Source organism: Acinonyx jubatus, chromosome X (genome assembly GCF_027475565.1).
Source record: "Acinonyx jubatus isolate Ajub_Pintada_27869175 chromosome X, VMU_Ajub_asm_v1.0, whole genome shotgun sequence".
In the NCBI taxonomy this organism is placed as follows: Eukaryota; Metazoa; Chordata; class Mammalia; order Carnivora; family Felidae; genus Acinonyx; species Acinonyx jubatus.
The window spans coordinates 56,446,695-56,565,538 of NC_069389.1; the positions used below are offsets into that span (position 1 = coordinate 56,446,695).

The window sequence follows — 118,844 nt, forward strand, 5'->3', positions numbered from 1 at the left end:
TGAGGCAACCACACTTCTCCGTGATGTAATGATCAGAGCTCCCACCAGCTTGCGGATTCTGCTGAGGAGGTCCGAAGCCCTGAACTTGGATGATGTGGCTGGTGAGATGTGCTCTTCAATCGTGTGATCGGTTTCCTCCATCTACTGTCCCGGTCCTTGGTGGAACGAGAATGGGGAAAGCCCTTGTTTGGGCTGTCTGAGCCATGCCGGAGGCAGCAGGCTGATGTTTAGGGCCTCTTTTGTGTTTCAAGACCGAAAGAAGATCTCCCTGAGTGACTCTGCGGAAATAAATAGGCTGATGTAAAATTTTAAAATATTCTCCCCAAACACCCATTGTAAGAAGAAAGTGTGTTTAGGATTCAAGGCAGAAGCTGATTTTAGCTGCTTTCCAGGAGCAAATAGATTTACATTGCTCACTCTAGTACACTTTTCCTCCTCTCCTCTCCTCATTTTCCTCTCCTCTTCCCCCGCCCATGCTGCCCATGCCAGTCCCTTCTCTCTCCTTGCCTTTCTTGCCTTTCTCTTTTGCTCTCCTGCAGCAGCAGGATCCTATCCAGAAGATGTGTTCAAGTAGCAGTAAATAGGAAGAGGACAAGTCAATTCTAGCAACAATTTTTTTTAATGTTTATTTATTTCTGAGACAGAGAGAGACAGAGCATGAGTGGGGGAGGGGCAGAGAGAGAGGGAGACACAGACTCTGAAGCACTCCAGGCTCTGAGCTGCCAGCACAGAGCCCGACACGGGGCTCGAACTCATAGACCATGAGATCATGACCTGAGCTGAAGCTGGACGCTCAACCGACTGAGCCACCCAGGCGCCCCAACAATTTTTTAGTACAGCTATAAACTATTCAGAGGCACCTGGGTGGCTCAGTCGGTTGAACGTTTGACTTCAGCCAAGGTCAGGATCTCATGGTTCGTGGGTTCGAGCCCCACGTTAGGCTCTGTGCTGACAGCTCGAAACCTGGAGCCTACTTCAGATTCTGTGTCTCCCTCTCTCTCTGCCCCTCCCCTACTCTCTCTATGTCTCTCAAAGACAAATTTTTAAAAAACACTTAAAAATAAAATAAATAAAATAAAATAAGTAAACTATTCAAATAGATTTCCAGAAGCCTAGAACTACATGCTGAACTACACTGGCCCCAGAGAAACCCTGCCAGAACTCCAAGGAATGGTGAGTACACACTGATATTGGCCCGTAGTTTCCCTTCATAGGAGCTCTCTCTCTTCTGGTCAAACAGGTCTGCCCACCATTCCCTAAACACATCTCACTGCTTGCTGTCACCAGGAATGCCTGGACTCTCCATCTCCTTTATGACCCAAGTTCAACTCTGCCTCTTCCATGCAACCTATCGTTTTCTCCTACATCAGAACGCCTTCGGGCACCTCATATCTACATATGACATTTAGGACATACTGCATTGTTATAGGTACTCATCTCTCCTGTTAGCTGAGAACCTTCTAGCATCAGGAACTGGTCCTCACTCTGATTCTCAATGGGACCTGTAGAACTCATCAAGCTGTGTGAGGTAGTTAGTGGTTGAGATGAACAAGTTCTGGAGCTACACGGCCTGAGTTCAAACCAGCTCTGTTACTAACTGGATGACCTCAGTTATGTTACTTAACGTCAGTGTACCTCAATCCCCTGTAACATGGGAATGTTAGTAATGCCTAGTGCACAGGGCTATTTTGAGGATCAAACAAAGCAATACTTGCAGAGTACTTTGAACGCTGCCTTTCATGCATTATGTACTCAAGAAGTGCTACTCCTCTCCATCCACTCAGCACCACTGTAGACTCATTCAGCAGGAGCTGCCAGGTGCCGAAGAATGGCAGTCAGCCTCACCCCCATGGTGTGTAGCTCAGTTTTGCCTTATACCAAGTTTTCCAGACACTCACTAAAGGAATTCCCTACCTGACTTTAACTGTCCTTCCTACTCTGATCCCCTTAGCTGACTGATCTTATCTTCCACAGCCACCCTACGAAGCCTTGCCTCCTTTCTGTCCCCAGACGTGCCCTACTCATTCCTTCTCATTCCTTCCACTGTGCCTTTACTCACACCCCTCCTCCTCCCTGCAATGCTAATCTTGCCCTTCCCCTTTCAAACTCCCACACGTCCTTTATTTTTGTGCTCAAGCCTCACCTCCTCTAGAAAGCCTTCCCTGATTCCTTCAGTCAACTCTCATCTTCTTCCTCTTCAAACTTCCTCAGCAGTGAAAGTCAGAACCACATAACTGAACATACACGGATAGTTTTCACGGTGACTTCTTGAGTCTTGGTCTTGTCTCCTCAGGAAGTTGATAACTTCCTTAAAAACAGCTGGGACATGGGGCACCTGGGTGGTTCAGTCGGTTGAGCGTCTGACTTTGGCTCGGGTCATGATCTCACTGTGAGTTCGAGCCCTGCATGGGGCTTTCTGCTGTCAGCGAGAAGCCCACTTCTGATCCTCTGTCCCCCTCTCTCTCTGCTCCTCTCTCTCTCTCTCTCAAAACTAAATTTTAAAACACATTGAAAAAACAGCTGGGATGTTTTCCCCTTTTCTGCCACCTACCCCTTCCTTACTTTTCTCAGGCTGAGTGAACAATAGGTGTCCAGTAAAGATTTATTGGTTGGTGTATCCATGTGCCTGGGTTTGCCCAAGGGAAGCTGAGGTTCTGGCACTCTTTCTGGCAGTGAGCTCAGGCTATGTTAAGGAGCAGAAGCCAGGGGGCCGGTTTCTGTTGACCTTACCCATTTCTGCACAGCCTCTCAGGCCACAGAATTAGCAGGGTCTTCAGGTAAATCGTCTTTCAAACTGTACTGACCATTCAGTTAATGGTTGACACTCTCTGTTTACTTTAATGATTGCCAAGATCTGTTCTGCACATGATATACTTTGCAGTTCAATTGCCTTGGCCCTGAGGGTAAAAGGCAATTTTTGAAGAGGTGTTTGGGTTCTAGAATGTGTTTGGAAATCCTTTGGTCCACCCCCAGCCACTCATGACACAGACAATAAGCAAAAGGTGAAAGAACACCATGGTACTGCCATACGGAGGAAGCACCACCATCCCCCATCTTGACCTCAAGGTGTCAGTAAGCACTGCCCATGTCTTTTTTTCTCCCTATGGTCATATCATTTCAGAAGCTGGGATCTGTAAGGGATGGAAGATGGATGGTACCCAGTGCAGGAGCCCTCCTTGCAACTTACCCACACACTGGTCTACATATGGCTGGGGGATGGGGGAAGCCTGAGGGCTGTTGATGAGCCTAGGTCCCATTTAGTCTCCTGGATAGACTAAACATGGACACCTGGGTGACAATGATGCCTCTTTCCCCTTGGGATAGGGCAGTAACTCCAGGCTATGTGATCTGTCTCGCCAAACCCATTGGGAGCTCAGGGGATCAATCTTATTTAATGATTGTGTGTGTGAGGAGGCGGGGCTGGTTAATGTTTGTCTGGTTCCTCTTGGGCTGTGGGCCATAATTTGGCTCTGGCCCTGGGCTCTTTGTCCCTCCCCTGGACTGGGCTGACAGTATCTAGTAGCACAGTGCAGACACGCCTGCAGACATTCCCTAGGAAAGGACAGCAGCAGCCAGGTGAGGAAGCTGGGGACTGGGGGAGGTGGGGCCGGGGAGGGGGAGCTGGTGTGGCACAGGAGGGCAGAAATGGGGGCTGGGGAGAGGTTCGGGCTTTGCCTTCTCTTGGCCTCAGCACTAAGCCACTTAGACCCCTTCTGTGCTTCCCTCTGGGCAGTGAGGCCCTTCCTGCCAGGTTCCAGGCTTGCTTAGCCTCTGTCTCTAAGTTTCAACTCTTATCCTCTTTCCAAGCTCAGAGCTGCTTCCCCTGTCCCCCTTTATTCCCAGCCATGGATTCCATTCATCCTCACAGGGAGGGCTGAATTCCCAGGAAGACTTGAGGGGTCCCCTCGGTGCGAGGTGGCCAAGTTCGTCTCTTGAAGATGTTTCGTGCCACAGAGGGTTAGGGTTCGGTGGGACCATTGGGCACTGCCAGGTGCTATTTTCCTTCCCTGATTAGAAGGTACACCAGGCGTGCAACCAACCTGGGGTTGCGCTTGGGTGAATACAGTGCACTTAGCAGGTGCAGAGGTACAGCCAGCAGGGCTGGGATACAGGGGCATGGTATTCCATTTTCTTGAGGGGGTAGGCAGACTCAAGCTGAGCTTGAGTAACTGATGATTTGGAGATCTAAAGGAGGGGTGGCTTCCCAGCTGTTTGAAAGTTGTTCCAGCTGTTGGGAATGGCATGGCAGTATGCACAGACTTAGAAAAGGAGGAGAGGAGAGGAGAATACAGACAAGAGGGGCGTGAGTGGAGAGACTTATGGATGAGGACGCCACAGAGCAATGGGGAAGGGACCCACACTTTGGTGAGGGGTCACCATGAGTCCCAGGTTGAGCTCCAGCACTTGCTTACCAGCTGTGTGATAATTTACTTAGTTTCTTTGAGCCTCCTTTGGTCCATCTGTGAACTGCAGACAGCAAGCCACAGCTCACAGGCTTGTTATGAGGATGAGAGTTAATGAACATACATATGGTGCTTCTAGAGCACCATAGGCATTCCATAAATGGTGGCTGTTATAATAAGCCCAAGTGGAGAGCAACAGGAAGTCAGATAGTTGACTGAGGAGTAAGAGGGTGTAGTCCACACAGTGAGTAAGGGAGCTGACATTAACAGTTCTATGAAAAGACAATGGCAGAGAGAGAAGGAGAAAACTGGAATGAGCTGGAGTGGCCTTGACCCAAGTGTGGCCACACAATACATATGGCAGGGTGGAGAAGACAAGGGAAGTGATGGGTGCTGTGGGGCCACAGGGTGGAGGCAGGGGAGAGAAACAGAAGAGGGAGAAGGCTACAGAGGTCTGGCCTGAACCACACCAAACTGATGAAGGCAGCCTGAGATTCAGAAAGAATTCCCAAAGAAAGCCCCTTGTCCTTTCCCAGCCACAGACTGCTTGTGAACTGGGGGAGGAAGTGTGGAGTCTGGGGCTGAATATAACCTCCTCCAGTCCAGCCGGGGCCCTCCTCCAGAACAAAAAAAAAAAAAAAACAACAACACCAGGATTTCCTGTAGTTGGAAAGAGGGACAGGGAAGAGGTGGGGGCAGAAAGAGAGAGAGACACACTCGATGAACGTGTGTGCTGTGCACACTTGCATGTGCGTGTGTGCGCGCATGCCCACACATGCAAACACATGTGGGAAGGAGTGGAAGTTTTGAGTTGTGGGCCTGGTCTCAGTCAGAATGCTGGCCATCAAAGGCGGTGCGATGTACAAAGGCTTTGAGGTCAGGAGAAAATAAATTTGAAACTTGACTCTACCATTGAGCAGAGCTGCCTTTGAGGCAAGTTGTTTAACCTCTCTGAACCTCAACTTCCTTGTCTGAAAAATGGGGATAATATTACAGGACTGTTGTAGGGACCGAGTGTGATCTCCTGATTTTGAACTGTGCTCGAATGCCTGGGCAAATCTGAATCCGAGGACAAGGCCAGGGCCTGACATAGCCGGAGAAGTCTTGTCCAGTTAAACATGAGAGCAAAACACTCCTGGAGCCACACAGAGCTTATCAATGCCTGGACTTTAACCCAAAGTCACAAAAACGGTTTGGATTTCAAAATCAGGTCACTCCCCTGGATGTTTTAAAATGAAACCCTTGAGATAAGGGATAAGCGCTGCATCCAAAAGGGAGAGCAAAATTGAGATCCCAGTGCCCACACAAGGGTGCTTAGGGGCCCCCAAATGGAGCTCCTGGCTATGCCCCAGAGAGTGCAAGAAGAGGAGAGGTGGAGAGCTACAAGAACCTAGAAACCCAGGAAAGGCCAGGCTGACTGAGGAGCAGAGAGGAGAGAACAGCTGGCATTTGCTTTGGAGTTGGAGGAGGCAGCTCAAGAAAGGTAAGGAAGGGAAAACAGAACAGATCAGGAGGCAGTGGAAAGCCCTGGGAAGGCAGGAGAGGAAAAGAGTTCCCAGCTGATAGGAAAGGGAAGGAGCTACAGGAGAATAAAAGCCAGACCCATTTTTAATCCCCCTGGTTCTAAAAACACTCACAGAAAGAAAAATTATAGGGGTGCCCAGCTGGCTCAAACAGTAGGGCACATGACTCTAGATCTCAGGGTCATGAGTTCCAGCCCCATGTTGGGCGTGGAGCTTACTTAAAATTAAAAAAAAAAATAATAATAATAATAATAAAAAGAAAGAAAAATTATAATTCTAGCCAAGGTAGTAGAACTTATGGGAAAAGTTTGGGCTCTGGAGTCAGCTTGGCCTGGCTCAAAATCCCAGTTCTGTCACATAATAACTGCGTGGACCCATGTGACCCTTGGACAAATCCCTTCACCTTTCTTTACCTCAGTTTCCTCATGTGTGACATGAAGATTAAAAAGAATACCTACCTCACAGAGTTGTAGTGAGGTTTATATAAGGTAGTTCACATGCAAGGCCTGGTGTAACAGGTGCTCAGTAAATGGTTATTCTTTTTTTTTTTTTTTTTAGAGAGAGAGAGAGAGAGAGAGAGAGAGAGCATGAGCAGGGGAAAGGGGCAGAGGAAGAAAGAGAGAGAATCTGAAGCACACCCAGTGCGGAGCCTGACACAGGGCTCAATCCCCTGACCCTGGGATCATGACCTGAGCCAAAATCAAGCTCAACTGACTAAGCCACCCAGGCGCCCCAGTAAATGGTTATTCTTAAGAATGACCACCTGTTGGGGTGCCTGGATGACTCTGTCGGTTAAGCATCTGAGTTCGGCTCAGGTCACGATCTCACGGTTTGTGAGTTCGAGCCCGTGTTGGGGCCTGTTTCAGGTTCTGTGTCTCCCTCCCTCCCTCTCTCTGCCCCTCCCCCACTTGTGCTCTGTCTCTCAAAAATAAATAAATGTTAAAAAAATTTTTTTTCAAGAATGACCACCTGTTTGTGAACCTACTGTGTCTCACCAGATGAAGCATTTCTTTACTAAGGCATTTTTTTAAAGTTAAATGAAAAAAAAGACAACCTTGTTCAGAGAAGTAATCTCTGTCCCATGGACCATCCCTCCATCCCCTAGTTTCTTTCACCACCTTCCCCAACTTTTCTGTGGCTAATATCTTCCCTCCTCCTTCCTACAACAGAGAAGAGCACCTAGACCTGGATGCAGGCCTTCTGGCACAACCACTGCCCTTGCATTCGGGGGCAGGAAACCCCCTGCATCTCCTACAGGTCCAGGCCTGTGTGCTCTCTCCTCACATCCAGTTCCCTGCTCCCAGTATGATCTACTTTCAACTTAATGGCAGAAGTGCTGGTAGGAGGTACAGGGAGGCCTTCTTTGCCTGCCTAAAGCCTAGAGGGGAATTTGTTCCCTAGAGCAACTGGCAAGCTCAGGAAACCAGGAGTTTACAATGTACACTTGATGTTGGGGTAGGACAGCCACGGAACAGTGTGTTCTATCTCAGGACAGATACTACAGGTCAACATCAGCCTTGGGAAGAAAAAGGGGATAATGGGTCTGGCAGACCACCCACTCTCTCAAAACAACATTGCTTTCTCTTTCTGATAAGATGCTTACTTCCCTTGATTATCAGCTATGAAAAACTGGAGCTGAGCTGAGAACCTTTTGAAGGTTGCTTCATTGATCCTCACAATAACCCTGGGTATTAACCCTATTTATAGATGAGCAAGCAGGCTCAGAGAAATTCAGTAAGTAGCCCACAGTGGTATTAGGCGAAGAATCAGGATTCAAACCCAAAGGTGTATGACTCCTACCTATTCCATCTTCTAACCTTCTGTTTGCTTGGTTAACTTTTGCTTTCTCCCTCTGGTTTGTGCTCACCATGTGCCAACCTGTCCACCAGGGGCTCCTTTCCCGGAAGCTCCAGGAGGGATGGTCAGGGTTTGCTCCATGACACTGGACTTGGAAAGTACTCACAGGTCAACAGCTTCCATTTTTCTCGTGATCTTATGGGTCGCATTAGTCCTTGCTTTTGTTGTCGTTCTTTAAAAAAAAATTTTTTTTAATGGTTATTTATTTTTGAGAGAGAGACACAACACAAGCAGGGGAAGGGCAGAGAGAGAGACACACACACAGAATCTGAAGCAGGCTCCAGGCTCCAAGCTGTCAGCATAGCATAGAGCCTGAAGTGGATGTGGGGCTCAAACTCACAAACCATAAGATCATGACCTGAGCTGAAGTCAGATGCTTAACAGACTGAGCCACCCAGGCACCCCTGTTGTCGTTCTTGAAAGAAAGAAAGAAAGAAAGAGAGAAAGAAAGAAAGAAAGAAAGAAAGAAAGAAAGAAAAGTTTATTTTGAGAGAGAGAGAGAGAGAAAGGGAGAGAGTGAGCAAGTGGGGAGAGAGAATCCCAAGCAGGCTCCACACTGTCAATGCAGAACCCAATGCAGGGCTCAAACTCATGAACCATAAGATCATGACCTGAGCTGAAGTCAACTGAGTCACCCGGTGCCCCTGTTGTCATTCTTAATGGCTGGCTTTTGCTTTTGCCAACACCATCTATAAAAGCATAAAGAGTATATCGTGGAAAGAGCCTAAACTTCCTCTTCAGATACTGTTGTGTTTCATTCTATTCTAACACTTCTTAGCTGTGTGACCTTGAGTAAGTTACTTAACTCATCTGAGCTTCAGCTTCCTCATCTGGAAAGACTGGGGGAAAGTCCTTAGAGGTTTGCCCAGTGGGTCCAAAGAGAGCATGTATGGGGGGGGGGGGCGGAGAAAGCTTAACACAGTCCCTGGCTTGAGAAATATGAGCTCCCTTTCCCCCTCAAGAGCTAAGAGAGCTCACCCATACCCTGGAGGGAATCTCAACCTAGGACAAATCCTGCTGACCCTCAGTTTCTAGTAGAGTCACAGGGGAGGGCCTCAGCCTAGAGCCTCCTGGTCCCCTTGGGTCCCCTCTTACATGCACCTGTCTTTGTTCCATCTCTTCCCACCCCCCGCCGTAACCATTCTTCTGGTGGGGCTGTGGGGCGGGTGCGGCGATGGACCGGGCGGGCACAGAACAGGTGGGTGCAGGCTGGGTGTCCGGCGCTGGGACACAAGTGCTCTGTGTGTAGGGTGGGCGGAAGTCAGGGCGTTTGATCTGAATTCTAAAGGGCGTTGTTCAGAGCCCCACAAAGGTCCCATTGTGCAGACACTGGGTATAAAGCAGCATATGACTCCCCAGCACCGGGCGGCGATGAATTGGGACGCAGGCGCGGACCCAGGGACCACTCCCCCTGCACAGACATGAGACCATAGGGGACCTGTCTGGGTGGCCTCAGGGATAGGCGCTCCCCAAGGTAACGGGCTTTGTTGGGTTTGCCCCAGGTCCAGAGCTGAGGAGCTGGGGGGTGGGGAGCTAAAGAGGATGGCTGATGACAGAACAAGATGGGCCTGGCGAAGAAAGGGGCTGGAGAAGAAAGAATGTTGGATGAAAGCGAAGAAGGGAGATGGGGCTCAGGGAGGTTAAGTCAAATGAGGAGGAGGAGGAGGAAGGGGAGGAGGAGGGGGGGGAGTAGAGGCTGGCAAGGGACATGGGGTGATGAGGAAAGCGATGACCATCCTTGTTCCCTTCCTGTCACTGGCTCTTGGAAGGGGTGACGGGGTGGGGGGGGGTGTGTCAGGCAGTGTGATGGTGCCCAGCTTTTCTGCCCCAGCTTTCTGCCAGCTTGCTCTGTGGCTCCTGTTTTGCAGGTGTGAATGAGGCAGGATGAACTGGACAGGTTTGTACACCTTGCTCAGTGGCGTGAACCGGCATTCGACTGCCATTGGTCGGGTATGGCTCTCGGTCATCTTCATCTTCAGGATCATGGTGCTGGTGGTGGCTGCAGAGAGTGTGTGGGGTGATGAGAAGTCCTCCTTCATCTGCAACACCCTTCAGCCCGGCTGCAACAGCGTCTGCTACGACCACTTTTTCCCCATCTCCCACGTGCGGCTGTGGTCTCTGCAGCTGATCCTGGTCTCCACCCCAGCTCTTCTCGTAGCCATGCACGTGGCTCACCAGCAGCACATAGAAAAGAAAATGCTGCGACTCGAGGGTCACGGGGACCCCCTCCACCTGGAGGAGGTGAAGAGGCACAAGGTCCACATCTCAGGGACACTGTGGTGGACCTATGTCATCAGCGTGGTCTTCCGGCTGATGTTCGAGGCCGCCTTCATGTATGTCTTTTATCTGCTCTACCCGGGCTACGCCATGGTGCGGCTTGTCAAGTGTGAGGCCTACCCCTGCCCCAACACTGTGGACTGCTTCGTGTCCCGCCCCACTGAGAAAACCGTCTTCACTGTCTTTATGCTGGCCGCCTCTGGCATCTGCATCATCCTCAACGTGGCCGAGGTGGTGTACCTCATCATCCGGGCCTGCGCCCGCCGAGCCCAACGCCGCTCCAATCCACCCTCACGCAAGGGCTCAGGCTTCGGCCACCGCCTGTCACCTGAGTACAAGCAGAACGAGATCAACAAGCTGCTGAGTGAGCAGGACGGCTCCCTGAAAGACATACTGCGCCGCAGCCCAGGCACCGGGGCTGGGCTGGCTGAGAAGAGCGACCGCTGCTCGGCCTGCTGATGCCACGCACCAGGCAACCGCCCATCCCGCCCCCCCAACCCTGCCCTGGGCCTACCCCTTCTTCTCCCCTGCCGGCGTGCAGGCCTCTGCCTGCTAGGGACTGCTCCATCAACATCTTCCTGCCCTGCCATCTCCCTTCCTCCCAGGGCCTTCCGTCTGAGGGGCCGAACAGGCTGGGAGCTGGAGACCACCCACGGCCAGTGCTCAAGGTTGTGGGGGTGTGGGCAGCTCTTCTTGTCCGTCCCCCTTTTTGCCTTCCCTCTCCCTCTCCCTGGGGCCGCTGGGGACAAGAGATAGGATGCTCTGACAGCATCTCCTATTGTGAAACTAATCTTAACCCCGTGTTGTCAGATACCCTATTTCTGGAGTCACATCAGTGGGGAGGGACGTGGGCAAAGTGGAATGGAAGGAGGGTGCCGTGGACATGTGGGTGGAGAAGGGAGGGTAGTGCCCGCGAGGGAAGGAGGAACAGCACTTGCCGGCCACAAGGAAAAGCAGGACACATCTGGGGTGGAGGAATTAGGGGAGGGAGACGCAGGCAGATAAGTTGGAGTGGGGGTTCGTCAGGGCCACCTTTGCCTCTGGTTCTCAAGGCCTCTCTCTGCCTGAAATGTTACACATTAAACAGGATTTTACAGTAAATGAAGAGGTGGCTTGCGTGTTTGTCAAGTTCTTTCTCCTGCAACCTCTGACCTCCCCCCACCCTCAGATGAGCTGGCCTTGTTTTTTTGCTGATCTAGAAAGCAACAGGCAACAGAAATAGCAAGACCCCAAGCCATTCTTGCCTTGTTGTTCCTGTTGTTGTTGTTGTTGTTGTTGTTGTTTTGGCTTTTGGGGGGGACCATTTTTTTTATAGCAGCTTCATTGGGATCAAATTCCCTTATGCCCTTCCTTTAATTTTAATTTTATTTTTTCTTGTCCATTCTAAGTATAGTTTATGGCAGTTTCAGAGTTGCGTGCAGTTTTGTAAACGTGACCACAATATATTATAAAACATTTACATTACCTCAAGAAGTTTCCTTGGGCCCCTTCCTCTGATCAGAAAAACATTAAAATGACAACTCCATCTAGAGAGACAGGAAATGATAGAGAAATTTTGCAAGTCGGAGAGGGGAGCACACATCCCCCTCCCCCCAACTCCTAGGAGAAATATTCACCCCCCCACCCCAGTCCTCCCATGAACCTCAGCACTCACTGCAAACTGATGCCTCACAAGCCACCCGTTAGATTGCACAGTGACTTTGACCCCTCTCCTTTAGACATAGCCCCTAATTTTATCCTCTTCCTCTGTTTCCCTACACCAGGAATCAATGCCTCCCACCCCAGAGATGTCTCCAACACAGGTCAGACATTTCCTAGCCAGGTCTCCTCACTCACATCACTCTCCCAAGCAGCAGGTAGCCTCCCCGCCTTGTGTCAACTGTGAGGGGAAAAGCCCCAACCTGGGACTTGACACAGCTGGCTTCGAATTCTAGTTCTGTCACTTAGGAGTAACCCATTCCTTTCCCCAAGCCTCAGTTTCCTTGTGAGCAAACAAAGGGCTGGCCTAGCACATCTCTAAGCTCCCTGTAGCACTCTGGACTTCTGGGATCCCTAAAAGGCTTCCCCGGGCTCACAGGATTTTCCCCATGTCAGAGTCACTGTCCTCACCACTGATTCTTCAGAGTAAAAGTTGCCCCCTCAGCAAGTTTCTCACCTCAGCTCCCCTACCTCTTGACAGAAAAAAAAAAAAAAAAAGATCTGCCCCTCCCTGTCAGAGTACATTGACTCTGTGTGAGAAGTACATCAGAAAGGAAGAAGGGGCACCTGAGTGGCTCGATCAGTTAAGCATCGACTTCGGCTCAGGTCATGATTTCCCAGTCTGTGAGTTTGAGCCCCGTGTGCTGACAGCTCAGAGGCTGGAGCCTGCTTCGGATTCTGTGTCTCCCTCTCTCTCTTTGCCTTCACTCTGTCTCAAAATAAACATTTAAAATTTTTAAGAAAATTTAAAAAAAGGAAGGAAGAGGAAATCAGGCATAATCGTATCAGAATTGTTCTCTAGAAACAAGAAATTTCCTTTCTTTTTAGAAACTGACATCATATCCTGTGAGAAGACAAGCCCCCACCCCCAGGTCCCCCAAGGTGGGAGAGATTCCTTTTCTTATCAAAATCCACCCCCTGTTCCCCGCCCCTGCCCCCAGAACAGAGCACAACAAACACAGAGCATTTCTTCTCCATCCGAAAGGCCATCAAGAAAAAGATTTCCATGGGGCACCTGGGTGGCTCAGTTGGTTAAGTGTCCGACTCTTGAGGTTCACGGGTTCAAGCCCCACACTGGGCTCCGTGCTGATGGTACAGAGCCTGCCTGGGATTCTCTCTCTTCCTCTCTCTCTGCCCCTTTCTCCTGCTCTCTCTCTCTCTCAAAAATAAATAAGCTTTAAAAAAAGAAAAAGATATCCTTTTTAAAAATTTCCTCCTGGTTCCACAAAGGAACCTCCTGCCCTACACACATGAAGAAACATCCATCATCACCTCAGATATCTAGTTTCTCTTCAGAAGGTTCTACAAATCTCCCTTGGAAAGAGGCTTCAACTCCAGATGGAGGCTTTCCTCTCCAGGGGGCAGTGGTGGGACAACAAAGCTATGAGCAGGCTCTATAGCCCAAGGGAGGACACTTAGCCTTGTGTCCTGTGAACCAGATGGGAGCAGGGCCAAAGGACCCTGAGGGAAGCTGGAATACACAGTGTTTCAGGGAGGGGAGAGGGTAGGTAGGGCTAACCCAGGATTGACTTTTTATTTGAGGCTTGTCCCCAGAGTGTCTGTAAGGGAGAAACAGGAGGCAAGTGGGCGTAGTACCTGCCACACAAAGTACTAAGTGACCGCAGTAGTGAAGAGGGCTTTGCAATGAAGAGACCTGATTTGGGGGCACCTGGGTGGCTCAGTTCGTTAAGCATCCGACTTCAGCTCAGGTCACGATCTCATGGTTCCTGGGTTTGAGCCCCACATCGGGATCTGTGCTGACAGCTCAGAGCCTGGAGCCTACTTTGGATTCTGTGTCTCCCTCTCTCTCTGCCCTCCCAGTCACGCTCTGTCTCTGTCTCTGTCTCTCTCTCAAAAATAAATAACAAAAAAAATTTAAAAGAGAGAGAGACCTGGTTTGCCATTTATTAGCTCTATCCCCTTGGACACATTAGGCCTACCCTCTCTGAGTCTCTGTTTCCTCATCTGCGATATAGGGTTGATAATAACTTCTCTATCTCTTCTTTCACAGAGCTTTGGTGAGAATCAAATAAGATGTGTTCAGAAGCTGGTTATAAACTGTAAAGGGAGGGAAGGTAATATGTCAGAAGCACAGAGACCGCAGCCTGAAGGCATGCTAGAACTTGCAGTGAGCCAGGAGGGAGTGAGGGTGCTTCAGCTGGACCAGGGCTAGTGGGAAGAACTTGGGCGATAACAGGGTTGGCTCCCCCACAGAGTGGACAGCAGTCCAAACAGCAAAGTCCAAGACATGTTGCAAAGTCTAAGGGATCTAATCTGGGAACAGAAAAAGCCAAGTTACAGGAGCTTCTTACCCACTCTTTCTCACGGTACTGGTGCTTTTAGGGACATTTATGGTCTTTTAGAGGCATCCGTGTGTGGAGGTCCTAGGAGTTGGGGGCAAGGACAAGAGTCAGCTCTTGCATGAGGGGAGTGGCCGGCTGCACTAGGAGAATAGTCAAGGCCCCAGCCAGCTGGGTTGGGATTTCAAAGCAGGCTGCAGTATCCACAGAGAATTGGCATGGCAACCACGAACTGATTCAGATACCCAATCAGATAGCCTGGGTGCACACAGTGGTAGCTAGAGGAGAACGCTTGTTCCATTTACTGGTTCTACAATATGCAAACGCAGACATGACCTATGGTACAGAAGGGGCCATAAAGGTCCACCAAGCTGGGCTCCATTGGATTCCTGCATTAGGCAAGGCTGAACCCATCAGGTGGGGAAAGGATTGTATTATTCTAGGGAGGGGGGGAAAGGTGGGCAAAAAACACTGAAAGGGGGGGTGGCTGGGTGGCTCAGTCGGTTAAGCATCTGACTTAGACTCAGGTCATTATCTTACAGTTCGTGGGTTCAAGCCCCACATCGCGCTCTGTGCTGACAGCTCAGAGGAGCCTGCTTTGGATTCTGTGTGTGTGTGTCTCTCTCTCTGCCCCTCCCCTGCTCACGCTCTGTCTCTCTTTGTCTCTCTCTCTCTCTCTCTCTCTCTCTCAAAAACAAATAAACATTTTTTAAAAAGCAACACTGAAAGGGTATGGATGTGATGTTGTCTCGAGTCAGACAAATAGTCTACTGTGGAGAGTTGGAGAAGTGAGGATTGGCTAAAGGGGAGATGGGAAAGAGACAGTATGACCAGCTTATGATGGACCTTGTGTGTCACTATAAGAGGTTAAGACTGTCCCACCAGTGATGGAAACCACTAAAGGTTTTTTTTTTTTTAACACTTTCTTGTTTTTTAAAAAAAATATTTTTTTTGAGAGAGAGAGAGAGAGAGAGAGATAGGAGGGACAGAGAGAGAGAGAGTGTGTGTCCCAAGCAGGGGTCCCCACTGTCAGCACAGAACCTGACAAGGGGCTTGAACGCACAAACCGCGAGATGGTGACCTGAGCTGAAGTTGAACACTTCACCGACTGAGCCACCCAGGCACCCCCCACTAAGGGCTTTGAGTAGAGGAATGCCACCTTCAGATTTGTGGTTTGGGAGCTGGCTCTGGCAGCCACATGGAGAGCGGACTGGGGATGGGAAGGGTGAGAGGCAGAATGGCCAGTTGCGGGGCTATTGCAACAGCCCACATGGTGCCTGTAGGACCAGGACGGTGGCAGAAGGAATAAGAGGAGACACACGTGAGAGACACTTTGGATGCAGAATATCATAGGACTTAGATTTCCTTCCCCTTCCTTGACTGGCAGACTCCTAATCATCAAGACTCAGTTCAAATGTCATTTCCTGTGTGAACGATTCACCTCTCTTCTCCCCTCCCCGTCCCCTGCCAAGTCCCTCTGAGAGAATGAGTCCTCCCCTCATTCTGAACTGCAGTACATTGTAGTGCTTATCAAATTGTGTGGAAATTGCATGCCTAGCCTTAACACATAGTAGGTGCTTAGCCTGTTGAATTAAGGGCAGTGGGGAAGTGGATATAGGCGGGGGCAAAGGTTCAGAGTCTTGAAAGAGTAGGGTGTGTTCAGTGTGACTAGAGCAGAGAATGCATGGGATGGGGTTGTTGGTCATAGTAGGAAGTGGAACTGGCAAAGTAGGTTTGGGCCAGTCTGTGAGGGGTCTCATATGCCATAGCTAAAAGTGTGCAGGACCCTAGGCTCTGAACTATCACGTGTAGGAGTCTTAAAGTTAGCCCCTACTAGACTTACAGGCAATTCACTGCTGCCATAGACAGACTGTGAAGATCTTGAGGAGATCCACGTCAGGGCAGATCTTGGCACAAATAGATGCCTTAAGGGTGATGATGAACTATGGAAGAAAGAGCAGAGTGACCTGAGGGTGCCTGAGTGGCTCGGTCATTTAAGCATCCAACTCTTGATTTTGACTCAGGTCATGATCTCAAAGTTCGTGAAATCGAGCCCCAAGTTGGGCTCCGTGCTGACAGCACAGAGCCTGCATGGGATTTTCTCTCTTTCCCTCTCTTTTTGACCCTCCCCCACTCATTCTCTCTCCCTCTCTCTCTCTCTCTCTCTGTCTCTCTCTCTCTCTCAAAATAAATAAACTTTTTTAAAAAGAGTGTAATTAAAAAAAAAAAAAAAGAGCAGAGTGGTCTGATAGTGGACCTCACGGAGAAAGGGGTAATTTACACAGGATGGTTCTCCATTTCTTTCTTTTTAAGTTTATTTATTTAAGTAATCTCTACACCCAATGCGGGGCTTGAACTCATGACCCCAAGATGAAGAGTCACATGTTCCTCTGACTGAGTCAGCCAGGCATGCCAGGATGGTTTGCCATTTCAACTGAAACCCCTCTGGAAAGTCAGTATAGCATAGTGATTAAGAGTGTGCTCCACTTCCTTAGCTGTGTGACTTTAGCCAAGTTGCTTGGCTTCTCTGGATCTCAGTTTCCTCATCAGTAAAACAGTGATAATGATTGCACCTGTATCTCAGGGTCGTAGTGGGGATTAGATGTAATGATTATACATAAAGCACTTAGAACAGTGCCTAGTCGGTAGTAAGCCCTATACAAGTATGTGCTATCATTATTTTCTCTCACTACCTGTGCCATCCTTCAACTACTATTGACCCTCGAACAATGTGGGAGTGGGGGCACTGACCCCCTGCACTGTCGAAAATCCATGTATAACTTTTGACTTCCCAAAAAGTTCACTACCAAGAGCCTACTGTTAACTGGAGGCCTCACCAATAACATAATTGAATAACACATATTTTAGATGTGATATGTATCATGTACTGTATTCTTTTAATAAAGTCAGCTAAAAAAAAGAGAATGTTATTATTTTAATGTTATGTATTTTTAAGAGAGAGAGAGAGAGAGTGTGAGCAGGGAAGGACAAGACAGAGAGAGAGATACAGAATCTGAAGCAGGCTTCAGGCTCTGAGCTGTCAGCACAGAGCCCGATGCGGGGCTCAAACTCACAAGCTGTGAGATCATGACTTGCGCTGAAGTCGGCTGTCCAACCGACTGAGCCACCCAGGTGCCCCAGAAAAGAGAATATTATTAAGAAAAACATAAGGAAGAGAAAATACATTACAGTATGTGCTGTGTTTATTGGGGAAAAAATCCACATAGAAGTGGACCTGTGTATGCAGTTCAAACCGGTGTTGTTCAAGGGTCAACTGTATTCACTGACTCTCTCAGATATTGAGCTAAATTCTGTTTCACCAAAGTAACATGCTTGCTTGCTTGCTTGCTTGCTTCTTTCTTTCTTTCTTTTTTTGACTTTTACATTAAACTATTTTTTTCCCCTGGGGTTGTATGTGTGTGTGTGTGTGTGTGTGTGTGTGTGTGTGTGTATTTTTTGAAGCATAATTAACATTGTGTTATATTAGTTTCAGGTATACAATATAGTGATTCAATAATTCTATACACATTTTTCAATTCTCATAAAGATAAATGTATTGTTAATCCCCTTTATCTATTTCTCCCCCTCTACCTCCCTTCTGGTACCCACCAGTTTGTGCTCTGTATTTAAGAGTCTGTTTTTCTGTCTCTTTTTTTTATTTTTTCATCCATTTTGTTCCTTAAATTCCACATATGAGTGAAATCACATGGTATTCGTCTTTCTCTGACTGACTTATTTCGCTTAGCATTATACCTTCTAGGTCTGTCCATGCTATTGCAACTGGCAAGATCCCATTCTTTTTTGTGGCTGAGTAATATTCCAGTGTGTGTGTTAAACACATCTTCTTTATCCATTCATCTGTGGGTGAACATTTGGGCTGATTCCATGTCTTGACTATTACAAATAATGCTGCAATGAACATAGGAGTGCATATATTTTTGGAAATGATATATCCAATAAGGGGTTAATATCCAAAATATATAAAGAACTTATAGAACTCAACACCAGGAAACCCCCAAACGTTCTGAGTAAAAATAGGCAAAGGACCTGAATAGACATTTTTCCAAAGAAGATGTCCAGATGGTCAACAGACACATGAAAATATGCTCAACATTGCTCATCATCAGGGAAATACAAATCAAAACCACAATGAGATATCACCTTACATCTGTCAGAATGGCTAAAATAAAAAACACAAGAAATAATGTGTCTTGGGTGAGGATATAGAGAAAAAGGAACCCTCGTGCACTGTTGGTGGGGATACAAATTGGTGCAGCCACTGTGGAAAACACTACGGCGGTTCCTTAGAAAGTAAAAATAGAACTACCCTGGGGTGCCTGGGTGGCTCAGTCTGTTGAGCGTTCGACTTCAGCTCAGGTCACGATCTTGCTGTCTGTGAGTTTGAGCCCCGTGTGGAGCTCTGTGCGGACAGCTCAGAGCCTGGAGCCTGCTTCAGATTCTGTGTCTCCCTCTCTCTCTGCCCCTCCCCGACTCATGCTCTGTCTGTCTCTCTCTGTCAAAAATAAACAAACATTTAAAAAATGTGTTAAAAAAAAGAAAAAAATAGAACTACCCTATGATACAGTAATTCCACTACTGGGGTATATACCCAGAGAAAACAATAACATGCTTTCTTGACTGGCAATTGCCATGTGAGTATTTGTAAGTAAGCAAGTCTGTATGTTTGCATACATATGTCATAGTACATATGACCATATTTACATATATGTCAGTATGTATGATCATATTTACAAATATGTGGGAGAATGGCTGTGAGGGGACTGTACGTGTATGTACATATATATATATTTATATTTATATTTATATTTATTTATTTATTTAAGTAGGTTCCACGCCCAACGTGGAACCCAATGTGGGGCCTGAACTCAGGACCCTGAGATCAAGACCTGAGCTGAAATCAAGAGCCAAATGTTTAACCAACTGAGCCAGCCAGGCGCCCTGGGAGTGTCTTAATTCTTAATGTCACTTAATGAAAAGGATGTGTCTCAATCCTCGATCATAGTCTGAAACTTTAAGCTTTATTACCAGACCTAGAAATAATGTAAGTAGGGGCACCTGGGTAGCTCTGTTGGTAGAGCATGTGACTCTTGATCTCAGGGTTGTGGGTTCAAAGCCCACGTTGGGAAGGGAGTCTATTAAAAAAAGAAGAAAGAAAAGAAAGGGGCGCACCTGAGTGGCTCGATCGGTTGAGCGTCAGACTTTGGCTCAGGTCATGATCTCATGGTTCATGAGATTGAGCCCTGAGATGGGCTCTGCCCTAGCAGTGCAGAGCCTGCTTGGGATTCTGTCTCCATCTCTCTGCCTCTTCCCCATGCTCTCTCTCTCTTTCTCTCTCTCTCAAAATACACAAATAAACTTAAAAAATAAAGTTTGCACAACCTAAAACTGCAGAACTAGAATTAAAACTTAGGCCTATCCTAATCCAAAATCTAGCTGTCTCCTCTATACTAATGTAACCACTCTATACTGCCTTAGGAAAAGTTTCAGGATACAGGGGTGGGTGGGAGGGCCTCAGTATGATATAAAAATATCCCTAAATGGTAGCCTGCTTGAAAACAATGTGCGTTTGGGAATCCCTAAGGTTGAGAGAGAAATGGTAAAAGTTGAGGAGGAGGCTGTCCTGTGCTCAGACAGGGAAGGGCAGTCTGGAGGGAGAAGGCTTCTCCAGGGATCTCTGCCTGGAACAGGATTCAGAAATTCTCTCCCCAGGAAGCAAGGTAATTTGAAGAGTGCAGGGAAGATGGGGAGAAACAGTTATTCACAACCACTGCCTAAAAAAATAAAATAAAACATTTAAAAGGAGCGCCTGGTTGGTTCAGTCAGTAGAGCATGTGACTCTTGATCTCAGGGTCGTGAGTTTGCAGCCCACATCGAGCATAGGGAATTACTTAAAAAAACAAAACAAAACAAAACAAAAACAAAACAAGGGGAGCCTGGGTGGCTCAGTTATTTGAGCATCCGATTATTGATTTTGGCTCAGGTCATGATCCCAGGGTCATGAGACTGAGCCCCACATTGGGCTATGAGCTAAACATGCAGCCTGCTTAAGATTCTCTCCCTCTCTCTCTGCCCCTCTCCCTAGCTCGTACTCTCTGTCTGTCACTAAAATAAATTTAAGGGGCACTTGGGTGTCTCAGTTGTTTGAGCATCTGACTTTGGCTCAGGTCATGATCTCTCGGTTTGTGAGTTCGAGCCCCACGTCAGACTCACTCACTGCTGTCAGCCTGTCAGTGCAGAAACCACTTCAGATCCTCTGTCCCCCCTCTCTCTGCCCCTGCCCTGCTGTGCTCTTCAATAAATAAATAAATAAATAAATAAATGAATAAATAAATAAATATTTTAAAATAAAATAAAATAAATTTAAAACAAAACAAAAGCAAAAAAGCCCTACCTGCCCAACCCCTAAATCAAGATAAACTTTTCAAACTTCCACTGTTTCTCTGCCTTAACCTTAGGGATCTCAAAGTCACATTTTGTTTTTCACCAGTCTCCCCTTGCCCCTTTCTGTTTCTCCTCCAGCTTCCCTTCAAGAGACAAAGCCCTTCATTCCAAAGTTAGTCTGAAAATGCAGATTCCTTAGAGAATTCATGCCAACTAAAAATCATTCATGCTAAAATATAATCAGCTAGCCAACAAACAAGGTCTCGGTGATTGTGTTTCCCAAAACTTTCCCAAGCCCCTCTCCTCCTCAGCACTCCCATTGTGCTCTTGCCTTCCTTCAGGCCTTGCAATTATCTCCTAACTGATCATTTGGACAATAAAAGCTAACATTTATTAAGTGCTTAGTGTGTGCTGGGCACTGTGGTAAACAGTATCTCCTTGGGGTGCCTGGGTGGCTCAGTTGGTTAAGCGTCCGACTTTGGCTCAGGTCATGATCTCACGGTTCATGGGTTCAAGCCCCATGTTGGGCTGTGTGCTAACAGCCCAGAGCCTGGAGCCTGCCTTGGCTTCTGTGTCTCCCTCTCTCTCTGCCTTTCAACCCATTCACACTCTGTCTCTCAAAAATAAACATTAAAAAAATTTTTTCTAAGTGTCTCCTTTAATCCTCATCACTTGTTGAGGTAAATACCATTATTATTATTTTTTTTTTTTGAGTGACAAAGGGCAGGGCAGAGGGGCATAGGGAGGGGGACAGTGGATCTGAAATGGGCTCTCTGCTGAGAACGGACAGCCCGACTTGGGGTTTGAACTCACAAAGCGTGAGATCATGACCTGAGCCAAAGTCGGGCACTTAACTGACTGAGCCACCCAGGCACCCCGCCTAGAGAGAGAATCTTAAGCAGGCTCCACGCCCAGTGTGGATTCCAATGCGGGGCTCCATCCCATGACCCTGAGACCATGACCTGAGCTGAAATCAAGAGCTGGACACTCAAATGGCTGAGCCACCCAGGTGCCCCTAAATACCATTATTGTCCCCATTTTACAGAGAGGAAACTGAGGCCTACATAGGTTAAGTAACTTGCCCAGGCCCCACAGCTAGGAAATAAGGGGCTGAGCCAGGGAACTGGAACTCACATCTGCCAGATGTCAAAGGTGAAGCACATAACGACTTCTGTACCACTGCCTCCCTGCAACTGGCTTCCCAGGTTTCCTCAGTACCCAGTCCTCCTCCACGTCATGCCGAGACGCTGGAGTCCCCTTAAAGCTTGAATCTTGCTGATTCTTTGTGAAAATATCTTAATGGCTTTCCACGACTTGGAGGAGAAATGACTGGTCTGCTTTGCCAGCACCAGAGGGTTTCCCAGGATGCTGGCTTTTCATTGCCAAGACTGGGAATGTCCTGGGGCCCCTGGCTGGCTCAGTCAGTAGAGCATACGACTCTTGATCTCAGGGTCATGAGTTCAAGCCCATGTTGGGCTTAGAGATTATTTTTATTTTTTTATTTTTATTTTATTTTATTTTTTTAACGTTTATTTACTTTTGAGACAGAGAGAGACAGAGCATGAATGGGGGAGGGTCAGAGAGAGAGAGGGAGACACAGAATCTGAAACAGGCTCCAGGCTCTGAGCTGTCAGCACAGAGCCCGACGTGGGGCTCGAACTCACGAACTGTGAGATCATGACCTGAGCCGAAGTCGGCCGCTTAACCGACTGAGCCACCCAGGCGCCCCGAGATTACTTTTAAAAAATTAGAAAAAAAAAGCAAACAAACTGGGGATGTCCCTGGCAAATTAAGATGGTTGGTTACCTTAGCAGGGCAAGGCATGGCATTCAATGCCTTTCACACCCTGATCCCCATTTTCCCAGCAACACCCCCACCACTACTCACCCTTTTTACTGTGCCCTCTCTACCTCTTCTGCAGCCCAACCACCCCTCCCTAAAGACACTGTGTGTTCTCTCATACCTCCGTGCCTTTGGTGCACACTAATCCCTACACATCTACTCTGCCTAAAAAACTATGCTCACTCTTCATGGGAAGTGAGCTCCCAGGTCACCTCAGTGGGCTCTCTCTATTTCTTGGGAGAGAATAAGTAACGATTACATTCCACCTTGGTTATTTTATTGACACGTGAGTCTTCTCCAGGGTCACGACTAGAGTAAGCCAATTGAGGCACCTAAAAGGCAAAGTTTAAGGAGGCAGTCACTCTCGGGGTTGTGCAAATACCTTCCCTGTACTAGTATGACCCTGACAGTGAGGGCCTTCTTATATTTTGCACTTGATTGCCTCACCCTAGCCCAAGCCCCGGTCTTCTCTGTTAGACTAGGGGCTTCGCAAGAGCAGACCCCAAGTTTTTACTCAGCTCTGTATCCCTAATGACTAGCACAAGGCTAGGCACACGATAGAAATCTAGTTGAACTAATGACATCAGACTCTGCTCTGTTCCAGTAGGGAAAGGAAGGAAGAGAGCCAGAAGGTTTTAGGCCGTGTTGCGGATGGGAGGAGAAGAGAAATTTAATGGACCTCATCTCAGCCTGGGGATGAGGACAACTTTTCATCAGGTGGCATCTGGCAGATTTGGGCTCCTCCTATTTCTCTGGTCCCTCCCTCTTTGTTCCTTTCACTGGTTAACTGGAGATACTCCCCAAGGTACCTTTTTTTTTTTCTTTTTGTTCTCTTCTTATTCAGTTTCTCCTTTAGCGACCCTGTCCAATCCCAGAGCTTCAGTTAGCTAGTTCTTGGCAGGTGACTTTTAAATTGACATCTCATGCATTATGCTAAGTAAAATAAGTCAGAGAGAAAGACAAATACTGTATGATCTCACTTATATGTGGAATCTAAAAAAGCTGAACTCCTAGGAACAGAGAGTAAAATGGTGGTTTCCAGGGGCTTGGAGGCAGGGGAGATGAGGAGACATTGGTCAAAGGCTCTAAATTTCCAATTATAGGATGAATAAATTCTGGGGATTTTTAAAAAATATTTTTAATGTTTACTTTTGAGAGACAGAGAGCAGGGGAGGGGTAGAGAGAGGGAGACAGAGGATCCAAAGCGGGCTCTGTGCTGATAGCAGAGAGCCCCATTGCAGGGCTTGAACTCATGAACCATGAGATCATTACCTGGGCCAAAGTCAGAGGCCCAACTGACTGAGTCACCCAGGCACCCCAAGTTCTGGGGATCTAATGTACAGCATGGTTACTATGGTTAACAATATTATATACTTGAAGGTTGCTAAGAGAGTAGATCTTAAACGTTCTCACCCCCCCAAAAAGAGATGGTACTTTGCCATGGGATGGAGGTGTTAGGTAAACACTATGGTGGTAATCATTTGCAATATATAAGCGTATCAAATCGGCACAGCTCTACACCTTAAACCTATACGTCAAGTGTACCTCAATAAAGCCTAAAAAAGAATAAACACCTCATCTCTTTTCTAAGCCTCAGACCCGCATTCCCAACTGCCTAGTATATATGGTAACATCTAGCATCGATTCTGCTCTTTCATATCCATTTTCTCACCTGGCCTTTGCAGCAGTTCTGTGAGAAAGTCAGGGCAGAATATGAATGCATTTTTTTAATGTTTATTTATTTTTGAGAGTGGGAGGCAGAGAGAGAGAGGGAGACAGAATCCGAAGCAGGCTCCAGGCTCTGAGCTGTCAGCAGGGAGCCCGACGCAGTACTCAAACCCACGAGCCATGAGATCATGACCTGAGCCGAAGTTGGACGCTTAACAGACTGAGCCACCCAAGTGCCTCATGAACGCATTTTTAAGGTGAGGCTCAAAAAGGTAGGCTTGCCCAACTCTCAGTGGCACAGCTAGGATTAGAAACTTCAGTTTGGGTGTTCTTTTTGCTATGTCGCACAGCCCACCACTTGAGTGTTTCAGTAGAAACCCAACATGACCCAAACCTCAACTTGTTACCAACCCCCTGTTACCCCTACTCCCTGGCAAAAAACATCAACAAAAATAAAACAGAACAACCCTGCTCTTGTTTCCCAACTTGGTGAAAGGCATCTCACTCTCCCTCCCAGTTATCAAGGCTAGAAACCTGGGATTCATGCTCAGCGCTTCCCTCTCCTCCAGATCCTATAGCCTTGACCTTTGAAATATCTGAATCCATCTTCCCTTTTCCTTCTTTATCCCCGGAGCCCCCATCAAGGCCCACAGAATCTATCAGCCACACTTCTTACCTGCCCCCCCACCCCCATCCTTTATACTGTTGTGAGGATCTCCTGCCTAAAGCTGCAGATTGCCTGGCTGGAAAACTTCAGCCTCACACTTGGCTTCCCTATGGCTTTGGTTGTACTGGTCCCCCCAACCCCTCCCACTTATTCCCTGAGGCCCCGGTTATATGCCATCGCCCCCAGCGAGCTCACTCAGTTGCACATACATCCCTATAAATTTGAAATGAATTATCTCCCTATTCTCCCACAGCACTAGATATTTCATTCTGCCTGTCTCACAACTAACTGTGCAGTGGTCTGTCTCCCCTGTAGCCTGGGAGCCTGCTGGGGATAGGACCCTGGTCTCATGAATCTTTGTCTTCTCTGAAGCATGGAATCTTAGGCCCTTCACATAGTAGGTCCTCAACAGATGGCTGTGAAATTGATTTTTTCCCCCTCTAAGTATTTGGAAACTTGTTATTAAAAAGCCACGATCCTTGGCTCAGTTGGTTGGGCATCCAACTCTTGGTTACAGCTCAGGTCATGATCTCATGGTTTGTGACTCTGAGCCCCGCATCAGGCTTGCACCTACTTGAGATTCTCTCTCCTCTCTCTCTGCCCCTCCCCCACTCGCGCTGTCTCTCTCTCTCTCTCAAAATAAGTAAATTTTCAAAAAATGAAAGAAAAATAAAAAGACCATATTTCCTAGTGGATTCATTCAGCGAGGCAGGTAAAAATGATTCTTGAAACTGAGGTGGGACATCTCACTTCTTTACTCCCTTGAGAGTTTGAAGTGGTCTGGCACTGGTCCACTAAGGCCCCCACCTCTCCTGATACCGCTCTCCCTCCCCCAGAGAAGGCAAAGGACAATTTTAACTCTTTATTTGAAACAAACAATTCCAGAGACAGAGGTTAGTTGTGACAACAGCTTCTCACTACAACACAAGGGTGGGCATGGCTCACTGAAGGGACAGGCCAGGCGCCTCAGAACAATATATACAATTTAAACAGTGGCTAAACTGGTAACAGTTATAAAAACACAAAAAGGAGGCTGGGGAACAGCAAAGCCAACAGGGAAAGAACTGGGTACCCCCTTTGCTGGACGCTAATAGTTTTCTGGAACTATGAAGGCAAGATGGGGAAGGGAGATGTAGGCAGTGGGCACAGGACCCATGCCCACAGTTCTTCACCTATCCTTTGACCACACATCCCATCCTGTATGACCCAGGGCCCCCACAGGCTTGGCCTGGCTCTTATGATGGGGGGAGAACACGAGTGGGGAAACCCAGCCCCAATCCAAGTCAGAAGGTAGTTTTTGCCTTGGGAAACTCTGTCCATTGAACTAAAGGGAGGCAGTTACAGAAGGGGGCTAAGCATGTTGACACCATGGCTCATGCCAACCTAAGACGGCAGAGAGCGACAAACACATAAACCAAGGGGACAGGAGTCAGTTCCCCACACTTAGAGTCATCTTCTGCCTTTGAGGGAAAGAAAGCATTTGGAAGTTTTTTAAATGGAGGCACCAAGGGCTGGTGCTTGCAGGGGTGGGGAGGGGGAGTGAGGTGGCGCGGGGATTCCAACAACTAGTTATCTCATGGGAGGGGAAGAGCATCTAAGCTCTGTGGTTTAGGTAAATGGTCCCCTCATTACTGCCATACTTTGTTTCCCGTCGTCCATACAAGACCCTCTAGCGTGGTACCGGGGAAGAGCAAAAGGAGGGGATGGGCACAGGGCAGAGAAGGCAGCTGGGTTCTTCCCTTGGCCAAACCTAGGAACAGGGAGCTTTACCTACATGGGATGGGTCAGGAAACCCAAAGCCAACAGGATCACCAGAGCTCTCAACACTCCACCCAGAGTTGGGCCCCCAGGAGAAGGGCTTCACTCTGAAGCATAAAGGAAATGGCCAAGCTGGGTTTTGCCCATCGCTGGGAGACCAGCCCCTGGGTGCAGAGGACTGGGGCCCTGTGGTTGTCAAGTGGTGTGGAAGAAGGTAAGAGCCAGGGGTTCCTAGGGAAGGCAGGGAATGGATGAGTAGAGAAGGGCAGTCAGGGCCCTTCAGGATGAGTAGCATTGGTTCCTGGGCCAGTCGCCCTGTGGGACATGGCCCCAGGCCAGATGTTGGTGTGAAAGACAGACACGGATAGCACATGGGCTCAGTCCAGGTCTTCCTCCCCAGGACGACCCAGCTCCTCGTAAATCTCACGCACAGCCAGAATGCGATTGAGCATACTCTCCAACATGCTGCGGTCCATGGGGATCACGGAATACCAGAGAGGTGACTCGGCGATGCAGGACCGCTCAGGTTGCAGGTAGAACACATCGTTGCGAGTCCGGAGGCTTTCAGGGCTATAATAGTGGCGAGGTGGGTGGGGGGAGGGGTGGGAAGACAGAGATCAATTACCAGGGCAAAGTAGATTCCCTGGGTCCCCATGCTAATGCCACGCCTGCAAAGCTTCCAACTCACCATTTTGAGAGATAGAATTCGTAGAACTTGACGGGGCAGCGGAGGGGATTCATGCGGTTCTCACGCTGCTCTAAGATAGGAGCTTCTTCTTCTCTCTTCCGTTTCCCAGGGCCCGTGTCTGCAGATGAGGCAAATGACCCAGAGTTATTACAAGCACAGCCTCAATGAACCACTTCCAAGAGCACAGTCCAGGGCACAGGGGGAAGGCCTCAGGACACCAAATACAGTCTCACAGAGAAATAAAGGCAGAAGAAGGGTCGGTCAGTCTCCCCACGTCAAGCAAACAGGTCCTGTGACAGCGGGGGGAGGGGGGGGAGTTGTTCTGTGGGCCTCCCTGGTTCTCACTGCCAAGGTCTCCCTTTATAATCTCCCCAAAATGATTTCCTGAAGACGTCATCTCAGAAGCTTTGCATGCATACTGACAAAACAGACCCTATGGCAAGGCTGGGCTAGCCTTCTGGGACAGGGAAACAGCAATGGTCCCAGCCCCCAGTACCTCAGCCCAGGCAGAGGCTCAGGTCCAGAGAAGAGACTTTGGGAACTGCACTCAGATGGCACGGGACTCCAGGGCCAGAATGGAAACCAAGGTGCAGTTTGTCACGCCCAGCAGCACAGAACCAGGGAAAGCCTCTTATTCACCCTGTCAACTCTCCCCCACAGTTGAACACACCCAGCAGCTTCCTACTTGTCTACCATCCACCCCAAGAAAGTACATTGCCTTGAAAGGAGGAAAGTCACCAGGCGCCTGGGTGGCTCAGTCAGTTAAGCATCCAACTTCAGCTCAGGTCATGATCTCACAGTTCAGGAGCTGGTGCCCCATGTTGGGCTTTCTGCTGTCAGCCCAGAGCTTACTTCGGATCCTCTGTCTCCCTCTTTCCACCCCTTGACTGCTCACTCTCTCTCTGTCTCAAAAATAAATAAACCTCTAAAAAAAAAGACTGAGCTTAAAAAAAAAAAAAAAGAGGGGCACCTGGGTGGCTCAGTCAGTTAAGCATCCGACTCTTGGTTTTGGCTCAACTCACGATCTCATGGTTCATGAGTTTGAGCCCCACATTGGCCTCTGCGCTGACAGTGCAGAGCCTGCTTGGGATTCTCTCTCTCCCCCTCTCTCTGCCCCTCTCCCACTCACATTGTCTCGGTCTTTCTCAAAAATAAACAAATAAACTTAAAAAAAGGTCACAAAGAAATATTTCTTTAAAAATAAGTAAATAAAAGAAAGAGAAAGAAAGAGAAAGAGAAAAAAAGAAAAAGAAAATAAAAAAGAAAAAGAAAATGAAAAAGAAAAAGGAGGGGAGCAGGATACAGGCAGCTGAGTGACCTCCTATTTCTGCAAGAGCCACTGCCTAGCAGATTGCAGGACTGGCTATTTTCACCTTTTTGGCAAACACAGGAATAGAAGGGGTAGGGAAGACAAGGAGAGGGCCAAGCCAGCAGTCATGGAGGGGCCTGAGAGGGGAAAGCAGGGAGGGGGAAAGATAAAGGGGTCGGGGGATAGCCTCGTACCTCGCCCTTTCCTCTGGCGGACGGGGGCATAGTAGCGGATGCTCACCACCTTGGTGGTGCCCCGAGGGGTGGTACACTTGCGGGACTGCCGCACCACGTTGGTGAAGGAGAGCTGCATGTGTTCCTCGGCTGTCTGGAGCCCAAAAAACTTAGTGTTGAAGAACATGAGGGTGTTGAGGAGGACAAAGGGTGAGTAGACCCCGAGCTGCTTACACTCCCACAGGTGCTCTTCCTCCACGCGGGAGAACACCGTATCTGCAATGGTCAAGGGGAAGACGCCAGTCAGGAGTGATCAAACACCCCCACCCAGCCACTTCCGATCCCAGACACCCCGCTCACGAGCATTTCCTCATCGCTGGCCAGTAAGTGACAGTAAGTGACAACTGCACAGAGAATGCAGACACCCTGCTACAGTAGACAGTGAACTGGGCTTTTTAAATGGTTTCCACTTGCACTTGGAGCTTCTCTTACCACCCTCGAGTTACAGGCAGGGAGATGTAAACCCCAAGGAGTCCCACAGTGCCTTCTCTTCTTTCTTCACTCACCACCAAAACCCAAGCCACCTTTTTCAGACCTAGACCTAGGTCGTGTTCAAGGATGGGGGCTCTGGCCCCTCTAGCTCTCAACCCCGAGGCCCCCCCAGGGACGTAACTCCTGCCCTCAGACACTTTGTGGAGAGTGGCAGACCAAACAGCCCAGGACTCTTGGAACGGTGTACTGAAAGCATGGAGAAGAGGGCAGAGGGGTTGCATGGTCCCTGTCCCTTACTGTTGGGGAGGAGTGTGGGCTGCCAGGTACTCAGAGACTTGTTGAGTTCTTGAACGAAAGTCAGGTAGTAAAGGTCTGTGAAAATGTTCACCATTCGATTGTTTTCCAGCAAGTACTGAAGAAAGAAAAACATGCACAGAAAGCTAGACTCTAGGTTCTGGAGGAAAGACGTGATGCCAAAGGCCCCGAGCATGGCTACCTCGATAATGAGGAGGCAATGGGAAAGCGCTGCTTGATTAGGTGACCCAGAGTGCTTTTCTCCAGGGATACCCCCCACCTCTGAGATACCGGGGCCCTGCTGGAAGAGGAGGAAGTTTGGGGAGCTGTGTTGTCGCTGGTTCTTCACAAGCCCAGCCTCCTTCGTCAGACAACATGCGGCCGACCTCTTGCAGGGGAAACTACACATCACCCCGCCACCCAAAGAGTTCAGCTCTACCCATCTTTCCCTTCCTAGAATGGTTCTGGAGGATTACCAAGGGGACCTGCTCAGGGTAGGAAGCAGGGTGAGGAACAGGGGCCGGGACAGAGTCATTTACGGTGGGATCCTGCCTGCTATGTTGAAAGTGACGGCAAGCGAGGCGGCATGCCAGGGATACCTGCTGGATGCCGAGACACAGATAGTAGATACTGTCAGGTTCGTATCGTTCACCGTTGGGTCGAGTGATTTCTCTCACAAACTGGGCCAGACCGTAGTTGAGTTCAGCAGCTGAGCAGGCCAGAATATCCTCTTTGATACGCATAGGTTTGGCTGTAGTGATACACAGTGGAGGTAGATGGGATTAAGAGAACTCCACGTGGAGAATTTCATTTAGCTCCATCATTAATCCCTTCATCCCTTAGTGCATCCAGCTCCAGAACAAACCCACCCATTACAAAAAAAAAAAAAAAAAAAAAAGCCCTCAGCCTTTAAACCTAGACAGCCTCTCCCCTTATTTTGCAACTCCTCCCCATCTTCACAGGACACCCTTCGGTGATCACGGCCTTATCACCCCTAGACATCCTCACATCCTCAGCTGAACTGCAGCCCTGGCCCTCCTCCTCTCCCCACATCGAGGGGGCCCTGTGTTTTAGGTGAATGGGTGGGGGCCCCTCCCCTGAGCACGGGGTACCTTCCTCCCCACCCCCACCCCATACTTACGGCCAAAGCGCAGTTCATCCCCCTTGCTGGTTTCTCCATTGGCATATTTTGACTGCACCCAGCACTTCCAAGCATTGACACCATATGAATAGTTGAGTCCAGTACAGCTAGGCTGGCTGCTCATGGAATCCCGGGAACAGCTTTCCGAAAGCACCAGCCGCTTTTGACCCTGGAGGGGAAGAGAAAGGAAAGGGGTGGCAGAAGCAGGGCCAGGGGCACCACGGAAGCCAGTCAGGATAGTATTGACCACTGGGGAAGCAAGGGCCTGATGTAAGAACGCAGCGAGCTTCCACAGCACAGAGCCCCAGAAATGGCCCTGGTGACCTCGTGAAGAGAGAAAGTGTGGCTATTTCTTGGTACTCACAGTGGCAGACAACGGAGGTTAGGAAAGTCAAACTAAGGCCACCGGCTTGACTACAAGAACCGCCCCCACCCCCCCAAAAAAAACTCTTTGAGCCTCCTCCTTCTGTGGATTTAGCAGCCCTGGCCCTCACCTTCCTCATGGTGCGGGGAAGGTCTTGTTCAGTAGACACATCCTCGGGCCCTACCAGGCCACAATCAAAGAGGAAGTCTACACTTGGGTTAATGTCCAGAGGGTCTGTTAGAGAGGAAAGGAGGAAGAAATCAATTTTTTTAAGATCTCAACCCTGTGGTCCTCACACCCTACCCCTGCCACTTGGCCACTTGACTGGAGATGAGACTCCTATACAGCCTTACTATACTCGGTAGGAAGCAGCAAAGTTGTACCAAGAACACGCTCCGAGGCACATAAATGCAAAAACTCACAATGATGGGAATGTTCGTAACGCTACCTAACTGCATGCTTAAACACAGTTAAGATGATAAATTTTATGTTATGTGTTCTGCCGCGATTAAACAAAAGCTAGACACAACTGCAAAACAGTGCGCCTGTCCCGGTATCTCTGGCACTAGTCCCTGTGAGAACCTTCTGTCACAGGGTCACAAGGAGCACTGTTTTGGGGTCATGCTCAGATCACAAGGGACACTTCATGCCTCTCGGCACAAATGCTACTGCACCCAGTGGACACACTTCAAGTCCCACTCACTCTTGGGGAAGTCCGCCTCCAAGTCTTGCCCAGGCTCATCCAAGACATTGGCCATCTTGACGGCCATGGCCAGGACATCATCTCTAGCTGGCCCAAACAGGTCACAGTCTTCCAGAAGCCCCTCTGCACTCTGGTTGCTCACAAGATCTGGGGGACAGGGAAGGTGGCTTGGTCACTGCAGCTCCTGCCTAGCACCCTCACAAGCCTTCAGGGGCTAATCCCAACTACTCCCAAGTCCTTCTAAGGCACCAAGATTACCACACTCCTCCCCCTTAGGCTGACACAGGCCAGTAGCACCATGTCTCCCTCATCACCACCTCCCATGGCGTACCACAAAGGTCAGATGAGGCCTTGTCTAACTCCTCAGCCTCTGCAATCATTTCTGCCATAGCCAGGATGTCGGCCTCCAAGGGGTTGGAAGGGATCTTCACCTTCAGCTCCTCAATGGTCTCCACAATCTTGTCTGTGCTCTCCAAGGTGGTGGGCAGGAACATGGGCACAGGCACCTGGAGGCAGGAATCCCAACTGAACACCAACAACCACCCCAGCGAATGAGAGGGACAGCTGATGAGACTAGGCGGGGGAGGCGGGGAGCATGGGTCTCAATCCTGAAAGGGTAAAGGAGACCACACCAGGAAGGGCAGGGAAACTTACCGGGATGGGCATGGAGAAAGGCACGGGGACTTTCTGGCAGTACAGATGCATAGGCACTGGCACAAAGATGGGCACTGGGATGGGCAGCACTATCACCTGTGGCTTCCACTCTTCTGTTGACAAGAAAGGGGTCTTCTCAGAGCCTCTGCTAGATGTACCACATCTGGCCCAGAGCCTGACGCTTGCCTGTCCCCCTCTACCCCAAAAGCTCTAACACGTGCTCAGTGTCACAAAACTGCCCTAGAACCAGAGGTTGAGAGACAACTCGAGAATACCGGGACAACCATGTGCACAATGCTTCAGCCATCTCATAAACCCCCTGTCCAGTTCCCAGGCACGGGGCTGGAGGCCTAGGACTATGGAATGCAGCCTGGGATGTCTAGGTACCCTGGCTCACCTGTTTGACTCCCTTTGGACTTCATCTCCACCTTGCAGGAGACCCCCCGATTCTGCATCAGTGGTTTACACATGGCCGCTTTGTTTTTGCGGGGTGTTGCTGGGGGTGGCGGGGGTGGAGGAGGGGTGGAAGCAGTGGGAGCCGATCGGGTCTTGGCAGGGATCTGCAGAGACCAAGGAATGTTAGAGCTGCCAACCAGCATACCCTCCTCTGAGGCCATCCACCCCCTTGGCTTCTGCCCTGACCTTGGCCAGATTCCCATTTTCCTCTGGGGTCTTCACTGTACTGCTGTTCTCCACTTTGGTTTGAGATGGTACCTGGGGCTTCGACTCAGGAGACTGACCTATAGATCAAAACAAATGAATGCTCTCATCTGAGGAACTTGCTCTCCGCTCTCCTCATCCCCGTTCCACAAGAGCTCCATTGAAAGGCACACTAGATGCAAATGGGAGATCTAGAATATCCCCTCCTCACCACCCCCCATCCTTAGATGTAGTCTTCTCTAGGCCCCAGCAACACTGGCCAAGAAGGTTCTTTGCTCCTGGCTGCCAAGAAGACCAAAAGACAGTTCCCCCAATGACGCACAATTGGAGACCTTCCACTCAGATGACCCTTGGAAGTTTGGTACCCCTGAAGCAGTGGAGAGACTGAGGTGACATTCTAGAAACAATAGTCTTCGGTCTCCTCAAAGGTAGAGCTTATGCCGACACTTCCAGCTCTCTGAAAATTAACCACAGCCCCCCACATGCCCCATCCCACCTGGGTCAGTGTCCATCCTCTCAAAACACATCCTTTATACAGTTCGAGTAGACTCGAACTCTAGGGACCTTGAAACAAGGCTCCCCCTAGTACCCGCACGGTCCAGAAGCTGAAAAAGAATATAGTACAAGGAGCTCTGTCTGGCCAAGGATGAGGTGAAAGCAAGAGAGAAGGGAGAGAGGGGCTGGGCCTAGGGTGAAAAGGGTCCAGGCCACTGCTAACAGAGCGTGCCCCCTGCCCAGCACTCACTGTTCAGGAGGCTCTCAGGCCCGCTCTGGGTATCCAAGTTGGGTTGGTTCTGCTGGCTGTAGAAGCGCAGCAGACACTGTTGGTTGCAGAAATGACGGATCTGCCCACGCCAGTGGATGGTCTCCAGCAGCTTCCCCTGGCGCTTACAGGCGTGGCACCGGGCGGCCTGGGGGGCGTCAACAGGACAGTCAGACCTGCCTCCCTAAAGTGGGCTGGGCCCTTTGCCCTGGGAGAGGCCGTGCTGCTCCCTTCAGAAGCCGGGCCAACCAGAGCCCCCTCCCTGGAGATCGGCCCGCACCCTGAAGCCAGTGTAACAGCCTGTGCCCCTTGGCGCCCCTTCCCTCCTTTCCAGTGTCCTGCCCCCCTTACCTTGCAGTACCACAGCAGGTACTTGCTCTTACAGTCCTCACTGCAGAAGTCCCAGGTGCTGCCATCCAGCTGCTCGGTGACTCCACGCTGGCAGGTCTGGGAGCAGTAGGTACAAGTGATACAGCACAGCCCCAGCTTCTTGGTGAAGTCCTGTTTGTACAGCAGCACACAGCCTGGGAAGAGGGCAAGAGGAGAGAGTCCAGAGACCCAGAGATCACCATGGCCAGGAGGCCCAACCTTTCCAAGGTGGTCCACCTAAAACCTCCACCAGCCTCTCGTACCTTGAAGCCTCTGGATGGACAGAGAGACGGACGGAGCGGGAGGGGATGGGAGGAGGACAACACAGTGACCAGAGGACCCCCGACCGCCCCCCAAGTGCCACATTGCAAGCCCTCCTCCTTCCCCCACCACCCTCTCTGGCTGGAAGTTTCAGGCCCTTCTGCGCCTTTCCCCACCTTCTTACCTTCGCTGCAGAAGCTCTTCTCCACCCCACTGAACCGGAGTTTCTCATGCAGGAGTTTCTCCTGCCGGCAATGCTCACACTGGGACACCACACCCCGGAGCCGCTTGAAGTCCTCGCAGCAATCGCGGCAGCAGAACTGGAACACCTGGTCCTGAGATGAGGGGCACAGGGCGGGGAGGACAGAGCTGTGACATCCCGATCTGGCGAGAGCCAAGTGGAGGGAAGGCCCCCTTCAGACAGCTGTCTGGTCTATGTGGCAGGATGTCGGCGGGGGTGGGGATCTTACCTGCCAGTCCAAGACCTCAGGCTTGCCACTGAAGAGGCTGTGGCAGTAGTGACAGCTCAGGTGAATGCCCCCCTCAGGGCTTGTGCGCTGGAGGGAAGGAAGACAAGTAAGGGAGGTGTGTGGGGGCGGTGGGGAGGGGGGGGGTCAGGCTCGTTCTTAGTTCTGCCCGGGCCTACCTGCCCCAACTCTCATACCCTCTCTGTGTCACCACACCCTTCTTTCATCCCTGGTCCAGGGTTTGGAGTACCTGGAACTTGGTCCAGCAGCTGGGGCTGCAGAACTGGTAGACTGTGCGATCAACCTTGTTGTAGTAACAGGGGTCAGAGAGGCTGCGGCGGCAGAAGCTGCAGGGTCGGGGAGGGCCTGGGGCACAGAGAGAAAAGGAGAAAGAGAGAGAGAGAAAGAAAGAGAGAGAGAGAGATAGAGAAGGAGAGAGAGAGAGAGAGCACACAGAAGGTGTAAGGCAGTGCAGAGATGGAACAGGAAATCCATGGGAAGATGTGGTCGGGGCTGAGGTTGGGCAGCAGGGATCACTTTAGAAGGGAGTACGGGAGGTAGAAGGAAGGCCAGCAGGGGTCTCAGAGAAGAGGGCTTTGCACCTACCAGTGAGCCCTGCCTGCTTCACTTTGTAAGAGGTGGTACAGCACAGGGTACAGAACAAGCTGGTCTTGCCATTACGATCCACATGTGATAGCATCTCAAAGTTCTTACACAGGGTCTTGCACCAGACACATGGGTACACACGTGTGTTTTTCTGTGAGGATGGGGAAGGAGAGGCTGAGGCTGGATTTGTCCCTTCGCTTTTATTTGTTAAATTTTTTAAAACATGAGATATTTCAGGCATACAAAAAAAGGGTAGATGATGATATAACAAAGACCTGTGTATCCACCAGCCAGCTTCAAAAATAAAACATAACAGATACAATTGAAACCCCCTTTATTTGTTTTATTCTTCCCAACCCTCGACCCATCAGGCACCTTTATTTGTCACCCAGGAACCGCACCCCCGTCCACAGCCCTCTAATGCACTACTCCCTCGGCCCCACCTTCTTGTACGCCCCCAAGCAGGTTGTGTTGCAGAACCGCTTTTGTTGGCCCTCGTGGAAGAGGAGCTCAGGGCCAGGGCTCCCGGTCTTGGTGTAGATGTAAGCCCCGCACTGGTCACAACAGTTGGTTTTCAGTCCCTTGTTGGCCCGGAATTTGGAGAAGCAAGAATCGCTGCAGAGCCGGTGCACCACGCTGCCGTTGCTGACCTCGTGCAGGACCTGCCGTACACACACACACCCTGAGCCAGGGCCTGGGCACCACCACCCACCCTGAAGCAAGGACGGCCCGCCCCACCTCACCCTAGACCTTCACAGCACACAGTGGGCCCAGGGACCCCCCAACCTGCACATCGGGCTGCCGACTTGATGGTGAGGTCCCGGGAGGCAAGGAAGGCCAGCTGCATACATCCTGGAGAAGCTCTATCCTTGAATATGCTCCCTCACGATGGCTGCCCTTCCTCCCCACTCCCCTCTTCCACAGGGCCTGGCCCCTGCAGCCCCAGGATGGCAGGGGCAGGTCAGGGCTAGCCAGGCTCTGCAAATCAGCCCCCATCGAGCTTCCTCACCTCTCCAGTCTTCTGGCATATGCTGCAGCGAGTGGCGTCGGCAGGATCCCCAGACTGTGGGATTGGGCGCTGCTGCTGGGCCTCGTACAGGGAGAGACAGACGGACGTGCAGAACTCATGGAAGGAGCCTCCTGAACCAGTCTGTGCCACAACCGAGTCCTTGGTGTTCCAGATCTCCCTGCAGGTGGAAGCAGGTTGGAATGTTCACTCAGTACCATCCTCTTGTTTCATCGGCTCCCACCCCTCCTCAGGGATCGATGACCACAGGGCCGAGTAATCTCGGACCCCCCTCCCAGTTCCACTCTGCTACCTTCTTGCCCACAGTCCCCAGATCACTAGTTACTCCCGGCCTGATCCCTGCCCTCCCTGCACCCTGGGGACCTTCACGTACTTCTTGCAGAAGGTACAGGTCTTTTTGCCCGAAGGCTTCTTAGAGAAAGTGGTGAGACAGGATGAAGAGCAGAAGAGCTGAGGCAGCCCCTTGCGCTGGTAGGCGGTCTGCCCCTTCTGCAGTGGCGTCCGGCAGTGAGCACAGGTCATCTTGGTGCCTACCGCAGAGCGCCCGGCCCTTTGTGCCACGCTTGAGCGTAGGGACATGCGAGGGGAGCGCCGGGGCCGGAATGGCACAAAGTCCTCATCATTGGGGTCATCTACCATGGCATCAGAATCCTCATCTGACACTGGAACTGTGGAAGTGGGGGCACGGACCATGAGCAAAAGCTACTGGACCAGCTCTCCTCTGACCAACGGGGCAGCTCAGCAGATACTGGCTCCTCGGATGAGCCCCATCCCCCTAGTCATTTCCTCTGCGCCCCCACCCGCATCATGCTGGCATCTTAAGCCACTGGTGGCACTCTCCCTGGGAGGGCCCAGGAGGGCTCTGAGTGAGAAGATTCAGGACAGGGATGGCATGGCTGAAACAGGAAACTCCATTCTCGATGCTGTTGTTTTCAATTTCCCCCACTGCCCCTGGTTCCCATGCCAACCCACAGCAGAGATAGGCACTTCACACTCTGCAGGGCGCAGCACTATGGGAGCCAGGAGATCTGTGGCCCGCCACATCCCACTCGGTCACACTTCCTCAAGTCCTACTCACTGCTCTCAGTGGAATCCACAACCTCGGGTTTTGGAGGCTCTACTCTTCTAACGCGCTCGCTTCTCTTCTGCACCTTGGAAACATGGGAGGGGAGGAAAGCTGACACCAGGGGCAGGCTAAAGGGCCTGCTGTACTGGTGCAGGGTGTGGGGGGGTACAGAGATGGGAGGGGGAAGGGAGAGTAGGGACCCTCAGCCCAGGACTGAGAGGAGGGGAGAAAAGGAGGCTGGACTTTCTCCTTAAGAAGCAGGAGACACAAGAGCTCCCCCCCACCCCCCCCACCCCCGCCCGCTTCCTCCTAACTCTCCTTGCACAAGCCCTCCCCAGAACAACATCTGGGAGGGAAAATGAAGGGTCTGTCCTTCCCAGAGCTATAGGGGGAACCAGACTCCTTCCAATCCCCTCCCCCCCTCACCCTCTCAGGCGGCTTCTCACTCGCCTTCCCAGTCAGGCCATCTCCTGCAAAGGAAGCAGAAAACAGCCTAAATCTTGAGCTTGCCCTCACCACCCCCCTCTCTGGCCCAACCTCTGTGCCTCCATTCCTGGGGAAGAACATACTCAAAACTGAAAGGGAAAACTCAAGTGCCTGTGGCTTCTTGGGGCCCCTCTCAGGGTTACCTCAAGCTCTGTTCTAAGGGAGGGGAGGGGGCAGCTATTCTCCATTAAAAAAAAAAATCTTAGCCTTCCCCCCAGCCTCTGTCCCAATCATTGGGAGTTAAGGAAACACAGATAACAGGTCTTTCATCAGAGAACTTATATAGTTCACTGACAACAAATGCAAGCACCCAAAGGTAGCAAAGGGAAAAGGAAGCATTATGTATGGAGAGGTTCCCCTGGACTCAGGTGGTTATATAAGCCCCAAGACCCTGGTCACAACCTGGGAGAGGCACACCACTAGGCAGAAAGAGGGGGGAAATCAGAGCCTCTCAAGCCCAGGCTCTTCCTCCCCTATCAGAGACATAATTCCAGGCCCTGCGTTTCTACCATTCCCCTGAAATCACTATGCTGTTGGTGGCTCCAGAACCTAGTTATCATTCATCCAACCCAGAAACCCCACTCTCTTCTAGAACAAAACAGCTGGAAAGATCTTAGCACCAAGAAGCCTGGTGTCCTCTCCAAATTGTAAAGAAAGGACCCTGGCACAACAGCCCCCTGGGGGTAAGAAAAAGGGAACCTCTCCCAACAAATCCACTCTTCCCAACCCACCCCCTGAAACCTCCCCCCTATTACCCTCCCATAGCCACTGAGCTGCCTCCCTACCCCTACTTTCCTTAATCTTCATCACAGCCCCTCGTCCTCCCTTCCAAGCTCCCAACTCCTTCTCCATACATATCCCTACTCTTGTCTGTCCACCCTCTTCCCCCTCCCTTACGCTTTCCCCAGACACACAACCACCCCTACTTACCCCTACCCTCTCCCCAGCCTGGGTTCTCCAGCTGATTAGGTGACCTACCTGGCAAGGATGGGTGTGCAGGAGGGCTAGGGCCCCCAGGTTTGGTCTGAGAACTGTTGATTCCATCCCCCAGAGTCTCTCCCACTGAAGGGCTGGGGGGACCATTTGGGCTCTGTGGCTGCCCTTGGGGAAGCTCCTCCTCCTGCCCAGGGGAGCCCCTTCTCCCTGTAGCTATGTTGGTGGTCTCCTCCTCTTCAATATGGGGGTGCTGCAGTGTTATTGGCGAATCTGGAGCCAAAGGCTCTAGTAACCCCTGTGGTGAAGAGGGATTTGCCCCAGCCCCTGGCTCAGGTGGTACCACCTCAGGGGTCTGGCCCCCTGGTCCAGGCTCTAGGGTCTGATCTCCTGCATCCCAAGCAAGGGTCCCCTCAGGACCATGGTCCACCTCTGGGGGAGAGGGGGCTTTATAGAGCAGCCCCCCCAGCCCCAGCAGCTCAGTGGCTCCATCCAGGACTCCAGGGTCTTTTTCCAGGCCAGCAGGGGCATCAAGCAGGTCCAGGGCTCCTGAGGATGGAGAAGGGCCAGGGGGCGCCCATCCTTGAGTTGGGGCAGTCTGGGATTCCAGTAGATCCTCTCCAAATTCCATGTCTACTGGAAGGTCTCCAGCCAGTGGCTTCTCTGGCAGGGTCAATGGGTCAAACGGACTGGGAAAGTCACTGGGGTCCATGAGGATGACTGGATATGGGCTGTAGATTAGGGGTAGAAGAAGGGGCAAAAGAGGTGGTCTTCGCCAGAATTCCTTCTTATATAGGTTCTGAGACACACCCCATCACCCACTTGGATTTCTCATGAACAGCCCCCACCACACCGACAAGCATTTCCACTGGCTCTAGTCCCAATGACCACTCCCCCCCATACAGCGCCCCCTGTGGGGAGAGGCGTTCCCCGCCCTGGCCCCGTGCCCACACTAGCCAGGCAGTCGGTCGTTCCACCCTCCCGCCTGCCCCCGCCACCCCACTGCAACTCCCAGTTCCCCTCCCCCTCTACCTTTCACTCCCCCCCCCAACTCGGGCTGAACGCCCCCCTTAGAGTCTCCTAGGGCTGTTGCCACCAAGAGCCTTTCCCACCCCCGCGATCTCAGTTCTTATCTCCTCCCCTCTCTCCCAGAGCCCCTCAGCTCCCCAGTCTTTACCCACCCTGTCTGGCCCCACCCCCCCTCCCCGCGTTGCAAGGTCCTCCCCTCAACCCTTCCCTCGCCCCCACAAACTGCCCTTCCTAACCCCTCCCCCCAGTTACCTTTCAGGGTCGCCCACTTCCTCAGCCCCGTTCCCCCTTCCTATTGCTCCCCCAGTCCTCCTTCTCCTGTTGCCCACCCCCCACCTCAGGCATTTACAGGAAGACATTTTGGAGCTACGATCTCTCCTTAGACCCCCCCCCCCTTCCTGGCTACGGCGAAATCCCGCCTGCAGGTTCGGTTCGGCTTGATCAGGCCCGACCCCTACCTGCGGCAGGGTTAGTGTACCGGCTACAAGCCTAGAACTGCAGACAGCGACGGCCCCGCGCTCCTTCTCCACCTCCCTCCCTAGCAGCCGGGACAGGGGTCGCGGCCCCTTTAAATGGCAGCGCCGCTCACAGAGCCCAGCGCTCTGCACCAGGCGGGCGGGCGGCGCCAGCAACCAACCCCATTGGCTGGCTCGTGGAGGGGGCTCGCGAGACAGCGCCGGCCCCCGGCGCGAGACTCCCAGCCCAGTGGCCGCCTGGAAATTGCGGAGTGGAGCGTAGTCGTTGGAGATGGAGCTTGAGCCCCCGCCCGGGGCCCCGTTAGTTGAGGAGGAAAAGCTAGCCTCTGGAGCTTTGAAGCCCGCCCTCGGGAAAGGCGGCACCCCCTCTCCACGGAACGGCCGAGTGCACTAACCCACAAAAAATACATCTACGCACCTGCTTCTCTTACCTGGCTCAAGAGTCTTCTCCCCTTCCCCCCCCACCCCGTCACACCCGTGCCCGCCCTACCTCCTGGAGCCCACTCTACCCGTGATCCCCTCCTCTCATTCAAATGGTTCCCGGTCCCCTCCCCCTCCCCGTGTCTCTCCTCGCTTCCCACTCGTGTTCAACCCCCCAGCGTCCGCCCCCCCCCCGACAGTCCCTACCTACGCCATGCAGCAGGCGCCTGCCAAGATTACCCTCCCCCCAACCCCACCTCTCCGGGGCCCGCCCCCTGGGAGACTGTTGGGGTAATGAGTGACAGCGGAGTAGGGGGGGTAGGCAGGGACCCAGCCCTCACGTGCCCCTCCTTCCCTTGTCTGCAGCCTTGGGCTCCCCTAACCATTCTGAATGTCATAGTTGTGGGGTGTCTTAGGCTTGGTTTCCAGCCACCCAGGGCGGGTTAAATGGCTCTGGCTCAGTGACAACGCCTATGCAGTAACCGTTACTGCCTGATGACCCCAAAACCAGGCCCCGCAAAGACACTCCCCCACTCCCTCAACGGTCTTAGGGTAAGTTCTGGGACCTTCTCCCAGAGTCTTTCAGCAGGAGCTCCCTGCCTTATCTCTACAGTAGTTTTCCTCACCAAGGCCGAGAGCTGTGTTTCCTCCTCTCTCTCTCTCTCTCTCTCTCAGCCCCTCTCTTCCTCCCTCCCTCCTTCTGTCCTTGTCAGTCTCTTTCCTCCTCCTCCTTCTCTCTCTTTCTCTCTCTCTCTGCCAGTCTCTTTTTGTCTCAGTCTCAGTCTCTGTCTCCGGTCCCTCTGCCTCTCGTTTGCACGAGCACGCACGCGCGCGCGCACACACACACGCTTTTCCCTGTCCCTCCCTCCCTCCACTCCCGGATGGTCCTTAGCGTGTGGGTGTGGCTGAGGGTGAAGCTTGAGAAGTGGGGGAGGGGGAGGGGGGGCACTAGCGTTAGGCCTACTGGTTTAAAAAAAATATGTGTGTGCCAGGATCCTTCCTCAGTCCCCATTATAGTTAGTGCACTTTGCAGTCTCTGCCCCCTACTTTCCTCCTCCAACCCCTAAGGGCTGGAGACCTTCTAGTGTCTGAGATACTGGAGGAGGCTTAGGCTGGAGGGGAGTCCTGCCACAGATTTAGGAACGTGTAGGCTTGGTGTCCAGTGCCTGCTCTAGCTTGCCTCTTTGCTCTGGGCCTTCCTTCCCACACTAAGCCTCTCCTAGCCTTCTAGTCCCAGAGAGTTTTATCCTCCCTTGTCTCATTTACTTTCCCAGAAACCTTAATCCTTCCTGGCTCCCCACATGGCCTTGAGATTATCTTTGCTCTCTCCTACATACAGAGATAAAAGCAAGAGTTTTCCCCTTCAGTTTCCCAAACCCAGTGTCCTTTATACTGTAACCAGTATTCTGTGTACCTACCTCCCACCTTCTGCTTATTTCTATGTCCCTGTACCTCCCTTCTCATTTTCAATTTGTTCCATCTCAGTTGGTCCACCTCATTCTTTTGTGTTGCTGGCCCTTCTCAACCCATACTTGGATCCTTGGCTGGTCTGTTTGTGCAGAACACCCGGTTTCAAATTGAAGGGAGACAGTTTAAGGAAGGATTCATGGTGTCAGAGTGGTGGCATAAAAGCGTGTGGGCTGCGGAGACAGAAACAGACCAGGATTCTAATCTCAACTCTGCTTGCATTTTAGTCAGTTGACTTTGGACAAATCACAAGGTCGTCACCAGGTCTTAATTTTCTCATCTTTAAAACAGAGATAATGGGGCGCCTGGGTGGCTCAGTCGGTTGAGCGTCCGACTTCAGTTCAGGTCACGATCTCGCGGTCCGTGGGTTCGAGCCCCGCATCAGGCTCTGGGCTGATGGCTCAGAGCCTGGAGCCTGCTTCCGATTCTGTGTCTTCCTCTCTCTCTGCCCCTCCCCAGTTCATGCTCTGTCTCTCTCTGTCCCAAAAATAAATAAACTTTAAAAAAAATTTAAAACAGAGATAAGAAAGCAATCTAAATGCGCAATAATAGGGGATTAGTTAAATCAGTTTTGTCTATATTCATACAATGGATATACTCATTAACATTTTAAAAAAACAATGACTGGGGCACCTGGGTGGGTGACTTCGGCTCAGGTCAGGATCTCACATGTCATGATCGAGCCCCACACTGGCTCACTGCTGTCATCACAGAACCTGCTTTGGATCCTCTCTGTCTCCCTCTCTTGCCCCTTCCCTGCTCTCTCTCTCTTAAAAATAAATAAACATTTAAAAAAACCAATGACAGCATAGCACAGACCATTTTTAGGATACTGAAACTATTCTGTATGCTATTATGATGGAGACATATTTACATCATCAAAACCCATAGAATGTACAACCCCAAAAGCAAACTCCTATGTGAACTATGGGCTTCGAATAATAATGATTCGTCATCAATTGCAACTAACGTACAATTCTGGTAAGGAATGTTGATAGTCAAGGGAGGCTCTGCCCTGGGGTGAGTATGGGGTGGGCAGGGAGTATATGGGAACTCTCTGTACTTTCAGCCTGCTCCTGCTGTAAATCTAAAACTGCTCTAAAAATGACTTTAGTCGGGGCACCTGGCTGGCTCAGTTGGTGAGCGTCTGGCTCTTGGTTTCAGCTCAGGTCATGATCTTGCTGTTCATGAGATCAAATCCCACGTCTGGCTCTGCACTGATGGTATGGAGCCTGCTTGGGAGTCTCTCTGTCTCTCTCTGCCCCTCCTTTGTTTGTGCTCTCTCTCAAAATAAATAAAATAAACATTTTTAAAAAAGAATCTTTAAAAACATAGACTTTAATCTATTAAAAGAATTAATGACACACAAAAATGCTCCTGTATGTTACATTTTTATTTTGTTTTTAAATCTGTACACCCAGTGTGGGACTTAAACTTACAACCCTATGATCAAGAGGCCCATGCTCTACCAACTGAACCAGGCAGGCTCCCCCTCCACCATGTTACATTTTTTTAAAAGGAGTTAAAATACGATGCTAACTTTGTAGAGAAATTCTATATACAGTTGACCTTTGAACAACATGGGTTTGAACTGTGTGGGTACACCCCATGTGGATTTTTTAAATAAGTACAGTACTGTAAATGTATTTTATTTATGATTTTTAATAACATTTTCTTTTCTCTAGCTTATTGTAAGAATATGCTATGCAATACACATAGCATACAAAATATGTGCTAATCAACTGTTATTAGTAAGGCTTCCAGTCACCAGTAGTAGTTAAGTTTTGGGGGAGTCAAAAGTTATACTTGGATTTTCTTTTTGTAATGTTTATTTTTGAGAGAGAGATAGTATGTGTGCATGTGCAAGTGGGGTAGGGGCAAAGAGAGAGGGGGACAGAGGCTCTGAAGCAGGCTCTGAGCTGACAGCAGAGACCCTGATGTGGGGCTTGAACTCATGAACTGTGAGATCATGACCTGAGCCAAAGTCAGACGCTTAACTGACTGAGCCACCCAGGAGCCCCTGCTTAGGTTTTCAACTACACAGGGTGGTCACCGCCCCTACCTCCATGTTGTTCAAGGGTCAATTGTACATATATACACAGAAAAACACTGGAAGGAAATACTGGAGATTATACCTCATAGGGATGCACTTAAGTGGGGTGTACAACTGTCTGACTTATAGTAGGTATTTAATAGGTACTGATTAATAGGTTACTATTATAATTTTATTATTTTTTTTAATGTTTATTCATTTTTGAGAGGGGGGGAGAGGTTAAGAGAGAGGGGGACAGAAGATCCAAAGTGGGCTCTGTGCTGACAGCAGAGAGCCCAATGTGGGGCTTGAACTCACAAACTGTGAGATCATGACCTGAGCTGAAGTCGGGAGCTCAACCAACTGAGGCACCCAGGCGCCCCAGTTACTACTGTCATTTTAAGAGAAATAGGGGCACCTGGGTGGTTCAGTCGGTTAAGCGGTTAAACGTCCACCTTCGGCTTAGGTCGTGATCTCACAGCTTGTGAGTTTGAGCCCTGCGTCGGGCTCTGTGCTGACATCTCAGAGCCTGGAGCCTGCTTCAGATTATGTGTCTCCCTCTCTCTCTGCCCCACCCATGCTTGCACTCTGTCTCTCAAAAATGAATAAACCTTAAAAAAAATTAAAAAGAAAGGGAAATATATCTGACCTCATGCATGGTCTGGGACTTTGTATCCTGAAACCTTCATATCGTATAAATATTTTTTTTTGTCTTTAAGCCAAGAATGCCCACAGTTGATAGATCTGAATATGTACCAGCCACAGATAAAAGGCTGTAATATAGAACTGGGTGGGGGGTTGGGTAAGAGTGTGGCCTGCAATTCAACACCGTCATTTTCAGCTTTGTTAGTTACCACACAGTTCTCAATTGTGTTACTTGTTAGTCATCATTTACAAAGCACTCCTGAAGTGCTGGAAGCACTATAAGGCAGGTAAAATCTCTATCCCTGTCCTCGTGAGAGCTCTTTCATTTTAATTATGTATATATGTGTCTATATATAATATATATACACATGTGTATATATGTAATATATATTATATATATTATTATATATTCTATATTATATAATTATATATTACATATACTATATATTATATATAATATATATTAATATATATTAATATATTATATAATATATTATAATTATATAATATATTATAATTATATATAATTATAATATATATTACATATATATGTAATATATACACATGTGTATATATATGCACATATATATATACTTATATATGTTTTCTGATTACAAAAATACAAATGTTCACTGCAAAAATTTTGGAAAACATGAAAAACCTGAAGAGGAAAGCACTAATCACTTATATTCTACCTATTATACCCGGAGATAACCACTGCTCTATTTGATGTGTATCTTTCTGGTCCTTTTTTTGCATACATATTTTTTACAAAATTGGAATTATCTTGTACAATATGTTCTAGAACATATTTGTAATGGCTGTGTATTATTTCATCATTTGGATGTACCATGCTTTAATTAATTACTCCTGGATGTCAAACGTTAATAAAAAATTTTTTTAGGGGCACCTGGGTGGCTCATTTGGTTGAGCGTCCAACTTTGGCTCAGGTCATGATCTCAGCTCGTGAGTTCGAGCCCCGCGTTGGGCTCTGTGCTGACAGCTCAAAGCCTGGAGCCTGCTTCTGCTTCTGTGTCTCCCTCTGTCTCTGCCCCTAACCCACTCGCATTCTGTCTCTGTCTCTCTCTCAAAAATAAATAAATATTTAAAAAATTTAAAAAAAATTTTTAATGTTTATTTTTGAGAGAGAGAGAGAGACAGAATGCAAGCTGGGGAGGGGCGGTGAGAGAGGGAGACACAGAATCTGCAGCAGGCTCCAGGCTCTGTCAGCACAGAGCCCGATGTGGGGCTTGTACTCACGAACTGTGAGATCATGACCTGAACTGAAGTCGGATGTTCAACCAACTGAGCCACCCAGGCGCCCCTCAAACTTTTATTTTTTCACCACAGGCAAACCTACATATAACCTGGTCAAATAAATGGAAGTGCTATTTGGCGATCATTTGATTAGAGTGAAGTTCACCCTTAGAACCAAGTATGGAAACACATGGATTCTTAATGTTTTATACCATTCTGAAGTACCCTGGAATGAAGAAAAGGAAATATGTATTTAGGGAGACATTGGGAAATGCTAGACTGTCAGTTCCTCAATAATAGAGACCAGTTTTTACTCATCTCTATCTCCAGCATCTAGCATAGTCCCTGATACTCAGTAAATGTTTATTGGATGAATTGGTGGATGAGTGAATTAAGGACAGAGAGAGGAAAAAAGCCCCCAATGAACTCAAATTGTAGTACTATTTCTATAATGTAAGGCTTAACAAGGAAAAAGATAAGAGTGAAATAAGAGAGGAGCAAAGGCAGGAAGGCAAAAATAAGGAATCTTCATCTTTAAAAAGAAGGATTAGTATAAACCCACAACTATATGGTCAATTAATCTTCAACAAAGCAGGAAAGAATATCCAATGAGAAAAGGACAAATGGTGTTGAGAAAACTGGTCAGCTACATGCAAAAGAATGAAACTTAGCCACTTTCTTACACCATACACAAAAATAAATTCTAAATGGATTAAAGACCTAAATATGAGACCTGAAACTGTAAAAATCCTAGAAGAGAGCACAGGCAGTAATCTCTGACACAGGCTGAGGCAACTTTTTTCTAGATGTGTCTCCTGAGGCACAGGAAACAAGAGCAAAAATAAACTATTGGAACTACATCAAAACAGAAACCTTCTGCACAGAAGAATAAAAGCCTACAGAATGAGGGAAGATATTTGCAAATGACATATCCGATAAAGGGTTAGTATCCAAAATATATAAAGAACTTACAAAACTCAACACCCCCAAAACATAATCCAATTACAAATGGGCAGAAGACACACACATTTTTCTAAAGAAGACATGCAGCTGGCCAACAGACACATGAAAAAATGTCTAACATCACTTACTATCAGGGAAATGCAAATCAGAACAATGAGATAACACCTCATACCTGTCAGAATGGCTAAAATCAACAACACAAGAAACAACAGGTGTTGGCGAGGATGTGGAGAAAAAAGAACACTTGTGCACTATTGGTGGGAATGCAAACTGGTGCAGCCACTGTGTAGAAACCGTATAGAGGTTCCTCAAGAAGTTAAAAAATAGAACTATCCTAGCATGGGACTCAATCTTGAGATTGTAAATTCATGCCTTATGATGGGCATAGAGCTTACTTTAAGAAAAAAAAAAAAAGAACTACCCTATGATCCAGTAATTGCGTTACTGGGTATTTACTCAAAGAATACAAAAACGCTAATTCAAGGGACACATGCACCCTATTTTTATAGCAGCATTATTTACAATAGCCAAGATATGGAAGCATCCCAGTGTCCATTGACTGATGAAAGGATAAAGACAAATGTGTTATATATACATATATATATGAATATTAGCCATAAAAAAGAATGAAATCTTGCCATTTGCAATGACATGGATGGAGCCAGAAAGTATAATGCTAAGCAAAATAAGTCAGAGAAAGACAAATACCATGTGATTTCACTCATATGTGGAATTTAAGAAACAAAACGAATGAGCAAAGGGAAAAAGAGACAAACCAAGAAACAGATTTTTTTTAGAATTTATACATGAGATTTAAAAATTTTTTAAATATTTATTTAATTTTTTATTTATATTTGGGAGAGAGAGACAGACAGACAGAGACAGAGCATGAGCAGCAGATGGGGAGAGAGAGAGAGAGAGACAAAGAGAGACACACAGAATCTGAGCAGGGTCCAGGCTCCAATCTGTCAGCACAGAGTCCTATCAGGGGCTCGAATTCACGAACTGTGAGGTCATGACCTGAGCCAAAGTTAGACGCTTAACCGACTGAGCCAGCCAGGTGCCCCTAATGTTTATTTATTTCTGAGAGAAAGAGAGACAGAGTGTGAGTAGGGGAGAGGCAGAGAAAGAGGGAGAATTGGAAGCAGGCTCCAGGCTCTGAGCTGTCAGCACAGAGCCTGACACGGGGCTCGAACTCACAGACTGCAAGATCATGACCTAAGCCAAAGTCAGACGCTTAACCTACTGAGCCACCCAGGTGCCCCCAAACAGATTTCTAATTATAGAAAGCAAACTGATTGTTACCAGAGGGGAGGGGAAGGGGTTGGGTTAAATAGGTGATGGGGCATTTGTCATGATGAGCACTGGGTGATGGATGGAATTGTTGAATCTCTATATTGTATACCTGAAACTAATATAAAACTATATGTTAACTAACTGGAATTAGAAAACAGAAGGATTAGTGAAATGCAGTGAAAAATTCCTCCTTAGTAGCAAGTCCATTTGTGGCAATCTGACCTAATATGCTTCTGACTATACTCCCCTCTTTAACATTCCCTCTGTCCTGTCCAAACATCTCTCCCAACTTTGGAGGCAACATATCCCAATTTACTCCCATAAGATCAACTGACTTTATAAGACACACTCTAGGATATATGTGGGTCCCAAGGTCTCTACAGACATTCTGCTATGGCACTATCCCTTGGGAAGTCAACTTACATTAATATTACTTCTCTGAGTTCCATTTACACTTTTTTTTTAAATGAGAGCTTTATTGAGATAGAATTCATTTACTATACAATTTGCCCATTTAAATTGTATAATTCAATGGATTTTAGTATATTCATGGATGTGTGCAACGATTACCTCAGTTTTACATCGTCATCATTTATTTTTTTATTATTTTAATTCCAGTGTAATCAACACACCATATTATATTAATTTCAAGTGTACAATATGGTGATTCAACAATTTCACATATTATTCGGTGCTCATCAAGATACGTGTACTCTTAAATTTTTTTTTAATGTTTATTTTATTTTTGAGACAGAGAGAGACACAGCACGAGCAGGGAAGGGGCAGAGAGAGAGGGAGACACAGAATGTGAAGCAGGCTCCAGGCTCTGAGCTGTCAGCACAGAGCCCGACGCGGGGCTCAAACTCACAAACTGTGAGATCATGACCTGAGCCGAAGTCGGACGCTTAACCGACTGAGCCACCCAGGCGCCCCAAGATACGTGTACTCTTAATCCCCTTCACCTATTTCACCCATGCACCTCCCCTCTGGGAACCATCAGTTTGTTCTCCATAGTTAAGAGTCCGTTTTTTGTCTCTTTTTTCCCCCTTTGTTCATTTGTTTTGTTTCTTAAATTCCACATGTGAGTGAAATCATATGGTATTTATCTTTCTCTGACTGGCTTGTTTTATTTATCATTATATTCTCTAGATCCATCCATGTTGTTGCAAATGGTAAGATTTCATTTTTTATGGACAAATGATATTCCATTGTATGTTTATATATGTATACATATATACATATATATATATATGTATCTCACATTTTTTTTATCCATTCATCTATCGACGGACATTTAGGTTGCTTCTGTAATTTGGCTATTGTAAATAATGCTGTTTAAATATAGGGGTGCATGTCTCCTTTTGAATTAGTGTTTTTGTTTTCTTTGGGTAAATACCCAGTAGTGTGATTACCAGATCACAGGGTAGTTCTATTTTTAATTTTTTTAAGGAAACTCCATACTGTTTTCCACAGTGGCTGTACCAGTTTGCATCTCCACCCATTGTTATCATTAAAAAAAATAGAAAACCTGTATGCTTTAGCTATATTCTCCCATCCCTCTATCCCCCATAGTCTTATGCAAGCACCATTCTACTTTCTGTCTCCATAGATTCACCTATTCTGGACATCTCATATAAATGGAATCATATATGTGGTCTTTTGTGACTGGCTTTTTTCAATTGACATAATGTTTTTAAGGTCCATCCATGTTGTACCATGTGTCAGAATTTATTCCTTATATGCCTGAATATTATTCCATTGTATGGATATACCATATTTCGATTATCCATTTATCAGTTGATGTACCTTTGGGCTATTATGAATAATACTGCTATAAACATTCATATATACAAGTTTTTATGTGAACACACATTTTCATTCCTCTTGGGTATATAACTAGGAGTAGAATTTCTGGATCATGTGGTACATTTATGTTTAATTGAGGAACTGCTACACTATCTTCCAAAGTAGCTGCACTATTTTATATATCCATCAGGAGATTTCTAGTTTCTCACATTCTTGCTAACACTTGTTATCTGCTAATCAAAGTCCATTTATTTAGATGTTCTTGAATTTCTTCCAGCAATGTTTTGTAGTTTTCAGAGTGTAAGTTTTATGCTTTTGTTAAATTTGTTCCTAAGCACTTTATTCCTTTTCATGTTTTTGTAAATGGATTTGTTTAATTTCATTTTCAAATTCTTCACTGTAAGTGTATAGAAATACAATTTACATTTGCATATTGATCTTGTATCCTGCAACCCTGAACTCATTTATTAGTTCTAATAGTTTTTTTCTTCCAAAGTCTCCACATTTTTATTTACATTCTAGTTAGTTAACATATCGTGTGACATTGGTTTCAGATTTTAGTGATTCATCACTTACATATAACACCCAGTGCTCATATAAAAGTGCCCTCCTTAATACCCATCACCCATTTAGCCCTCCCCCCACGTCCCTCCACCAACTCTCACTTTGTTCTCTTTTTTTAAATTAATTTTTTATTTAATTTTTTTTGTTTTTATCTGTTTGTTCTCTATTGTTAACCCTCTTATGGTTTGTTTCCCCCTCTCTCTTATTTTCCCCTTCCCAATTTTTGTTTCCTAAATTCCACATGAGTGAAATCATATGGTATTTGTCTTTCAGTGACTTATTTTACTTAGCATAATACACTCTAGTTCCATCCACGCCGTTGCAAATGGCAAGATGTCATTCTTGTTTCTGGCTGAGTAATATTCCATTGTGTATATATTTATATATATGAATGGACACTTGGGCTCTTTCCTAGTTCTAATAATTTTTTTAGCAGATTCCTTAGGGTTTTCTATATACAAGATCATGTCATCTGCAAACAGAGATAGTTTTACTTCTTCCTTTTTATTTTGGACACCTATTATTTTTTTCTTGCCAATTTCCCTGGCTACAACTTCTAGTACAATGTTGAATGCAGGTGATGATCACTTATAGTTCTTAAAACAGTATTGGAGACCAAGCTATTCACTTTTTTTTCACTTTCTTTTAAAATTTTTTAAGTTTTTTTATTCATTCTGAGAGAGAGACAGAGAGAGAGAGTGAGTTCACAAGCAGGGGTGGGGCAAAGAGGAGAGACAGAAAGCCAAACAGTCTCCAGACCATCACAGCACAGAGCCGGATGTGGGGCTCAAACTCACAAACCATGAGATTGTGACTTAAGCCAAGATCAAGAGTCAGACACTTAACCGACTGCACCACCCAGGCCCCCCTTTTTCCACTTTCTCTTGATTAATGTTTTCTGTTTATTTAGTTACTTGGTAACTTACTGAGGACAGAAATCATACTTAGTACTGATACATCCCATATTATTATGTTCAACACCTTGAAAGTATTCAATAAATATTATGATTGATAATAATAATTATAAAATATTGACCTCTCAGAGGTCAAACTCTTTTCCTCTGTTGCTTGGCTGGCTCCTCTCACCTTGAACTTGACTTGGCCAAAGTGCGCCAATGGACTCCTCGCCCCACCCTCCCAATGGTGCTCTGCCTCCACTGTTTCCTATCTTAGTTAATGGCATAATCAGATGACCAGGCACCACAAACAGAAACCTGGGAATCATTCTAATCTTCCACTCCTTACCCCTGCATTTAATTGGCTATTAAGTCCCCTTTGATCCTGCCTTCTATATATTTGGATTCGGTTTCCTCTTCTCTATGCCTACAACCACTTAGTTCAGGCTTTCATTTTTCACCTGAAATTATTATTGTATTCCAACTGGTGACCTGATCTCCTTTGTTATCTCCTCCAATCTTTTCTACACACTGTTGCAAGGGTGATTGTGGGAAGCTTGATAATGGCCCCCAAAAGATATACATGTCCTAATTCCTGGAATTTGTGAATATTACCTCACATGGCAAAAAAGTAGGACTTTGCAGATGTGACTAAGTTAAGGCTCTTAAGATGGGGAAATTATCCAGATGGGCCCTGAATTTACTGACAAGTGTTCTTAGAGAAGCAGAGAGAGATTTGACACACAAAGGAAAAGGCAATGTGACCATGGAGGCAGAAATTGCAGTGATGCAGCCACAAGCCAAGGAATGCCAGCAGCCACCAAGAACTGGAACTGGAAGAGACAAGACACAGTCTCCCCTAGAGCTTCCTGAGAGATACTGAAGAATCACGGCCCTGCCCACATCTTAATTTCTTCCCAGTGATAGTGATTTCAGACTTCTGGCTTCCAGAACTGTGAGAGAATAAACTTCTGTTTTTTAAAGCCACCTAATCTGTGGTAATTTTTTACAACAGCTTCAGGACAGTAATACAGTGATCTTTCTGAAGTTCAAACCTATCAGATATAGAAAAAATTTATTCTGTCTCTCAGTCTCTTTCACTCTCAAATAAATAAATAAATAAATAAATAAATAAATAAATAAGGGGCACCTGGGTGGCTCAGTCAGTTAAGCGTCTGACTCTTGGTTTTGGATCAGGTCATGATCTCATAGTTCATGGATTCGAGCCTGACATGGGGCTCCTCGCTGTTGGCGTGGAGCCTGCCTTGGATTTTCTCTCATTCCCTCTCTCTCTGCCCCTCCCCTGCTCACTCTCTCTCAAAATATATAAATAAGCTTTAAAAAATTAAAAAATAAATGAACAAATAAATACACACACACACACACACACACACACACACACACACACAGAGGCACGCATGCCCATGTCTGTGGTAATCTGGAAGAAAATATACCAAAATGTTAACAATTTCTCCATAATGGGATTATGATGATTTTTGTACTTCTCTTTTCAAGTTTTGCCCTCAAAAAGCATATATTACTTTTATTATCAGAAAAAAACAATATAAATTATTAAAAAAAAAAAAACTCTTCAAGGAGCGCCTGGGTGGCTCAGTCGGTTGAGCGTCCAACTTCAGTGCAGGTCATGATCTTGCAGTTCGTGACTTCGAGCCCCACATTGGGCTTACTGCTGTCAGCCTGTTATGGCAAAGCCTGCTTCGTATACTCTCTCCTCTCCGCTCTCTGCCCCTCCCCCACTTATTCTATCTCTCAAAAAATAAAAACAAAACTTTTCAATGTTTCCCCATCACCTACAAAGTACAAACTTCTAAGCACAGCACGGGCCCTTAATTTGGCCTATGCCTATCTCTCTTGCCTAATTTCCTATGACTTAGCTTCCCTACTTTTCTTCAACTATGCCAAATTACCTAAAACATAGGTCATTCTGCCTCTGATCCGTTGCAAATCGGTCTGACTTCAACCTCTTGGTTAAGACCCAATTCAAAAGTGTTCTTTCCTGTGAAACCATTCCTGATCCACTCATGCAGAGCCCTGCTACCTTTGAGTTACCACTAATATGAGCTACCTCTAATATGCTGCTATTATTTGCCTAGAGTATTGCAATTATTTGTTTACATCAACATTTCTCTGTTTGTGTTGTGATTGTCTTGAGATACACAAATGTACAATTTTTCTTTTACTTTGCTACCAAATATTTTCCAATATAAACAGCTGTTGTGATTTTTAACAAAGCATACATTCATTGAAGTGTTATTGAATTCATAGCTTTTTTTATAATTTGTATTTTTCACTCAAGAGACACTAAAAACCATCATTTGGGTGTCTGTAAAATATTTGATATTAAAAATTCCTCATAGATCTTTATACACTTATATGCAAAGAAAGCTAAATTATTTTTTAAAGTGAGAAAGTCATGGCTCAGAAAAGTATGTATAGTTTAGCTTAATCCTATGTATATAAAAAAGTATGAACATTTGTTGACCAAGTCAGTACAAATATAGAAAATAGAAACATAGGGGCGCCTGGGGTAGCTCAGTGGGTTGAGTGTCCGACTCTTGATTTCGGTCTCGGCTTAGGTCATGATACCAAGGGCATGGTATTGAGTTCCTTGTTGGGCTCCGCCTGCTTAAGATTCTCTCTCTCTCTCTCCCTCCCTCTGCCCCTCTCCCTTGCCTGCATGTGCACATACTCTCTCTCTCAAAAGAAAGCATTTAAATTTTAGCTAATTAAAATTAAATACAATTAACAATTCAGTACCTGGGTGCCTGGATGACTCAGTTGGTTAAGCATCTGACTTCCGTTCCGGTCATGATCTCACAGTTCAAGGGTTCAAGCCCCACATTGGGCTCCTTGCAGGCAGTGCAGAGCCTGCTTGGGATTCTCTCCCTCCCTCTCTCTCTATGCCCCTCCCCTACTCATGCTTTTTTTTCTCTCTTCCTCTCAAAACAAATAAAAATAAACTTAAAAAATAAAATCTTAAGGGGTGCCTGGGTGTCTCAGTTAAGTGTTCCGCTTCAGCTCAGGTAATGATCTCACGGTTTGTGAGTTAAGTGCTCCACGTGTTGGGTTCTGTGCTGACAGCACAGAGCCTGTAGCCTTCTGCAGATTCTCTCTCTCTCTGCCCTCCCTCGCTCACACTCTCTCTCAAAAATAAATAAACATTAAAAAAATAATAAGCGAATCTTTCTTTAAAAAAATAAAATATTTTAAAAGACACAATTCAGTTCCTCAGTCACACAAATCATATCTCAAGCCCTCATTGGCCACATTATGTATAGCCAGTAGTTACTGCATTGAACAGAGCAAATAACCTTTCTATACTTGCATTAGTTCCCATTGGACAGTGCAGATCTAGATCACTGACCCCACATAAGGTGACGCCAGTTTGGGCACCCTGAAACCCTGAGTGTGAAATAGTTAACTAGTGAGAACTACAAACACCGATCAGTTGAGCCTTATGCTCTTGATTAACTTGAATCCTGAAAAATGAAAAGTGCCTACCTGATTGGCATCCTAGAGAATAGAGAATCAGTCTATACCTGTACATGGATACAATGTATCCATGGCAATGAAGACACCTGTTGAATCTGTAAATTGCAAGGACAATAGTGGTGTTTGGATTGCTGGGTTGCCTGGTTACCATGGAAATAGGTGCTGGTTACAGTTATGTGCAATCACAGAGACTAAAGTATCAACCCGCCCCCCCCCCCCCCGTCCTCTCCCCCATCCCTTTCAACCTTTCAAGAACCATAACCATAATCATAACCATAACCATAGTGATGACTGTTTCAGTTGGGCTTCACGAGTAGACCTGGCAGCAGAAGCAACTAGAAACCTGATTAAGTATGGAGTGTCAGAGTGCAAGCCCTAATGAGGAAGTGTGAAAAAAGAAACATGGCGGGGCATTTTTTCAGAAGGAAAAGGCTAGATCTACCATGCTGAATACAATGACATTGTTACTCCCGCTTTTTGCACAGGCGCAGTGCAAGATTTCTCAAAGCACGCCTACGCGCATGTTTTCTCCCCTTCTCTTTCCACTTTCCTCTCTCTCCCTTTTTTCCGCTTTTTCCTTTGCCGCTCCCATCACTGGGTCTTTCAGTCTTTCCGTCAGCCCGCTTATGTCTCTCCTTCCGACCCTCCATCCCCCTCCCTACTTATCCCCCTCCCCCTTCCTTTTCCGTCTGGAGCAGGCGGCAGTTTGCGCATGCGAATTAAGTGGACAGCCCCGCTCTTTGTCCCCATCTGTCGTTCACACGAACTCAAACCTTTCGCATTCAGTAGCCAATACGGTTGAAGAAATGGCGGAAAACCGATTCCGCCTTTGGAGATAAACCTTGATTGGCAACTCAGGTAACCAATGAAGAACACCATTTTGTACCCCTTGGGAGGCACCGAGCTCCGTCGTCTCGTTTCCGGCGGTCGCGCGCTCTTTTCTCGGGACGGTAGAGGCCGTGTAGCGTCGCCGTTACTCTGAGGAGAGAACAGTCGGTAGAGGGTGAGTTTTGGGACGACTTAGTTCTTCTTTGGGTGGGGAGTAGGATTTCCTGCGACAAGAAGCTAGGGCGAGGCTAGGTTTGGAGGGAGGTTGGCCGTTCGTTCCAAGGCCCCTTGAGGCCTTGTCCCCACCGCCACACGGCGTCCTCAGCCCACCCGCAGGGGCCCATCGCTCTAAGCTCGCTTTGCTTTCTTGTTTGACTGGCTCCCGTTGCCTTTCCCGCTCCGTTTCTTTATGCGACTCGTCTTCGAATCCGAGTTCTGTCAGTAAGTTCCCCGGCCTTTTACCCGCCCTGGGCCTGGGTGTGGGGTCTATTATCCGAGAGCCCTGAAGTCGCTGCTGGAGGAGGAGGCGCTTTGCCGGCGCTCCTCCTCTCAGCCTCGCGAGGCCATTAATTCAGAATGAGAAGTGCCGTCCCCCCCACCCCCAGCGATGTTTCTTTGTCAAAACTCTAAGCTGGGAAGTTCATCTCCTAGTCCAGACCCCGCGGTTTTCCTAATCAGGTTCTTTTTTTTTCTTTTTTTTTTTTTCTTTTTAAGTCTTGTTGCCTAGCTACTCGACCCGTTTACAACATCATTGTTTAAAAATGAAAATTAATTTCATGGATTTCCTATTGGGTATTTTCCCCTTGGGGGAACTTGTTGTCCCCTGAAACCTTTCTTTGTGTTCTTAACAGAGAAATTGAGATTAGGGAGGATTTGGGAGGCACTTTATCTTCAGCCAAAGTTGAGGTAGGTGTAGGGGGTAGGATTGCCAGCTAAAACACAGGACGCCCCGTTAAATTTGGATTTCACATAGGAAACAAATTCTTTTTAGCATGCGTTGCTTGGGCTTTATACTAAAATATCATTTTTTTATCTGAAATTCAAATTTAACTGTATATTGTGTATCTTTATATTGTAAATCTGGCTAGATTTATACTGTGTGTTTGTGCAACTTCCTTGTTAATAAATGAAAGGTCCTAAGAAACACTTAGAAAAGTACCTTACCATGTCAGTGCATTGTACAGCTTTCAGGCAAGTTCATATCCATGCAGCCATCTAGGTCAGTAGATGTTTACCAGTTTTCCCCCACAGGTTCCACTTACAAAGTTGATCCTTTTCCTGAAAATGGATTTCAGATATGTATGGTGTAGTGTTTGGTCTTATACCTAAACCACATTTGTGCAACTGTACTGTGTCCAGTAGCCCCAGTCTTTCTAAATCAGCAGTACATATTTTCTCTCAAAAGTCCTTATCTGAGTTAGTCATTGGGACAGGTAAGTAGACAAATCCTTGATGCTGATCTTTGTGCTTAGTTCTCAGAGGCCCAATGGTTAGGGGACAGTGAATTTATTGCTCACAAGAGATTTCTGCAGTTAATTCCAAATTCTGTTGGTGGTCATCATCAGAAATAAGTGACAGGGCCAGTACTTAACTGAGTACTTGGTACTTTCCGGGCACTGTTTTAAGTGATTTATACGATATTATTTAGTCTTCACCATTGAATGCCTTCTTGGGAAAGAATAAACTGGAGGGAAAATTATAAAGATTAGCATTGTGGAGACATTTATTCAGAAACACTAAGGTAAGCACTTTGGTTGTAAAAAATGATTTTTCCTAGAATCCAAAAGAGAGGAGGAAGCATGTAAATTAATGACATTTGTCTAACTAGAGCACCAATCAAATGTAGGAATAGGGATAGTGGTTCCCAGCAGGAACAAATGCTTGCTGTGGTCAGGATCTCATTTTAGTCCTTAAAGGAACTAGCCCTGTGAAGTTGCTGTTGTTACCCTCTTCTTATAGGTGAGTAAACTGAGGCTTAGAAGTTAGGTGACATGGCTAGTCAGTTTGTTGGACCCTAAACTTTGAAATCAAGCTTTGATTAGTAAGCTTGCATCATTGTGCTGAGTATGAGCTTTAGAGTTAAATAGATGTGAGTTCCACTCCTTGCTCCACATTTGAGTGACCTTAGATGGGCATCAGTTTTCTTTTCCGGGAGAGTAATAGTTTTGAGCATTAAGTGAGATAATGCAGACTTAGCACAGTGCCTGGCATATAGTGGTTGGTAAATATCTGGTATTATCATGTCAACTACCAGGCTCCACTTTCTAAAACCAAAAATAATCTCCCTTGAAGTTTAATCTTAAGTGGTTTAGAACATGCTAGCATTTTATCCTCAAGGAAGCAGATCATTTCTTAGAAGTTGTAAAATGGTTTTTCTGAAATGGAGTGGTGAGGTTTGGTTAGGATGTAAATACAAATACAGAGTTTTTAATATTTGTTTTGAATAGATCTCTATGAGAATTTTTATTGATGTGTAATATAAATCCATAATGTAAATTGTGTAATATTATATATATATATAATGTAATGTGTAATTTAATCCACAATATAGTGGATTTCTGAATGGGATGCAAGATACTGAGGTTGGGGCCACTGACTCCCAAACTAAAGACTGGAAGGGAAAAAAAAAAACAGTTTCCTTGCATTCTAGCCAGGGGTAAGAAGGTAAGAGGACCTAGTTGGAGAAACGGCTGTGAAGATAACTCAAGTTTCTGCGATAGGCCAATTTGGAGTCGGGGAAGAGGGAGGTGTTTAATAGCTGGGACTCAAATAGAGATCTGATTCTAATGCCCACCTAACCCAAACCCCAACTGTTGCTGGAGTAGACTTTATAAATTTTTATGTTATAATATCCTATTTTTACAAACATGATTTCCCTTTTTTAGAGGAAACAGTGCTGCACTATGCGGTAAGAGTCACAAAAATAGGTTCAATTCTAATTTTAAGAATTTATTATAAGGAAATAATTTAGAAAAGCAATAAGCAAGAAGATACTGCAGCATTATAATAGGAAAAAGCTGAAAACAATCTAAATGTCTCATAGTTTAGTAAATTAGTGTATATCCACATGGACTTTGTATAGCTGTTAAAAATTATACTGACACTAAAAGTGAAGAAAAACTGAATATACAATGGTAAATTATAACTGCATTATATTGAAATGATACTGTATGTTTTGGAAGGTAAATAAGTAAAAATCGAAATTGTAGGAGGAATATTTACTCATGGATGTGTTCCAAGATTTAGCTATGAACATGGTTTATATGTAATGTTGAAAAACTAGGAACAACCCAAGTGTCCAACACAATAGGTGCTTGGTTGATGGCTAAATACTATGTCCATTAAAAATTAATGTATAAGATTTGGGGGTGCCTGGGTGGCTCAGTTGGTTAAGTGTCCCACTTCGGCTCAGGTCATCATCTTACACACAGTTGGTGTGTTCAAGCTCCACGTCGGGGTCTGTGCCGACAGCATGGAGCCTGGAACCTGCTTTGGATTCTGTGTCTCCCTCTCTCTCTGCCCCTCCCCCACTTGCACTCTGTCTCTGTCTCAAAAATAAACATTAAAAAATTTTTTTAATTAATGTAGAAGATTTAGCGATATAAAAGTTGTTTATCGTGTAATAAAGTAGAAAAGGCAGGTTGCAAAATAGTCTATAATATACAAATATGTATATGTACAATGACTGGAAGGGTAAATGTTGACTATTTTCTAGTGGTGGGTCTTTGGATTTTTTTTTTTTATTTCTATGTTTTGTAATAGATGCCTTATTAATGAGAAACATAAGATTGATGAAATGATATAAATAAGATTCAAGTCTTGGCTTAAATGTCAACTTTCCAGTTAGACTTCTCTCACAGATGTATTTAAAATTTCAGTCTAGGGGTACCTGGGTGGCTCAGTTAACCAGGTTAAGTGTCCAACTCTAGATTTTGGCTCAGGTCATGATCTCATGGTTGGTGAGTTGGGCTCCACGCTGGCAGTAGGGAGTCTGCTTGGGTTCTCTCTCTCTCTGCCCTTTCCCAGTTCACTTTCTCTTTCAAAGTAAATAAACTTTCAAAAAAGTAAATAAAATTGCAGCCTTACTTCCTTTTTAAAATGTTTACTTTGAGAGAGAGTTCACACTCATGCAGGCAAGCAGGGGAGGGGAGAGAGTGGGAGAGAGAATCCCAAGCAGGCTCCACCCTGTTGGGCAGAGCCCAACTAGGGGCTCAATCTCAGGATTTGTGAGTTCATGACCTGAGCCAAGATCAGGAGTCAGATGAAATCAAGAGTCAGACACTTAACTGACCGAGCCACCCAGGCACCCTGCATTCTTATCCCTTTCACTTCCTATCCACTCCCCCCTCTCATTTTTCTTTATTTTCCAGTAGTACTTATTTTTTATTAAGTACTATATAATTATGTGTATTTTGTCTTACTAGAAGGTAAGCACAACTGAAGTCAAGAATCTTTGCTTTATTCATTGATGCGTCCCAAGCACCTATAATAGTGCCTAGCAAATAGTAAACATTCAGTGAATATTTGTCGGGTGAGTTAGTGAAATATGTTTCAATTTGTGTGTGTGTATATACATATATATGTATATATGAAAACTGGTCAATAACGTATAAATAGGAAAGTTTTCATTTTGCTTGACTTCTGTTCTTGTCTACATTCATGTATTTATTTATTTATTTATTTTTAATTTAGAGAGTGGGAGCAGGGGAGAGGGGCAGGGGAAGGAGGGAGAGAGAAAGAATGAGAATCCTACGCAGGCTCCACACAAAGCATGGAGCCCAACATGAGACTCGATCCCACAACCTGGGATCATGACCTGAGCTAAAATCAAGAGCTACCCAGGTTTCTCATTCATATCTTTGAAAAAAAAATACCCTTTTCCTCTTTATTAAACCTTTCGCTTTTAAAACATCAAACATTTTTCTTGTTTACATAGTCTTCATTATTTTTAATGCTGTATAACATTCCATTGAATAGATGTACCATAATTTATTAAAAACCATACCTCTAATTTTTTTTTAAATTTTGGGTATTTTAAGTCATTTTGTTACTGTAAAGGTCATTGAAGTGACTATTTCATGGATGTGGTTTTTAAATTTTAAAATTATATTCTTAGGATAAATTTCTAGGAGTAGAACTTCTTAAGTTACAGAATATTAACATCTTGATAGCTCTTTTTTTTAATGTTTATTCATTTTTGAAAGAGAGAGAGCAGGGGAGGGGCAGAGAGAAAGGGAGACAGTTTCCAAAGATGGCTCTGTGCTGACGACAGAAGGCCCAATGGGGGGCTTGAACTCAAACTGAGAGATCATGACCTGAGCTGAAGTTGGACGCTTAACTGACTGAGCCACCCAGACACCCCAACATCTTGATAGCTCTTATTATTGTCTTACAAAATAATTTGTGGATATAGAATTTGATAATTGTTGTTTCTAGTTTTGGCGGGATATGATGAAATATATCAGGAAAGTTTTTATATACATAAAGTATTGTCATGTATCCATCATCCAAAATCAATAGTTATCAAGACATTGTCACATTTTCTTTGAGAAATAGTTTTCTTTATTTTAAAGGATTCATATCATGGAAACAACAAGTATTCATGACAAAGGTCCTTCTCCACATCTTTCCTTCAGCTAAACTCTGACTAGAAGGTCTTGTGTTTAGGGGGAAGGATTGAGGATTGGCTTTTTCCTTTAATTACTGGAGAACTGTCCTTGAATGAGGAAGATGGTTCTCAGCTTGTTAACTAGATCAATTAGAAAATTTCCATTTTAAAACCAACTTGTGAATTCAGTCTGGATTGTACCAGGAATTTTCATTTTGTTTTCTTTTTTATCTTACATTGATTTTTTAGATGAGATTTAAAATTACAGTTGTATATTCATATTTTTGTATTGCTTTCATTGCTTTAGTAGTCCTTTATCTTTCTATTGTGATTAATAACAGTAATTACTGAGTGCTTACCAAATTCCAGTACTGAACTAGTGTTTTCACATATTTATGAATGCTCCTAGCCATCTTGAGACGTAGGTATTTTTATTATCCCCTTTATAACAGCTTAAGGAATTTGTGAAGAAGTAATTTACTAAGTAGTACATAGCTGTTAAGTATTAGGACCATGCTTCAAATCTAAGTCTAACTCCACAGTTCATACTTTTTCTGCTGTTGATTCCACAATATCTACTATAGGCCAGGACTGTGCAGTGTGCTGGAGAACAAGATTTACTACTAGTTCTTGTCCTTGTGGTAACTAGCATCTATTTCATTGTGTTTTAATATTATGATAGGGCCATTTTTTAGGGGATGGCTTCTTTGAGGAAAGTAGCTTCCAATTAATGTATAGAATTAGTGAACTGGAAGTTTCCTCCAGTTACTCTCGTGAACCTGTTCTCATTCAGTACTTGTCTAGTTTCTGTGTGCAACATAACTGCTAATGTCTGGTTGTTCTTAGATTTTTGAATGGTACTCCTTTGCTATACTTGTTCAACATACCCGGTTGTTTGAATCTGGCAAAAGCCAGGACGTCAGAGATGATTTGTGACATTATGTCATCAGGAAGGTGACTGATAAGCCCTGATAATGTTTGACGGTCCACATTTTCCTTTTAGGGTGCAAAAATGCAGAGCAATAAAACCTTTAACTTGGAGAAGCAAAACCATACTCCAAGGAAGCATCATCAGCATCACCACCAGCAGCACCACCAACAGCAACAGCAACAGCCACCACCGCCACCAATACCTGCAAATGGGCAACAAGCCAGCAGCCAAAGTGAGTTCACACTTGTAAGTGGGTAGTTTTAGATTAGTGTCTTGAGATTATAAGAATAAGCCTTTGTGGCACACCTTTGTTCTTCTTTTCCCTACTTATCTCCTAATACTTCTTAGGATAGAAAAAGGGTGATTCTCTGAAACAAGGAGCAGACGTGTTGGATAGCAGATGAGTACAAGTTGCTGTGCTGTGTTGGCATAGTCTACTGCCAAACAGATGTGTCTGTATTTTACCTCAGAGCTTGGTTCTTAGAGGTAATCATCAGATGACTGGTAGTTAGAAAATATAGAGCAAGCCTTTAATGGAAAAGAAGGCTGGTACTGAGTATTATACTTTTAGCCTGGGGTCTGTACCAGCCTGTTTTTAATCAGAGTAAACATTCTTTAAAGGCACGTTCCCACTCATTTAGCCAACTTTGAGCACCTATTGTGTGCCTCTAACACTAAAACCAACCTACCCGTCTTTTATTTCCAGAAATCCCTACAAAGAATACTGTTTCCTAACTCATTTCCTTTCATTCCATTAACCTAAGCATGAAAGAATGGGAGCTGTTAAGGTTATGAAGATTGGTTAAAAAAAAATGGTTATGAAGATTGGTGAGAGATTGGGAAAATGGAGCAATTATGTTTTAAATATAAAAAGCTGGTCCCTACTGACATAAGTCTCCTTGACTTGCTTAATTTTCCCTTTGACCAATAGATCCTATATTGTCTTTCTGTCTCTGACTTAATCTGGGTGGCTCCTGGCCCATAGTAGTGCCATTGAGTCCTCTCAGATGTCTGCATACTGCTTTCACATTTTAAGGTACAATTTACTGATGAGTGGTTAGTGGATACATTGCATTGGGAAATGGTGTTTGACTTCTCTACAGCAGTTAGGTTTAGTAATCTGGGAGCAGTTGTAACTCTGAGAAAGTGACTGTAGATCTCTTTGTCCAATCCTTTGAGTGACTGTATGTCTTCTCTCAGATGAAGGCTTGACTATTGACCTGAAGAATTTTAGGAAACCAGGAGAGAAGACCTTCACCCAACGTAGCCGGCTCTTTGTGGGCAATCTTCCTCCTGACATCACTGAGGAAGAGATGAGGAAACTATTTGAGAAATACGGGAAGGCAGGCGAAGTCTTCATTCATAAGGATAAGGGCTTTGGCTTTATCCGCTTGGTGAGCAACCATGGGTTTTTAGAATGTGTGCTCTAAAAGGTGGGGAAACTGGGGAATGATGGGCTTGGAAATTTAGACAGTGGAAACAATTCTCAGATGGTCTGTTTGTTAAATGTTTATAGTTGGAGTTGGTAGCACAGGACAGAAAATGCAGATTTTGTTTTTATTTTTCCTCATAGGTTTTTGCTTTGTTTCAAGGACAACATAGGTTTATTTGCCTTGGACGCTAAAACTAAAGTATGCCTGTTGGAACTTTTTAATTGGTAAATTTCAAACATACAGAAGTAGACAGAGTAGTATATGAACCTATACATACTTAATGCCCAGCTTCAATAATTATCAACTCATACTTTATCTTAGTAATGATTAGGGTTTATATAATTTCTTTGAAAAGTTCTTACATAGGACTTTTTAAAATCACGAGGGGACAATTTTATTTGTATCTTATTTTTAAAAAATTTTTAAGTTGTGCTAAAAGTTATCGTAACCATTTTTAACTGTAGATCTTTTTTCATAAAATCTGATTTAATTAGGAAACATGTTTAAGTGTATAGGGGGAATCTTTTCTAGACATTATCTACATAAACAAGGAACATGATATGCTAGCAAGGTTATTAGAAGTGGCGGTTAGAACTAAAATATTCTGGCTACTATTTTAAGGGTAGGTTTTAGGCTCATCATTGTCCCACTTGGGAGAATAACCTATGATACTGATGACCATGTAAGTAGTATTTACTTCTAGAATTCCCAATCGATTTATTGCAAGGCTATCAGAACAGTTAGGTTTATCTATTTATTATCCAAAGATTTATCTGAAACCTAGCTCTATTCTTTCAGTACTATCAAGGTTCCTTTATATGTGTGTTGTCAAGGTTTTAGGGGGGGAGGCATTTTGTTTTGAGCTATGCTACTTTAGACTCTCGATGGCTGTGATGTGGTCTTTGTCAAAACTGAGTTATTCTGATGTCTGTCTGCTTCCTAGGAAACACGAACCCTAGCAGAGATTGCCAAAGTAGAGCTGGACAACATGCCACTTCGTGGAAAGCAGCTGCGTGTGCGCTTTGCCTGCCATAGTGCATCGCTCACAGTCCGAAACCTTCCTCAGTATGTTTCTAACGAACTGCTGGAGGAAGCTTTTTCTGTGTTTGGCCAAGTGGAAAGGGCTGTAGTCATCGTGGATGATAGAGGAAGGCCCTCAGGAAAAGGCATTGTTGAATTCTCAGGGAAGCCAGCTGCTCGGAAAGCTCTGGACAGGTGCAGTGAAGGCTCCTTCCTGTTAACCACGTAAGTAGGGGTTGCTTTTAGAAATAGAATTTAGATTGCTACTTCTTTCAGTGGTATGGAGAGTTAGCCCCTAGGAACCATGTTCTTATGTTCACTTAAAGACTTTGGATACTACTTCAGCTCTCTAGTAGGGTTTTCAGTGTAAAATTAATGAAAATAGTATAAGGATTAAGAAACCTTTCAGGGGAGCCTGGGTGGCTCAGTCAGTTAAGTGCCCAACTCTTGATTTTGGCTCAGGTTATGATCTCCTGGTTCATGAGATCAAGTCCCATGTCCACGCAGAGCCTGCTTGGGATTCTTTCTCCCGTTCTCTGCCCCTTCCCCCTACACATTTTCTTTGTCTCTCAAAATAAATAAATATTAAAAAAACCTTTTAGTCTTTTAGTAGGTTGTCATTTAGTCAGCGTTAAATCTCCCTTTACCTTGAAGTCTTAGAACTCCGAAAAGTTGGGGCACCTGGGTGGCTCAGTTGGTTAAGCATTCAACTTTGGCTCAGGTCATGATCTCACTGCTTGTGGGTTTGAGCCCTGTGTCAGGCTTTGTGCTGACAGCTCAGACCCTGGAGCCGGCTTCAGATTCTGTCTCTGTCTTTCTGCACTTCCCCTGCTTGCTCTCTGTCTCTGTCTCTCTCTCAAAAATAAAATTTAAAAAGTAATAAAAAGAATTCTGAAAAGTTGTTTTGTGCATGCAAAACACATGTGCATGTGTTTGTTCCAAGTGATTATCTGGTATTCTCTAGATACTGGATATTTAGGCTGTACTTAAGTATCCTATTTACTTTGAACATCTTTGAGGCTATATTCAGAGATCTAAAGCTTGACTCCATCCTTTCAACCCCAGATTCCACATAATGCCATCAAAAGACCTTGGTTACTTGGGGCTTGGTATAAAAACCCCTTCAGAAATATGTTTAATTGTTCAGTCCTGACCCCTGACTGGTTTGCTGTGCCAGTGACCGGTGTAGAGAGGAAGCCTGGTATAGGGCATAATTTGATTAATGCTGAGCTGCTTGCTTCCAGATTTCCTCGGCCTGTGACTGTGGAGCCCATGGACCAGTTGGATGATGAAGAGGGACTTCCAGAGAAGCTGGTTATAAAGAACCAGCAATTTCATAAGTATGTGGTCCCATCACTTCTGTGTTAGGTGTTTGTCTATTCTTAAGGAAGCTTGTAAAGGGATGTATAAAAGAGGCAGGTCTTTGCTATATGTATTCACTGGCAATGGCCCTCAGGAGGAATGCAGTGCTTAGTTGGGGGAATCTTTGACAGAGTTTTAATAGCCCAGGAACTTTGTCTATAGGGAGCGAGAACAGCCACCCAGATTTGCACAGCCTGGCTCCTTTGAATATGAGTATGCCATGCGCTGGAAGGCACTCATTGAGATGGAGAAGCAGCAGCAGGACCAAGTGGACCGCAACATCAAGGAAGCTCGTGAGAAGCTGGAGATGGAGATGGAGGCTGCTCGCCATGAGCACCAAGTCATGTTAATGAGACAGGGTGAGTATAGGCCTGTAAGTCTTAAACCTAGAACAAGAACAAAATGGCTTTTTTCAGAAGGGTCTTTGTATCATTCAGTAGAAAAAGGCCTAAACCTCTGCTTTTATTCTCTGAAATATTTTGTTGATCTTGGTAGTCAAATGAGCTTGGAAATGTGGCAGAGAATACTGGATTCTATGGAGAAAGAAATCATACGTTTGACTTCATTTTTGGAATCTGGATAGCTCAGATGACCACTCAGGGATTATATATCCCCTTTGCTTTCTGGATCTTTATTTATGGAAAATTATTGGGTCTGTATGAGGAGAATGAAGAATACTCTAAATTAGTCTATTGTTTTTCTAGATTTGATGAGGCGTCAAGAAGAACTCCGGAGGATGGAAGAGCTGCACAACCAAGAGGTGCAAAAACGAAAGCAACTGGAGCTCAGGTAACTAACTCTCAAACCCTTTTTTTCTGATCCCTCTAAAAGGTAATGTCTCATTACTGTTTCCTACCACCGTGCTACCTCATGCATTTGTAAATGTGTTGGCAAATATTTCCTGGCTGCTTCTCAAGTTCTCCCTTTGGATGGGAAATGTTTTGGCTGCCCATGGTTCTAGGAATTATCCAGAGCTGCACTAAAGGTAAAGCAGCTGAGTGCTGATCTCATGAGGCTCCTTTGTGAAAGAACTTGCTTTAGGGCTGGACACATTTACAGTGAATTTTTTGGAAAGCTATGATAGTTTTCAGTAGACTCTTAATTTCCTTGGCTGAGTCCCTGTTAAGATAATCTGCTCAAGTTCTGGAATGTCTCTGCCTAAATATCTTGGTGACTCTCTATAGGCAGGAGGAAGAGCGCAGGCGCCGTGAAGAAGAGATGCGGCGGCAGCAGGAAGAAATGATGCGGCGACAGCAGGAAGGATTCAAGGGAACATTCCCTGATGCGGTATATCTCCCGTGTGCCCATGATGTGCCAGGGCAGTCCTGATATGACAGACCCACCAAATGTCCACTTGGACTTTAAAACATTACAGGTTATGAGCAGTTTTTGTATTCTATGAAACTCCTCTTTTAGAAGAATTCATAGGAAGGAAAGATAAGGTTTGAAGAGGAGTTCTTGTCTCATAGGCAATATAGGATGAAGAGCTGGGGCCAGTGTATACTGTTTAGACTCAGTGACTGCCCAATGAGAGCTGTCCAGTCCTATAGCAGCCTTGACTAGCTCTCTGGTGTCCTTGGAGTTGTTGCACATACTGGGGTCCTAGAAGAAATCAACTGTCTTTCCCCTTGGCTTTTACCTCTCCTTTTGTTCCTAATAGGGGACTCTGACTTGAGTCCTTGTAGGTCTAACCTTGAATCCACTGCACAACTAGCAAGGAGATACTGGTTTTCCTCAGCTTGGTCTCCGTGTACTTGGAACGTGTTGATCACTCTATCTGCTTCCCTTAGTGTGTGTCCTCAGTATATTGTGAATGGTGGAATGCAGTGCTGTCTTGGACTGTCTTGAGTATTTCTTATTTTTCAGAGAGAACAGGAGATACGGATGGGCCAGATGGCCATGGGAGGTAAGGACTTACGAGATTAATGGTTCTGATTTCCTTTTTTGTTTCATTTCTGGTAAACTATGTAGCTTCTCGGACATTGTCCAGATTTAAGGGGCTGACATTTCTGGGAGCATCGTTTTTGGGTGGGGTAACGTGTCCTTAGCTCAGAGGTCTTGTTGAATTGTTTCCTCTCGCACAGAGATTGACAATCTCTGTCTCCTGTACTGATCACACTGCTCTGCTTTAGGTGCTATGGGCATAAACAACAGAGGCGCCATGCCCCCTGCTCCAGTGCCAGCTGGTACCCCAGCTCCTCCAGGACCTGCCACTATGATGCCAGATGGAACCTTGGGATTGGTAATAAACTGTGGAGCCTTACAGTAATTCTAAATGATGATAGGAGAAAGGACTTTGCTTTCAAAGTCCCTGTCTGCCACAGTTTTGCTATAGTTTTTAAGACCACTGTTTTCCATTAAATGTAATCTCAGGGTCTTGATTTGAACAAACCCATTCTCAAACTATACTTTGTCTAGGAGTTAAGTAAATGCCTTCTGTTTAGTTGCTACCTTGGGTTAATGGGTTTTTTTTTTTTTGGAGGGAAGGCAATGAAACTTAGGTATTATCACATAAAATAGATGTAAATCCACAAGGCTTTATGGCTCATACAATCCTGAATTAATAGTCATAGCATCAGAACTTTAAAACTGGATGGCTTAATGTTGCCGAAGAATGATGGCATGTCCTTGTTCATATATACTTAGTTCAGGAGAAAAGACTTAACTAGAAATTATTCAACCTGGGAATTCAGAATGTAATATTATTTAATAGGAATAGGGATAAAAAGATAAGGATAGGATAGTTGGGTGGGTCTGTAATTCAGACAGCCTTCTTTTCAGGGATATCCACTTGAGTTCTTTATTTTTTAATGTTTATTTTGAGAGAGTGCATGAGTAGGGGAAGGGCAGAGAGAGAGAGAGAGCATCCCAAGCAGGCTCTGCATGGCGCAGATGTAGACATGGGGCTCCATCCCACAAACCGGGAGATTATGACCTGAGGTGAAACCAAGAGTTGGAAACTTAACCGGCTCAGCCACCTAGGTGCCCCAAGGATGTCCACTGGAATTTTAAACAGGCTTAGTCACCCCTAGCACATTAAGAGCTTTGAGTAGTTGGGGTGCCTGGGTGGCTCAGTTGGTTGAGCATCGACTTCAGCTCAGGTCACAATCTCACGGTTCGTGAGTTCAAGCCCCACATCAGGCTTGCTGCTGTCAGTGCAGAGCCTGCTTTGGATCCTCTCCCCCTCTCTCTCTGTACCTCCCCCACTTGTGCTCTCTCTCTCTCAAAAATAAACATTTAAAAAAAGAGCTTTGAATAGTTGAGTGGAAATGGCCTTCAGGGGAGGTATTACAGATGAGTGGGAAGCTTGGGGCATAGGTTCTATTGTAACATTGCTCTCTTTTTCTCTTAAAAGACCCCACCAACAAGTGAACGCTTTGGCCAGGCTGCTACCATGGAAGGAATTGGGGCCATTGGTGGAACCCCTCCTGCGTTCAACCGTGCAGCTCCTGGAGCTGAATTTGCTCCAAACAAACGTCGCCGATACTAATAAAAATTTCAGTGTCTAGTTTCCCAAAAACCCTTAAAAGAAAGACCCTTTTTGGACTAGCCAGAATTCTGCCCTGGAAAAAGTGTTAGGGATTCCTCCCAATAGTTAGGTCTTCCTTGCCTGTACTACTACTCTAAGGGAGTATGCTGGAGGCTGAGGGCAAGGGAGGGGCGATAAAATTTAACAAATCAGTTCTGTGTGGTATATCGTCTAACTAATTGATTCTGTGTGGTGCATTCCTGAAGTCTCCTGTGATTGTTGAGGGCCTGGGGGGGGGGGGGACCATGACAAAATGGATCCAGTTAGACCCCCTGTTAGTCTTGATCATTCCATTCTTTGTCCATCCTGTTCTATTTGCTTTCTCATTCTTAAACCCTCCAACGCCAGAGACACTGCCACATACACCACAAAAACAAACATCCCCCAATGACCTTAGCCCCATTGCTCCACTTGGCAGGTGGGAATTCAGGCAAATGTCCACAGAGGTCACAGACCACATACATACGGTTCTGTTATATCCCATATATTACCCCTTCGTGTCCTAAGGAAGACATTTTCTCTTAGAGATTTTCATTTTAGTGTATCTTTAAGAAAAATCTTGTGTTAAGTTGCCTCCATCTTTTTTCTTGGGTAAGGGTAACCCAGGAATGGCCCTTTTGTGTCTATGATGTTGCTGTTCACAGCTTTTCTTGATAGGCTAGTACAATCTTGGGAACAGAGTTGCTGTATGCTGAAGGTCGGACAGTAGCTCTTAGCCTTGCCTATCTTAGGTAGTTACGCTGTGCATTTTTTTATTGGTGTACCATGTTTGATTTGTCCCTGATATCTTTGGAGTTTTTCTGAGAAATGGAGCAGTAATGCAGCATCAACTTATTAAAATACATTTTAAGCCTTTTAATTTTCTGTGCTATTTTTGAAAGGGAATGGAGGGAGGGGCGTTCTGACTCAAGAGCTGAGCAAAGGCTAAGCCTTTATCACCTTTTGCTCAAAAGTATGAATCCATTTAGGCAAACTTGGGGAGGTTGGATGCATACTATGGCTTAAGTGGTTGACAAAGATTGGTGCTATTGGTGGTACATAGACGCAATGAGGATGACAAGAAAGCTACTGCTTTGAAAGAGGAAGAAAGTGAGCTGGAGGAACTGGGGTACCTTCATTGAGCTGAGAGGGGTCTAAAAATTGGGATTCATTTCTGAGCAGCTGCTGGCATGTCAGAGGCTTGGAATCGGCCTGGTAAATCTAAAACTGTCTCAGCAGTGGTTAGCTGACCTCACCCAAGTTCCAAGCCTTACTCTGCTTGATCCTTTTTTCTTGAGCCTCAGAGCTAAAATGCTCCTGAGCTCCTTCTGATTGGTTGAGAAGACCAATTGAAGTTCCCTTGCCCATGTTAGGAGGTGTACGCCTCCTGAACTAAAGATAGAAACAGCTGGCCTTCCAGGCAGCTAAAAGCCTCCAGACTAAGAGGTGTTTCCCACTCGTCAGCCAGACTCCTTGAAATACGCTTTGAGTAATTCTACCAACGTCCTCCATGTCTCTATTCTGCCATAACAAAGGCTGTGGGCAGCACTTTGACCCCAATGCAAACCTTCCTGGTAAGTAATCCTGACTGTGCCAGGGGTTTCTGTGAGTGCTGGGGGAGTGGTCAGCTGTGGGCAGCCCATTAAGAGAGTAGAGAAATTTGAGTGTATCTACCCTAGTTTAATTGGTGTGGGTGATCTTCAATCTTATTTCTTTTTATTCTAAAGAAAACCCATGAGCATATAAATCTCGGGGAGAGATAAATGATAGTTGGTATAGTTGCCCTTCTTTGATCCTTCTGCTGGTATCCACAGATTCCTGTTGCCATCACCCTGGGGTCCCAATCTTCCATGATGCACTTAAGGTGAGGAGTAGCAAGGGGGGACAGTAAGAACATTTCCCAAAGGAAATCTACCCGGGAATCTGAGCTGCGCTGGGTCTTTCGTTATCAGGGTTGGTCCTGCTGCCGGAAGCGAACTGCAGATTTCTCTGAGTTCTTAAACATCAAGGTAAATTATTTACTTCCTTGGATTCTGCCCCTAATAGAAGGATTCTATACCTAATCCATCTCTCCTTATCTATACTAGGGCTGTACTGTGGGACCACACTGTGCTGAGAAGCTCCCTGAGGCCCCTCAACCTGAGGGGCCTGCCACAAGCAGTTCACTTCAGGAGCAAAAACCTCTGAATACAATTCCAAAGTCAGCAGAGACTTTGCGTCGGGAGAGGCCCAAGTAAAGAGGAGGAGGTCCCTGGGTTTTTCCTACATTTCTGGAGCTTCCTAGAAGTATTTAACGGGTCACTGGGGTTTGGGGACTAGGGGTGTGAGGAGGGCCAAGTGTCAGGGCTTTGCGTATATTTTAGATCTTAAGGGGAAATTTGTGTCCAGAGTACTGTCCTTTGCTTTAAGTTTGGTATGGGGTGATGGGATAGGTAGTTAGAGTCAACAGGGTAGCTAGCCCCTCACAAATACATACTTAGTTATAATACAAGGGGGATTGTTGAGAATGACTTGATTTATTTTTATTTTTGGAAAAAAAGCATTTTTTTAATTAAAATTTAATTTTTTTTAAACATTTATTTATTTTTGAGACAGAGACAGAGCATGAACGGGGGAGGGTCAGAGAGAGGGAGACACAGAATCTGAAACAGGCTCCAGGCTCTGAGCTGTCAGCACAGAGCCTGACGCGGGGCTCGAACTCACGAACTGTGAGATCATGACCTGAGCCGAAGTCAGACGCTTAACCGACTGAGCCACCCAAGCGCCCCAAATTTATTTATTTTGAGAGAGAGAGGAGAGAGAATCCCAAGCAGGCTCCATGCTGTCAGCGCAGAGCCCAGCATGGGGCTCGAATTCACGAACCATGAGATTATGACCTGAGCCAAAATCAAGAGTTGGATGCTTAACCAATGGAGCCACCAGGGTGCCCCTTGGAAAAAAGCTTTGAAATGAGTTTTACATCAAGAAAAAGATGTAGTGTTGGCAGCTATGAGGCTTCAGAGAATAGTTTTCTGGAAGAAGTATGAGCAACAGAAGAAAGTCATGTTAGGTCCACAATTAGGGAAGGATGAGGATATGATACAGTTCTGCAGAGAAATGTTAAATTTTTAAAGCAACTGAGTAGATGGGCAAGAAAAGCCCTAGGGATTTCCCCAAGGTTCAGGGACTTGGGATGTACACAAAGAAAAAAAAAAACTGGCGATGGAGTTGCTACCCAACTTTTCCAATCCTGCCCCACTTTCACCAGACTTTGACGCCATTACCACTGGTGGGAGTGTTGGACCTGTTGATCATAGTTAATGGGTCAGAACTAAATCACTCCACCTATAACCCCTAGGTCAGAGTTACCTCCAAAGCTGCTTCCGCTAAATATATCCCAAGCCCTGGAAATGGCATTGGAACAGAAGGAATTAGACCAAGAACCTGGAGCAGGTAAGTGGGTCATTAGTAGGACAGGCTGTGCAGACTGGGATATAGTGAAAATGGCAATTAGGTGGAGGGAATGGATAGGTTCTGACTCTGTTTCCCTTGCCCAGGACTTGACAGTAGTCTGATCCAGAGTGGTTCCAGCTGCCAGAATCCAGGATGTGATGCTGTGAGTGAGAGCTTATAGAGGGCACAAGCATGTGGCCAAGAAATCCTGTACCTGGGATGACTGGGTATAGATATGAGGCTGTGTGGGGTATACTTTAGAATGACCTAATTATTTTCTTGATTCTCCTTTATCCATCTTAGGTTTACCAAAGCCCTGAGAGTGATGCTACTCCATGTACCTACCACCCAGGAGCACCTCGATTCCATGAGGGGTGAGAGAGGGGACTGGGTGGCCTATGAGACAGGTTTCTCCCAATGTTGATCATAAGGTGGGAGTTAGGGCTCATGGCAGAGGGGAGGAGATTCAGTTGAATTATCTTCCCACCTCAGGATGAAGTCCTGGAGCTGCTGTGGCATCCAGACCCTGGATTTTGGGGCATTCCTGGCACAGCCAGGATGCAGAGTTGGTAGGCATGACTGGGGGAAGCAGGTAAGCCCCAACTTTCCCGAACTTTTGATTAGAACCAAATTCCGGAAATAACTTTCCCTCCTATACCAAATAAAATTCTTCTCCTTATCCTCAACAGCCCAGAGGCTTTGCAATATGAAGTAGTATTAATCTTTTTGGATTCCGTGTCTCTTCTCGAGACACACTTGAGACCTCCCCTTGGGTTAAGACTTCATTCTTACCACCCACATTTCACATCTTCTCTTTAGCTGCCAGCATCTTGCCGTCATGATTGGCACCAGACAGATTCCTTAGTAGTGGTGACTGTGTATGGCCAGATTCCACTTCCTGCGTTCAATTGGGTGAAGGCCAGTCAAACTGAGGTGAGAAATGTCTGATGCTGGATGGGAGGCTGGTGGATTGGGTGCTATTACAATTTTACAGGCAGAGTTGCTGTGTGCAGTTAACATGTGGGCTCCGTAGTTCCCTGAGAGGAAGGTAGAGCTGGTAGATCAGGGCTGTCTGGCTGACCTGTTGATGTAGGGATCACACCTCTGGCGTGGTTCTCTGTTGTAGTAACTTGTTCTGACCTTCTGAGACTGTTACTACCCCTGTAATTCTTCTCTCTCAGCTTCATGTCCACATTGTCTTTGATGGTAACCGTGTGTTCAAAGCACAGATGAAGCTCTGGGGGGTAAGTGAAGATAAGGGGCACAGGAGGGGGAGGAAGATGGGGTAAAAAGAAGGACCAGATTGGAATGAATAGAGGGTGTCTTGAGGGAAGGAATTATAGTGGGAAAGTGGAGGTTTTCTCTTCATTTGCTTTGATATTCTCTCACTCTCCCCCTCTCCCTCCCTTTTTTCTCCCCCCTCCTCCTTCTCCCGTTTCTTTCCTCTTTCTCTCTTTCTTACTGTATTGTTTTATTCCTCCCCGTCTTGTTTTCCACACCTTACATTTATTTTTCTTCATCATTCATCACCACCCCACCCTGACCACAAACCCTCATTTTCTCTTTCTTCTGTGTTCCTCTATCTTTTCCTCCTCCTCAGGTCATAAACGTGGAGCAGAGCTCTGTCTCCTTGATGCCATCTCGGGTTGAAATCTCCTTGGTCAAGGCTGACCCAGGATCCTGGGCCCAGCTGGAGCACCCTGATGCACTAGCTGAGAAGGCTAAGGCAGGGACTGGGTTAGAGATGGATGAGGAAGAATCGGAGGATTCAGATGATGATCTGAGCTGGACAGAGGAGGAGGAGGAGGAGGAAGCGATGGGGGAATAGTGACACCAGTCAACTATCTAGATAGGACCTCAGTGGTTCCCTTAGAATGTCAGAGACCAGGATATGGTTGACCATGTCCTGTTGTTATTGAGCAGCAGCAGGCTGAAGGAGGGGAGAACAAAAGTGTCCAAACCGTGCTGTTTTTTCCCTTAAATAAATCTCGTATTCTGCAGTTTCACATAGTGTCGTTCTCTCACCTCACTACCTGAGATTTTATTCATCCCCCCCCAACTTCTGTGTGTGTTTAACACACGTGTGTGAAAACAAGCACATGCACAGTCAAACTGTTCTTTATAATCACCGGGTAATCTACTGAGTACTTACTGTATGCCCAGTTGTGTGTTAGGTGGTTTAGAGCTATCTGAGAAACAGAAAGCTTGTTTACTCCTCTCAGGAAAATTATAGTCTGGCCGACAGGCTAATCTATATGAAATATTAAAAAACATCAAGTAGTTTAGCTGAGTGTTAACTTGTACGGTACAATTATTAAGAGCTGGAGGAGTTGAGAGTGGAGCGATTAATGTGGACTGCATTAGAAAGGGAGAGCTCCGTGGAAGAACATTTTTTAACAGCTTTATTGGGAAACAATTCACATTTCATACAGTTCACCCATTAAAGTGTAAAATGCAGTGTTTTTTTTAGTATGCTCAGAGTTGTGCAACCACAACCAATTTTCATCACTCCAAAAAGAAATCCTGTACGTGTTAGCAGTCACTACCAGTTCCCCCCCGCCCCCAAACTCATGGCTGTGGGCAACCACTAATCTACTTTCTGCCTCTATGGATTTACTTGTTCTGGATGTTTTATATGAATGGAATCCTACAATATGTGGTCTTTTGCAAAAGGCATCTTTTGCTTAGCGTAATGTTTTCACAGTTCATCCATGTTATAAAATGTATCAGAACTCCATTCCTTTTTATGGCTGAATAATATTCCACTGTATGGATATATCACATTATGTTTGTTTCATCAATTGAGGTAAAGTTTGGTTTGTTTCCATTATTATGAATAATGCTTCTATGAACATTCATGTACAAGTTTTTATGTGGACTTACGTCTTCACTTCTCTTGGATATATAACTGGGAGTATAATTTATGGGTCAAATGGTAACTTTAACCTTTTGAGAAACTGCCAGACTGTTTTCCAAAGAGGTTGTACCATTTTACATTCCCATCAGCAGTGTAAAACCATTTCAGTTTCTCCACATCTTCAGTAACACTTGCTATTTGTACTTTTTATTATGGCCATCCCTAGTGGGTGTGAAGTGGAATTTCATTGTGGTTTTAACTGCATTTCCTTGATAGCTAATGATGTTGAGCATCTTTTCATATGCTTATTGGCCATTTGTGTTCTTATTTGGAAAAATGTCTATTCAAATCCTCTGCCCATTTGTTAACTGGGTTGTCTTTTTATTGAGTTGTGAGAATTTTTTAAATATATTCCAGAGACAAGTCTCGTCGGGTAGATGATTTGGAAATATTTTCTCCTATTCTGTTTCGCCTTTCTACTTCCTTGATGGTGTCCTTTGATACACAAAAATTTTTAATTTTTATGAAGTCTAATTTATCTTTCCTTTAGTTGCTTATGTTTTTGATGTCCTAGGCAAAAAAAAACCACTGTTTAATCCAAGGTTGTGAAGATTTGTTCCTGTTTTCTACTGAGAGTTTTATACTTTCAGCTCTTATATTTAGGTCTTTGATCCATTTTGAGTTGTTTTTTGTATGTTGCATGAGGTAGGGGTCCAAGTTTGTTTTTGCATATGGATATCTAGTTGTCCCAGCAACATTTGTTGAGAAGGCTATTCTGTCCCCATTGGCTTGTCTTGGTACCCTAGTTTAAAATCAACCGACCATGAATGTAACGGGTAAGAAATAAATTTTTAATGGAAACTTGTAGGAATGAGAATTGGATGGATATGGCAGAGTAGGGAGAGCCAAGCTGAGGCAGGAAGGTGTTTTATTTTAAATTCCAGAAGTAATACATTGTCATTGTAAAATGCTCAGTGCAGAAGTATGTAGTATGTAAACTCTCTCCAAGCTTAGTCCCTTTGCTGTTTGTAACCACTGCTAACATATCAGGGGGTATGTTTAAGGGAGGGGACAAAAAAATTAGCTGAGTGTAGCTAGATTGGGAGGAGCCTAAAATTCTAGGTGAAGGATTTTGAACATTATTTAAAACAGAGTTAGAAAGGCAGTGTAGGCCCTTTTTTAATGTAGATTTTTAAACAGAGGAGTGATCATCTCTTTCTTGAGTCTCCCTTTTCTTGAGCGAGATTTACTCCCTCAACAGAGTGGCCAGGAATCTGGGAGATTCAAAGTGTAAGAAACCTCAGTAGGAAGCTTCACCAAACCTCAAAATGATCTCAAGTTCTTTTCATAGCACAATTTTCTCTCAGTTCCGATTCAAGGAATATAAGGTCTTGTTGGGAGCTAGAGGTAAGATGGGAGTGAGAGAATGGACGTGGGCAGCAAAGGTAAGGGATCACAGGATAGCATGGCTGAGGATTTGGAGATTGAGGCAAGATTAAGGGATCCTGGGGAATGTATCCAAAGAATGCATCTCTGCCTCACAGAGAAGTTTGATCAGAGGTCAAGGGGCTTCCAGGACCTCCAGGATATTCAACAAATCTGGCTCATTTCTCTGCTCTCATTCTATGGATTTGAGGTGCAAATAAAGTTTCCCCCTTGACTCAAGCCCTTCAGATCCTTTCCAACCCTGGCGGCAGTTTACTTTTAATGTTATTTTTCTACAGATGAGTTGACGTCAATAGGGGCTTTGGTGGACGTTTAAAGCTTTTAGAGGTGTAGAATGCATATAGAAAAGTGCATAAAGTGCACTAACCTTAAATGTACAACTTTTTTCTATCTTATCACAATCAGGAGACCAGCAACTACCCAGAATTCCTGGAGAGGATGAAGGTGAGGAAATCAAAAAGTTCAAGTAACCTTTGTTGTATATAAACTTGATATATAAAATTTCAAGTTCACAGAATTAATAAAGTAGTGTACTTCCTCATCTTATGCAGTCCAAAGCCTAAAATGTAAGACAGTAAAGCAGGTACATAACATTAATGGTAATAACAACAGCAATAACCATAGCTACCTCTTCTCATACAATCTAACCTGCCAGGCACTGTGTTAAGTGCTTTGCTTGCATTACCTCATTTACTCCCCCACTTCTCACCGTCAGATGTACATATTCGTTCACATTAGCACGAATCCTCTCCTTACCTCCTTTATACTTTCTCATTTCTTCCCATTGTGCTTTGTATCCTATTCCCTCATGCCTTCCCAGAAACTTTACACTATTAATTATCCTTTCTCTCTCCTGTTTGTTCAAGCTTTCCCTTTCATTGGATATTTTCATTGACATCTAAACATGCTCGGGTCTCTCCAATTTTATAAAAACACTTTTCCTTGACTACACAACCCTTTCCAACTGCTACTTAACTCTATTCTCTCCTTTATAAGCAAACTTCTTGAAATAACTATTGATTTTCTATTTCCTCCTTCCTGGTACCATCAAAACACACTCTATCTGACTTCCAACCCGCTCAGTCTGTGGTGATAAGGTCACTTTTGGCCATCAAGTCACTAAATCTAATGGATGCTTTTAGTCCTTGTCTTACTTGATCTCACAAGCAAAATTTGACACTCATGATGGTTTCTTCCATAAAATACTTTTAATACATTGACTTCTATGACCCATCACTCCTCTTGGTTGTCCTCCTACTTCTCTGGCCATTCCTTTCAGTCTCCTTTGCAGGGTTCTTCCTTTTCTACCTGGCCATTGAATGATGAAGTTCCTCAGGACTTAGTCCTGATCTTCCTATCTTCTTATATATGACTCTTCTAGACACTCTCAATTATGCCCATGACTTCAAATACCACCCACATGTAGATGACTCACACATTTTTATCTTTAGGCCTTATCTTTCCTTTGAGATCCAGATTTGTATATTATAGTAGTAATAGCTGACACAATTCTCTCTCTCTCTCTGCCCCTCCCCTGCTGTGTGTGCACGTGCGTGCTCTCTCACAAAATAAGTTAATGAACTTAGAAAAAATAATAGCTAACCCATATTTAGTATAGCGCCTGACATATATAGTAAGCACTATATAACTCTTTGCTATTATTAGTACTACTATTATTCCTCTCTCTACTAAAAGCTTTCACTTCAGACTATTAGGAAAGTTGGGGTGTTTTTTTTTCTTTCTCTTGGAGAGGAGGGACACATCTCCAATATCCAATTTTATAATGTTTCAATAAGAAAATAGGATTTTCTTGACAGGTCTTGCTGGTCTACAAAGTGATAACATATTTAACATACCATTGCATCAGCTCCAGGATTAAGGGAGATTGTATTCACCTGCTGAGGGAATAAAGTCTCATGTATAGAATGCCACGGTGCTCACCACTTCTACCCACATTATTTTACTTAATCTTCACACCTGCCTTGTGAGGTAGGTATTATCCCAAATTTTTATAAATGAGGAAAGCAACACTCAGGGAAGGAAATTGCATGCTTTGGAAGTAACATAGCTACTAATTAAAACCTCAGTCATTGCTAAGAGCTGTCATAGAGCCATTTGAGAACATCTAAAACATAAGGACCAACTGGGGTCTGAAAAAAGAAGCCTTAGAAGAGGAACATGACACCATGCCCCTCTAGCCTGGCAGAGTCCCTTTGACAAGCCTATCGAGGAAGCAGTGAGGCCTTTGATCAGTGCTATCTCATGTTGATGCAACACTTTTCCAATGTATTTACCAGATTCAGTGTTACTATTTTGGGGATTCCTGCCTCCACTGTCCTCTTTCTCCCTTTCTGCTCACAAAGTTCCACAACATTGCTAGAGGGAGAACCAAGCAGACCAATATAAATTCATGCTGTCCAATTTCAACTTGGCCCTGGAAGCTGCTCAGCAAACCTTTTATTTGTCTCCTACGTTCCCTGGCACTCATCCCACAGAGGATCTTAACAGACCTTCCTCTTCTCAAATTCCAGCTCCTCCTGTTCCGCTCCTTTAGACACATATACACACTTTCACAAGATGCTTGACAATTCAGTAACATTGTTTTAAAGCTTCTTTATAGAGAATTTATGACATGTACAAAAGTAGACAGAATATTATAATGAATCCCAATTTACCAAACACTCAGCTTCAACTAGTATCAACTCCATGCACTTGTTTCATCATTTCCTCCTTGCCCCATCATTTTGAAGCATATCCCAGACATGATATTCCATACCTAAAGATTTCAGTATGTTTCTTTAAAAGGTAAGGATCCTTTTTAAAAGAAAAAACCATAGTTGTAATAACATTAGCACACATAAATAAGCACAATATTCCCTTAATATCATTTATTACCAATCAGTATTTAAATTTCCAATAGTTTCATAAATATCTAAGGAATTTTTACAGGTTTTTTATTTGATTCAATATCCAAATAAAGTCCACACATTGTGATTGGTGGATATGTATTATTTGTTCATTTTATTTTATCTTATTTTATTTTATTTATTTTTTAAGTAAGCTCTGTGCCCAACATGGGGCTTGAACTCACGATCCTGAGATCAATAGTTGCATGCTCCAGCCACTGAGCCAGCCAGGCACCCCGTATGTCACTTTTAAACTAAAGGTTCCTTTTCATCCATTTTTTTTCTTACAATTTTTTATTGAGGAACTCAGATCATTTTTCAGTAGAGCTTCACACAGTCTGAGTTTTGCTGATTGCATCTCTGCTGTATAGTCTAACATATTTCGTTGACCTCTGTTGTGTATATTGGCAAAATCAATGTCTATACAATGCATCTTCTATATTCATTGTCCTATTTTCAGTAGGGTGGGGAAATTGTCCATGTGACCAAAGAAGCGGAAGGTGTTTGGCTTGGCAAGTGACTCAGAAAAGAGCTAGGACTCTTTAGCAGCACTGAAACAGATGGTTGGGGTCAGACCTCAATAAATAGTAACTGAGATCCAGGCAAGAGAGGATGAGTGAGGGGCCATGGAGTGTCAGATTTCCACTCTGTTGCTATGTGGAGCAGAACAGGCAAAGAAGCACTGATCAGGCTGAAGTCAGAACTAGGAAAGGAGAGGTAGTACTTGAGGCAGCAGTTGGGATTATTTCTCAGGGTATTACTCTACTTGCTATATACCCTGTTTTCTAAATATAACTTATTCATTCATTCCCACCTCTGTGCTTTTGCCCTGGATGTTTCCTCTGCTTAGAATATTACCTCCTTTCTCTCCATGTATCCAAATCCTATTTATCTTTAATGAACAGTGAAAGTTCTCTGTTTTCCATATTTTTGCTTGTAGGGTCATAAAATATCTCTGAAAGGTTAAATAAGAGATCAAGAATATTGATTGCTTTTCCAAGAAGGGAACTGGATGGCTAGAGGACAGGGCTGGAAGGGAGAAAGAATTTACTGATCTGTTGCAGGTGTGCCAGGTAATCTGATGAAATTGTCTACTATGAATTCTGTGGAAGTAGAAGCAGGGAGATTGAGGAGAATGAGGAAGGTCTGAAACAGCCTCTGTGGGGAGAGTGCCAGGGAATGTATGAAATGAATAAAAGAGCTGCAAGGGCCAAGTTGAAATTGGACAGCATGAAGTTATATTCGTCTGCTTGGTTCTCCCTGTAGCAGTATCCTGGGATTTGGAGAGCAGAAAGGGAGAGAGGGGACAGTGGAAGCAGGGATCCCAGAGACCAAAACACTGAATATGGTGTAACTGGGAGATAATTAATTACTGATCTGGATGAAGTGAGAGGTAAAGTATGTAAGGGTCCCACTGAGGTTAGAGATGAAGAGATCAGAGACCTAAAAGTTGTTTGGAAAAGTGTTACATCAATGTGAGATATCATTGATTAACCAAGGGCCTCACTGGTTCCTAGATAGGCTTGTCAAAGGGACTCTTTTAAGCTAGAGGGGCATGATATCAAGCTCCTCTTCTAGGACCCCAGTGGGGTCCTTAAGTTTTGGATATTCTCAAATGGTTCTAGAACAGCTCTTCGCAAATGACTGGGTTTTTAAGCAGGTGGAATTCATCACTAAAATTGGAGCTTCTGCAAGAGGCATGGTGGAAGGGGTAACAAAAAATTAAAGAAACTACTCTTTATTGAGCCTTTACTGTGATCTAAGCACTGTAATAATAATCTGTCTATTCTTTTATCTTTTTTGTTTCTCTGTATATTTTACACATGTATCTCAAATGATAATATATATTATTTAATTCTCACAACAGTGTATTAAAAGCATCATCATTATTTTTAAGTGTTTATTCATTTTTGAGTGAGAGAGAGACAGAGCATGAGCAGGGAAGGAGCAGAGAGAGAGGGAGACACAGAATCCGAAGCAGGCTCCAGGCTCCAAGCTGTTAGCACAGAGCCTGACGCAGGGCTTGAACTCCCGAACCGCAAGATCATGACCCGAGCCGAAGTTGGATGCTTAACCGACTGAGCCACCCAGGCGCCCCTTATTATTATTATTTTAGAGAGAGACAGAGTGGGGGTGAAGGGCAGAGGGAGAGGGAGAGAGAATCTTAAGTAGGCTCCAAGCTTAGCATGGAGACTGATGTATGGCTCCATCCCACAACCCAGGGATCATGACCTGAGCCAAAATCAAGACTCACATGCTAACCAACTGAACCACCGAAAAGCATGGTGCCCCTAAAAGCATGATAATTATCATTTTCATAATACATGAAGAAATTGAGGTTCAGGGAGGTTACATAAATTTCCCTAGGTCACACAGCTATCAAGAGTCAGAGCCTGAGACTCCAATCTAGGTCTTGACTACAAAGCCTGTGTTCGTTGGTGTCCAAGTAGTACTTTCCAGCAAACACTTCCCTCCACTAAATGAATCCTATCTGCCAGTGAAATCTGTTATAAAATTATAGATGCATTATCACTAAAAATAATGATACACTGAATTGAAAACTTTTGATGAGTAAAGAGTTGAGTAGGGTAGAAGAGATATTTGGAGACAGTGAAACTAATTGAAGATCATTGGCAGTGGTCCAGGGGAGAAAGATAAGACCCCAGACTTAAGTGAGTGTGGTCATAAGAATGGAGGAGAGAGTCATAGATTTAAGAGATATGTCTTAGTTCAGGTGCTGTAACAAAGTATTATAGACCAGGTAGTTTATAAACAACGGAAATTCATTTCTCACAATTGTGGAGGCTGGAAATCTGAGATCAGGGTGCCAAAACAGTTGAATTCTGATGAGGGCCCTTTACCAGGTGGAGAGGAGAGAGAGGAAGCAAGCTCTCCCATGACTCTTATAAGGGTACTAATCTTACCTTATTCATGACCTCATCTAATCCTAATTACCTTCCAAAGGCCCTATCTCCTAATACCATCATACTGGGGGATAAGATTTCAACATATGAATTTTAGGGGGACATATTCAGTCTGTAACAAAATAGCTACACAGGTAGGAGTGAAAGTAATGTGTTACTTGAACTTAAATAGCTCACTCCTTCTTCAGTGCCTCTGTAATATCTGATTCCCCTGCCTGGAATAGTCTCCTTCCAGGTTTTTGAATAACTGGCTCCTTCCTGTCATTCATGTCTCAGTTCATGATAGGTAACCAATTCATTATCTTGAAAATTCATCAATAGGGGCACCTGGGTGGCTCAGTTGGTTAAGCATCTGACTCTTGCTCTCGGCTCAGGTCATGATCTCACGGTTTTGAGTTTGAGCCCTGCATCGGGCTCAGTGCTGACAGCGTGGAGCCTGCTTGGGATTTTCTGTCTGTCTCTCTCTCAAATAAACAAATAAACTTAAAACATTTTTTTAAAAAGAGAATTCATCAATAAAAAGAATCAAACATTTATCCTGCCTTTCCAATCTGAACTAACAAAATAGTAGATGGGGGGATGTATCTTTTTACAAAACTATTCCAATGAATAAAAATAAACAATAAAATCAGAACATTACTTTGGCAATCCTTGATAAATAGATATAAATAGTAAGGATCAACAGCTTCTAAGGTCATAAAGAGACGTCAGACATCGTGTCTATCCTATAGTCATACCAAAGAGATGAACCCAAGGTCAGGCTGCCTGGGTTCAAATCTTGACTCCTCCACTTACTGGCTATATGACCTTAGACTACTTAAGAGCTATGTGCCTCAGTTTCCCCAGCTATAAAATGGGATTAATAACAGTGCCTATATCATAAAGTCATTAGTAGTATTAAATGAGTTAACATGTCTAAAGAGCTTAGTATAGTGCCTGGTATAGGATAAGCATTATAAAAAGGTTAACACTGTTAATGAATAATTGGCTTTTTATTTGTACATCATTTCTCTCTTTCACCAGAATATAATTCTGTATTTATTCACTATTCCCAGAACATAAAACTGCCTAGCACATATATAATACATGCTCAATAAATATTTGTTGAATGAAGGGTCTGAATTAGAATGGTAAAGAATAGACAGGAAAAAGACATATGAGATATTCTTAAAAATGAAGAAATAAACCTTGGACTTAGTGATTTTTTTTTCTGATAAGGGATGGAATGGAATAAGATGCATACTTCAATATTAATAGGTAGAAGCTAGTGCTTTTAACAAAAATAGAGGCAGGAACTAGAACTAATAGTTAAATAGTCTGATAATGAATTTTATTTTATTTTTTTAATTCTTTATTCATTTTAGAGAGAGAGAGGGAGACATAGAAAACGAAGCAGGCTCCAGGCTCTGAGCTGTCAGCACAGAACACGATGCGGGTCCCGAAATCATGAACCTGAACTCACGAACCGTGAGATCATGACCTGAGCTGAAGTTGGTTGCTTAACTGACTGAGCCACCCACATGCCCTGATAATGAACTTTATTTTAGATATGAATTTGAAATGATGGCAAAACATGAGTGGAATTGCTAGCAGAAAGTTAATTGTAAATGCAAAATTGAAATTCATGAAAAAAGCATTGAAAATAGATTTGAGAACCATCTTCAATGTGACAAATATTCAACTTTCTGGTAATGAGCTTCCTTCATCGTTAAAAAAAAAGCAAAAGTGAATAAAATGGAGAATAAAATATTTGAATCCTTAAATTTATTCTTCAGAGGAAGTCAGTGTTAGTTTGGTGTATATCCTTTCAAATATTTTCAATGCATTTGCAAGCATATTGGCATATAACATGTAGGAACATAGTAAAAGTATGAGTAGCTATCTATATACATATGGAGAAACTTGTTTTTTTCTTTTTGGTCAATTTGGAATCATTCTATAATATTTTTCTGTAGCTTGCTTAATCATTAAACATACCACTTTATAGTCCTTGAAGATATTTTCACATCAATATGTATACATCGCTGACATTCTTTTTTGTGTTGCAAAGTACTTGATTCTACATATATGCCATAATTTATCTATCTGTTCCACTACTGATGGACACTTAGGTTGTTTCCAATTTTTTGTTATTACAAATTAAGCAGCAATGAAAACCATTTTACATGTATCTTTGATTATTTGTGCTAATATTTCTTGAAGATAGATTCCTAGAAGTGGGATTGCTGGAAAGAAGGCATATACATCTAAAATGTTAATAGAGAGAGGGATGCTTGGCTGGCTGGGTCGGAAGAGCATTTTACTCTTGATCTCAGGGTTGTGAGTTCGAGCCCCGCAATGGTATAGAGATTACTGAAAATGTACATATGTATGTATGTATGTATGTAAATAGATACTGCTCAAATTTCCCTCCACAAAGACTGTTCCAATTTACATGGCCATCCAACAGTATATGAGGTACCAGTTTCCCCAGTACCTTCATCAACACTTTGTTGTCAATTAAAACATTTGTACCGACCAGATGTGCAAATGATGGTATCTCATTTTTATTTTGCATTTCCTCTGATTACAAGAAAGGGTGAACATTTTTGTCTTACTGAATATTCATGTACAGGCTTTTAATTACACTTAGTTCTCAGTCCTGTATGTCATGCTCACCCTCTGCTGTACCTTGTTGTCTCAGATTCTGGAGCCTTTCCATAGTTTTACTGGCAAAATGGCCCCTTCTCATCTGTATCCTTTTTTGCACTAGACCAGAATTTCTTCCTAGCTACTGTTTGAGGTACCATTTCTCAAATGGCTTTCCTGCCTCTAGAGAATACCTGAAACTTTTTGTCCTTTTGGGTTGTACATATTTTATGTGCCACTTTTAGTGGTGTCTCAGAAGGGTTCTGAAATGCAATTTTTGTCATACACTAAATTCCCAGATAAGGGGTGCCTGGCTGGTTCAGTCAGTGGAGCATGAGACCTGCTCTCATGGTTTTAAGTTTGAGCCCCACGTTGGATGTAGAGATTACTTAAAAAAATAAAATAAATAAATAAATAAATTCCCACACGTAACTGCCTCTCTATTCAGTTCCACTTATCTGTTTGTCTATTCTTGAAGCATATCACAACGTTATACAGTAATTTGATATTTGGTAGGCAAGCCTTCCCTTATTTCCCCTCCCCCCCTTATTTCCATCTTTAACAAGTTTTTGACTTTATTCTTCCAGATAAACTTCACAACCAACTTGTCTGGTATTCCCACCCTATCCCCCCAAACCCCAATGAGATTGTTATAGAAAGTGATAGTTATTTGAAATTTTTTTCACTTCTGAAACGTCTTTCAGGAATATTGTACGTCTATCTATTTTTCATATCTTCATACATATAGCCTTCAGCAATATTTTGTAGTTTTACTCATGTAAATGTTTTGTACATTTCTTTGTTTTATGATTTTATTTTTAAGTAATCTCTGCACCCAACATGGGGTTTGAACTTATAACCCCGAGATCAAGAGTCACATGCTTGGGGTGCCTGGGTGGCTCAGTAGGTTAAGCATCCGACTTCGGCTCAGGTCATGATCTTGCAGTCTATGAGCCCGAGCCCCGCGTCGGGCTCTGTGGTGACAGCTCAGTGCCTGGAGCCTGCCTTGGATTCTGTGTCTCCCTTTCTGTCCTTCCCCTGCTTGTGCTCTGTCTCTCTCTGTCTCAAAAACAAATAAACGTTAAAATTTTTTAAATTTATTTAATGTTTTTAATTATTTTGAGAGACAGAGACAGAGCAAGAGCAGGGTAGGGGCAGAGAGAGGGGGAAACACAGAATCTGAAGCAGGCTCCAAGCCGTCAGCACAGAGCCTGATGCGGGGCTTGAACCTCATGAGCCGCGAGATCATGACCTAAGGCGAAGTCGGGTGCTCAACCGACTGAGCCACCCAGGCGCCCCGTAAAAAAAAATTTTTTTAGAAGTCACATGCTCTACTAACTGAGCCAGCCAGGCACTCCCTTTTATACACTTCTTGTTGGATTTATTTCCGTCATTTTTTCCCACTACTATGAATGGAATCTTCTTTCCCATTATATTTTCTAATTGGATATTTTTATAGACAGCAGTTTTATATAGAGAAGTTATTGATTTAAAATAAACTCTTTTCCTGTTTAATTTTAATTCTCAGTTGATTTTCTTAGATTATATATCCTATGTAAGCAAGGACATTTTATGACTCTTCCTTTACAATATTTATAACTTTTACCTTCTTTTGTCTTAATGTTTTCACTAGAACCTGCAGAGCAGTGTTGCATGGTATTTGTAAAAACAAGTGAATAGTTCTGATTTGGAAGCCCCTGAGTGGCTCAGTCAATTAAACATCTGATTCTTGATTTCAGCTCAGGTCATGATCTCACAGTCACAAGATGGAACCCTGTGTCAGGCTCTGCCCTGACAGCGTGGAACCTGCTTAAGATTCTCTCTCTCCCTCTCTGCCCATCCCCTGCTTGCATGTGCACGCATGCACTCTCTCTATAAATATATAAATAAACATTAAAAAATATTCTTGATATGTTCTGACTTAAAGGTGAATGCCCCTTATATCTCACCATTGAGTATGATGATTTTAGTTGTCACCTATACTCTGTATCAAGTTATAAATTCTCCTGTTCCTAGCCTACTGAGAAAATATTTTTAAGGTATTACAAACACAAGTGAAAAAATTCAAATAGTACAAAAGGGTATGTGAAGAGTTGCCATCTCTGTTCCCCAGTTTCCCAATTCCCTTACTGAGAAGTAATTCCTATTAACAATTTTTATGTGAACTACCAGAGATAAATCAATGCAAATACAAGAATATATGCAAAAAAATATATAAGTTGATGTTATTTTTTTACACAAAGAGTGTCATACTATAAACACTTTCTAAACACTGATTTCTTTTTTGTTGGTAAATCAGCTGTCAGTTGTTTCGTTGTAGGTAATCTATCTTTCTAGCTCTGTTTTTTCCTACTTTAATTATGGAATATTTCAAACATACAAGAGTAAAAGAGAATAGTATACTAAATCCCCATGTACCTGTCACCCAGATTCATGGCCAGTCTTGTTTCATCTATATTCCCCTAACCCTTGCTCTCCTATCTGCACCACCAAGATTATTCTGAAACAAATATCGTACATCATATTATTTCATTTTATCCATAAATATTTTGGTATGTATCTCTAAAATATAAGGACTTTTCTTAAACGTTACAATAAAACCACCACCTCTAAAAAATTAACAATTCTTGTTTTTGTCTTTTCAAATTTTTATTTAAATTCCAGATAGTTAACACGCAGTACAATATTAGCTTCAGGAGTAGAATTCAGTGATTCATCACTTACATACAACACACATTGCTCATCATAACAAGTGCCCTCCTCAATACCCATCACCCATCTAGGCCATTCCTCACCCACCTCCCTCTATCAACCCTCAGTTTTTCTCTATCTTTAAGAGTCTCTTATGGTTTGTTTCCCTCTCTCTTTTTCCTCCCCCCCATATGTTCATCTGTTTTGTTTCTTAAATTCCACATATGAGTGAAATCATACAGTATTTGTCTTTCTCTGACTGACTTAATTTTGCTTAGCGCAATATACTCTAGTTCCATCCACATTGTTGCAAATGGCAAGCTTCATTCTTTTTGATGCCTGAGTAATACTCCATTGTGTATATGTACCACATCTTCTTTATCCAATCATCAGTCTATGGAAATTTGGGCTCTTTCCATTGTTTGGCTATTGTTGATAACGAAAATTAACAATTCTTTTAATATCATCACATGTGCAGTCACTATTCACATTTTCCTTGTTGTCTCATGAACGTTTATATGTTTAGTTTGTTGTCAAGGATTGTCAGGATCCAAATGAGGACTATACACTGCAATTGGTTGATGTTTCTTTTCTTTTAAATTTTTTTTAATGTTTACGTATTTTTGAGGGACAGAGACATAGCATGAGTTGGGGAGGAGCAGAGAGAGGGAGATACAGAATCCAAGCAGGCCCCAGGCTCCAAGCTGTCAGCACAGAGCCCGACATGGGACTCAAACCCATGAATCGTGAGATCGTGACCTGAGCCGAAGTCAGAGGCTTAACTGACTGGGCCACCTAGTCACCCTTGTATTTATTTATTTTTTAATGTTTTATTTCTTTTTGGCAGAGAGAGAGGGAGACACAGAATCTGAAGCAGGCTTCAGGCCCTAAGGTGTCAGCACAGAGCCCACACAGGGTTTGAACCCATGAACTACGATAGCATGACCTGAGCCAAAATCAGACGCTTAGCCAACTGAGCCACCCAGGAGCCCATATTTTATTTATTTTTGAGGGAGACAGAGCGCGAGTGGGACAGAGAGAGAGAGGGAGACAGAGGATCCGACGCGGACTCTGTGTTGACAGCAGTGAACCCAATATGGAGCTTGAATTCACAAACCACGAGATCATGACCTGAGCCGAAGTCGGAGGCCTAACTGACCGAGCCACCCAGGTGCCCCGGTTGATATGTTTCTTAAATCTCTCTTTTTAAAAATGTTTTAATGTTTGTTTATTTTTTGAGAGAGAGAAAGATGGGAGGGGCAGAGAGAGAGGGAGACAGAATCCAAAGCAGGCTCCAGGCTCCAGGCTGTCAGCAGAGCCGATATGGGGCTTGAACTCATGGGCTGCAAGATCATGACCTGAGCTGAAGTGGGATGCTTAACCTACTGAGCTACCCAGGTGCTCTTCTTTTTTTTTTTAATTTGAGAGAGCAAGTTGGGGAGAGGAGCAAAGGGAGAGGGAGAGAATCTTAAGCAGGCTCCATGCTGAGCATGGAGTCCAATGCAGGGCTCTATCCCACAACCCTGGGATCATGACCTGTGCTGAAATCAAGAGTTGGACACTCAGGGCACCTGTGTGGCTCAGTCAGTTAAGCGTCTGACTTCAGCTCAGGTCACGATCTCATGGTTTGTGGGTTCAAGCCCTGCGTTGGGCTCTGTGCTGACAGCCCCGAGACCGGAGCCTGCTTCAGATTCTGTGTCTCCCTCTCTCTTTGTCCCTCCCCTGCTCGCACTCTCTCTCTCAAAATAAAATAAACATCTCTCTCAAAAATAAATAAACATTAAAAAAATTAAAACAAAAAGAGTTGGACACTCAACCACCTGAGCCACCTAGGTACCCCTGTTTCTTAAATTTCTTAATCTATAGATGCCCCTTCCTTCTTTCCCTCCTTTTTTACCCCCATGGGATTTATTTGTGGAAGAAACTGGGTTGTTTGTCCTGTAGTGCTTCCCATAGAATGGATTTTAGTGATTGCATCCCTGTGGTGTTATTCCCTATTCTTTTTATTTCCTGAATATTGATTAGATCTAAGCCTTGATTAGATTTAGATTCAGGTTTTACTTTTTCCTCTTTTGGGGGACAATAATATGTCATAGGTATAGTGTTGTATACTTTTATAGGTAGACACCAAGCCTCTTGCTTCTTTTAAAATATTCTCTTTGATGTTCTGAAGTTTCACTACAATGTGTTTGAGTGGGGATTTTTTTTCTTTGTTTTTTTGTTTGTTTGTGTGTTTTTTCTGTTTGGAATTCGTGAATCTTGGATTGATTCATCAGTTCTCAGCTATTTTTTTCTTCAAATACTGCCGTTCCACTGTTTTCTCTGTTCTTCATCTGAACTCCAATTGGACACTTGTAAGCATGGGGCCTTTTATTTTTTATTTATTTATTTTTCATCTTTATTAAGAAAGAGAGAGAGAGAGAGCATGTGAGAGGAGAGGGGCAGAGACAAAGAGAGACAGAGGGAGAGAGAGCGAGAATGAATCCCAAGCAGGCTCCACACTGTCAGCATAGAGCTGGACTTGGGGCTCAATCCCAAGAACCAAGAGATCATGACCTGAGCCAAAATCAAGAGTCAGCTGCTTAACCGACTGAGCCACGCTGCTGCACCAGCATGAGGCCTTTTAAATGTAGGCTGTAGGCTACTAGGAATCAGAGGACTTTAGAACAAAAGTTTTTTCTAGCACTTACCCAGCAGAGTTGTGGTTATTCATTGTTTACTTTACTGTCAGTGCACCATATATGTGTATATGGAATGGATATGATATATATATATAATCACACACCCTTAAAAATATATCTTGAAATTTGTTCCATATCACTATATAATCTACCCCATTCCTTTTTATCATGTAATAAGGTATAACTTGTCTAGTAAAATGCATGAATCTTAAGTAGATCTTTCTATATGTGTATACATCTATGTAATCTCCCCCCAAGTCTAAATACAGAACATTTCCAGCACCACAGAAGGCTGGCTCCTTGTGCTCCCTATTTGTTATTACCCACTCCCAAGAATAGTTCTGACTTCTATGGTCATAGATTAGTTTTGCCTGTACTTGAATTTCATATGAATGGTATGTACTCTTTTGCCTCTGACATCTTTTATTCATTTTCTGTGAGTTTCATCTATGTTTGTTGAATATATCAGTAGTTCTTTTTCATTGCTGTGTAGAATTCTGCCTTCTTTTTTTTAATTTTTTAAAAATCTTTATTTATTTTTGAGAAAGAGAGAGAGAGACAGTGTTAGCAGGGGAGGAGCAGAGAGAGAGGGAGACACAGAATCGGAAGCAGGCTCCAGGCTCTGAGCTATTAGCTCAGAGCCTGATGCGAGTCTTGAACCCATCAACTGTGAGACCTGAGCCACCAACTGAACCACCTAGGCATTCCATCTTTGCCAACTATTAACAAATACTTTTACCTTTGCCAACATGACAAGTAACACATAGAAACCTGTAATTAATACATGTTTTTAAGTAAAAATACATGCAAATGGTAAGAAAATTCAAGCAATATGAAAGGATATACATGGGCACCTGGGTGTCTCAGTCAGTTAAGCATCTGACTTTGGCTCAGGTCATGATCTCACAGTTTGTGAATTCAAGCCCTGCGTTGGGCTTTGTGCTGACAGCTCAGAGCCTGGAGCCTACTTCTGATTCTGTGTCTCCCTCGCTTTCTGCCCCTCCCCCCTCAAAAATTAACATTAAAAAAAAGAAATAAAAAAATTAAAGGATATACGATGAAAGTTATATATATATATATATATATATATTTTTTTTTTTAACATTTATCTTTGGTAGAGCATGCATGCAAGTGGGGGTTGGGCAGAGAAGGGGGAGAGAGAGAATCCCAAGCAGGCTCTGTGCTCACAGCACGGGTCCCAGCACAGGGCTTGATCTCACAAACCAGAAGATCATGACCTCAGTGGAAATCAAGAGTCGGTCTCAACCCACTGAGCTACCCAGGCGCCCCAATGAAAGTTACACATTACCCCTACTTCTAGTCCCTAGTTCCCCTGGTTCCCTTTCCAGAGATTACTGCTATTGTCAGTTTCTCATGAATCTTTCAGATATATTCTATGCAAATCATGCATATGCAAGTATAAATGGGTGTGTGTGTGTGTGCACGCACACACACACGTGCACATGTGTTTGGATATCTCTGTCTATCTGGCCTGGTTTATTGATGAAAATGGAAGTTTACTTTCCTCTTTCCCCTTAAAAAATATATCTATATATATATGCATCTCTTCTCCCTTTTTTTCACAAATGGCAGCAGGCTATTCACTCTGCTTTTTTCACTTAACATATCTTTGAGATTGTGTCATTAAAACATTTATAGCTGTCTTTTCTTTTTGATGGCTACCTCATCATTGATCTGACCAGTCCCAGGCGTTTTTGTCATTTCCAATATCCTGTTATTATAATCTCCTTGAACATACTTACTTGCAGACAAGTGCCAGTACATTTATAGGATAAATTCCTAGAAGCATGGTTGCTGGATCAAACTAGTTAGTGGTTGATGTGATTCCCTGCCCAACATCCATTCTGTATCTTCCCCATTGTTTACCAGTGGTAAAGTTTGAAGGGGTGGTATTGAACTCACCCCCAGCTTCTGGCTGGGGTGTACCACTCTTGTAACCCAATCAGGGTGAGCCCATCCCCCATGCCTCAGTGATTGGTTCAGGCAACCAGGCTATAGCCAATGAATGCATACCCTTGTCCTGTCAAGGGGATTGTTCTGGAATGGGCCACTGACCCAATTCAAGTTAACGAAATATTAGAGGATGTTTGTTGAAGTATTTGGTGGAAGGTTTTTGGTTTTGGTTTTGTTCTTTGATCTTCTGAGAGAGAGAACAGAAGCCAGCTTTGTCTCTTCTTTTGGACAGTGTGGTGTGGCTGATGGGAAGCTACAAACGCTGCATTCCTTTTGCTACCAAGAAGGAAGTGAAATTTATGATGAAGCTCACACTTTGGAAGACAGATCTGACAGAAATTAGGTCCTTGGTGATATTGTTGATCCATGGAATTAAATCAACTGCAAAGATCTCTGATCCCCTGGAATTTGCATTTGTATGAACCAATAAATCTGCTTTATTGTTTGAGCCTATTGTAGTTGGGTTTTCTGTTACCTATAAAAAAGTCATATGTGGGGCGCCTGGGTGGCTCAGTTGGTTAAGCGCCAGAGTCTTGGTTTCGGCTAGGGTCATGGGTTCAAGACCTGCTTTGGACTCCGTGCTGATAGTGCAGAGCCTGCTTGGGATTCTCTCTGTCCCTCTCCTGGCTCTCTCTCTCTCTCTCTCTCTCTCAAAATAAATAAATAAATAAACAAACATGTTTTTAAAAAGTCAAATGTTGGTGCACCCGGGTGGCTCAGTCCATTAATTGTTGGACTTTGGCTTAGGTCATGATCTCACATTTTTTGAGTTTGGGCCCCACATTGAGCTCTCTCCTGTCAGCATGGAGCTTGCTTCAGATCCTCTGTCTCCCTTTCTCTGCTCCCTGCCCGGCTCGTTCTCTATAAATAAATAATAAACATTAAAAAATAAATAATAAAAAATAAACATTTTAAAAAATCAAATGTACTTTTAAAAGTTTTTGATAAGTTGGCTTACAAAAGTTACACCAATTTACAATTCCAACAACAAAATACAAGAGTGTCTGTGTCTTTACACCCTTGCCAAAACAATGTATTCTCAAACTTTCTGGTGTCGCCATTTTTATAGGAAAAGAGTGTTATCTCATTGTATTTTTAACACAATCTTTTTATCAGGAGTAAGGTTAAGTTTCTTTCTAATATGCTTCAGAGTCACATGTCTTTCCTGTGTGTGTGTGTGAATGTGTGTGTGTGTGTATGCTGCTCATGTCCTTTGCCTAGTTTTCCATTTTGCTTTTTCTTATTGCTTTGGAAAGCTTTTTGTATACTAAGAAAATCAGGCCTTTGTCAAATGGGTTCAAATATATTTTCTTTTTTTAAGTTTATTTATTTTGAGAGAGAGAGAGCATGAGCAGGGGAGGGGCAGGGAGAAGGAGAGAGAATCCCAAGCATGGAGCCTGACGAGGGGCTTGAACCCACAAATCATAAGATCATGACCTGAGCTGAAACCAAGAGCAGGACACTTAACCACCTGAGCTACCCAGGTTCCCTTAAAATATATTTTCTGAGGGGCATCTGGGTGGCTCAGGCAGTTGAGCATCCCGTGATTTTGGCTCAGGTCATGGTCCTAGAGTTGCAGAATTGACCCCTGTGTGGGGCTCCATGCTGAGTGTGGAGCCTGCTTAAGATTCATTCTCTCTCTCTCTCTCTCTCTCTCTCTCTCTCTCTCTCTCTCTCTCTGCCCTTTTCCCCCACTTGTGCTCTCTCTCTCTAAAATTAAAATATTTTTTTTTCTGAGTTTATCCTGTGGCTTTTGACTTTTCTTTTTTTGTTTTCTTTTCTTTATTTTTGAGAGAGACGGGAAGCACAAACAGGGGAAAAGCAGAGAGGGGAAGGGCAGAGGATGCAAAGCAGGCTTCATGCTGATAGCAGAGAGCCCAATGTGTAGCTCGAACTCATGAATTGTGAGATCATGACCTGAGCCAAAGTCAGGCTCTTAACCGACTGAGCCACCTAGGTGCCCCTACTTTCTTATTTTTTAATGGCAAAATATATATAACATGAAATTACCATTTTAAAGTGTACAATTCAGTGGCATTAAGTACATTCACAATGTTTTATAACCCATCACCACTATTTATTTCCAGAACTTGCTCATCATCCCTAAGAGAAACTCTACCCATTAAACAATAATTCTTCATTGTCCATTCCCAACAGCCCCTGGTAAGCTCTATTCTACTTTCTGTCTCTATGAATTTGCCTATTCCAAGTACCTTATATGAGTGGAATTGTACAATATTTGAACTTTTGTGCCTGAACTATTGTGCCTTAGCATCATGTTTTCAAGGTTTGTATTTATTATAGCATGTATCAGAATTGTATTCCTGTTTATAGCTGAATAATATTTTATTGCATGCATATACAATATTTTATTTATGCATTCATCTGTTAATAGACACTTGGATCATCTCTACCTTTTGCCTATTTGCGAACGTTGCTGTACAAGTATGCAGTGAACATTGATGAACCAGTATTTGTTTGAGTCTCTGCTTTCAATTTCTTTGGGTATATATGTAGGAGTGTTGGATCATATGGTAATCCTATGTGTAACTTTTTTTTTTAACTTTCTGAGAAATCACCAAACCAATTTCCACAGTGGCTATAAACATTTTACATTTCCATCAGCAATACATGATGTTTCCAGTTATTTTTTAAAATTTTTATCCAATTTAAACACACATACACACACAAACAGTTCACCCATTTCTCCCACCCCCCCACACTGTGCCTCTTGTAACTACCATTCTGTATTCTGTAACTATGAGGTTGGTTTTGGCTTTTTATTTTTTTTTAGAGTCCACATATAAGAGAGATCATAGAGTATTTGTCTTTCTTTATCTGATTTATTTCACTTAGCATAATGCCCTTGAGATCCATCTATTTTGTTGTCACATTTGTTGTCACAAATGGCAAGATTTCATTCTTTTTTGTGGCTGAATAATACTCCATTCAGAGTGTGTGTGTGTGTGTGTGTGTGTGTGTGTGTGTGTACACCACAATTTTGTATCCTTTCATCCATTGGAAGACACTTAGATTGTTTCTATACCTTGGCTATTGAAAATAATGTTGCAATTAACAAGGGGTTGCATATATCTTTTTGAGTAGTGTTTTCATTTCTTTTGGATAAATGCCCAGAAGAGGGGTGCCTGGCTGGCTTACTTGGTAGAACTCATGTGACTCTTGAACTCGAGGTCATGAGTTCAAGCACCACGTTGGGAGTAGAGTTTACTTACAAAAATAAAAAGAAAATTAAATATCCAGAAAAGGAATTGCTCAATCATATGGTAGTTCTATTTTTAACTTTTTAAGGAAACTCCTGGCTGCTTTCCGTAATGGTTGCACTAATTAACATTCCCACAAACAGTGTACAAGGGTTCCCTTTTCTCCACATCCTCACAACACTTTTTATTTCTTGTCTTTTTGATAGCAGCCATCTTAACAAGTGTGAGGTGATATTGTGGTTTTGATTTACATTTCCCTGATGATTAATGATATTGAGCAACTTTTCATGTACAATTTGGCCATCTATATGTCTTCTTTGGAAAAATGTCTAATTCAGATTTTCTGCCCATTAAAGTTTTTTTTAATGTTTACTCATTTTTGAGAGACAGAGACGGAGTGTGAGCAGGGGAGGGGCAGAGACACAGAATCCAAAGCAGGCTCCAGGCTCAGAGCTGTCAGCACAGAACCTGATGCAGGGCTTGAACCCATGAACTGTGAGATCATGACCCAAGCTGAAGTCGATTGCTTAACCAACTGAGCCATCCAGGCACCCCTGCCCATTTTTAAATCAGATTCTTTTTTTTCTTTTTTTGCTACTGAGTTGTATGAGTTCTTTGTATATTTTGAATATTAGCCCCTTATCAGATATATGATTTGCAGTTATTTTCTCCTATTCAGTAGATTGCCTTTTCTTTTTGGTAATGATTTCCTTTGCTGTGTGAAAGCTTTTTAGTTTGATGTAGTCCCACTTTTTGATTTATGCTTTTGTTGCCTTGGTTTTGGGTGTCAGATTCAAAAAATCAATACCAGTACTGATATCAGGGAGGTTATTACCTGTGTTTTCTCCAGGAGTTTTATGGTTTCAGGTCTTACCTTCAAATCTTTAATCCATTTTGAATTAATTTTTGTATAATGTGTAAGATGGTGGTCCAGTTTCATTCTTTGGCTATGGCTGCCCAATTTTCTGAGCACCATTTACTGAAGAAACTGTCTTTTCACCATTGTGTATTCTTGCCTCCTTTGACATAAATTAATTGACTAGGGTTCCAATTGCTTCACATTCTCACCAACACTTGTTATTTTCCATTTTCTAAGTCATAGCCATCCTAATGAGTTTGAAGTTTTATCTCACTGTGATTTTGTTTTTCATTTCCCTAATGACTACTGAATTAAGCATCTTTTCATGTGATTATTGGCTGTTTGGCTATGTCTTCTTTGAAGACCTATCTATTCAAGTCATTTGCCCATTCTTGAACTGGGTTGTTTGTTTTCTTGTTGACTTGTAGGAGTTCTATTTTCTAGATGTTAATCTCTTATCAGATAAATGATTTGCAAATATTTTCTCCCATTCTATATGTTGTCTTTTAACTTTATTTTTTTAATTTTTATTAACGTTTATTATTTTTGAGAGACAGAGCACAAGCAGAGGGGGGACAGAGAGAAGGAGACACAGAATCCGAAGCAGGCTCAGGGCATAGAGCCTGACACTGGGCTTGAACCTATGAACCAAGAGATCATGACCTGAGCCAAAGTCGGATGCTCAACTGACTGAACCACCCAGTAACCCCTTCACTTTTTTTTTTAAGTAAGCTCAACACCCAGTGTGGGGCTTAAACTCACAACCCTGAGATCAAGAGTTGCATGCTCTACTGACTGAGCCAGCCAGGCACCCCATCTTTTCACTTTCTTGATATCTTTTGATACACACAATACTTTAATTTTTTTTAATTTTTTTAACGTTTATTTATTTTTGAGACAGAGAGAGACAGAGCAAGAACAGGGGAGGAGCAGAGAGAGAGGGAGACACAGAATCTGAAACAGGCTCCAGGCTCCGAGCTGTCAGTACAGAGCCTGACGCGGGGCTCGAACTCACGGACCGTGAGATCATGACCTGAGCCGAAGTCGGACGCTTAACTGACTGAGCCACCCAGGCACCCCTATTTTAATTTTTATATAAATTCCAATTTATCTATTTTTTCTTTTGTTGTCTGTGCTTTTGTTGAAAAGACTGTCAATTTCCCATTGAATCTTCTTTTTTGTTTTTTAATGTTTGTTTATTTTTGAGACAGACAGAGGACAGGTGGGGGAGGGGCAGAGAGAGGAGACGACACAGAATCAGAAGCAGGTTCCAGGCTCTGAGCTGCCAGCACAGAGCCCAATGCAGGGCTTGAACTCATGGACTGTGAGATCATGACCTGAACCAAAGTCGGAAGCTTAACTGACTGAGCCACCCAGGCTACCCTCCCATTGAATTTTCTGACATCTTATTGAAAATCAGTAGACTATATATTTGAGGATTTTTTTCTGGGCTCTGTATTCCATTGGTCTATATGTTTATCCTTATGCCAGTACCACACTGTTTTGATTACTGTAGCTTTGTAGCAGCTTGTAGTTTTGAAATGTGGAAGCGTCAGTCCTGTAATTTTGTTCTTTTTCTTTTTCTTTTTTAAGTTTATTTATTTATTTCAAGAGAGAGAGCGCATGCAAGCAGGGAAGGTGCAGATAGAGAGTGAGAGAGAGAGAACCCCAAGTAGGCTCTGCGTTGTCAGCACAGAGCCCGACGTGGGGCTCAGTCCCACGGATCATGGGATCATGACCTGAGTCAAAAGCGAGAATTGGAGGCTTAAACCAACTGAGCCACCAAGGCGCCCCTAACTTTGTTCTTTTTCAAGATGGTTTTGGTTATTCAGGGTCCCTTCAGATTCCACATGAATTTTTGGATGGATTTTTCTATTTCTTCAAGAAAAAAATACATTGGGATTTTAATTTGGATTACATTTATATTGAATTTGTAGGTCACATTGGGGAATATTTTTATAACAATACCAAGTCTTTCAATCCATGAACTCAAGATGTCTTTCTATTCTTTTATGTCTTCTTTAATTTAGTTCAGCAGTGTTTTGTGGTTTTCATTGATAGTGTATGTAATTGCAGCTGATTTTTGTGTATTGATTTTGTAGACTACAACTTTGCTGAATTTGTTTATTAGCTGTAACAGTTGTGTGTGTGTGTGTGTGTGTGTGTGTGTGTGTGTGTGTGTGTGTGTAGAGTTTTCTACATATAAGCTCATGCCATCTGTGAACAGGGATAATTTTACTTTTTCCTTTCTTTTTATTTATTTTTTTTAAGTTTATTTACTCATTTTAAGAAAAAGGGTGTGAGCAGGGGAGGGGCAGAGAGAGAGGGAGAGAGAGAATCCCAAACAGGCTCCATGCTCAGCATGCTTAGCATGGAGCCCAATGCAGGGCTTGATCTCATTACCACAAGATCATGACCAGAGCCAATATCAAGAGTCGGATGATTAATGGACAGCCAGCCAGGTGCCCCTCCCTTGTTGCTTTAAAAATTCTGTCTTTGGGTTTCAATAACTTAATAATATATCTTGATATAGAACTTTGAATTTGTCCTATGTGGATTTCATTGAGCTTCTTGGGCATATATATTCATGTATTTACTCAAATTTGGGACATTATTGGCTATTATTTTTTAAAAATTTTTTTCTGCTTTCTCTCTCTTTTTTCCTTCCAGGACTTCTATGTGGAGTATGTGTACCATGGTACATTTGATGATGTCTTACAGGTCCCTCAGGCTCTATTCATTTTTTTTAAATGTTTTATTTATTTGAGAGAGAAGGCAAGAGAGAGGGAGGGAGAGAAGAGTACACGTGAGTGTCAGGGAGGGGCAGAGAGGGAGGGAGAGAATCCCAAGCTGGCTCTACACTGTCAGTGCAGAGCCCAATGTGGGGCTTTGACGTGGGGCTTGGTCTCATGAACCATGAGATCATGACTTGAGCCAAAATCAAGAGTCAGATGCTTAACCAACTGAGGCTCTGTTCATTTTTCATCATCCTTTTTTTCTTTTTCCTTGGAATGAATGATTTCAAAGAAATCATGGTCTCATTTCCCCTCCCTCCAGTGGTCTCATCCTCCACCCCAGTGGTCTCATCTTAAAGTCTGTTGATCTCTTTTGCCTTCTCACATCTTCTGTTGACCCCTAGTGAGTTTTTTCATTTCAGTTATTGTACTTTTCAGTTCCAGAATTTCAGTTTGATTTTTTTTTGTAATTTCTCTTTTATTGATACCCTCATTTTTTACATACATTGTTTACCTGATTTCACTTAATTCTTATCCATGGTTTCTTTGAGCTTATTGAACATATTTAAGACAGTTGATTTAAAATCTTTGACTAGTAATTCCACTGTCTGGGCTTCCTCTTTCAAATCCTTTTCCCTGTGACTTGGCCATACTTTCATATTTATTTGTATATTTTGTAAATTTTTTTGAGAACTGGACATTTTGAATAGTAAAGTGTGTACTTTATTTGTTGTACATGGTCACTGAAGTTTCTGTTCAGTTATCTCTGTGGTCAGCCAGTTACCTGACAAAGATTTCCTTAAATGTCTCTGTCCCCAGAGTGGGGAAACAAGCAAAAGACCAAAAAACCCAAGTACTGTTTCTTTTTTCTTTTTTAATTTTTTTTAACATTTATTTATTTTTGAGACAGAGCATGAACAGGAGAGGGACAGAGAGAGAGGGAGACACAGAATCTGAAACAGGCTCCAGGCTCCGAGCAGTCAGCACAGAGCCTGACACGGGGCTCAAACTCACGGACCACAAGATCATGACCTGAGCTGAAGTCAGGCGCCTAGCCGACTGAGCTACCCAGGCGCCCCTCAAGTACTGCTTCTTTAAACCCCCTGTAATCTGCTTCAGTCCATGTGGTTTGAAACAATGGTCAGCCTCTGTGCCAGTCTCTCAGCTATCAAAAACATCAATCAGCAATCAAACCACATGATCCTGATAGTTGAAGGACAATGTCTTTATTGCCCACTCAAGCTTCAGGAGGCTGCACTAGGAACTGTTCCCTTACCTACCTGCCTTAGTGCTGGGGGATGAAAACTACTGGGTAAAAGGCCAATGTTTGAAGAAATTTACCAAAATTGATAAGCCTCTTTATCAAGCTCTCCCCTGGACTCTGCAAGTATAGTTCCAAATTGTTACAATTGACAGTTCCTGCCAATTCAATAATTGTTTAGGAGGATGGATGGATTCTTAGAGCGTCCTGCTCTGCCATCTTTTGTGACATCTGGCTGGTATTTTTTAAAAAAATTTTTAACGTTTATTCATTTTTGACAGATGGAGAGAGACATGGCATGAGTGGGGGAGGGGCAGAGAGAGGCAGACACAGAATCTGAAGCAGGCTTCAGGCTCTGAGGTGTCAGCACAGAGCCCGACGCAGGGCTCGAACCCATGAACTGTGAGATCATGGCCTGAGCCACAGTCTGATGCTTAACCAACTGAGCCACCCAGGCGTCTCAATAAAAACTTTTTTTTTAAGTTTGTTTGTTTGTTTGTTTGTTTATTTATTTATTTATTTTGAGAGAGAGAAAGCAAGTGAGAGTAGGGGAGGGGCAGAGAAAGAGAATCCCAAGCAGGGTCTGCACTGTCAGCAGAGAGCCCAATGCAGGCCTTGAACTCAAGAACCATGAGATTATTACCTGAGCTGAAGTTGGACGTTTAACTGACTAAGCCACCCAGGTGCCCCTTAAATAAATAAAAACTTAAAAAAAAATTTTTTTTAAGTTATCAAGCTGTAAACTTAAAATGAGCTTATGGCATATAAACTATATCTCTGTAAATTTGATTAAAAATGTAAGGTGGCAATAAAAAGGAATGAAGTACTGATATGTGCTACAATGTGGGTGAAACTCAAAAACATGCTAAATGAAAAAAATCAGATACAAAAAGATGATATATTGTGTGATCCCATTTATGGGCAATACTCAGGAAAGACACCTTTGTAGAGACAATAAGTAGATTAGTGGTTGCCCAGTACTGGGAACAGGGAGTGACTGCAACTGGGCAAGAGGAATCTTGTTGGGGTGATGAACATGTTCTAAAATCATATTGTGATGATAGCACAACATTGTAAATATACTGACAGTCATTAATTGTACATTTAAAATGAGTGAATTAATTGTATGTAAATTTTTATTTCAATAAAGATTTTTTTTAATTTTTTTTTTAACGTTTATTTATTTTTGAGACAGAGAGACAGAGCATGAACGGGGGAGGGGCAGAGAGAGAGGGAGACACAGAATCGGAAGCAGGCTCCAGGCTCTGAGCCATCAGCCCAGAGCCCGATGCAGGGCTCGAACTCACGGACCGAGAGATCGTGACCTGAGCTGAAGTCGGACGCCCAACCGACTGAGCCACCCAGGCGCCCCTCAATAAAGATGTTTTAAAAAGATAATTGCCCGGGGTGCCTGGGTGGCTCAGTCGGTTGAGCATCCAACTTCGGCTCAGGTCATGATCTCACAGTTCATGAGTTCGAGCCCTGTATTGGGCTCTGTTGACAGCTTGGAGCCTGGAGCCTGCTTCGGATTCTGTGTCTCCCTCTCTCTCTGCCTCTCCCCTGCTCGTGCTCTGTCTCTCTCTCTCTCAAAAATAAATAAAGATTTAAAAAATTAAAAAAAAAGATAATTGCCCATTTGGGCCAGCAATCACACTCAATTTGCCCAAATGAACAAAACTTATGACCACACAAAAACCTGTACTTAGATGTTTATAGTGCTTTCTTCATAATTGCTGAATCCTGGAAGCAACCAAGATGTCCTTCAGAAGGTGAACAGATAAATAAACCGTGGTAAATCCAGACAAGCCATCAGTCCATGAAAAGACATGGAAGAACCTCAAAAGCACATTACTAAGTGAGAAAGCCAATCTGAAAAGTCTACATATTTTGTGATTCCAACTGTATGACATTCTGGAAAAGGCAAAACTATGGAGAGAGTAAAGAGATCAGTGGTTGCCAGGGATTGGGGGAAGAAGGGAATGAATAGGCAGACCACAGAGGATTTTTAGAAGAGGAAAACTATTCTGTATGCTGTTATAATAGTGGATATATGTCATCATACATTTGTCAAAACTCATAGAATATACAACACCAAGAATGAACTCTAAATTATGGACTTTGGGTAGTAATAATGTATGAATGTAGGTTCATCAACTGTAACAAATATGCCACTCTGGTGGTGTGGGATGTTGAGATAGTGGGGTAGGCTATGACTCTTTTGGAGGCAGGGGGTATATGGAAATTCTCTGTACTTTCTGCTCAGTTTTGCTGTGAACCTAAAACTGATGTAAGAAGTGAAGTCTACTGGGGTGCCTGGCTGGCTCAGTCTGTAGAGCATGTGACTCTTGATCTCAGAGTCATGAGTTCATGTCCCATGCTGGGGGTAAAGTTTACTTAAAAAAAAGTCTATTAAAAATTAACTGTTTAAACAAAAATAATAACAGTGTATTGTGGGGTACAAGTAAAATGCATAACAATAATGTAAAGTCCAGGAAGACAGAAATTGAAGTACATTAACATAAGTTTATAACTTCATGAAGTGGTATAATAACACTTGAAGGTAGACTGTTAAGTTATGGTTGTACATAATAAACCTATAAGCAACGACTAGAATAATAAAACAAAGATGTAAAGCTAATAAACCAATAAGGAGATAAAATGGAATTAAAATAATATTGATCAATCCAAAAGAAGGTAGAAAAAAGAGGAAAAAGAGAACAAAGAAGAGATGGGACAAAGGGAAAACAAAAGCAAGATGACAGACTCAAACTTAGCCATATTGGGGTGCTTGGATGTCTCAGTGGGTTGTGTCTGACTCTCGATTTTGACTCAGGTCATGATCTCATGGTCGTGGGACCAAACCCCGCATTGGTCTCTGCACTGAGCACAAAGCCTGCTTGGGATTCTCTCTCTCTGCCCTTCCTCTATGCTCTCTCTTAAATACATTAACATAAAAAAAAACCCTTAACCATATTAACAATTACATTAAATGTAGATTGGCCTAAGGGTGCCTGGGTGGCTCAGTTGGTTAAGCATCTGACTTTGGCTGGGTCATGATCTCATGGTTCATGAGTTCGAGCCCTGCGTCTGGCTCTGTGCTGACAGCTCAGAGCCTGGAGCCTGCTTCAGATTCTGTGTCTCCCTTTCTCTATGCCCCTCCCCCACTCATGATTGTCTCTCTCTCTCTCTCTCAAAACATGAATAAGCATTTAAAAATTTTTTCTTTTAATGTAGATTGGTCTAAACACCCCAGTTACAGAGTAGAGATGGTAAAGCTGGGTAAAAAAAAAAGCAAGACCCAACCATATGCTGCCTATAAGGAATGCTCTTTAAATACAGAGACACAAATAGGTTAAAAGTAAAAGTATGTAAAAGAGATGTGCCATGATAACCCTGCTCAAAAGAAAGCTGGGGGGGGGGGTGCTATATTAGTATGGAAGAAAGTAGATTTCAGAGCAAAGATACCAGGAATAAAGAAGGTAGGGGCGCCTGGGTGGCTCAGTTGGTTGAGCATCTGACTTCGGCTCAGGTCATGATCTCATGGCTTATGAGTTTGAGCCCCTCACGGCTTGTGAGTTTGGGCCCCGCGTCAGGCTCTGCTGACAGCTCAGAGCCTGGAGCCTCTTCAGATTCTGTGTCTTTCTCTCTCTCTCTGCCCCTCCCCCACTCATGCTCTGTGTCTCTGTCAAAAATAAATAAACATTAAAAAAAGAAGGTAATCTCATAATGTAAAGGGGTCAATAAATGAAAAGAACATTTCTAGATACATATACACTTGATATAAGAGCTTCAAAATACGTGAATCAAAAACAGATAAACTGCAAGGAAAAATAGACAAATCCACAATTCTAGTCAGAATATTCAGACATTTCAACAGCTTTCTCTCAATAATTGATAGAAAAAGTAAGCATAAAATCAGCAAAGATATAGTAGAAGTGAACAACACTATCAACCTCATTGACCCAATTGACATTTTTAGAACACTCCATCCATTAATATCAAAATACACATTCTTTTCAAGTGCACATGGAGTATTTACCAGAATAGACCATGTTCTAGGCCACAAAAAAGACTCAATGAATTCAAAAGGGTCAAGACATACAAAATATGTTCTCTAAAAACAATGGAATTAAATTACACATCAACAACCAAAAGATCTCTGGGAATTCCTCAATATTTGAAAATGAAACAATCCACTTCTCGATATCCCATGGGTCAAAGAAGAAATCAAAAGAGAAAATAGAAAATATTTTGAACTCAATAAATATTTAAAAAACCACACTGTATAATTTATGGTATTTTGCTAATGCAGTATTTAGGGGGTAATTTTTGTGTACTAAAAACCTGTATTAGAACAGAAGAAATGTCTCAAAACAATGACTTCAGCTTTCACTTCAGTAAAAAGAAGAGCAAATAAAACTCATAGTAACATAATTAATGGAGATCAAAGTGGAAATCAGTGAAATAGAAAACAAAACAATAGAGAAAATCAACAAAACCATATTCTTGTAAGGCAATATTCATAGCAGCATTATTTATAATAGTCAAAAATTGTAAACAACCAAAATGTCCATCAAAAGATGAACAGTAGCTAGAAAGGTCAAATTCATGGAGACAGACATTTGGTTTCCAGAGGCTGGGGGCATGAGGGAATAAGGTGTTATTGCTTAATGGATACAGAGTTACTATTTGGGGCGATAAAAAACGTTTTGGACATATCAGTAGTGATGATTTTGCACAACATTGTGAATATACTTAATGGCACTGAATTGTACACTTGAAAATGGTTAAAAGGGCAAATTTTGTTATACATATTTACCACAATTTAAAAAATGAATAATGTGGGGCACCTGGGTGGCTTAGTCATTAAGCGTCTGACTCCAGATTTCAACTGAGGTCATGATCTCACAGTTGGTGAGATAGAGCCTGCTTGGAATTCTGTCTCTCTGCCCCTCTCCTGTGCTCTCTCGCTCTCTCTCTCAGAGTAAATAAAGAAACTTAAGGGGCGCCTGTGTGGCTCAGTCGGTTGAGCATCAGACTTCGGCTCAGGTCATGATCTCACTGCTTATGGGTTCGAGCCCCGTGTTGGGCTCTGTGCTGACAGCTAGGAGCCTGGCACCTGCTTCGGATTCTGTGTCTCTCTCTCTCTCTGCCCCTCCCCTGCTTGCACTTGCTCGCTCTTCTCTCCCTCTCTCTCTCAAAAAGGAATAAACATTAAAAAAATAAAAATAAATAAAATGAAATAAAAACAAAGTAACTTAAAAAATAATGTAATATACAAAAACTGTATTGAATTGTACAATTTTTAAAAAGATTTATTATTTTTTTTCAGTCTTTATTTTTGAGAGACGGAGCATGAGTGGGGGAGGGGCACAGAGAGACAGAGAGAGAGAGAATGAGAGGGAGACACAGAACCCGAAGCAGGCTCCAGACTCTGAGCTGTCAGCACAGACCCGACACGGGGCCCAAACTCATCAACCGCGAGATCACGACCTGAGCCGAAGATGGAGCTTAACCGACTGAGCCACCCAGGCGCCCCAAAGATTTTTTATTTTTAAGTAGTCTCTACACTCAACCTAGGGCTTGAACTTAGGACTCTGAGATCAGGAGTCACATGGTCTACTGACTGAGCCAGCCAGGTGCCCCTGTAATTGCAGGATTAAAATTAGTGAATTGTGCAGTATGTGAATTTAGATCTCAACAAAGTTGCTAAAAAAAAGAGTGCATACTATATGATTCCATTTACAGAAAACTCTAGAAAATGCAAATTAATACATAGTGACAGTAACCCTAATTCATTCACTAGCTCATTTTCTTTTTATAATTTTTTTTAAACATTTATTCATTTTTGAAAGACAGAGAGAGACAGAGTGAGAATGGGGAAGGGGCAGAGAGAGAGGGAGATACAGAATTTGAAGCAGGCTCCAGGCTCCAAGCTGTCAGCACAGAGCCTAATACGGGACTCAAACTCACAGACCACAAGATTATAACCTGAGCCAAAGTTGGCCGCCCAACCGACTGAGCCACCCAGGCGCCCCATCTTTTTAAAAATATTTATTCTTTTTTTTTCCTGACAGGCATTTATTTATTTATTTATTTATTTATTTATTATGATTTATTGTCAAATTGACTTACATGCAACACCCAGTGCTCATTCCAACAAGTGCCCTCTTCAATGCCCATCACCCATTTTCCCTCTTCCCCCACTCCACCCTCAGTTTGTTCTTTGTATTTAAGAGTCTCTTATTTATTCTTTTTTTAAAATGTTTTATTTATTTTTGAGAGAGGGAGAGAGACAGAGCACGAGCAGGGGCGGGACAGAGAGAGAGGCAGACACAGAATCCGCAAAGCAGTCTCCAGGCTCTGAGCTGTGAGCACAGAGCACGACATGGGGCTTGAACCCGTGAACCATGAGATCATGACCTGAGCCAAAGTCAGATGCTCAACCGACTGAGCCACACAGATGTCCCCAAATGTCTATTTATTCTTGAGAAAGAGAGAGACAGAGAGGGAGACACAGAATCTGAAGTAGGCTCCAGGCTCCCAGCTGTCAGCACAGAGCCTGCCCCCAGGCTGTAACTCACAACCCCGGAGATCATGACCTTAGCGAAGCCGGTGGCTTAACGGACTGAGCCACCCAGGCACCCCCCACTCCCAGAGCCACCCACACGCCCCTCGTTTTCTTTTATCGCCTCTGTTTCTCCTACTACGTCAGTTTCCCGAGCGCCTCCTTATGTTAATATTCGTCTTGAGGAGGAAAAGGGGGCCTGCGGAGGAGGGGGTGGCCTCACTTGCCAAGGGAAAGATGAGCCTTGGGGACTTCTGAACCGAGTAACTCCTTTTGGGGTCCGCACCTGGGGTCCGGAGCTAAGTAATCCTCGATCACCCCCAGGGTGTAGTTTAGAAGCCTGTGACTGGCAGACAGTGAGGTTGGCCCTAGGACTCCACTTCCCAGGAGGTGTCGGGGCACCGTGCCGAGACTGCGTGTGACGACGGGGTGGGACTCGGTAGCTGCCCGGATGTGGCGCTGAGCCCGCCGAGCCTGCCCACCCCGGGCGAGAATTGCCCTGGAGGCTCTGCCCGCATCGGTGAGCGACGCGGGGAGGACGATCGTTTTGCCAGGTAATCTTTTTGGAGACCCTCCCCCCCACCGGGCGGTACCCCTCGCCGCCCTCTTCTTGAGTCTCCCCATCCCCGGACGGTTGGTTGCCTTAGTCTGTGAGCCATTCCCTGGATGGAAGGCATTTGAGGGTGGGATGAGGTGTATGTATGTTATGGAGGAGACTGAGCCAGCTCTTCCTGTTTGTGAATCCTGTTTGTGGGGCACCTCTCTGTCCCGGGCTCACCAGTTCATATGAAGTCCTGGATTCAGTTAGCCTTGGTGAAGAAGGATGTGAGGGAAGTGCTGAGCGGGCTCGTGTGGTATTGATGGGTCACTACCACTGCCTCTGGGTTGAGGAGTGCTCACATGGCTTCCTTCGGCCCCCAGTCCTAAAGCCTTCTTCGACTGGACTTGAACCAGAGAAGTCTGTCTTCAATGTGAAAAGGCTTCCCGGATTTACTAGATAACTAAGTTGCAAAGTGTGGTAAATAAAAATGGGGGGAGGGTCTTCTGCTGAATTGATTTCGTTTCAGAAAGTTACAGAGTGATTTCAAGTACATTAGACTTAGACTTACGGAAAGGGTGAGACTTGGAGGAGAATGTGCTAGAATTACTAATGCTTTTAGCTGCATTCTGGTCTCCGCTGCAATTGGGTCTTTTACATTGTGTTTCAACCTGGGAGAAAATGGACTCCTACGCAGACTATACATGTGAAGAAGTATGCCTTGTCAGAGGACATTGGAAGATTTAGAAGAAACTGTAATTCCAGTTAACCGCGAATGACTAACTCAGAAGGGAACTTTCTGGGGGTGCTGATTTCTGCAGCGCCGCACCTCTCCCAATTTCTGATCCTAGAGGCATACCTAAAGATCTCTGAGCTGCTCTGATGTCTACTTCACAATGCTACTGAGAGGCTTAAAGAAGATAATGTGAAAGTATTTGGCACAATGCCTATAATAAGCTCTCAAGTTTTAGATTCCCTTTGCTTCCCCATAGCAACTTTTTTTTTCCCTCTGAGCCATGAATTACTTTGTATTATTATTTGCCTTTTCACAGAAGTTTTGTCTTGACCACAAGATTGTAACCTCTAGCATTCTTTCTTTTTACTCTTTTTTGAGTCCCTTCTAGTAGTGTGCTGCCCATAGTAGTACCTGGGAGAGTGTGTGTAGATAGTGGTGGTGGTGAGGAGGGGAAAGCTGAAGGTGACTCTTAACAGCACAGCATTGTGCTAGATCCCAAAGCTGAGGTAGACAAACTTGTCTCATTTGCCTTTCTCTTGTAACTTCTAGGCTTCTACCAGAGCTCCAAAACCTTGAAGAATATTTTTATTTTTAGTAATTTAAACCATTTTTAAATGTACAGTACAGTAGTGTTAACTGTATTCATATTGTTGTGCAATAGATCTCTAGAATTTTTCTTTTTTAAAAAAGTTTATTTAGGGGCGCCTGAGTGGCTTGGTTGGTTAAGCGTCCGACTTCAGCTCAGATCGTGATCTCATGGTTTGTGATCTCACGGTTTCTGAGTTCGAGCCCCGCATCGGGCTCTGTGCTGACAGCGCAGAGCCTGGAGCCTGCGTCAGATTCTGTGTCTCCCTCTCTCTCTGCCCTTCCCCTGCTCACTCTCTCTCTCTCTGTCTCTCAAAAATAAATAAACATTTAAACATTTTAAAGTGTATTTATTTATTTTGAGAGAGACAGAGAGCACAAGTGGGGGAGTGGCAGAAAGAGAGGGGGACAGAGGATTCTATGTGGATTCCACACTGTCAGCACAGAGCCCTATGCAGGGCTCAAACTCACAAACCACGAGATCATGACCTGAGCTGAGGTCAGACGCTTAACCAACTGAGCCACCCATGTGCCCCAGATCTCTAGATTTTTCATCTTGCAAAACTGAAACTTCATATCCATTAAACAACTCCCCATTTCTCCTCCCCCAGCCTTGGCACCTACCATTCTGCTTTCTGTTTTTATGTATTTGACTACTCTAGATACCTCATGTAAGTGGAATCACGCATTATATGGCTGTTTGCAACTGATTTCACTCAGCATATATCCTCAAGTTTCATCCATGTTGTAATGTATGAAGATTTCCTTCTTTTTAGGGCTGAATAATATTCATATATATATCACATCTTTTGAAGTTTATTCATTTTTGAGAGAGAGAGAAAGAGAGACACAGAGGTAGTGGGGGAGGGGCAGAGAGAGAGAGAGAGAGAGAGAGAGAGAAACACAGAAGCCCAAGCAGGCTCCAGGCTCCACGCTGTCAGCACAGAGCCCAACATGGGGCTCAAACTCACAAACTATGAGATTGTGACCTGAGCCGAAGTCTGATGCTTAACTGACTGAGCCACCCAGATGCCCTGATCACATTTTTTTCTTTATGTGTTCATCCATCGATGGACATTAGGTTGCTTCCACCTCTTGGCTCTTGTGAGTAATGATGCAATGAACACTGGTGTGCAAATATCTCTTTGAGATCCTGTTTTCAGCTTTTTAGATATATTTTTTGTATTATTTTCTAATTTTTATTATTTATTTATTATTTTTGAGAGAGAGAGGGTGCAAGTGAGCGAGGGGCAGAGAGAGAGGGAGAGAGAGAGGATCCCATGCAGGTTCCACACTGTCAGTGCAGAGCTCAAAGCATGGCTCAAGCTCACCCGATGTGGGGCTTGAACTCACGAACCGCGAGATCATGACCTGAGCCAATGTCAGATGCTTAACCGACTGAGCCACCCAGGGCGCCCCTTTAATATTATTTTTAAACTTTTTAACCATGGATAATTCCAAACATACACATAAATAAATAAAATGTATAATGAAGGGTGCCTGGGTGGCTCAGTCAGTTGAGCGTCCAGCTTCGGCTCAGGTCATGATCTCACGGTTTGTGAATTTGAGCCCTGCGTCGGGCTCTGTGCTGACAGCTCAGAGCCTGGCGCCTGCTTCAGATTTTGTGTCTCCCTCTCTCTCTCTGCCCCTCCTCTGCTCTCAGTCTGTCTCTCTCTCTCTCTCTCAAAAAACAAATAAACATTAAAAAAATAAATAAAATATGTAATGAACATGCAGGCTGAAGAAATTAGTCTATTAATTGTACAAAGTAGCACCCCCAAAACACCTGGGACTTTTCCTGGGCACTCCCTTTCATTGCAAGTTTGCTGTGGGTGAGGATGTTTTGGGTTATGTTTCAGACCTGGGATGTTCTAGCTGCACTTCATCATCTAGGCTCCCAAGCATCAGTGTGACTTGAAAGCCCATCTGCTTACAGAGATGAGGACCTGAGCTTGGGGTGCAAAGTGGTCTTTGTGCCTAAGAGTTTTGCTCTGGTTCAACAACTCCGTCAGGTGCACAATTGTCCTAAAGGCAGTCACTCTGAACAGAGATGTTAGATACTGGATGATACCTATAGCAGGCTGGGAAGCTGAGTTGTACAGGCAGTAATTGCTATAGGAATTCAGAGGAGGAAGAAATTAATCCAGACTGGGAAAATCAAGGAAGGCTATTCTCAAAGAAGGTGGTGGTGACCTTACCCTGTTTCCGTTGAAATGTATGTATGGGGCGCCTGGGTGGCTCAGTCACTTGAGTGTCCGACCGGCTCAGGTCATGATCTCACGGTTCGTGAGTTTGGGCCCCTCATCGGGTTCTGTGCTGACAGTTCAGAGCCTGGAGCCTGCTTCGGATTCTGTGTCTCCCTCTCTCTCTGCCCCTCCCCCACTTGTGCTCTATCTCTGTCTGCCTCTCAAAAATAAAGAAATGTAATAAAAATTAAAAAAAAAAAAAGAAATGTATGTTTGATCCTTATGTCTATTCCTAGATGCAAAGAGATTCCTAGATGAAAAGAGCTGATGATCAGTGGATTCCCTGGGATGGTTGCCTACTGGAGCTGAATTACACCCTGAACTTTTAGCTGTGGGACCTGTGCTAGTGAAGGCTTCTTGGTGGAATGCCTTGCTGGTCAGAATTGGCTGTGTGCGAGGATAGCTGCCTCCAGTGTGCCTGTGTGAAGCACACTCAGAAGGCCAGCTTTTCTTTTTTTTAAGTTTATGTATGTATGTAATCTCTACGCCCTACGTGGGGCTTGAACTCACAGCCCCAAGATCAAGAGTCACATGCTCTTCCAACTGAGCCAGACAGGCTCCCCAGAAGGCCAACTTTTCTTGATTCTGACCCAAAATAAGGTGTTTTGTTTTATCTATGATATGGGCCTGATGTAGACCTTAGTTAATAAGACAACAAGATGGGGGATGTATCTATTCCCCCAAATTCCGAAGGTGAGAAACTAACAGATTCTCAATTTTTTTTCCATAATCAAATACATATGACAATTTATCCCCATTCCTCCATGTTCTGACACTTGACGAAGCTAATGCTATCAGGATCAGGTCTGAAATTAGTATAGTAGTTAAGAAGCTAAAAGGAAATGGAGTGTTTTGGGGGACACTGACAGGGTAGGGCATTGATAGTAAACATGCTTCTTGGAGATCATCTGTACCTTACCATTAACTCTCAAATGCTTGATTCATGAAGAAATGGATGAGAAAGTATGGTGCTGTTATGACCTATGGTTTTGCTTAGATAGGGTAGGAAGGGATGAGATCCCTGCTTTGTCTAGCATTGTAATCATATTACAGAATGTTGCCTTCCCCAGAACAGTAGAAGAATTATTATGAAGTCATGGTAGCTTCTAATACTTCTAATGAGTATTCCCTATGTGGCAGGCACTAATGAGTACTACATGTACATTGTTTCATTTAAAAACATGCCCAAATTTACAAAGCTTAGGAAAAGAGAGGACTGGTTTTAGACTCCAGGTGGTCTGACTTCAGAGCCTGGACTCTTAACGACTTCTGTAGAGGGCTATGTCTGACTGGCCTACCTTTCTCTCCAGTATTACAGTGTCACTGTTTGTTAGGAACAGAGGTTTCTTTGCTGAGTCCATAGCCACATCCCCAAAGAGCCATGTCTCTTTTGTTTCAACCTTTAGAACCTTCTTTATATATCAATGGTTTTTTATTTTTATTTATTAAAAAAAATTTAATGCTTATTTATTTTTTGAGGGGGGGAAGGGGCAGAGAGAGGGAGACACAGAATCTGAAACAGGCTCCAGGCTCTGAGCTGTCAGCACAGAGCCCGATGTGGGGCTCAAACCCATGAGCCACAAGATCATGACCTGAGCTGAAGTTGGACACTCAAAAACTATATCAATGGTTTTTAAAAAATTAGTTCCCATTTATTGAGCACCCACTATGTTTTAGCACCTTTGATAGAGTATATCCAGGTGTCATGACAATGATGTAACATAAATACCTATGTATATGAATGGTTTTTAATCTTTACGGGCTCAGCCCTTTTCGACAATCTGATGACAGTTTTTGATCTTCTTTCCAGAAAAATTCACTTACGTACATTCACATCATATTGTATACTTCAGAGGCGGCTTCTAGGACCTACTGAAGCTTATTGTCTAGCAGTCCATGGACTCCGCGGTAAGAACCCCTACCCTATACAGTCTTTCTCAGCTGACTCTTATGTGGTGTTAAGGGGATGGATAGTGTGTGGGGGGGTGTCTTACTTCCTCAATTTCTCAGAGGGAAAGAAAGGTTTATAAAGCATAGGCTCCCAAAATTAACCAAGCATCTGTGAACACTCTTTCTTCTTCTTCTTTTAAATGTTTTATTTATTTATTTTTGAGACAGACCATGAGCAGGGGAGGAGCAGAAAGAGAGGGGGAGACAGAGGATCTGAAATGGGCCCTGTGCTGACAGCAGAAAGCCCGACATGGGGCTCGAATTCACAACCCGTGAGATCATGACCTGAGCCAAAGTTGGACGCTCAACTGACTGAGCCACCCAGGCACCCCTGTGAACACTCTTTCTTTCTTTCTTTCTTTCTTTCTTTCTTTCTTTCTTTCTTTCTTTCTTTCTTTCTTTCTTTCTTTCTTTCTTTCACTTAGGACTCCAAGGGAAGAATGCAGACAATCAAATGTGTGGTTGTAGGAGATGGGGCTGTAGGTAAGACCTGCCTCCTCATCAGTTACACAACAAATGCTTTTCCTGAAGAGTATATCCCCACCGTCTTTGACAACTACAGTGCCCAGACATCTGTGGATGGCCAAATTGTCAGCCTGAACCTGTGGGACACAGCTGGCCAAGAGGAGTATGACCGACTGCGAACGCTGTCCTACCCCCAGACCAATATCTTTGTCATTTGTTTTTCTATTGGTAACCCATCGTCGTATGCCAATGTGAGGCATAAGTGGCACCCAGAGGTCTCTCATCATTGCCCCAATGTACCTGTCCTGCTGGTAGGCACCAAAAGGGACCTGCGGAATGACATTGAGACAGTGAAGAAGCTGAAGGAACAGAGCCTAGTGCCCACAACTCCTCAGCAAGGCACTTCCCTGGCTAAGCAGGTGGGGGCTGTGAAGTATCTGGAATGTTCAGCCCTGATGCAGGATGGGGTCCATGAGGTATTTTCAGAAGCTGTCCGCGCTGTGCTTTACCCTGCCACAAAGAAGAACACCAAGAAGTGTGTCCTCTTATAGCTTTCAGGGTGCTACTTGGGGACTGCACCTAAGGAGAATGAGGGGGATTCCTTTGATAGCATTTAACAATGCCAGCACAAGTGATTTGTCTCTTTTCCTAGAACCCGTAAGCTCCAGGTTGTTGGGCTTTTGGAGGAACAAAGACAGCCTAGTTTGTACATGGCTGCTTTGAAGTTTGGTCTGAATCTTCTGGAGGAAGTTTGGGGAGAGAGAGAGAGACTGACTTTTACCTCTAAATTTAGCTTTCCTACTTATATTTACCATTGAGCAAGTGCCTCACAGAAGGACAAGTTTCTACAGTTTTCAGATCATTGCCTTAAACTTTCTAATATGCTAATTTTGGAAAAGCATTTTATATGTGATTCCTGGGTGTTCCCAGTATTGGCATGTTCTTCCCATTCTTGAGATGAGATATTTTTGCAAAAAATGGTTAAGCAGCATTTTTCAAAGTTCTGTCAGATACTAATAGATGTTCCTTAAAAGGGTTCTGTGGTCAAGTAAGTCAGGAACCAGTGATTTTTTTTCAGTTTTTGTTTAAATGCCAGTTACCATACAGTATAATATTAGTTTCAGGTGTACAATATGGTGATTGAACACATCTGCACAACACCTGGTGCCCATCACAACAAGTTCACCCCTTAACCCCCATCACCTATTTAACCCAGCTCCCCACCCACCTCCCTTCTGGTAACCCGTGATTTAAATAAAGCTGAATAGGTTCCTCTACTGCAGGAATTTATAACTTTCAATAAGTAGGCAACATTTCCCAAAATTATTTCATTGAACTTTTTTTGTTTTGGTCCCATGCAACACCTGTTAACATCTCTGGAAACACATTTTCAGAGATACTCAGTTAATAGGTACTAGAAATTCTCACAGAGGCTGCGGGGGGAAAAAGCATAATGTGATCCTGTTCTTTTTGAGGTTTCTCTCTTTTTTAATGTTTATTTATTTTTTTGGGGGGGGGGGGTAGGAGCAGAGAGAGAGGGAGACACAGAATCTGATGAGGCTCCAGGCTCCGAGCTGTCAGCACAGAGCCTGACGTGGGGCTTGAACCCACTAACGTGCATCATGATCTGAAGTCTGATGCTTAACTGACTGAGCCATTCAGGTGCCCCTCCCTCTTTTTAAAAAAAGTTTTATTTTGAGAGGGAGAGAGAGAGAGAGCTAGAGCACACACAAGTGGGGGAGGGGCAGGAGGAGGGAAGACAGAAAGAGAGAGAGAGAGAGATGCAAATCTGGAACTCAAGAACCTTGAGATCATGATCTGAGCCAAAATCAAGGGTTGGCTGCTTAACCTTAACTGACTGAGCCACCCATGTGACCCATTGATGTTTCTTTCCCTCCCTATGCCTTTGAGAGGAGTATTCATCCACCATGGACTTGTTGTTGGTTCCTCTTCCACCCTCAGGAAATGGGTTTGGCACTTAGTCATGATAGTGCCTTGGGAGTGGGGTCTTGATGGTCAGATCTGCTCAGATTATGATAGCACTATGGGCTTGGCGATGTGGAGTTGATCCCTCCATAAAGCTGTGTCCCTGAGGTGTCTCTTAGTCCCTGTTTTTCTGTCAGCTTTCACTTTAGGAAAAGACCACTAAAGGTTAACCCCATAAATAAAACTAACCAACCAACAAACAAAATGTTCTGCTAGTCATTGTCAGGGAGTTCTTTGATTCCCTCAGACTCCTCAGTGTCCTCTGAGTTACCGTAAAGGCTACCTTGCTCTCTTCCTGTTCCTCCCTCCTCTGTACATCTGCATCTGTGTGTGTGTGTGTGTGTGTGTGTGTGTGTGTGTGTGTGTGTGTGTTTAGTCTTGGTTGCCTTTGAGGTCCTGTAGTTGCTCCAAGAGAGTTGGAGAGTATGTTGTATCTCCAGACCCCGGGGCTGTCACATTTGTGGGGATTTTGCTGGAGTTGCTCAGCCTGCTCTGGAGAGTAGGAGTCAGATTCCTTACCCTGGTAGGCCTGCTTCTCCTTATCCTCCCTACTTGTAGTTTTGACCTTCTTCATTTTATATAGAAGGAAAACATAACTTCTCCACCTGGCAGATAGTGGTTGAGAACTCCGCTGTGTACATACTCTCTCACCCTGCCAAAATAAGCATTGGATCTTTGAGAGTCTGGGAAATGGAGTTAAAAGAATCACATCCCGCCTTCTGTGGTGGGTGAAGTGCCTGTGTTTTGCTCTGTGATGGTCTTACTGTTGCTCTTTGACAATATATGATCAGATTAGCCCTCAGGTAAACTGAACCTCCTGAATAGGGTTGCCAGATAAAAGGGAATACTTTTTTTTTACAAATAATTTTTTAAGTGTATTTATTTATTTTGAGATAGAGATTGTGAGTGAGGTAGGAGCAGAGAGAGGGAGAGAGAGAGAATCCCAAGCAAGCTCCATGCTGTCAGCGCAGAGCCCGACATGGGGCTCAAACTCACGAATGATGAGATCATGACCTGAGTCGAGATCAAGAGCCAGACACCCGACCGGCTGAGCCACCCTGGCACCCCTACTTTTTTACAAGTAATTTTTTACCGTAAGTATGCACCATGCAATATTTGGGACCTACTTAGAGTAAAGTATGATTTGCTGTTTATCTGAAATTCAGATTTAATGGGTCATCCTGTATTTTTATTTGCTAATTCTGGCACCCCTATTTTTGGAGAATCTGAACCCTGGAGGTCAGGCAGATACCAAGTATTGTTAGAAGGTAAAAAGTCATGTAAGCTCACTAGTCTAACTCCTTTTCTTCTGGTTTTCCTTTCCTTCACCATGGGCAAAAGTGTTTTGTTTTCATTTTCCTTTATCACTGCACCCTCCACTCCATACAGTAATTCAATGGTGTATATTTTTACATCACTGATTGTCTAAAGCTGTGGGGGATCCAGGATGGATATTGGCTGGTAAATGTCTCCTATCTCAATTTCAATGTACTGTAACTATTTCCGGTGTGTGACCTAGGGCCCCAGGGTTGTAGGGGCTCTGTGTGAACAGGGTATTACCTGGAAGAAGGTGAGGGTGGCCCAGTAACACATTGGAAAGTGGGGGTCTGTTAGAGTAGTGTGACTGTAGGAGTCAACTGGCCGCTGAGTTTTCCCACAGGCAGCCAAATGAAAGCACCAATTGCTCGAGTGTATTCTAGTCTCAGGATGTTCTGATTGATGCTGCCTGAGGTGCTCACAGGACTTCGTGGTTGAAAGGGGCTAGAAACGTGGCTGACGCCTGTGTCTCTGGGAACTTTCTGTGTAGCTACTGAAATCTCTTTAATTGGCTTTTAATTTAATTGTGGCTCCTGCTCCCACTTTGCCTGGCAAATTCCCAAATGTAAGCCTGGGTTTGGTTTGGTCAAAGTTGTGTCCTCTAATGAATGGAGATTTGATCCACAAGTCTGAGAGTGTGGTTTTGAATTGGACTATTCTGATGGTCCTAAACATACACTGGCATCTTGATTTTTTTTACTTAAAAGGATTTTGTATCAAGACTAACATGCTAATATCACTTTTTAAATTGTTCATAATGGATGGTAATAAACTTTTCTGATTTTACTGGGTCTGTTGCTTTCTAAAGATTGAAGCAATTCCTCCACCCCCCTCCTTTGTTTTGAGTGGCTTCTAAATGCCTTTCAACTTGCAAAGGACGAAATAACTTTGTCATATTTCACATCGCACCTGTGTGTAACTGTACTTATTTTT

The 118,844-nt window shown here is 44.2% G+C and overlaps 5 protein-coding genes across 18 annotated transcripts; 4 read left to right on the forward strand and 1 right to left on the reverse strand.

Moving 5' to 3' along the window:
• The first annotated feature begins 3,431 nt into the window (after positions 1 to 3,431).
• Positions 3,432 to 11,165, forward strand: GJB1 (gap junction protein beta 1). 3 transcript variants are annotated; one of them, XM_027053609.2, is made up of 2 exons: positions 3,432 to 3,576; positions 9,652 to 11,165. In XM_027053609.2, exon 2 carries the CDS (start codon positions 9,668 to 9,670, stop codon positions 10,517 to 10,519), a length of 852 nt encoding a protein of 283 aa, XP_026909410.1. In that variant the 5' UTR covers positions 3,432 to 3,576; positions 9,652 to 9,667; the 3' UTR covers positions 10,520 to 11,165. The 3 variants fall into 3 exon arrangements, with proteins under 3 accessions (XP_026909410.1, XP_053058434.1, XP_026909412.1); XM_053202459.1 differs by lacking the exon at positions 3,432 to 3,576 and adding an exon at positions 3,656 to 5,886; XM_027053611.2 differs by lacking the exon at positions 3,432 to 3,576 and adding an exon at positions 9,137 to 9,257.
• Positions 11,166 to 25,485: 14,320 nt separating this feature from the next.
• On the reverse strand, positions 25,486 to 41,564 carry ZMYM3 (zinc finger MYM-type containing 3). 5 transcript variants are annotated; one of them, XM_053202460.1, is made up of 25 exons: positions 41,403 to 41,564; positions 38,897 to 39,582; positions 37,859 to 37,902; positions 37,445 to 37,517; positions 36,740 to 37,034; positions 36,349 to 36,526; positions 35,783 to 36,001; positions 35,340 to 35,490; positions 34,984 to 35,099; positions 34,737 to 34,823; positions 34,451 to 34,601; positions 33,988 to 34,160; positions 33,619 to 33,784; positions 32,856 to 32,953; positions 32,611 to 32,773; positions 32,214 to 32,326; positions 31,891 to 32,065; positions 31,560 to 31,706; positions 30,987 to 31,090; positions 30,493 to 30,661; positions 29,951 to 30,102; positions 29,355 to 29,469; positions 28,587 to 28,841; positions 27,084 to 27,201; positions 25,486 to 26,965 (listed from the first exon to the last, which is right to left on the reverse strand). In XM_053202460.1, exons 2-25 carry the CDS (start codon positions 39,561 to 39,563, stop codon positions 26,773 to 26,775), a joined length of 4,122 nt encoding a protein of 1,373 aa, XP_053058435.1. In that variant the 5' UTR covers positions 39,564 to 39,582; positions 41,403 to 41,564; the 3' UTR covers positions 25,486 to 26,772. The 5 variants fall into 5 exon arrangements, with proteins under 5 accessions (XP_053058435.1, XP_026909383.1, XP_053058436.1 ...); XM_027053582.2 differs by lacking the exon at positions 41,403 to 41,564 and adding an exon at positions 40,984 to 41,054; XM_053202461.1 differs by lacking the exon at positions 41,403 to 41,564 and adding an exon at positions 40,847 to 40,871.
• Positions 41,565 to 56,050: 14,486 nt separating this feature from the next.
• NONO (non-POU domain containing octamer binding) lies at positions 56,051 to 70,785 on the forward strand. 2 transcript variants are annotated; one of them, XM_027053681.2, is made up of 11 exons: positions 56,051 to 56,073; positions 62,655 to 62,814; positions 63,783 to 63,976; positions 64,959 to 65,260; positions 66,280 to 66,375; positions 66,560 to 66,756; positions 67,102 to 67,186; positions 67,582 to 67,684; positions 68,264 to 68,303; positions 68,530 to 68,639; positions 69,753 to 70,785. In XM_027053681.2, exons 2-11 carry the CDS (start codon positions 62,664 to 62,666, stop codon positions 69,885 to 69,887), a joined length of 1,413 nt encoding a protein of 470 aa, XP_026909482.1. In that variant the 5' UTR covers positions 56,051 to 56,073; positions 62,655 to 62,663; the 3' UTR covers positions 69,888 to 70,785. The 2 variants fall into 2 exon arrangements, with proteins under 2 accessions (XP_026909482.1, XP_026909481.1); XM_027053680.2 differs by lacking the exon at positions 56,051 to 56,073 and adding an exon at positions 56,079 to 56,218.
• A 32-nt stretch (positions 70,786 to 70,817) lies between these two features.
• Positions 70,818 to 93,892, forward strand: ITGB1BP2 (integrin subunit beta 1 binding protein 2). 5 transcript variants are annotated; one of them, XM_015080557.3, is made up of 11 exons: positions 70,818 to 71,479; positions 71,720 to 71,769; positions 71,858 to 71,914; positions 71,993 to 72,138; positions 73,243 to 73,337; positions 73,442 to 73,500; positions 73,641 to 73,711; positions 73,830 to 73,929; positions 74,157 to 74,270; positions 74,519 to 74,581; positions 93,677 to 93,892. In XM_015080557.3, the coding sequence occupies exons 1-11, from the start codon at positions 71,416 to 71,418 to the stop codon at positions 93,785 to 93,787; spliced, it is 930 nt and encodes a 309-aa protein (XP_014936043.2). In that variant the 5' UTR covers positions 70,818 to 71,415; the 3' UTR covers positions 93,788 to 93,892. The 5 variants fall into 5 exon arrangements, with proteins under 5 accessions (XP_014936043.2, XP_014936049.2, XP_014936040.2 ...); XM_015080554.3 differs by lacking the exon at positions 93,677 to 93,892 and adding an exon at positions 74,938 to 75,343 and having other exon boundaries at positions 70,824 to 71,479; XM_015080563.3 differs by lacking the exon at positions 74,519 to 74,581.
• On the forward strand, positions 78,066 to 116,944 carry LOC106982388 (rho-related GTP-binding protein RhoG-like). Of its 3 annotated transcripts, none has more exons than XM_053202463.1 (3): positions 78,066 to 78,084; positions 114,004 to 114,101; positions 114,569 to 116,944. In XM_053202463.1, the coding sequence occupies exons 2-3, from the start codon at positions 114,090 to 114,092 to the stop codon at positions 115,157 to 115,159; spliced, it is 603 nt and encodes a 200-aa protein (XP_053058438.1). In that variant the 5' UTR covers positions 78,066 to 78,084; positions 114,004 to 114,089; the 3' UTR covers positions 115,160 to 116,944. The 3 variants fall into 3 exon arrangements, with proteins under 3 accessions (XP_053058438.1, XP_053058437.1, XP_014936052.2); XM_053202462.1 differs by lacking the exon at positions 78,066 to 78,084 and adding an exon at positions 95,574 to 95,607; XM_015080566.3 differs by lacking the exon at positions 78,066 to 78,084 and adding an exon at positions 107,779 to 108,642.
• The last annotated feature ends 1,900 nt before the right edge of the window (positions 116,945 to 118,844 follow it).

Bases quoted from the DNA above. Each gene is read 5' to 3' on its own strand.
- GJB1 (XM_027053609.2), top strand. From the start codon at position 9,668: ATGAACTGGACAGGTTTGTACACCTTGCTCAGTGGCGTGAACCGGCAT.
- ZMYM3 (XM_053202460.1), bottom strand. From the start codon at position 39,563: ATGGACCCCAGTGACTTTCCCAGTCCGTTTGACCCATTGACCCTGCCA. The intron at 37,035-37,444 runs GTGAGTAGGACT...CCACTTCCACAG, and splicing joins TGTGGATTCCACTGAGAGCA to TTCCAGTGTCAGATGAGGAT. The intron at 31,091-31,559 runs GTGAGTGGGACT...CCTCTCTAACAG, and splicing joins GGAGGCGGACTTCCCCAAGA to ACCCTCTGGACATTAACCCA.
- NONO (XM_027053681.2), top strand. From the start codon at position 62,664: ATGCAGAGCAATAAAACCTTTAACTTGGAGAAGCAAAACCATACTCCA. The intron at 63,977-64,958 runs GTGAGCAACCAT...TCTGCTTCCTAG, and splicing joins GCTTTGGCTTTATCCGCTTG to GAAACACGAACCCTAGCAGA. The intron at 66,376-66,559 runs GTATGTGGTCCC...CTTTGTCTATAG, and splicing joins AAGAACCAGCAATTTCATAA to GGAGCGAGAACAGCCACCCA.
- ITGB1BP2 (XM_015080554.3), top strand. From the start codon at position 71,416: ATGTCTCTATTCTGCCATAACAAAGGCTGTGGGCAGCACTTTGACCCC. The intron at 73,712-73,829 runs GTGAGAGAGGGG...TTCCCACCTCAG, and splicing joins GCACCTCGATTCCATGAGGG to GATGAAGTCCTGGAGCTGCT. The intron at 74,271-74,518 runs GTGAGAAATGTC...CTTCTCTCTCAG, and splicing joins TGAAGGCCAGTCAAACTGAG to CTTCATGTCCACATTGTCTT.